This window comes from Acanthochromis polyacanthus, chromosome 7 (genome assembly GCF_021347895.1).
Source record: "Acanthochromis polyacanthus isolate Apoly-LR-REF ecotype Palm Island chromosome 7, KAUST_Apoly_ChrSc, whole genome shotgun sequence".
Taxonomy (NCBI): Eukaryota; Metazoa; Chordata; class Actinopteri; family Pomacentridae; genus Acanthochromis; species Acanthochromis polyacanthus.
Window position 1 is genome coordinate 14,343,967 of NC_067119.1, and position 114,456 is coordinate 14,458,422.

Sequence of the window (114,456 nt, forward strand, 5' to 3'; positions counted from 1 at the left end):
GCAGTCAGGCAACTATTAATAAAATGTCCAACACTACTTCAGTTCTGGGCATCAAAGCTATAACTACTCAACCAAAGGGAAGAGAACCAGGAAGCTTGTCTTCTCCAAAGGGAATATTTTTGGACAGGCTACTGAAAATGGCTGAAGAACATGGGCATTATTTAACTGAATATCAGTTATTTGTTCCAGCAGAGTTTAGCACCACTATTAAATTTAATCCCCCATGCTAATGGTTCTTTGGCCAGTGTTTGCTATGTGTAAATGTGATTTAAACCCATCCGGCCTACAGGTATTGGCAGAGCACTGCAGACATAAATGTATGGGAGTTTAGCTTTGTCCATGGATGTGCAAAATGTGCACGTTTGCTTTCTGTAGACATGTGATCCATTGTTTGGACAGGAGCTAACGTGTGGAAGTATAGCACAGTATGTCACTCATTAGTTGTCTAGTCAGCCATTAGTTAGCCTTAGAATGATACATAGTGATTGGTCAATTGGTGGAAATTAATAATTTCCTGAAAAACATCTGTTGTTACACATGTTTTGGTCTCTATGCATGTCTCGACAGTATGTATTATATGCATGTTTGATATGTATCTCTAGTATTACTTGCTGCCAAAAAACAAGTTTTTATCTGCTGCAACAATTCTCCTGCAGGCTGTGAAAGCAAATTTCTTTTTGGAGGACAAAGCAAATGTCTTCGGATCTGAATATCTTCTATATACATGTGATCTGGCAGTATCTTGAATTAATTTCTACCACACTACTTCATTCCAGCCATCTTCTGTTGTTTATTGTGTCCTCTTTATAGCAATCCCTGCACTGTATTGTATTTATAAATGATCTTACATTTCAAAATGATGAATTCATTCAGTAATTTAAGTATTTATTTTTTATGCCGATTTTGCCTCATAAAGGACCAGCAGTCTATTAATTTTTCTTCCGAATACCCTTTTGTTTTTGTTATATCCCTTTGCCTTCATCTTGTGTCCTCTTTCACTCTTCCAGAACATTGGTTTTATATTATAAATGATAGTTTGTTTTTTGTCATGCATTACAGGATATGTTTGCTATTTTCACTTCTCTGGATCTACTAGTGCATGAGATTGTTGTCATGTATCAGTTAAATCTGGCAGGCTCATGGCTGTTCCAATAAATTGTAGTGATATTTATTTTCTCTTCAGTCCGGTTGTGGCTTTGATGTCATAATCAATCTATAATCCCATAAATCTTGAATCAAAGTGTGTCTTCTTTAAATTTAATTTGAAAGTAATTGACTAATTAAGAACTTGGAGACATAAAACCATCAGCTCCTCACAAGAACAGACTTTTAATCTTTACTTTCTTGCGCTTCAGGCTCCTATCTAGATCATCATTCTTTTCAGATTTGCAAGTTTTTCTAGCTAAGATTGTTGTCAGCGATATTTTCTTCACTCATGCCACATTGTCACTTTTTTTTATTATTCTTGACTTCAGCTGTCACAGTGACTCTTTCCTCTTCTTGTCACCAGGTTGTTCATGACATTGACACCCTGACTTGTGACCTACAACTGGAGGAGGACGGGCTTACAGACAGCTCTAAGACGGACACACTCAACTCCAGCTCAAGCTCTACCACCACCACCACCACTGCTTCCAGCCTGGAGAAAATGAAGCTCTTCCCTGATGACTGCTTGTTCAAAACACCTGTGCCCCTCACCCCAGTCCCTTTCAACCCTTCAGCAGTCCTGACTGTACTCAAGAAACCACACCCACCCCTACCACCTCCAAGACTTACCCCACTGAGAGCCGAGGATCACAACATTAAGAATCTGCCTCATCCGACATTAGTATTATCAGGGAATATATCCAAGGCTAACGGGTCTCTGTTAAGGAATGGTGGGGTTTTCCCATTGAAACCAAGCAGGGATTTATTCTCCTCCACGCCGTGCTTCATTTCTAATGACAGCGGAATCCCTGAGTCAGGTCTTGTTCCTACATTGCCCAGGCCCATGCCACTTCTCCGCCATGAAAAGAACAAATGCCCCAAGGCCCCTGGCAGGGAGCCTCGTGAGAGGGAACGTGTCCGTTTCAGTGAAAAGGTCCAGTATCATGGCTACTGCCCAGACTGTGACCTCCAGTATGATGTAGACGACACAGAACTACACCTGCAGGCTGAGCTGAATGATTTGAGGCTCAGCCCAGTGCATTGCTGCTCTTCCTCCTCCCCACCTCCTCCCCACGTGCTTTCTCACGAGCTGATGTTGGAAAACGGCGGGCTTTCGGTCAGCCACAGTTTCCCGCCGACAACAAACAGTCCTCCGCCTTGTGTGCCTCCTCACACATCTTCCCTCAAACCCCAGAAAACAATCCTACGCAAATCAACCACTACCACGGTTTGACACCGAATCCCCTCGTTCTGTCTAACTTAAACATTCTTGAATCATTCATAGTGTTTTCTACTTTATGAGCGCTTTCTACTCCAGCTGAACTTTGGATTATCCAAACAGAGAGGGGAAAGATTTGGAATTAGGAAACAAAAGGATGGATGAAGAGAGTGGAATAGAGAGAAAGGCATCGCCATGGGCGCTGAAACATACACAGAGAAATCAGGAAGAAGCGGTGAGTGTTTATGCATGTCTGAGTGTGTTTGTCAGGGAGAGAATGGGAGGAAGAAAAAGAGCAATTGCATGTGTGCACTGATGCACATGTGTGAGTCTGTCTGTTTGCAAGTTTATTTGTGTGTGTGTGTTTGTGGGCATAGGTGAATATGTGCAGTGAGATGTTTGCAGGCGAAGACCACTAACTAAATATACAGTGACTTCACGAAGAATTGCTGAAGAATAGCTGACAAAGCTAAAATTTAATTGTATCTGTGTCTTCCTGGAAGCTCTTGGTACTAACAAGGCTCAAACTCAAGAAGTTGTTACAGAGAGGAACTCTGATTAATTCATGTCCTTCTGGTTGAAACAAGTAAACCTGCTTTCCTCAGACTTCCTCCAAACCCCTAAAGATTTCCCAATACACTAACACCTATATAAACAAGTTGCTATTCATAAAGGTAGTTTGAGGATGCACAAATACATCGGAACAATTACAGACAGTAGTGGTATCTATACCTGCTCAGATAAACAATTAGGGTTGACAGATAGATGAGTTCAGACTACCTCTTCCTTCATCACCTTCCAAGTTCCATTTTCTCGGTGTGACGGACTGTAGGAGTAAAAGAAGGGATGGAAAATGAGAAAAAGAGTGGTGGTGGGCTGGGGAGAGAGAGAGAGAAGTGTTAGATGACACAACTGCCATTTTGATTTGTGTTAACGAATGTCTTTACAGCACAGTCTAATTGAAAAGTCTCGTATTTCGTTTTCTAATAAATTATGTTTAGCAATACAACTCTCATTTGTGTGGACAACCACACTCCTCCACCCTCTGTGATATCTATACCACCAGCTGTGATATCTATGAGACTACAAGGACAGTAATCTAATCAGTTCTGCTCTTAAGTAGAGAGAATCAGGAAGGGAAAAAATGCTGAACTTTATTTCCTTAAGGGAATGTAAATCAGCAGTAATATCATACTGTCTCAGTCTATATGAGCAGTTGGTAGTCTCCATTTTATTAGCTGCTATTAAGAAGCAAATTTAATAAAGCCTGCGTTTGCTCTGTGTGTGTGTGTGTGTGTGTGTGTGAGCTATGTGTGCGGATATTTTAAATACATAAGAAATTGCTTTCAAATCAAATGTCAAAGGATCTGAAACTGTTTGAGTGTCTGTGTACACATCTTCATATTTGCATAGGTGTGTCTAAAACCACATTTCAGCTTGGCAGACTTGGAGAGACAGCATATCCTGGAGTTAGATGAGAATAGTAGCACCTTCCTCCCAGCAATGCCCTTAATTAGCTGGATTAGACTACGGGAGATAACAGCACTGCCTCAGACAGCCTTTGTACCAACATTAGCCTTGACAAAGCTCTGAACTGCTGCTGCACATATTTTTTATGATAAACACAGAGGGGTAGAGCAAGCTAACAAGCAGAGAAAGTAAGTAAGGAAAGAAGGAAAAAGAACAGAAAGGTAAAGATGTCGGAAAGGAGGGGCAGTTCTGTGTGGATGTTATATAAATAGCACGCTTAATATGTATATTATTGATATGTTTGCGTCAAGGGTTGTGGTGGTGGGATGCTTCATGGTTAAGGGCTGAAAGAATCAGGGTATGAAATAACACACACACTGATGACTTAATCCAATGCACGACCTCGCTGGCCCTACAATCTAAAATCAGCATCTGGATTAGGGATCAGCGGATATTCAGCCATGAGAAAAACGAGAAAGAGTGAGAATGTGGAGGGGTGAAGAGGGAGGGAAAGTGAGGGACAGAATGAAAGAGAGAAACAGGCAAAAGCGAGAATTTATGATGGAGAGAGATGGTGAAAGGCCGACACTGATGGATGCAGTGGAGAGTGGTTCTGTTTTGGCTGCGTTGTGTTGTGCTGCCATGTAGGAGCATATGTGGATGCATGTTTGTCCCCTTTATAATTGCTCCCAGTTCTGAACATTCACTGTATTTACCTTGTATTAATGGGTTCTAATGAGTCTAGCAGCAGCATACACACACACACAGAGAGAGAGAGAAAGAGACAGAGAGGGAGAGAGAGTTGAGCTGAACAAAACAGAATGGAGTGCAGCCAGCATCATCAATAGATGCAGCTCATAAGAGCTTATGCTACTGTAGCACTGCCTTACTCGCTAATGTACTATTCATCGAACCGAGGAAATCGACACAGTGGACTTGGCATTGTATGATAAAGGAAAACACTTTGAAAAAGCAAAGGCATTTTGTGCTTCTTTTCTTTCCCTCTGTGTACTCCTCTTTTTTGACCATCAGATTGAGGCTTTGCGCAGTGTTTGAAAATTGTAAAAAATAAATTAAATCCATAATCCCCCCCTTTTTAGGCACATCAGTATCCTCTTTTCAACTGGAGTATTTCTGACTTTTTATTGAAGTTTTTAATCAAAAGTAGTCTTCTTTTCTATTGAGTTAAAATTTGTGACTAAGATTAAATTTATTGGATTTAATTAACCTCTTACCACAATACTAAAGCTAAAAAAAACTTGCGGATGTGTACAGACTACAACTCAGAGATGAGACGCAGTTTGAAAAGCTTTGACAACAAATGTTGATGTTTGTGCAGTCTCTGAGTTATTACAGTGGATATCTATATTTCACTTTTCTAACGCACAAACGTGAATTTTACTACTTTAGTGGAGTGTTTGCTAGAGGTGGATATTGTTTGAAATGCTTTGATACTGGTACCTGAGTTTCAGCATCAAACAAGAGGTTTTTCCATGATTTACTTAAGGAAATACAATATATTTTGCTGCAAAACATTGCTTTAGTTTCTCAAAAGAAGCTAGAGTTCAGAAATAATGAATAGCCTATTGTCTAAGAACAAGCAGATATACATGAACCTTGCATAAACAATACGTTGTTTCAAATTAGGAAGATTACAAATCCTACAACAGGCTGCTGCTCCCTTTTAGTAGACTGTACTTCAGTGCACTGCACCTAAAAAGGAGGGTTTGGTACTGATTCAGAATAGATATTGTTACATTTCAACAGTAGTTCATACCTTTACTCATACATATGAAAGGTCAAAGTGAGGGAAAGATGCCGTTGTGAAGTGGTAGAAACAGTTTGGACATTTGTCTGACCAATTCTTACTGTTAAAAAAAATGTTTGGATTTGTTAGTCATAGTTAAAGGTGAAGTTTGCAATTCTAATCCAACACACATTTTTTAAATTCAACAAACATCTAATCACAGTCCACTTGTTGTCCGTTGTGTATGCACAGTTAAAAAAAAATGCTGTGTTAGTACACAGCCCTGGCACTGAAAGGAAGTGGCTTGGAAGGAGGATGGGGAGAAAAACGCAGTGACTCTTTCTGCAGAAATACTCCACCTATAAAACATCTGCGAGTTATTATCAGATTGTTCCTGTAACACTGAAACCACTGCTCCTCTGACCATAGGTGTAGGAGTTTTTATAAAGGCTATCTGCGCTCAATGCTTCAGGCTTGAGGATGAAGTTGTAATGGGGAGGGAGGAGGTGGATCTTCACCGCCTCCATTGTGAGTCAGGACTGACTCAACTGCACTGACCTACTCCCTACAGCTCACAGTTCTAGTTCATGGCCCACCTCTCTCCCTCTCTCTCCCTCTCTCCCTCCCTCCTTCCCTCCTTCCCTCCCTCCCTCCCTGCCCGTCTCCCTCTCACTATTTCTTCATTTTCTTTCTTCCTTTCCCCTTGGATGATGCTTCACTCCCACTCAGCAGCATCTGTATGCATAACAATCTCTTTGTGCACATGCATCTCTATATACATGTGGGTGAGTTAGCTATTATTAAAACATATCGCACTTTGTACAGCAAGCACCTTGGGCAGCATTTCCATTTGTATGTTTTAATCAAATACTTCACAGATTTTTTTTCTACTCAAAGCAGCAGCAACCTCCGTATCTTTCACTCCTTACCTTTGCGTTAAAAGTGACCTTCTAGCGATGAAACTATGTAATCATGGTGGTTATGAATCCAGTAATAAATTATTACGTGCAGTAGCTCCTCCATTTATAGCTCATGTGTTTTAGAGTTCAACCCCACGTCCTGCTCATGTCATTTCATTAGGTCCATGAGTAAACCTCTATGATGCATTCAAAATCTCTTAGATCTGAATGGCTGCATTTCTAAATGTAAACCTGTTACTATGATCTGTTTATTATAATACAATAATCATATGTGTGCTTATAGTACTTCCACTGACTGTATTGTCTTCATCTCGTTTTCTAACCTGGCAAGTGCACAACGTGCAATAGAACTCAATAAATGTGTCAGAGTGAGACACACATTTTGCCAGTGAATATTAATTAGCTGTTGTTTCTCTGCCTGATTGTTGGTGGTGATAGTCTGTCAAGAGACACAGTTGTCTGTTTGCTCATCCCCATTCTCCATGCACCATTTACTTTGACTTTTGTTTTCCTCAATCGATTACATTTTATTATGATCATCGGAAATGACAACGTTGTGAGGGAGGCATTAAACAAAATGAAAACCAAATAATTTTGGTGTTATGTGCCAGAGGCGTCGCATTTGTATTGGAGATACCGAATGCAAAGTTCATTAGAATACAAAATAGACATGACCTACATTGCCAAACATCAGAGCATTCAGAAGTAAATCTGGTGCACATTAACCATGAATACTGGCTCGTCTTGGTGCTTCTTTATCAGTGACTCAGACAAAGTCATGATGTGGGAAAGTGAGTGGGCATGTGTGCGTGTGTGTTGTCAAAATGTGTGCGCACACTCACATGCATATATTTTAATGTTAAAGAGATACATGCGCATGTGTTTAAATTTGTATGAGAGTACAAAAAGACACTCATGGGTACATGCAGCCATGTGTGGAAGAAATAGTCAGAGGGCATGAGATGGCTCAGTGCAACTAGGAAAGCTTTGGTGGTGAAGCAAGCTTAATCTGAGGATTTCATGCTCTCTTGGAGATTGTTAAAAGTTAGAGGCATCAGCTGCACCTTACTCTGGGAAGGTAAACAATATCTCAAGAACTGGATCAGATTTGTAAGAGCCACTGTGGCCCAGATGAGGTCCTCTGCTCACTGAACCTCTCCAGACGTGCCAAAGAAACAGTGAAAAAGTGAAAGCTGTTTAAAGAGTGACACAAGGTTTAACAATTGTATTTGGGAGGCTTTTTAATCTGCAGAGGAAAATGCAAGATGGTTCAGTCTTGTTAACTTTAATGAGTTGTGTATGTGTTGCTGGATGCTTGTGTCTGGGCAATGATACCTTGGTATATTTTCACTCTGCTCTATGAAAAGCAATTGTTGGTGCTCTACCAAGTGGCTCTCCTCAGTGCAGTCAGATATTCACACTAATGCATTTCCTCTGTTTCCTCTGCAGGGCCCATTGAGATACAAGTGGAAGAGATGCTCGCTTCATACGCCGTTCGACCCTGGCTGATCAGGGAGGGAGGAGCCGATTCTGGGGCCAAGCATCAACCTTCTCTACATGCAGTGTTAATGGCTCTCAAATGACAGGAGACAAATTCACACTTTGACTTTTGAGCACTAAACAACCTTCAGGCAGAGCTGTGCTGGGCAACGTTACTGTCAAATAGTGCAAACGGGAAGAGCGGGCTCTGTATGTGAGCGCACACAGATGAATTAGTAGTTATGGAAGTGATTTTTTTTTGTTCATATAAATGGTTAAGTTAAAGATTTGAATACTGCTGACTCTCTATCATCGAAACGACAGAGGTGAGTTTAGATGAAGAGGTACAAGACGAGAGTGAACTGATGTCAGCCAGTGTTTGATAGATGTCTACGCAGACTTTCACTCTGTGCATACTCAGATGGAAATCAATAGCTCCACTCAACCGATGGAATTTGCCTTTTTAGAATTGTAATTGTATCTGGAGAGCCCAACAGGTCCGCCTGTGAGCAAAAATGCTGCTCTGTTGGACTGTAGATAAGGAGAAAACAATATGTGCCATGTGCACAATCACAGTGTATTTTTGGAGAAACTAATGTTTTCAAATGAATGATGATGTGGCCACTGATTTGTGTCCAGACATTATATTCATTGTACATCAAAATCTGTTTGCTCAACTGGTGCCATGCAAGCTATGTCCTTTTTATTTCTCCACAACAACATACAGAGATTCAGTAAAGTGTGGCATAAAGTTACAGCTTTAAGGATTATTGAAGAAGTAATAATTTGCATCAAATTTTCTTTGTATACGAATATACATGTTTGATATCAATATATTTCAGGCATTTTTCTACAGAGACTTTAACATTTAAAGAGATGATATTTTTGATATTGTGTTGGATGACTGAGAGGTATTTTGACGAAAGCTGACATTCCCTCGAGGTACATGTCTTTCAGCAGGGCAGAGCAGGATGAGTTATTTATATATACAGGATAGTGTTTGTATGGATGAAAAAACTTCAGCATTACCACGACAGGAAAATATACAGCACGGGCTGCATTGTGAGAAAGAAAATGTTAGGTGGTGAAGAAAAGTGGCATAAACCAAATACCTAGTTGTGCTTTATCAGACAGGTGGCATGGGGCTAAATGAATGCATGACTGACTCTTCACTTTGTCCTGCCATCACTGTGTTTTTCTATGCATTTCTGTGGAGAGGCTGTCTGTTGGTGGATCCAACATGCAGGGTGCTCTGCTCTCCATAATATAGAGTTAAGAAGTAATTCTCTCTCATTTCCTCATATGATGTCCAACAGGTTAATCCTACAGTCACTGTAAACCTGATAAAGTTTCATGTTGCTTTGACCAATGAGCCACTGGTAATAAAATAATACTAAAAACAATTACTTATATAGCACTTGTCGAAACCAGAGAAGGACAAAATCAAAATATAATGAATAAAAAAATAAGAATATTACTATAAATAAGCAAACACATATTCATAGGCCATTCTAGCCTCTAAAGGGTTCCGAAATGTTTGCTGGTGAACAACACAACTTCACCTAGACTGAATTCACAACCAGACTTTGGATCAATAATAATAATAACAGTTTTAAAAATGAGTGGAATGTCTCAAAAAGCTGTCAGTGATGCTTTGTTGTGTGTCCACAAACTGTTGGGAAATAACTTGTGAGAAGTAAACACTTTGCACTTAACGTGTGTGTATCTGTGTGAGTACTTTAAACTGAACAATAACTTCAGTGTTGATTTTATGTCCGTACTCTCTATTCTAAACTGCACTGGTTGCAGATTAATCTTTCCTAATGCCAAGACTCGATGAACTGGGTGTCAAATAGAGGAAATTAAACGGACTGCAAGAGCACCGCACTTAATCAAAGTTACCAAAAAGCTGTTTGAAAAAGAAAAATGCATTCATTGGCATCAGCAGCTGCATCAGTTAATTGAAGATTAGTGGAACGAGATAGCAGGCCGGCGGTGCTAAAGGCCATCAACTGTCTCCAGAAGATATTCTAATGAATTCATGGTGGTTTGTCATGGTCATACACGCTATAACACTGGCTGCAGCCAGCAGCTCAGCTCAATAAAATGAAGGACAGGGCAGTTGTGGCCGCAGGGACAGAGAGGTCGTCTTGAGACTGGAGCATCATAAGTTCAAACCTATGAACCGGAAAAATATGCTAAGAAAATGTGCATAAGAAAAGTACATTCTTAACTCACTGCCTTGGTGCCCTCCAGTGAGGTACACAAACTCTGAGGAGGACAGAGGTTGTGCTGTGCAGCTGTTTGTAGCATATGTCAATGAGTAGCAAGTCAGTGCTAAAGACAAAATGCCTTTAAATCTAGGGTGCTTTTGTTGTACCATTTTGTCTAAGCAGAATAAACTGGACCGTAGGGGCTTATATTAGTAATATAATGAATGTTTTACTAATATAATTCCAATAGAATTGTTTAAATGTATGAATGGGTAATGACCCAGTAGACCACAGACTTAACTACTGGGACCTTTACTCGAGTGTCTCTGCTTTCAATTTATATAACAGCTACCGTTAGTTACTCTGAAGATCATCTTCATTGGGTCATCTTATAAAACATGATCGTTAGTGGAGATTAATGAAATCAACAGCAGCTACAACCTTTAAATATTGTTTGTATATCGATACAGTAACAAGAAAAGCACTCATAGAGTGCAAGACTCTGCTAAGGTTGTTCATTCCCCCATATAGCATTGTCAGAAATGCAGCATATTTTAGAAATACAGTATTTTTTATTAGTTATTGATGATCAGAAATCACAGCAACCCAGAATGTGGTCTTCTGTGGCCGTCTTGAGGGGCCGTCTTGCAACCCGAGGGTTGCCGGTTCAATCCTTATCATGAAGAGCTCTTGTTGAAGTGTCCCTGAGCAAAACACCATTTTCATATGTCCTGATCATAGACTGATGTGCTGCATATACCCCCCAAATATTGTGGCTGTAGATACAACGTTGTGGCAGTTGGCCTAATGACCACTTTTTCAATTTTACAGGGGGCGCTATGGAGCCATTTTGCCACATGTGCACAACTCCCATGAGATATCATTTTTTCGCCAGTCCTGATGTGCATGCAAAGTTTGACGCTTTGTGGGGTATGTTTAGGCCACCAAAGTAGAGTTTGAAAAGACGGAAAAAGAGTGAAGAATAAGAAAAAGAAACCCTAGGCTTTCAATGGGGTCCTTCGGCACCGTCGGTGCTCGGACCCTAATAATGATAATAAAAAAACACGGTGCAAAAATGACAGAGAACATTATATATAGATGTTTTTTTAAATGCCATGTAGAAGACTATACAAGAGGAAGAGGTATCAGTTATTGCACATAAAATGGTAGTTGCAGTCTTTTTGAGGACCTCTAATAGAGTTTTATTTAAATTCATCAAATCTGGACCTCATTTACCTTCGAGAGGCCAAAAGCCGGTTTCAGATTCATGAAAGCTGGTGCAATTCATCAGGTGTAGCTGCAGACAGCAGCCACCTCTACAAGGGCAAAGCCGGGGTGCGCATATTTTAAAATACCGCATATCTGTACAGCACACCTCACAGGGGCGGCATTGAGTTAAAAGGAAAACTCCGCCCGGTTAAAGTGGCTGTGTACACTCCAACACGCGCACTACTCCCGGTTGATCACGTGACAGGGGACGAAAGAAAGAAAGAAGGGAGGAAGAGAGAAAAATGAAATAAACAGCGAAAAGACTGACAGAAGAAGGAAACGCCTTAATGTACAGGTAATAAACAAACGACACTCTCAAATAAAAAGTAAAATAATGTCGAATCGGGTGAGTTTAGCTCTGACTGCTAGCTTGATCTGAGCCCACAATGTAGACGCATTTTTGTGTCTACCAAAGTGGCTGGATACATGAAGCTAAGTTGGCAGAGACAGGCGTGTTTTTGAGCCTCTGTTTTGTGGTCGTGAGTCTGAAACAGTTACTGCAGGCCCAGGATGAATTCCGGCAAAGTGCTGATGTGTCAAAAGCTTGTGACCAAACAGCTCGCTGGAAACTGAATCACTCGTGCAGACACGATTAGCTGGCAGAGGTGGAAAAAACTAGCTAATCTGTAACATGTTAGCCGCCACTTCCTCTGTCCTTCCCATGCATTTAAAATGAGACTGTAATATAACATTTGCCTTTTTTAGTCTTCATCTGAGGGGACAGAAAAAGTCACACGAAGAAGAAGAAGGAGGTGGAGACTTGGTCCAGATGTGATGGAGGACAGAGGTGGATGTCTGCTGGATATGAGATAAACACGTAAGTAGAAACATATTTTGAAATATGTGTTTTATTAACAGCTTTGTCCAGTCAGATTGTAGGTATAGATACAAAAAAGTTATACTACATAAAGTGACAGATGAAGTTACACCGGGATCCAGCCTTACTTTTTTCCTTAACTGTAAAATTGGGTTAGTAGTTGTTTACACAGAGGGAAGGTCTGAGTCCTACTTTACAGCTGAACATGTGATCACACGGCCTGTAACCCAACAATTCCTTCTTCTCGTATAAGTTAGACTTATAAATTGATCTTGAACTTTAATGGATCAAGTCTATGCAGTACTTAATGTGTTTAATACTATAGTTGTGCTTTCTCAGCACTAAGTTTGACATTGTATATAAACACCTGTATTGTGGGAGTTAGAATAAAAGTAGAAGAACAGTGTTTGCAGTGACAGGATGGGTCAGTGGGAAGGAGACCAGAGCATGCCGACTGAAGTCCATTTGGCAAGCATCTGCCCTCTAAAGAGCCCACAAGTACAACACTGAGTCAGTCTCTTACTTTTTAATACCCGATGCTGTATTCTGACCTCTTTCTAACAGTGCTCAGTCTGTTTGCTTACTGACCATTAAACTTTTCAGATCCTTAAGTGTAGAATAATGTGGCATTGAGAGACGCTGCAGGTTTTTTCTTTCAGCAAACGCAGATTAGCACAACTTTAAAGCTGAGGCAGCAACTAATAATCAAATCTGCCTGTGCAGCGACTTGCAGGAAGGAAAAGCTGCAGGCTCTTGTGGCATCCTCGAGTTTAGACTAATCCAACTTCGGACGTGACCTTTGTCTTTACAATATTCTTTAGGTAAATAAAGAATCTGCTGCGGAAAAGGAGGAGGGAGAGGATGAAGCTGAACGAACGTAGCGTGGCGCACTACGCCACCTGTGACTCACCGCCAGATAAGACGGGCTTCCTGTTCAAGAAGGGTGAGCGCAACACAGCTTATCACCGCCGCTGGTTCGTCCTGAAGGGAAACATGCTTTTCTACTTTGAGGAGCGCGACAGCAGAGAGCCCATCGGTGTGATTGTTCTTGAAGGATGCACTGTGGAGCTCTGCGAGTCAGCCGAGGAGTTCGCCTTTGCCATCAAGTTTGATTGTGCCAAAGCACGGGTGTACAAGATGGCCGCAGAGAACCAAGCAGCCATGGAGTCGTGGGTGAAAGCGTTGTCGAGGGCCAGCTTTGACTACATGAGGCTGGTGGTGAAGGAGCTGGAGAGGCAGCTGGAGGAGATCCAGGAGGCTGCAGGAGGCAGCTTTGTTGGGGCTGGAGTTGGAGGCCCGCAGGCCAGGCCTAAGTCCTCCAGGCGAAACCATGTAGCACGGTCCAGGTCTGGAGCATCATCCTCTTCATCCTCTTCATCCTCCATGTCATCATCATCATCTAGTGCTCCTCCCATGTCAGGCCCGTTATCTGGCCAGAGGAGCTTCCAGGACGAGGTGCAGCTCATCTCTGGGTGTTCCAAGGAGAATGGGGTTGCATGGAGTAAACCACCTGCTGCCTTGGCTAACGGCTTTGTGGAGGGGGCCTCGTCTTGCGTGGCCTGGGAAGGCTGTGCAGACTCTGGGGCTGATGGAGTTAGAGCTCCACCGGTGCCCCCCAGGAGAAGAGGAGCATCTCTGGAAAGCCCCGTCTCTCCAGGCACCGGCTGCTTCTCCAAACTCCATGACTGGTACGGCAGAGAGGTGGAGGAACTGAGGGTGCAGTGGCTGCAGAGCCAGTGAACTGACAGAGGTGGATAATCTTTTTATTCCACACTTATTCCATTCCTTCCTGATCATTCTACACTGTTAAACCCTTCTGAGCCCAACAGAAAGGCGAGAAAACAGGGTCTTAATTGCAAATTATGGTCGTATTGCCGTTAGAAAAACGACAGCTATAAATTTTAGATTGATTCCAAATCTTGTCTGGCACAGGGGAAACAATCTGTCTTAACCGTTAACACTATCCTTTCTACAATCCAGGAAATACAGCATGTGCTCTTTTCCACACGAGGACATTTTATTGCCAGGGACAATAAAAATGATGAGAATACAATGTTTAAAATGGTACTCATCTATTAAAAATAATCAGTTTGTCTAACATGCCAGTGACCTTGGCTTTGAGTGGTCTCAGTCGGTACAATTCAGAAAAAATATGCTACTATATTGTCAGTGTTCAAGTGTCCTCCTCCCTTCTAGCTCCTATATATCTAAATGTACTTGTGCAATTGCTTTGTGGCCATTTAAGTTCCAAGGACCTTGGAACTATAATATTTTCTTAAGTTGTACATGAAAATTACTTGGTCAAGCACCTGGACAATACAGTAAACAATAAGTAACTGCGACCATCCCTACAGTTAATTGTGTTTCTAATGGAAAGGAAAAGCCTGAGATGGTTTCTGTTTCTTGACGGCCACAAAAATAGACAAATCCATGTAGATCCCATTGTTATAACACAATAACCACAACATACAATGGTGAAGCTGACACACAGTGCTGCAGCTCAATGGTTAAAGTTCCTATTTGGTGCTATCTGTGTGTAGTGAGGAAACTGCTTAGTGCTTTTCTGAACCAAGGAAATTAAAGAACGAGCAAAGAAACTGTTTGCTAACATGGACATCAGAGCAATTAGCAGCTTTCAAGATACAAATCCATGACATTTCCTACAACTTCAAACCTCCTGAACTCTTCGATTGCTTTAATGCTGTGACTTGAAGCGAAGTGAGGATACCCTGGTAATAAGAACAAACTAGTCCAGATTCTCCTCCAGTTTCCCACTGGGGCATCGCTCACCCGGGAGTCCTTGTGGTTGCTAATGTCAGAGCATCCTCTCGACAGTCACCGGGGACCGTGGCGAGAGCTGGCTGTCTGGCTCAGAGCAACACACCCTTTATTTTTAGCCCTTGTTAGCCAGCGGCCAGATGATGCTGTGTCATAAGAGAGCTTGTCACTTAGTTCTCTGTCGACGTTTGTATTTAATAAAGGAAGAAAGTTTGTTCTTGAACTTGCAGAACTTGACGCGATCATTTCACTTTATACAATCAAATCATCCCTTGTTTGTTACAACTGATTAGCCTTAAGGTTACTAAATGAGTGTAAATGTTGTCGGCCCGCACTGTATGTGAACATCTAACCTCTTGGTTTATATATATTTACTATTCCATGTTGGAAATTAACACTAACAGTCCTCACAGTGGGCCTTTAAAAATTGTTGCTCATACTGAATTTCTATATCCAATCATAGAGCTGTTTACATTTTTGTTTTATATGTGCCTTATGTTATCTTTATAACTCGGTTAATGCACTAGCAAACATTTCCATGTGACTACATCGATGGGAGGGACTGACTCATCCTCTTTTCCAACTGTACAGCATTTTTTTTTCTTTCTTTTCTTTCTTGCCAAAGGCTCATCTTGGTGCAATCACTTTTTGACAATGGCTCAGTTACTTCAGTCTGCATCGGTGCACAGCGCTATCATTACTGTTACACTCTTGGCTTGTCCTGAAACGACACCGTGGGAATGAGTGCTACAGTGTGAGTTCTGTATTTTGTTTTTGAAAATGCCAATATTGAAACACTATCCTTTTGACACAGATTACCTAAAATTACAGCTGGTGCATTTCCAGCTCTAGATGTGTTACTGTAATTACAAACTAAATGAATATGTGAACATGTCAAATTAACCACGTAAATGAGAATAATACCAATCTGTTTTTCAAGAGTGCCAAGGGAAGAAGCACAATGAGATTTTTTCAATGAATTTCTATCATTCTAATAACATTTTTCAATGCTGTAGAGTAAGTATTACATTGAATAACCAGTAATATTTAATACATTGTCCTATTATGGTACTCTGAAAAAATGTTTTGCTGTAAACCGTTCAATAAACAATGTTCATGTCTTATTGTGTGATATTTCTGGTCTTTTTTGCGCTGCGGGGAGCTTTTAGTCAGTCTGATGGGTTGTTAGGGCATCATATTTTCGTTTTACATTGTGGTTTTTCTGAGAGTAGCTCTGAATTCATGCACTCTTTCCTGGTGCTCTGCAGCCTGTTTCTCACCAGGTGTCACTGTGCAACAATTTTACACTGTGGACGTTTGACTTCAGGGCTATCAGCGCCTCACACCTGGTGGGACAGGTAATAAAAATAACCACCTGGCAGCAAACAAAACAGGATTATAGGTCTCCAGCGAGTGAAAAAGAGGAATTAACCAACGGAATCTCACCTAAACTGTTTTAATTTCATTTGTTGTTCTTGGGGGTAGCATTAGAAATACAGAACATAAATGTGACATTTTAAGTTGTGTCTTCACCAGTATGGTGCAGATCTGTAAGGTTGTATTTGCAGCAAGCATGTTTACGCCACTCAAGTTTCTCTATGCCAATTTAAGGAGTAGCTATCAAAAGATGGCTATGTGATATGAAATACAGATGTTGTTTTATACATGTCTGTTTATGGACTGATAAACATCTGTATACTACAGGTACCAAAACTAACAGCAGTATTTGAAAAGAGTTCTTGCTCTAGTCTGGACAGTTTCTGCACGTTGCACACAGTGTACTTGTCCACAGGGCTGCTGGCTGCAGCACAAAACCTCAAACAACATGGGAAGTGCATCCTGACTGGGGATTTCAACATAAAAGTACACAATAAAAAGAGAGTGCACATAGTTTCATATGCAATACTTACAAATATGTAACTTTGATACACAGATGAGGCTTAGGGGTTAAATAAAAGACTGGAGAGGGAGTTCAAGTCACATTTTGATTATATTTTTGAAATTGTGGGATTGCTACATACCAGAATACTTCATCCATTAATGTCATTCAGGATCCAGTGCTCATTTTTTTTACCCTCAACCTCCCAAGTGGGTATCAGGTGTCGTGCCAAAAAGTGATTGTCTGCCAAAAACTGATTGCGCCCGTCTTGTTAAAGCTACATCACCCACTTTATATCCATCTACAGCTGCTTTCATCTGGATTTAGCACTGAGAACTTGCAAATGCACAGCGCTTTATGTCTATGGTCACAGCAAAGTTTATTTCTGAGACATTACTTGCATGCAAATCCATATTATCTAGCAATAATAATCGGTCAGCAGGGGAGTTTTTAGGGAGCGGGGTTCTTACTTCAGAGCAGCGTCTTACCCAATATTTCCTTAAAGTTTAAAATGTAGAACTCACAAATTAAACCAAGTCATTTTGATGACAACCCAACACTACAAAGCACAGTTATATTGTAGATTCAGATCAATTCGGTCACAACTGTGCAGAAACACTTTTAGACTGCATTTCATTACACACGGGAGTCTATATTTCTAGTCACTGTTTATTGTAGTAGTATTGTAATTAAATTATGATATTGCACAAGGAGTTTTACCTACATACATGTGGGAATCTCTGGCAGAGACTCACTTTCTGGCACTAAACCAGCATTAAGGCAAAAACTGATTGCAGTTTGCAAAAACAATTTTCCTCATGCCTCTATTTTAGCTGTGCTGTGTGTGATTAGAACATATAAGATAAATGCAAAAGAAGTAGTTTCTTCTGTAAATTGATAGTAAATTGTTCATTAAAAACATTGTTTTTTCAGTGTAGCAAAAAGAATTCAAGTCACAAGTATTCAGTTGCAAGAAACGTTTTAGTTTCACAAAGACAAACCTTTGCTATCACTAGACACTATTTACAGTCTTGGCTTGTTTTTACAGATGGAACGTGAAAATTAATATTTTCCCCCTCCCTCTGGTTTTACTAATTCTTACCTGTAATTCAACAAAACAGGGAAGATCTGTGCAATAACAGTAAATTATTCAACAGGTTACAGTTAAAAGCTGTTAAATAATATTTAATATTAAATATGTCAGATTTAAAGTTAGTTAAAATGCAAATTCACACCTTTTCTGTGATTTTATTATTTATTTCCTGTAATTTAATGTAATTAATGTTTTTTTCCAAAAATTATAGTTAAAATTTGATTAATACAAATATACTTTTTTACAGTGCAATTATGTATTTACAAGAAACATTTCCCAGAGACAAAACTTTGCTGTCACCACAGATATAAAGTTATGTGTATTTTGCACGTTATAACTGAACTTTGGTTTCTGGTGCTTACGAGCTTTTATTTTGAAGCGAAAGACGGAAGTGGGGCTTTATTTTCCGATACTTTGACGCAGTTCTTTTTTTTTTTGACAGCGGAAGCGAGGACTCGCCACTTTTTTTTCCGCGTCAAGTTTCGTGGCTGAAAGTTTTCTTTCCTCTTTTTCTGCGGAGGAGCAGTCCCATGCAGCCACAATGAGAGAGAAAGCGACGGGCTTTTCGGCGTTCAGCTTCTCGTCTCAGGTCCAGCTCCTGCTGCCGCCCGCCGACAGTGTTTAGACTTAATTTACTTCTCAGCACATTTCCGTTATGCGAAGTCCAACTTGTTGGTTAGTCGTCGTGCTGCGGTGGATGCCCGTCCGAGATAACGGAGAACGTGAGTATGTTGTTAAGAGCCTGTCAACTTCTGCTCTTTTCTGCTTTAAAACTGCTTTTCAACATCACTAAACTCTTTGTTTGACCACACGGGCACTAATACAGAAAGTTGAGAAACTAGAAGCAGTGGAAATGTGGACGAAGCTGCAGCCCGAAGTCACACTTTTTTCTTTAATAATAATCGTAGGAAAAAAGTGTGCTGTTGTGGAGTTTAAAGGGTCATGCCTCTCGGTGCTGGCGCAGATTTGTTTGTTTATTTATTTATGACCCTAAAACTACATTTCTAATTTAAAAACAGAGTCCTGCCCGATCACCAAGCAGTGCTTTCAGTCTATCAGCGAGCACAGTTGTCATCGTCTGTGTACACAACACGTGCTTTAGCAGTTAGGTGTATGTGCATTTTTTAACCACCATTTGGCGCAAATTTATCAGCGGTGGTCACCATGGTGATGACGCAGTACTAAACCTTATTTGTCTTAGTTTATGTTCATTTGCCCAACATGCAGCAACTGCAGCATGAATAAAAGTGTGCATGCAGCAAACAGACGTGATAATGATGAACACAAGGGATAGGGACATTGCTTATTAACTTTACTGCAGTTTACTTCACAAACTAGTTAGCAAGACCCTGCATGACTCCACATGTATTCTGCTGCATGTGCTGCAGACAGGGATGAGGGTAGCTTCAACAATGAAGTTGGAAGAACTGTACTAATGATTATTGTTCATTTTCCAAACATAGAGCTAGACCTTTAAGTAATAAACTTTCCTACACTTTGTCACCACTTGGCTCCACATCACCGTCTGCACAGCTGTGATATATTCTCTGCTACATGTGCTGCAGACATCAATGACAGTAGTTTAAACAGTGGGGTTGTGTAGTAATTATTGTTATTTTTCCAAACACGTACCCTGACCTTTGAATAGTAAACTTTCTCTCAGTTTATTTTACAAATTAGTAAGACACCACTTAGCTCCGCACCACCATCTGTTCATATGCTCTCTGCTACATGTGCTGCCAACAGGGATGGCAGTAGCACAAACAATGGAGACAGAGTTGCTCTTCTGGACAAGCTATGTGTAATATTTTGTCTTCATTTGCCAAACATGGAGCCAAACCTTTAAATAAGAAACTTTCCCACAGTTTTTGGGAGCAAGATGATGCATGGCTCCCAATGTACTCTGCTACATGTGCTGCTGAATGGGATAGCAGAAGTGCAAAAAATGGAGATGGAGCTGCTCTTCTTCTTCATATTTTATGTTTATTTCCCAAACATAGAGTCTGGTGTTGAATAAGTAACTGTGCAGCAACTGACAGCAAATACAGTAGATGTGATAAAGATGAGCAACATGACGATTGTCAGGGACGGTATTATGTTCGTAAAGGGAAAATTGAAGGGACGATTGTTTATTAAATTGTTGTTATTTTACAAATAAGTTACTCAGACATCACTTGACTCTGCGCCAGTTGTGATATGCGGTGTGCTGCATGTGCTGCAGACAGGAATGAGAGTAGTTTAAAAAGTTGAAATAAGTTACTTGGCAACATTTTTCTCAAAAAAATATGTCTGTTCGAAATGTGAACGCTGCTGCCGGTTGTGTTGCTCCACTGAACATCCCCGTGTTCAGGTTGGTGGTCATTCCTCTCGACTGCTGGATGAAGAGTGGGAACGTTAGCAGAGCAGCGACTTGGTTTCACTCCAGTGTTTTTGTATGTCAAAGCAGTAGTTTCGGTGTTGGTGTGTGTGTGCTTTGGAGGGGATTCACTTCTATTTGTGGCTCCTGGCTGTTGTTTGTCTGTCTTTGTTAGGATCAGTTTCAGCTTCAGAAGTGAGGACACTGAGAGGTTACGGCTTGGCTTCAGAGTGAAGCATTTGGTTGCAATGGTTAAGAGTCAAAGGAATGCTTCATGCAGCTTCTCACAGAGATAGAAGTACTAATATGTGTGTAAATACAGGTTGGTGCACTGCAGATTACCTCTACACAGTTTATTTCACAAACTAGTTAGCAAGACTTCAGTGGACTCTGCATGAAAATCTGCTTAACTGTGATACCTACTCTGCTACGAGTGCTGCAGACAGGGATTTAGTGTACTTGACATAATTTCTAAAATACCCCAAGCATCTTTTTCTGCATTGTGTTCTGTAAAAAAGTTTTCTAATCAGCGTATTATGAAAACATTTGTCAATCAATACACCATTTAGGCTCTGCTTCCAAATACATTTTATCAGCTAATTTTGAGATCTTTTGTGTACTCATTTATTTGACAGCTTAGTTGCTAGTTACCCCGCAGCAAAAAGAAGTGCTTTAATATAGGTTTAACAAATCCAACACGATATAAAGTTCAAATTTGCTCCAGCTCAGCGAGCTATTACACTGAAATGCTGCTTACACATTAATGCATCATCAATACGAATCCACTTAGGAGACATAAAATACTCTGAAATGCTGTAGAATATTATGTATAACGATTATTACTCACAGTCTCCTAAATACAATTAAATAACTGCTGTTGTGCAAACAGTAATCTCTGATGGTTGACAAATGTATCGTGTCAACCATCCACCATTACATTGTGTCATGTATTAGGCCTTCTTCAATAGTTTCCACGCATCTTATATGATGTAAGATGCGTGGAAACACACTCACAGGGTAATGTGTGCGTAGATACGTATTTTTACCATCTGCAGTAATCCCGGCACCCAGCTGAGGTTTGCATTCTTTGATGATTCAGTCATTCAGATACGACATTTGTCACGCCTTTAGTCACTTCAGCACAACAGGCAAACTGCTGTCTGTAATTTAAAAGGCTTGGTGGATTTCCAGATTCCTAATCAGCTCATGCAACCACAAAGGATTCTGATAATTTTTAGAAAAGTGTTAACTTCTCTACAGACTTCCTTGATTACTGAAACTGGGATATTTTGGTTCTGTCTTCACTTCTCTTTTGCTCCTTAGAGAAGCCCTTTTCTGCAAAGTAAAACCTATAAAATATGACTCCTGTTGACAGACCATCTGAATATTGTAACTCTGCTTGCATAGTAGTAACTCTGCTTTGCATTTTCGCCACAAAAAAATGTTGGACTCTCCCCAGAGAAGGGCATGACATTGTTCGGTGTGATTATAACATGATTTTCTCCAACATGACATGATTACTTGGCTCGAGATTTTATGCGCCACGAGACAATATTATCTTGGAAGCTGTCTGAGACTTTTCCTTGAAAGAGAAGAGTGCAGCTTCTTGGAATTCAGACATTTGAAGTAGCTTTTCTGTAGGTTTTTCAAAGCATAGTGCGTATTTTTGTGCAGACAGAAAAATAAAGGCAAAAGTAGTGAATCTTGCAGCCTTGGCTATCAGCCATAGATCAGACAATGTCATGGTCCCATGTCTTTAACTAAGATTTGATTGGACGCTAGCTCTTCCGCTTCCCCCAGGGGTTCTAAGAAATCCACTGATGAGACTACGAGAGAGGTCTGACCCACAGTGGCCCTGTGGGGAGGGGAGGGGAGGAGAGAGGAAGGAGGCGGATGCAAAGGAGAAAGAGCAGAGACATGGGAGATGACCTGGCATGCAGACAGGAGTCAGATTCTGCAACAGAAAATGACAGAGAAAGACAGGAGACTCGAATCAGGGCACAAAATAGAAGAAAAACTGAGCTCTTTCCTGGTGACAATGGAGACCTTAATAACACGTACATTACTGAACAGCTGGTGTGTGTTTATGTAACCTGACTTGCACAGAAACTCAACCACCGAAGCCTAAAATCTCAGCTTTAGCTGTGGATTCTCACCACAAACACTCACATGCAATACAGTTAAGTTCTTGCCTGTGTATGAATGTGTTTGTGCAAGTGTTTCGGGGGGATACACATGCGTGCTTATGAGTTTTTTTTCTCCAAAGCAGCAATAATTAGAGACTGTGTGTGTGTTTTTGCGCATGTTTACCCCAATGCGCCCCTGTTCTTGTCGGAAGAATGTTGATTATAGGCCCGATTTAGCTGCAGCAGTATGAGGATGTTGCCTGAAACATGTGTGCGCTTGTAGGCTCTGCATTTGCAGTACGTTAATGTGTGTGTGTGTGTGTGTGTGTGTGTGTGTGTGTGTGTGTGTGTGTGTGTGTGTGTGTGTGTGTGTGTGTGTGTGTGTGTGTGTGTGTGTGTGTGTGTGTGTGTGTGTGTGTGTGTGTGTGTGTGTGTGCGCACAGGGAGCATGTATGATGGGGTTATGAGTGTTGTTATTTTTCTGAAGTTGTCCAATCTGACGTCAGCAAACAGCCTGAATGTTTGCTTTTGTGTCATGACAAGTTCCTTGAGATGCCACAAATGCACAGTACAAAGCTAATGCGATTATATCTGCAACTATTTTGCTAATTGCTTGATTGCATTTTCCAAGTAGAAATGCCAAATGCTTACTAGTTTTAGGTCCTCCAATGTGAATTTGTATTTGTGAATGTGTATTTGTTGCTTTATTTTCTTACTGACAGTTAACCAAACAATTGAGATAAGTTGATAATATAAGTAAGATTTACATGAAGACACGTACCAAACAGCTTGTAGTCGGCGTGTTTAGCAGAAATGGGAGCCGTGTCTCAGCTGAAGTGAAAGTAGGGTCACATTCTCACGCAAAATACCCAATTTACATCATGTCACACGAGTTTCGTCCCAGAATTTGCTATCTCTGCAGAAAAACAGGATTCTTTGGTAATGTTTGTGCGCCAGAAAGAGGTATTTTGTAAGAGCGAACACTGAAACTCAGTTGGCTCCTCATGATTCCCAATGTGGAAAAGTTTATAATGCCTGAATTAGCTTTCCAGGAAGTCAGATGATTCACAGCCGATCAGTGACTGAAGGAGCCAATTATCTCTCGGCCAAATCCCCTAAACAACGCTCACATAGTCGCACACAGCCACAACACACACAAACACGCACACAGTATAGTATCACACATCTTAAATATTGCCATGCTTCTTCACAATTCACAATGGATCAGAAACGCATTACAAGTAGGGATGACTCATTCATAAAGTGCTTGTGGATTTCAGACAGAGTTGTCTGTCGCACTCTCCCCAGCTGGAACATTGGAGTTTTAAATGCTTGAATTGGCTGAATTGTATTGATTTGACTCGACCGAGTTGTGAATGATGGATTGTTGTTGTCAGCTTTTCAGAAACTAATCCTGTGTTTAGGGGTTCCAGTAAGAAGTTGAGGTCAGCTTTTGATGGCTTTGTAGCTGAGAAACAGACTTAAACTGCTAAGTTATTCAATGTGTGCGTGTTTAATGTTCATTAATATGCACACCAGTCTTTGTTTATTTTGCAGGGACTCAAAGTGTGCGTGCAGGGAAACATTTCTGTCTGTGTTCGGTTGCTCTGCATTTTAACAGTGTACACAGAACACTGAACAAACAGATTTGTGCAGGGCAGTTTACTGCATGGTGCCAGTGTGCAAAGTCTGAGCTTTTGAAACAACAGTGAGATCTATTTTTTTGTAATTGCACAGTAAAAATACTAAAAAAAGTTATTTCATAAATCAGATGCTTTTTAGAATTAATTCGCAGTTCTTTGCTTTCGGGAAAAGAATAACTAATGTTACTGAGAATAATTCTATGCTGTTATGATTACATCAATAAGCAAAGAAGGAACAGTTCTTATAATCAGTGAACCCCATAATTTAATATTACCGTCAAAGACATTGTACATTTTCTTTGTCTGACTTGTCCAAGCTGTGGATTTCCTATGTTTCTATGTTAAATAATTCTGTCAGTGTCTTTCTGTTTTGCTTTTGCAACCAAACATTAAAGCACATAACAAACTTTGTTATGTGCCTTTGTGCCTGTTAGCATCGGATGCATTGAAATGAAACCACTGAACATTCTGTTGAACCATTTCCCTATTTCTATTTATAAGGTTGAGTGTCGTTTTATATCATGTCATATTAATATTGTTTTATCACCCGGGACAACCGTCACTTGGTCTAGCCAGTGAAGTTGGACTTTGTCTTTAGGCCAAGACACTCCTTGGAGAGGCAGCTGAATAATTTGCTTCCTTATTTCGTTGTTTTGAAGTACTTGTAGAACACTTTATATCTGGTATTATTTAGTTTATGAAAGCATGAGTGTGCCTACTTGGTTTTTGCTCCTTCGTGATTTAGTGACGTTTGATTAAGACTGAAAATGATGAATTGGCTCAGCCTGACTTTTCCCCAGCCGTGATTGAGTGATTTATTACAGATCAGTTGTAGTTCGTCAGCTCTGAGGCCTCTAGTGTCTGTGATGCCTGACAGTCGGTGCTGACCTCATTCCCTGAGTCTCCCCTCTTCACACATCACATCCATGCAGCCAGGGCCAAAACTTAACCCCTGTTTTCATTTTCTGCCTGTCATTATGGGAGCCCTATATTTCCTGTGCAGGATAATGATAGACTGCACGCTGCACAAAGATGTTTTGTATTAGTCATTGGTAGGATGCCGGACAGCTGGAGGGATGCTTCTTAGTCAGAATTTTACAATGTTATTAGGACTTACTGGACACATAATTATCATATGTATTTTTTTCTCTTCAGGTAAACCCCAGGGTTGTTTTCCGTTACAGTACTGAAAGCCTTCTTATCGTCATAGATCCAGCCTTTAATTTTGCGACTTTCCCAACCTGCCTCCGTTCCCAGACCACAGGAAATAGCCAGAAAGTGGCTGGGCTTTATTTTTGTGTGTCTTAAGAATAGCAGCATTGTGTTATTGTTGTGGGAATGTAGGACTGAGGTAGAGAATACTCTAGCCTAAACAAAAACCCTGTGCACCCAATAGTATTTTACATAAATGTAGAACAAGAAACGGCAGCTCACAATTTCACCACTTGTACTGCTCGTTGTTGTCTTTTGTTAAAAGATAGTTTCAGTTTTAAGATGCAGAATATTAAAAGCAAAATTTAGATTTTTTTAAAGCAAAAAAGTGACTTTTTCTCTCTGTAGTGTTCCCTACTGCTTCGTTTTGTAAAAGCTCCAGTAAATGCCAAACACAGAGGATTAAAGGTTGTTCTCTCCCCTTAGCTTTTTTTTTGTAATGTCAGTACTTGCTTTTACATAATGTGTTACACAAAAGATTTCGAGCTATTTCTTCTTATCTAGCAACAATTGCAGGTATTTTAGCTTTCAGCACAGGGTTTACAAGCAAACTAAACACGTCCATATCTTTGTGATACCTGTGCATCTACAGATACACGTTTTTATTTATTTATTTTTTGTAATAGACTCCAGCTGTGTTTTGTAGCCTTGTAGCTGCAGGCTCTCCCTCTCTTGTTTTACCCTGAATCAGCTGATGCTTTCCTCAGGCTCTGGGAAGTTAAAACCGAAGTTATCTCGTGTTTCAGTGGCACTTCCTCCTTTACAATATGTTCTTCAATTATGTAAGCTGTGTGCGTCTCGCTTTCTGCTCTGTTTATTATCAAAGCTCTTTCACATCTCACTTCACACAAACAGGAACACCGAGCCTCAGCCAGTCCCAACCCTTCAACCGTAGACCTTTTTCATGTCAGCCTCTTCTTTTATACAGCTGATATATCAGGCAACAGATTGTGAGAAATCCCTGTCAGTTCCATGTAGCTAACGCCAGATTGTGCCACTCTTGCTTGATGCATAGCAGCTACTTGCACTCAAGTATAAAACATGAAGTGAAAGGGATGAAAAAGGTCACATGGTGTCAGTTCGTGTTAACTGGTGCGTTGGCTACTAGTGGAACAGGCTGTTTTTGCCTGTCATAACAATACTGAATAGTGACTGTATTGGTGGGAATTCCTGGCATTCTTTTCCTGAAAACAGAACTTGCATGACAGTGGCTTGTGGGTTTGTGCTCATATATGTCCACCTTGCATTTTGCTTTAGTTTTGTTTATGTTCAGGTAAAGATGAGACTTGACAGAATGCATGTTATTACAGCCACCACAGTCATGATGTTGCTTTCTAGTATTTCCCAATTTTAAAAATGTGCACACTTTACCTAAGTCTAATTACTCAAGCAGTCTGTTGTTTGACCAACAGAAAATTAATTGGAAGTTTGACCTATTTTTGGATCTGATATACAGTATTTTTCCAGTTATCTGCCTTGTTCATTTTTAACCATTTTCCTGTAATGTCATTTCAAGTGTTTCTACCAAATACACTACTTCGGCACCATTGCAGTTGCCTCTCTCTGTCACTACTCTGTGATCTTCGGTAATGTATAGAAGGCGTTTTTGCAAGGTTTTGAGCTTCAAATACAGGTAACAATTCAGTATTGGCAGTGAGAAAACCACATTGTTTGATCTTTTTTTTCTGACTTTACAGACCAAACTAGGGATGTGACAGTACCAGAAATGTGGGTAGTCGCTACCAATACCATTTAAATTCCATCATTCTCAACATCTAAAAAGAATACGAATCGAATGAATATTATTTAAGCAACACCTTATTTTCTAACACACGTGCTAACACACACTTCCACATGTACAGTGTTGTATGCTTAATGCTGAAGGACATTAGTCTGCTAACATTATGAGCTATCTGTATTAACTTCTGTGAATGTTTGATAACTGAAACATTTCAGTATATGAACTTTTTGATGACATGTTGTTAATATAAACTTAACAACTGAGAATTGCTCAACTTGATTTCTAGGTGCCGTCTGAATGCCTGTCTTTGAACTGCTTAGATAAGTTTGACAAGCTTGCCTCTTTACTTTTCTTACCTCTTATAAAGTGCTCTGTGACACTGTTAGCATACTGGCTATTGGCTGCATGTATCCCTGATAATTTGAGACAAATGGGAAATATCTTGATTCATGTCTTGCTGTGTTTTTTGTTCTCTCCCATTGGTGCAGCTGTACTTGCTGCCATCATTTCACATCCGTTAGTTCTTTTAGTCCAGTATCAGCAGTACTTTTGTTACTTCTGGTATCGATTTGGTACCAGCTACTTCTCAGGACATCCCTGGACCAAACCGTGCACCAAATGATCAGTTTTTAAAATAAAAACTAGTTTGTTGCAGTGCTACTCAGAGTCTGGTTAGTTTTTTTGCTGTTTTCCGGTAGTAAAGAAAAAAAAAAGCAAACTGGCTGCTAGCTTTTGCTACAAATACATCTGACTTTTGGAGAAAGCTAACAAACATACTGTGTCGTTCAACTATTCATTTAAATTAGTTTTGCTTTGCAGTATAGTGTTTGAAAAAGTGCTTATAAAGTAAATGCACCAGCAGCCTCCATCTGTCCTCGGTTCTTAGAAATTGTGAAAGTTAAACATAAGCTGTCCCAGATTAATCTAGCAAGAATTTAGCTATGTGAATACCCAATTGTGACACTTTTAACAGATTTTACAAGAGGAATTCATAAAATGTTGCCACCTTAGTGTTTTTATGGTGAACACATGCAAGCAGAGAAGTTTTCAGTGGAGGCACTTGTGTTTTTCGATCTTGTGCATTTTCTCCATTCTCACAGTAAAATTTTTTAACAGCTCTTGCACTTGATATTCTAGTCTTTCCACCGCTGATGTCAGGCTGCATGTCGGTGTGCTGTGTGTGCTGTGTGTGGATGTGTGTGCATGTGTGTGCGTGGTGTCTTTGCATGTGTGCACCGGTCGCTGCTTGCCAGGGCAGGGCAGGGCTTCCTGTTGCTGTGATTGCTGCCCAGGCAGAGCAGAGCAGAGCAGGGGTCTTGTGGTCTCTGTTCCTCTCTTGTTCTGCCACCTGGACCTTCTACCACAAATCTGGCATCATCTCCTCTCCTCTTGCCTTTCTCCTGCCTGTTATTCTCACTTCCTGTCTGCTCTCTCATTATCCCCTTGTTCTCTCCGTTCTTGTGACTCTTGTTTCTCTGTCTCCTCCTCTTCCTTTTCTTTTTCGATTCCTCACGGCCTTCTAATTCCTCTCTCCCCTTTTAAATAAAACTCCCGTACTCTCTCCCTGCTTTGTAAATTTATCCGTAGCTCTGTGATTCATTCGGTGATTCAGAGAATGAAAATTCAAAGGTGGTAACAAAATCTGTTTTTCATCCCAGACCCTGTGATGCACATGTTGCTGCGTTTTTTTCTAATGTATTTATTTTTTCCACTCCGGCTTTTACGGGAAAAGCTGGAGTGTTTGATGTCTCAGTGAGCCTTGATGCCATGCAGATTAATTGAGTCATAAGCAATAGATTGGATCCGGCTGATCTGGGTAATAAGGCCAGGGCTATATAAAGGTCAGACGGATGTGGCTTGCTGTAAATTGCATTTTACTTAATGAGTATGAGAGTTAGGAGCACATAGCATTTTTGTCAGTAATGAACAAGCAAACAGCACATGGAGGTGTACATGTACACACATTCTCAGACTAGTTGCTCACACATCTGCATCTTTGTATGTGTTAAGAGTTTAACTCATCATCAAACAATGAGATGTGTTGGCGTGTGTAAGTGTGACTGTAAAAACATGGAGATAGTGTCTGTGATGTCATACACAGTTTTCTACAAGGGACACTTGAGGTTGAATGTACTGTCTGCTCATATTATGCCAGATTTAGTCGCAGCCAGGCAGCAACTAATGATTATTTTTGGTGTTGATTAATCCAACAGATGCTTTGCTGGTTTGTCAATTGACTGCTTTGTCTTTAAAATGTCTTAAAATGTGTAAAACGTCCTGTGGTGGCATCTTCATATTGCTTTTGTGTCCAGCTAAAAGTTGAAAATAAGTTTATCTTCACTTCTGCTGTGAGAAGTAGTCAAGTTATGAGGGAAGACAGGAGCTCTGCTATTATTCCCTTTTAAATCCATCCAGTTCATAATCTCATTATGACTACTTCTTTGCACATGGGATAACTTCCCTCACACCTGCATTGGAAGTGATATAGGTTTATGATTTGCATATTTTTTCCTTTATTCATCCACAAAAATATGTGAAAAACGCTCATCAGATATTTCTAGACCCCAGGAGAACACTTTCAGATTGGTTAGTTTGTCCAACTAACTGTGCAAACTTGGAGATCGAGTTAAGTATAATGTAAGACAAGGAAGATCAGCAAAATCTGACATTTGAGAAGCAGCCACCCAATGTTTGTCATAATGATAATTAATTACTACTTTATAGTAGCTACTACTAGTATCACCAACTCTCTTTCCACACACTAATTGAAGCCTACATTAACCCTTTGAACCTCAAAACCTGCCAGCAGGTTTGAAATGCACATTATCTTTTTAAAAATTGCCAAAATTACTAAATTTGTCAGTCAGAAACTATAAAAAGGTAGGAAATTGGTCAGATTTTCCAACTTTGTGACATTTAGTTCAATCAAAATTATCCACATCTGAGGTGAGGACATTTAATCCAAATTATTTTACTCTACATGTCTCATTAAGATGATCACAAAATTTAACAGTGATAACCAGATTCTGTAAAAAGTAGAAAACTCTGTATTCCTTGATGCATATAAAAAGCCATAGGTGTTTCTGCTGTGATCAAAATCATGGGAAATTCAGATAATCTTTGGCTGAACTGCAGGCTGTGTTTACACAAAGCAGAGAGGAAACACATATCAAAACTACTCTGCGTAAAAACAGAGGCAAAAAAAGGCAAGATCTGCTTTGAGTTCAGAGGGTTAACTGTTAAATTAGCTGGTTGGGTATCAGATTTGTGGGCTGCACAGTGGGTCGGTGGTTAACACCGTGGCCTCATAGCTCCAAGATCCTTGGTTCATGTCCAGGCCTGGGATCTTTTTGCATCTTTCTTGCATGTTCTCCGACTTCCTCCCACAGTCCAAAGACATGCCAAGGTTAATTGGTAATTCTGAACTTCCCATAAGTGTGACTGTCTCTATGTGTAGCCCTGAGATAGACTAGTGACCTGTCCAGGGTGTCCCCTGCCTTCCATCTAACCCAACAGTGGTTAAGTTAGCTGGGATAGGCTCCAGCTCCCCCAAGATCCTAAAGGGGATTAAGCAGCGGATAGATTTCTATTATTATTTCTATCATATATGCAGCCAGCATCTAGTGGCCGTTAGAAGTACTACATCTTCAGCCACTCTGACATTAGCATGCAGCTGTAGTGGTTGCTGCCTGCTATGAATACATGACCTGGAAGCGGAGAGACCACTTCAGTGCCCATGTGTGTGTGTTCAGTGCATCAAATGAGCTGTTTCCAACTGGGGACAACAGGGAACACACAGTATTGTGTGAGAGCTGATACCAGACCCTTGAGATATAAATAGGACCTCCCTGCAGTCAGGCTCCCACCGACAGCACTGATAATTATCAACAAGCTGTATAACCCTCGGTCTTAGTAGAGTTTCATTTCTTGGTATTGCATAAAAATGAGTGTCGTCTCCCTTTTTTCCCAATTTTTAATGGCACAGTGTTTGTGTTGGCAGTGTATGTGTATTTCAAAAGCAACGCTGGTTTCAAGGAGATTACATTTTGGCCCTGCTCCCAGTAGGCCACAGCCAGGATATTGTTTACTGTAGGCATACTGCTGTCTCTTCCATTTTGGTGTTTGGGCATTTAGTGGGAACGAGCTGTACCGCAGCATCACACGTCTGGCATGTCTTGAGGTTGGTTCAAGGTTGTGTTGTGCTACAAATCAACTAAGTGAGCTGACACTAATCATGAGGTTAGTCGTGCTAACAAGATCAATTCATGAGTGTGTTTCACGCATCTTGTTTCCTTCCTGTTTGATCAAAATCAGTTTGAGGCTGTTCCCAGTGAAAAAAAGAGTTTAGTTGTACTTCTGGAGCAGCAAAGTCATGAGGGAAAGTAAGACTTCTATGACCCATTTAATGTCTTTTATCCAGACTTGGCTAAATGGCTGACTTTTTAACCTATCTCAATCTAGTATCGTAGTGTGACCTTCATTTTAAAGTAACAACTACATTGCTGAGTTGATCCCTAACATTAACAGCAGTAGTGCATCAGAGTAATTATTTTTATTAAATTTCCCACTAATGCAAAGTTCCAATCAGAGTAAACAGACTTTATGTTGCTCGAATAAATTGGTTTATTAGCAAATTGTTTTGACAATTTGATTAACTAATTATTTTTCCAGTTTGTAGATCTCATGTCAGAGGTACAGAACAAAAGAGAATATGCTATTTTTCTCTAAATGCCAATCAACAGCTGCTTTCCTATTTTTTTTCTCACGTGGGTTTGATGCGTTTGTCTGTCCAATAAAAGGCAAATGTGTGGTAGATGTCACTGCCTGTTTGCTCTTTTCAACAGCAGTCGCTGAGCTGCAGCATCATTAGTTTCCAGTCATGCACTCAGCAGCACTCGACTTTTTTCAACTAGAAGAACAAGAATTTAGGCAATGGCTGATGTCGACATTTGCCACTTGGCCGCAGTTGCTCCGTGCAGCAGTTTCACAGGCTGCTTGTGTTTGTCGACGGTGCAGGAAAAAAAAATTGTGCCAGATTTCTGTAGAGCACATGAGCGCGATGAAGAAAGCAATCAGTGTACCAGCACGAGTGTGTCACAGAGAAGAATGTAGGCATTGTAGAGGAAGAGGAGGCGGAGGAAGTGATGAGTAAGGTGAGGAAGAAAGAAAGGCAGGAATGCGGGAACTTGGACTCTGTTGTGCAGGAATGTCTTTCATTCGCAAGATAGTGTATTTGAACTGGCCTGTTTTTTTCTGTCATCTCCTGCTGAAGGCCGTCTAGCAAAACAATAATACAATAACAAAACACCAAGATGAGGTTAGAGGTCCTGGATAAGAACAGAGAAAGGAGGCACTAGACAGTATTGGCCTTTTTGTTTTCCCTCGCAACTTGAATGTGCCTCTCAGTTGAGGTAAAAGTAAAGGAAGCATGAATGCAAACACATCTGGAGATACTCATAGCAGAGGACAGAGAGGATGAAAGAAAGGGAAAACCCTGGGAACAGAGACGGCCAAGCCCCCAGAGGGACACAGCGAGAGGAAGTGTGTCTGCATGTGTGTGTGTGTGTGTGTGTGTGTGTGTGTGTGTGTGTGTGTGTGTGTGTGTGTGTGTGTGTGTGTGTGTGTGTGTGTGTGTGTGTGTGTGTGTGTGTGTGTGTGTTCGCGTGCGTGCATGTTCTGTAGTCAGCCAGTGCTGAGTCATCGCTGGGCTGGCCAGGCAGATAGAAACAGGCTTCTGTGGGGGCCAGCTGGAGGGGCACGAGGGGGCATGCACTGAGCATGCTCCGAAAACTACAGGAAGGGAATTAGTTGTTGTGACAGGACACATCCAGGAACTTTAGTGACGCAATATTTCATGAAGCCAAGTTCTCGCTGCCTGATTGACGCATGTGTCCCCTGGTATGTTCAGTGATACTTGTGAAAAAAAATGAAGCCTCACTGAGAGATATGATGTCAGGATTTTGCTAATTTTCATCTCCGAATGTCGAATGTCGCCGCTCTGGACACGGCGGAGAGATGTTAGCCGCAAGATAACGAGACATGTTGCTCCATGTTTGGCCCGACCACAACGACCCCCTCTACCCCCCACCTCTCGTTTCTTGTGGTTTTCTGTGATCTGTTGGACCACAGTCTGTGACGCCCCCCCCTCCACACCGCCCACACACACCCGTATGCACACATACCTTCATGCTTCCTGTATTTAGAATAGACCCTTCTCTGCTGCACGGGAGCAAGATGGTACGTACTCTAGGCACAAAATGATAAACCCTTAAAGGCACTACTGCAGTTTATGCCTTAGTATGGATGTATTCACCTGTTGTTCTGCAGCTCCGTATGGGCAGCATGCACAGAGCAGTAAAAGAATGAGATTTAGTTGTTATATAATGCATGCTGATGTCTTGTTTTTACTCGCCTTCTGGTTCTTTAGACAGCAATGTTTTCCTTCTTGTAAGTGTTTCAAGCTGGGATATTGTACCCTGATCCATTGCTTTTCTTTAAACTGAAAAAAATCACATCACTCTGTACTTTATAACTGGATGACGTTACAGCTGCATTTAAACACATTAAAAGTTCATTGTTTTGCTACATCACAGGGTTTTGGAAAGCAGATGTTCGACTGATGACACACTTAGAGGCTTTTCCTCTTTATGATCTTATTTGGAATGAGACATTTAACTTGTGAACATAAAGTAGTGTGATTCTGCATATAGACATGATGAATACTAGTATCTATTACTGACTAATAGCTAGTATTTGCATAGCTTGCAGACTTGCAGTTTTGAAATCATTATTCAGACTTTTCTCGAACCTTAACTTTATATAATTAGACTGCATCTGTGTATTTGGTGCATTGTATATTATGTGTCATTTGTCCTGCAGGCTTGACTAGGTCAGCATTTCAAAACTTTTGTCCTGTCTAAATGAGCAAGTATCTTTAACTTTTCATGCCTCCGTGGAGGCGAAAGTTTTTGGTTGTTTGTCCATTTGCCCCTTTTTGTGTGCGAGATCTCTGACGCGCCTTGAGGGATTTTTTTTTTCGAATCTGGCACAAATGTTTACTTGGATGCAAGAATAAACTGATTAGATTTTGGTTCTCACTTTTTTGGTAATTTTTCAACGTCGTAACTCAACAGGAGAAGGAGGGATTGTGACCATATTTTATAATTAGTTGGATACTGAATATGTCCTGCTTGTGTAGATTTTCTGTGCTGCCATGTTCATCATGTGTGTACAACACCCACAGTCTAGAATTAGTAGTTTATGTACAGCAGCATCCGTATTTGAAGCATTGTCTGCTGTCATCAGACTTTCCTGTATTGGCGGAGCATTTAAACACATACATATATTGTTGGGCTGCGCAGTGGCTCTGCGGTTAGCACAGTTCGCGTCCCAGCCTGGGCCTGGGATCTGTGTAGAGTTTGCATGGTTGACTTGTGCATGCATAGGTTTTCTGCCAGTACTCTACTTTCTCCCACAGTCCAAAAATATGCTGAAGTTAATGGATAATTCTAAATTGTCTGTAGGTATGAATGTGAGTGTGATTGTTTGTCTGTCAGTGTAGCCCTGTGATAGACTGGTGACCTGTCCAGGGTGTCTTCTGCCTTCACCCTAAGTCACAGCCTCCCCAGTGACCCTAATGAGAATTAAGCGGTGTATAAATAATGGATGGATGGACCTATATTGTTGCTTCTCTTAATGAACTCACACTTCAGAGTCTTCACAGCATATATTGTATGTAAATTGCAACCTTGACTGTTCAGCAGAAGCCTACAAATATGAGGCAGTAATTGTAGTGCAGGACAGACAGTGCTCCAGCCAGCATCTTTAGTTTTCTCAAAAGCGAGATAAAACCTGGGCAGAGCCGGGGCATGATATCCATGTAAACACACTTATTGCATCAGTCATTTGCTGTTTGTACAAACCCAGAAGCTGCACTCTTGTGTCGGCTAAGACCTCTTGTGGTTCTTTGAATGTGTCTTCTTACTTACACTAATCTTCTGTAACCATGGGTTGAGCATACTCAGGGTCAGCAAAGCATAAACACATCAGAGAATAGCACATGGGTGGTTTAAAAGCTAGTTCTGTTGAACTAGCTTTTAAACCACCGACGTGTCTCTGTCTAATTATAACGACAGCATGTTGGTTAACTGCGGTGAACAGGTCAGAGCATGTGCAGTGAAGTGAAACACATCAAAACCTTCATACTTATGTCCATATTATTGTAAGAAAACCTACAGATTTTTATAAAAGAAAGAAAGCCTTCAGACATAAAACTAATGAGCACACGCTGCATCACTGTGCATCAACAGAAGCAGGGAAGTAGAATGAAGCACAGACCTGAGAATAACAAGTAGCAGAGACATAGTGTAGTAAGCCAAGCTGCCCAAGGCTACCTAAACACTACAACCATGATTGAAGCAAAGGAAAATACCTAGAGAAATGGGGAGAGAATGTCCTGGTGGCCAAGGGACTAAAACACCTATAATAAAACCACGATGTCGACGTGATGATGCCAAGAGGTTCAGATATCTGCCTTTAGTCACAGCTTTACTTTGATGTCAAAGTGGGCAAAATACAAAAAAAAATGGTTCAAATCAGGCTAGGTGTTTAAATGGTCTTACTTTATAATGTGAAATTTCATGCCTCAAGCCATGACTGACATCTTGGGAGAAAAAAAGCAGAAGGAACATTGAAAAGGGTCACGTGTAAACACCCAAACACACAGATGGCCATGCTGGCAGCGTGGTTGATTGAGAAATATTCTAACCGTACTTCCTCAGTCAGGTCCTCATTCACAGTCTGTCTGATTGACTTTTTGCTTTTTTCATTCATTTCAAAACGCTTCACTCTTTGTCATCCATCTCAGTGTAGTTTGGAACTGATTTAGTCATCTTCATTGACTCCACTTGACTATCATCATTTTTCACTTCGTTTTATTCATCTCCACTGCAAGATAGGATTTCCTCAACAAATGCACTTGCAGGTTTTTTTGCTTGATTCAGTCAATAATTTTTCTGTAAACTAAATGTGAACTGATTGTCCTTTGTGAGAACTGCGGCTGTCCTGTCGGTATCTGTTGAGATATTCTAGGAATGGTTAATTGCTGGAGATTTTTTACAGGACCATGTAATCCAGTTTGTGCTGTTGAAGATTTAGCACAGATAAAATCAGACTTTTGACTATCCTCTCTCAGTGTTTGAACTGCATCCAGCTTTCAAGTAGTTAAAAAAAGATGAGATTGTTTTACAAGTTGCATCTTTAGTACTCTAGTTCTTGAACAATACCCCACATTTTCTTGATCTAATTACATTTCCATATCTCTCTCTTGTCCTTCCATGTTTTTCTCTTTCTTTTTCTAAACCGTCCCTTGACTCTTGTCTCCAAGCTGACCCCTTCCCCCTCTCCAATGATTCATTTCTCTTCTCCTCTTTCTGTTCTTTCTTTTTTGTCTCACAGCAGTGATTCTCAGCCAGTCTGGTTACTGCAATGAATGGTAACACTATCCATCCAGCCAACACCACAACAGCAGGAGGAGGCCCAGGTGTGGCAGCGCCCGCACGAGGCTGGAGGGAGTTCTGTGAGCTGCACGCCATCGCTGCAGCCCGGCAGCTGGCCGGACATTATCGGAGCTTTGCCAGAGAGCGGCCACAACATGACGTGCTCCCACCAGAGACCTTTTCCAAGCAATTCACCGATCTCTTCCAACAGCACTTCTGCTGCGAGGTCGACAAAGATGGCACTCCACTCAGCCAGAACACATTCTCTACCGCTTCCGGTAGTGCTTCCTCCACATCTCCAGCGGCCCCACCTCTTCCATCACAGACTGTGATCGGTCGATTGCGAATCACATCTTTATCTGGGGTACAGGACTATCGGGAGGCGGGGCGACCAAGTGGAGGAGCTGCTCCACTGACCGTGTCACAAAAAGTGGAGCCGGTGGTGGTGAGTCGGGAGCAGGAGCAGCCTTTGAGATGCTCTGCAGGAAACTCCTTCTCATCATCTCGCAGTTTTGGCAGCGGGTCCCTGCTGATTCGTAGCCGTAGCAACGAGGAGATCTCTGGCACAGATCGACGTCAGGTGTCTGAACGGTACTCCTCTGACTCCTCGACCTCCAATCTCGGACACGCGGACGTCACACATTTCTCCGTCAGCCAAATCCAGCAGACCGTAAGACGACTTTTAAAGAAACGGCCCCTTCCTAGCCCTCGCTCATCCCAGGACCTGTCTCCTGTCAACCCCAGTCCCACCACCAACAACAACAACCCCCCCAATAATGGGGACAGAGTGGGCGGAATTTCCTCCAATAACGAGGAGGTGTCATTCTCTTCCTCTTCCTCCCACTCATCCTCTTGTCTGAATTCCGAAGCCACGCCTTTAGCTGCTTCGCAACGGCCCATGACTGGAGTTGTCTCTCACTTCCTGGATCGTTTCCGTAGGTTACGCAGCAGGAGCATGAGGCAGAGGAGGTCAGAGGTGAGCGGCTGCTGTAAAGAGGGCCAACTGAGGTACTTGCTGGTGGATGACACTATCTCAGACTCTCAGCCCCGCTGGCAACGCTGCCGCCTGCTGGTCAGGAGGATCAGAGATGCTCAAAGTGGAGGAGGAGGAGGAGGAGGAGGAGGAGGAAGAGGAGGAGGAGGGGAGAGGTACCAGCTGGAGCTCTATGATCCTCCAAAGGTATAAACACAATCTCACATACACACTTTATATCCATTACATACAAGGTTTGCTGTCCAATACAATCCAACACTGGCTTTTCAGAGTCATTTTTGCTTTTGTTTAACCTTTATTTAACCAGGAAGTGACTTGAGGTTTTTTTCAAGTTAGATCTTATCTCCCGTAAGAAGGCACACTGTTGTAAAGTTATTAAAATATTGTAAAATCAAACATAACACAAGCAACACTTTTTTGTTTATAACAAAAATGTCACCTACACTTACCAATGCGAAGAAAATGCGATAACTTATAACAGAAAGCTTCCAAACATTGGTCACAAAGGGGAAGTTGGTGAGTTTTCACACCCAGTTCAGTGGACTCTGCAATGTATATGTTGCATGTATAATGTCACAAAATGGCACTTCTCACATGAACCATATGTTTGCAACATCATTAATGTAAACTTTGTGTACATACTTTTAATAGTTAAACAATAAGAGCTCAAGTGTGTGTTTGTGTAAACAGTACACGTGTCATAGGTTTCTTACAGTCTCTGTTGAATGCAAATGGAGTGAGTGGAGGGTGTGTCTTAGACAACAGGCCACAGTAACAGTGTTTAGACGGTTATGCAATTTACTTCGAAATATATGCCTTGACATGACAAATTAAAGGAGCAGTCAAATATTTCTAGAAATGATTTACTTGCTTTCTGAAAATGAGGTGAGAAGATTGATACCATGCAATCCCTGCAGACTGATCTTGTGCACTATATCACATCTACGCTGGAATTTGTTTGCCAGGGAATCAGGATGTAACCCCTCCTAGAACCACAGATTGCTTTTTTTACACTTCTGTACATGTATGGATCAAAAACTTAAGATGCAGCAGTTGCTCAAGGATGCTGAGAGGAGTGTTTTTTTTATGGGCTACCGGCTACGAATCTGACACTTAGCTCATCTGCAAGCACATCCTGAATCCTTGTAAGAAGTAAAACTGTTCTTTCAAGATGGGCCTGTAGATGAGTTTGGATTTGACTTTTCAAAAAAAAAAGCACAGTCCAGCAGTGTTAAGTGCAAAATAAGTCCCACTGTAGAGCTGCGTAGTCAGGTTCTAGTATACACAGTTGTGATTTTGGGCTGATTTACTCGTAGTCAAATCCAAAACTACAAATGTATGCACTGTGTTTTACATATTCATTTTAGCTGTATCAAGCAGATGAACACTTCACTCGCGTTTCATTTTCAATGTCTAAGAATTTTCGGTTACACTTGTTCTTGGTGCTTTCGTAGGACTGTGTTTCAGAGGATTGTGTGTGCAGTTCTTGCAAACTCTTTTTTTTACTTCTTCTCAGAACTCTGCGCAGCACTGAAACCTTTAACAGCTGGCAGGTTCCTCATCTTGTGTGTCATATCTGTACAAGATAAGTCTGTAGATCTTAGATGGAAAGCCACAGAAGCCTTTAAAGGGTTGGTTAATACAAGTTGCCAAGCAGTGTCACATATTCTAAATTAACACACACAAACACAAGCATGCACACACAAAGGCATAAAGTCATTTCCTGTTTCCAGCTGTTTTATTCGCAGGGGTTTTCCCCCCATCCTTTTTAAAAATCATCTCTTGTCTCTGCCTGTGTTTGTTTTGTTTTCATAAATGGTATTTTGCAGCATCCAAGAAGCTCTTCTTGGTACACAGTTTGCCACATGACAAAAAAAGACAAAAGCCGTGATGACATTTATCGTTGCCTCAGACAACTGCTTGTTTTATGGGCGGTTTTCATCACACCTTTGCCTCTGGTGGTTGATTTATTTTTCATGTGTAGCTACAGAGTGTGCTGTGATGATGAACAGGTTTTGTTGTTAATCAGGTTGCAAACACTAAAGAGTAATATTATTAGTCAAGTCACAGCTTGGTCTAATGAAAGCTAATCAGAGCATCATGTCTGCTCTTGCTTTGTGTGCAGAGTAGTAACAGCACTGCATTACATACAACTCCATCATTTGTTTAGCACTGATGATAATAATGAGGAAATGGAGTTACTGTTCAGAATTTTAAAGACAGATTCTGATTAGTATGTGCCTTGCTGATCACTCTTGCACATGTCTTTATAATACAGTAATTTCTATACATGAATGTATCACATCATTTTCCCACTGTGGCACATTGTGCACAGTTACATTAAAGAAACTGTAACAGTCATGTCTTTTTTTTACTCTTTAGTGAGAAGATATGCCTCCTACACTATTTCCTGTTTGTTTGGGGTTTGCTTCATCCAGTTGCAGCTTTTCTACTCTTCACTTCACAATTAATGCAACCACTTAACGATCAGAAAATGTATAGTTGTCACATGTAAAATATATCAGTGCGACTACCTTGCATTTTGAAGTTTGGGACAAAACATATCAGGTTGCCTTCCTTGACTTTGCTTGCTGACAGCTAATCACAGCGCAGCAGGATGTAGTTTTTTTTTTTTTCTCAAATGCATGCTTGGTTCCCCACATGAGACCTCATGGCATTAAACCCTGCAATATTTCCAGATGGGGCCAGCTGCAAGGCTGCATATGCTTGCACACCCAGTCCCTGAGATCCCCAAACCAGTAATCGGAGCAGCTCGGTTGACTGCTGTCCTAGTGGCCGCCATCTATAAGGTCACTGCAAGCAGAACTCAGTCTCATCAGGGTGTGTGCAAATGCGTTTTCAGGCACAAACCGAGAGCCGTGAAAAAGATGTAGCATGCATGTGTGTGTCTGAGGGTGTGTGTGTGTGTTTGTAGTGCTTTATATTTAGCAGCCCTCAACTCCTCAGCCAGCTGCAGTACTAACCATGTGCGTGAGGTAATTCAGTTGATGATAGAGCCAGAGTTGTGTGTGTGTGTGTGTGTGTGTGTGTGTGTGTGTGTGTGTGTGTGTGTGTGTGTGTGTGTGTGTGTGTGTGTGTGTGTGTGTGTGTGTGTGTGTGTGTGTGTGTGTGTGTGTGTTCTTGTACTTGCTACATTGTGAGAACCATTTTCTGCATTTAACTATCAAAGTGAGGACATTTTTACAAAGTGAGGACATTTTGGCCGGTCCTCACTTTGAAACAGCCATGTTTGAGGGTGAAGACTTGTTTTTAGAGAACAGGTATGAATTGAGGTTTGGTTAGGGTAAGGATTAGGGTTAGGCGATCAGTTGTGATGGTTAAGGTTAGGGTAAGGCTCTAGGAAATGCATTACGCCTATGGATGTCCTCACTAAGATAGAAGTACAAACGTGTGTGTGTGTGTGTGTGTGTGTGTGTGTGTGTGTGTGTGTGTGTGTGTGTGTGTGTGTGTGTGTGTATTTATTTATTGTGTGTGTGTGTGTGTGTGTGTGTGTGTGTGCGTGCGCATGTTTGTTCAGAATGAGAAGGCATTGGCAGGATTTGCCTGGCTGTTTGCAGTGCTGCTTTAGTTAGCCAGCTGCATTGATGCTATGAGTGCTCTCCCTCTTGTGTGTGTGTCTGTGTGTGTGTAATTTTGGCAGGGCAGTGAGCTAAGGCCCAGAAAATGGCCTTAAAAGGAAGGAGAGCGGTGCACTAGCATGCTCACATTTTAACATACACAAGAAAAAGCACATGTATCAACGCCCTGAATGACGCGATTTAAACACACCAACCTGCAATGTGCTAGTTTTGTTTGTGTTGTGCATTGTGTTGGTGCGTTTTCTTTTTTGTGCATGTCAGTTTTGGGTTTCACACATCTATGGGCTTTTTAAATGCCTCCATGCAGCACTTGTACTGAGTCTTGGCTGCACAGAAAATAATTATCTACGAGTAGTGTTTATGTGTGTATTTTTCTTTGTCTGTCTGTCTGTGTGTGTCTTTATGTGTGAGAAGCAGAAGTAATATCAGGGAACTCATTTAGCACAAAAGAGCAAGCTGCATGGAAACTGATAATGCGTTCGCGTGAGAAAGCAGCAGTAAAGACGCAGCTACTAGTTCCTTAATATTATCCCAAAAACGCAATAAACCAACAAGATAATCTCCTGTCAGATTTTGTGCAACACATTACATGATCATTGGCTATTTTTATTGCGGAGACTTTAAAATGGAAAAGACAACAGTAAACATGTTTTCCGCTGTGAAAGATGCAGTCCTCCTCGAGGCAAGCCCTAACAATTGTCTGTTCTGTCCTGTAATTTTACTTACAACTGAGTGCAGTTTCACTTCTGCATGATCTGAATTGTTCGTCCACATTTAGACCAAAAATAACATGGTATTTTTTAAAAAATGGAAGCAGATGCTTTAGTGTTTCTATAGGTATGTGTGCCTATAGGTGTTGGTGTAAAGACAAAATTAGGAAGGCCAGTTTCAGTGACTGATCTGTGAATTAAGGGTTTATCAGAAGCCAACACACTGAAAAGCCCTTTGTAATACAGGATTTTATTTTTCTCTGTAGAATTATCAGATCAGTCATCATGCTGTTTTCTGCCTCCATGTTCACAGTGTAACTGCAATAATACAAAAGATTTTAAATAATCTACATAAAATGAAATATTTAATTGACTAACACTGAGCATTACAATTCTCAGTTCATCCTGCATGGAAATTCAAGCCAGGTATTTGATTCAGTGGCATTGTTGCTCTAAAATCAACTTATGCCTGCTCAATTCAGATAAAAAGTGAAGGTAAAAGCATAGCAATGACCCATAAAACACCTCCCGACTTTTGCAGGAGAATGGAAGTGGAAATACATGAAAGGAAGACTATGGCCAGTCAGTTCGACTCTGATTGCTTCTATGTTTGTTTTTGAAAAAAATGACATTTTGTATTCTAGATGCGAGTGCCTGCATTTATTCTGTCAACAAATTACTAGAATAACCAGATTTGTTTAATAAAGCTTAGTTATTTGTTATGAAAAAAAAGTGCAGAAAGACAACTACAAAGATGTCATTGAAGTTGTGGGTCAAACTAAAAACAGACAAAACAACAGATAAAACATTTAATACATCTGAAGTTATATTTTAGCTGTGCAGTCATCAATGCAATGCAAACATAACCAACAGTAGTTACCTATCTGAATTTGACAGTAATGGATGAAAAATTAATCTTCAATTCTCCCTTATTATAGTGTTTTTTTGCTGTGAAAAAAATGATAAGACACTGTCCATACATTCTACCTTCAGTGGCAGCTAGATGAGCAGGTTTTCGGTCTGTATGTTGTTTTGCAGATAGAATGACAAAATAACAAATCTGAGGCGATGCAATTTCTTGTGTTATTGCAGAAGTGAATCCTGTCATGTCAGCTGAAAAGAGCAGAAGTCTCCACAGTTTCCACCGTGTTGTCTGAGTTCCTATCCTTATATTCTCTATCTCTGTCTCGGCCTCTAACTCTGGCCTTAAGCACCTCCAAAAGGACAAACTAACACCGTGACCCAGATTATTCCTCTCCTGGTGTTAATTTAGATTATTTAGCCGACGCAATAGGTGTGAATTCAATTATAGTATACGGCTTATTTTATTATATTTCAGTGTGCCCTTTGCTTCATGTCTTGAAATTATGTTATTTACCTTCGTCAGCCTTGAATTTAGCTCAACCAAAGAGGCTGTTTCTTCAGCAGCGAGCCCAAATTTTCCTTTCATCTGACGTTCAGTAGTCAAGGTTACAGACAAGGTTAGTGTCTTGCCAGGAAAATCGTGGTATTCTGTCTTTCAGTGCGAGTTCCCACAGACTTCTACAGTCTGATGGCGGATATGTTTCCTCAGACCTCCTGTAAACTTCATCTTAATCATACCCCTCTCATCTCATCTCATCTCGTCTCAGCTGTGTGTGTGTGTGTGTGTGTGTGTGTGTGTGTGTGTGCGTGTGTGTGCGTGCGTGCGTGCGTGCGTGCGTGCGTGCGTGCGTGCGTGCGTGCGTGCGTGCGTGCGTGTGTTCCAGCTCTTCTAGCCTTAATCTTTCCCACATGGTTTCATTTCATGCCTGTGTGTGCATGTGCCTACACTGTGTATCATGTTGCTCTTGGAGTTTGTCCTTCTCTGTCTGAATGTGTCTGTGCTCTCGCTGTAGATTCTCACACATTTTTATTTTTTTAATGTACACTGGCATATATGGTAAAAGCTTTGTCTTTGCCTCTCCATCCTGTCAGGGTCATGTGATACCTTATCTCAAGCCTTCAGAGAAAAGAAAATAGAAGAAATGCCAGTAACAGACCTTCTTAGAAAATCTTATGTGGAGTTATGGGTCATTAAACCAACACATCTGGAGTTTATGCATGTCAAAATGCATTTCTGTATGTGATACATATTTATGCATTTATCTTTATCTTTCATTCATGTTTTTTCCCCTCTTGCACTGACAGTGAAAGAGGAGTATGCAACATCAGTGGAAAATAGTTTTCCATACAGCAGACACTGGTGTCCATCTGTTCTGCGTTACTTATTGTACTTCAGCCTCTCATATGGCAACATGCAGCGTTAATTTGGCTCTCGTTGCATACCACAACTAAAGCCCCGAACACATGGGCCTCAGTCAGCTGAACCAGAAGCAGAATGAAACCAGCTATGAGATATACAGGAAGCACAACAGCAGGAGACATGTAGAAAGACAGACCGACAGTTAGGTTGACAAGCTAGTAAAGACGAGGACAGACAGAGAGATGAAGGTGTCTGCAGGTCTTTTCTTTAACTCTGTGTCTGTAGAGTTCTTACAAAAGAGGAGAGTTCATAAAAGCAAACTTCCCTGGTTCAAATAGTCCCTGGTTGCACATACAGGCTAAGTTTATTCAAATCAAATCAATTAGGATACATATTTTGTTACATTTATCCATGCAGATTTTGACTCTGTGAAATGAAAATGTTATTTTTTTAACACCTCAAAGCACTGAAAACTGACATTTCAAAAGCTTAACATCAGTGTGTCTTTCCAGAAACGATGTCCCAGTTCTTGAGGGAAATATGCACTCTGCAGAGTTTTCATTGGAACTGTTGCTGTCGTAAAAAACCTTTGTATTACTTCCAGTAACTATATTGGGTAATTACATGCTTATTATATTATCATTATTATGTTATTTGAAACTTCAGTTTTGTATTGCAGCCCTGAGGCTTATGGCAACAAAACAATCGTAAAACATTCACCAGCATTTAAAGGACATAACTGTGATTTGTTGAAGCTCTTTCACGACAACATTTAAAATAACCTTGGCTAAAACAGTAAGTCAATTAATTAGTCAAGAGAAAATTAATTAGCTATTAATTAACTATTTTAGTACTTCATTAATTATTTATTGCCATTTTCCTTTTATTGTATGATAGTTAATGGAATTTCTTTGGATCTTGGAGTTTTTGTCGAACAAACTTTTAAAGACATGATGCTGGAAATATCACCCTCAAGAAATTCTAGCAATGTCTTTTGCTTCCAGCTTGCTGCTTTGTTTTGGTCTCGACATCCTGGAAGTAGCAACCAAGTGTGTAATTCTGTAGAACTTCAGTTAGCCATTTTGTCTCTGCTGACGCTAGTATTCAGAGCACAGGTTGTCTCTGAGAAAGTTTCATTTTACATCACCACAGTCTTGGTATCTCACCCACAAGTCAAATCTTTTCCTCTTTCCAGGGATTGAGTTTCATGAAACCTTAAAATTATGCCTTGAAGTGACTGACTGAGTCATGTAAAGTGCGTGGGTGCACATGCATTCGTGAGTATTCACTGAATGTGTGTTTGCCACATGTGTGTGCACGGTGCAGATGTCACATACCATATCCATTTGTTTCAACCAGACAGATACAGAATGACACAAATGTGCTAGTGTTTATCTTTTTTGGTTCATTAAACCAGATTACTCAAACTTTTGTGCATTTGCTACCTAAAATGTTCTGCTTTTTAGCTTCTTTCTGCTGATCTGTCTGAACTTGTGTCCCCCCCACCCTTCTACTTTCATATCATTAGATCTTAATCTTGTACAATCCATGGGAATCTGAACAACATTTTGTAAAAAAAAACAAACAAAAAAATCTCTGGATAGCGAAGCGTCTGGAAAATTCTTAAGCAGCCATTGAATTTAAAAGTCACTCTGCAAACAGCATCTGTGATTGACTGACATAGTAATTGTAGTTCTGAAATGTTTTAACAGCCACAGTGACTTTGCTTAAATTTGACCTGACCTCAAGGAAGCAGAGGTCTGCAATGTTACATTAGGTTCTTGATTTCGTAACAGTCATGCTTCTCAGTGCCATGGAAGTCATTTGAGGATTAGTTATGTATAAATTAGGGTACCAACTCACTTTTTATTATGGATTTATTGGTTATTGTTTCATTTAAGTGAAAAAAGTGAAAAATACTTAATACAAAAAAATACAGAATTCCCCAGAATCCAAGGTAGCATCTTCATTTTGTCCAGCTAATGGTCTAAAATTTAAAGATTGTCATAAAAGAGATGATTGAAAAAATGGTGATTATTGTGAAAGTATAGGTTGATTTTGTTTGTTTTAGCTGCCCCGTTTTCTGTTTTTTTTTTTGGTTTGTTTGTTTTTTTGCAGCTTTCCTATTTGGTCTCAGTCTGTAGCCCTAAAGTGCTACTTGTGCTTTTTGTATCAGCTAGGTTCGTGCTAGCAGGCAGTGTTTTTTCACCATGATTGGGTATCTACAGCTGATGAGCCACATGATGAAGCTATGGGAAAGAGTAGTTGAAGCTAGACTAAGGGCAGAGGTGAACATCTGTGAGCAGCAGTATGGTTTCATGCCAAGAAAGAGTACAACAGATGCAATATTTGCTTTGAGGATGTTGATAGAGAAGTACAGAGAAGGTCAGAAGGAGCTGCATTGTGTCTTTGTAGATCTGGAGAAAGCTTATGACAGGGTGTCCAGACAGGAACTGTGGTTTTGTATGAGGAAGTCTGGAGTGGTAGAGAAGTATGTTAGAGTGGTGCAGGACATGTATGAGGACTGTAAGACAGTGGTGAGGTGTGCTGTAGGAGTAACAGAGGAGTTCAAGGTGGAGGTGGGACTACATCAGGGATCAGCTCTGAGCCCCTTCTTGTTTGCTATGGTGATGGACAAGATGACAGACGAGGTTAGACAAGAGTCTCCATGGACTATGATGTTTGCAGATGACATTGTGATCTGTAGTGAGAGCAGAGAACAGGTGGAGGAGAAGCTAGAGGCGTGGAGGTTTGCCCTGGAAAGGAGAGGAATGAAGGTTAGCAGCAGTAAGATGGAGTATCTGTGTGTGAATGAGAGGGACCCAAGTGGAAGAGTGAGGTTACAGGGAGAAGAGATCAAGAAGGTGGAGGATTTTAAGTACTTAGGGTCAACAGTACAGAGCAATGGAGAGTGTGGAAAAGAGGTGAAGAAGCGTGTACAGGCAGACTGGAACGGCTGGAGAAAAGTGTCAGGTGTGATGTGTGATAGAAGAGTTTCAGCTAAAATAAAAGGAAAGGTTTACAAAACTGTGGTGAGACCAGCCATGTTGTTTGGTCTGGAGACAGTGTCCCTGAGGAAAAGACAGGAGGCAGAGCTGGAGGTAGCAGAACAGAAGATGGTGAGGTTCTCTTTGGGAGTGACCAGAATGGATAAGATCAGGAATGAGTACATCAGAGGGACAGCACATGTTAGAGGCTTTGGAGATAAAGTCAGAGAGGCCAGACTGAGATGGTTCGGAGATGTCCAGAGGAGAGAGAGTGAATATATTGGTAGAAGGATGCTGAGTTTCCCACTGCCAGGCAGGAGGCCTAGAGGAAGACCAAAGAGGAAGTTTATGGATGTGGTTAAAGAGGACATGAAGGTAGTTGGTGTGAGAGAAGAGGATGCAGAAGACAGGGGTAGATGGAGGCAATTGATTCGCTGTGGCGACCGCTGAAGGGAAAAGCCGAAAGGAAAAGAGGAAGATTGGGTATCTACAGAGCCAGCAGGATTACACTGCAACAAAGTTTATATTCTTCATGAAGCTTCAGTTTTTGTTTAAGCTGTTTTAGAGAGGAGTTGTTGATACAGTTATACTAGTTTTTTTTAAGATCATTGATATCAATAAGGGTAAACTAAATATTGGTAACACGGTTAGTATATCACAGTACAGTTTAGCAGGTTACAGCCTCCAAGTTTCCCACAAAGTTCAACATCTCTAAAACTGTTTCATTTTTGAAGTTATGTTTTGGACTTATAAAATAGGACAGTGGATAGAAAGACAGGAAAAGTGGGGAGAAGAGTTGGAATGACATGCACCAAATGGCCATGGGTTGGACTTGAACCCATGACTGCTGTGTCGGGGACTGTAGTCCCTGTTTATGGCTTGCCCGCTCAACTAGTTGAGCTACCGGTGCGCCCTCTAAAACATTTTCTACAAAAACTAAACTTTACAACCTTCATTAAGTTGTCATTTACTGCAGAATTAATTGATCACATTACTTCTAGCTCGTTGTACCTGATAACTGGAAACTGTTCACAAAAACAGACGGTATCACTGCTCATGCAAACCCCTGCTATATCTATGCTAATTACAGCTACATGGGTCAGTTGTGACATGACATCATTTTGAAGTCTTATTTTGCACTTTCCAAAATCTGTTTCTTGTGGTGCATTCATATCTCAGAGGGTTAGACGTAGAGCCAGTACTGCCAAGGTGAGGTGTTGTGTTCACCAGTGTTGAAAACTCAGTCATGGGAAAGTACAGTGGATGCAAAGGGAGCACTTTTAACGAAGTGTAAAGGCTATTAAAGCATAAAATAATATGACAAGATCATAATTCAATGAGCAAAACCTGGATTAAAACAGTGTAAAAGATGTGTAGTGTTGGTGATCAGAAAGCTAGATCATGCCACAGCTCCCTGCTTTTTCAAAGAAGTTGGTTTTCTGGTGTTCATGTAAGTTTCTCCAACCACAATAAAATAAAGACTGTCTCAGCAAAATGTGTCATTAGCCTACTTACTTTGTAGTACACTTACTGTCAGGGAAAAGTAAGAGCTCCTCATAGATGGTAAACCTTTTTGATGGTGGTGGATTTTACATTGGCCAGCGTCCATAGTGTTTCAGCCCATATTCTGTCGATTTCTATATAATTTAGCATTTTGTTTCTTAATTAAAACTCCCCACATACCACACTTGCGTGAAAGTAGGCTCGAGGGATTAAGACCAAGTAGAAAACCAGTGTTTAGTCAAAGTCGGCAGTAATGACTCTTGTCAGGAAGACGGTGAGTCATAGAGAGATCCTACCAAGTTTAAAACCACAAATTTCTAAGGAAAGCACTTGGTGTAAATATAACTAAAGGCTTCAAAGAAGTAGACTCTGTCAGATGTTGTAGGCAAAATACAGTAGATCACAAGATGATTTTCTGTTGATCTTCTCTCAACTAATATGGGCATGGAAAGACAAAACGAAAACGCTTCTGATGCTTTTGTTATTTTACCTCTCTGAAGTCTTCCAGTAGAATATTAGATATAATTTGCTATGACTTATCTACGGAGCTATGATTGAAAAGCTTTTGCTCTGAGTAGAAGTAGCAAGTTTCTAGGATAGATCCATCACAGTCAAAATGTCTACATGAACCAGCTTGCCCATGCAGGAAATAAGTTGTATTATGGAAGAAACACAGTTGCCTTTCAAATGTAGTGTTCATTTTAACAAAACTGTGAGAAAATCAGCAAAGAAAAAGCCAGAATGAATGGGTCTTTCCATCCACTACTGGAGGTATTTTGTTGCGATGTAACAGCTGCTTGTACTAATAATTCTGCAACTGGGTGTTAAATCTCTGTAGAAGAGGACAGCGGAACAAGACGATGTACTTAAAAGAGAACCAAGCAACAAAACAGGGAACATAATGTGAAACACATTGCAGAAATATTGCATTATTGTTTCATGTATTAATTTGAAGAATGTTCTTTTCATTGGTGTCCACAGATCTGATGTTTCCATCTGCTGCTATTTTTTTGTCTCCTTAGTGCAGCAGAAGCATCAATGGACTTTAAAGTCCCAAATTTAGCCATATTTTGAGATTTTTCTTTGGAGTCTTGTGTTGATCAAGTTGTTTATGCACAAATGCCCTAAGAGACAGGAGAATTGAGACACACCTTCACTGAGGAAACTAGGGTGATATCTATGATTCCAAGACTGAAACATGATAGGAACTATGACAAAGATTGCTTCCTGTTTTTTAGGCAGTTTTCAAGAAAGAACAGGAAAACATGTTGGTTCCAGTTTCTCAGAAGTCAAGAAGCTGAACATCTTTTATTTTGGGCCGTTGGTCAAGTATAGCAGGCTTTCAAACTTGATCAGCTCAAATCTCTGATAATGTTAACAGGCATTTCCAGACATTTTTGGTCTTTGGTGGAAATCACTGAGTTAGAGGGAGTTCAGACTGAGTTCATCTCTGTGTTCAAACAAAGCTGTGTGGGACTTAGTTTGAAGTAGCTTCAGGTACCAATGTGATGATGAAATACAGTCTGGAAAGCCATGTTTTCAGGGATGGCAATTTTCTGCGGATCCGCGGATTTCCGCCGATTTGATTTCAAATTTGAACACTTTATTGTCGCTGATGTTAACGTCGTTAACATAGACTCCCGTGAGACTTTCACCGAAGCTATCGTTTGTTGTTGACTGGGGGGGACGTTAGCATTCACTGAAGCTATCGTTCAATTGTAAACGGCCCAGCGATTTGATAGTATATATATATATATATAGTATAGTATAGTACTTTTATATAGTGTATGTAGTGTATTTTGAAGTGAAGATAGTGAAAAAGGGTTGAAGAACATGTAAGTTAATTTGCTGACTTAAAAAAGTCTAGTATTATTATATTTTTGCTCATTTTTCAGGCCCTCCCCCCCGGTCAACAACTTTCAGCTGAAATCAGAATTTGCTGTTGCCATCACTGTGTTTTGGTGTTGGATCTGTGAATCGAGAGGTTTTTACAACTGCACTGCTATTATTTTATCTGTTGTCATGATCAGTGGAAGGTAAATGGTAGAAATACGGCCTTTACTTCACAAAGTCATCTACAAATAACGTGTGTTTGCATGAATGTGACTGATCAATGCAGTACCTTGGCAGATGATTCTTCAAGACTGTCTGAATGCGGGCGTGTACTGTAGAATTCGATGAGTGAAAGTTGTTGGGCTGTCTTTATTAAAATATGCATGTGTCCTTTGAGCTGTAAGTCAGTCACCTTTTTGTTGGGACTTACCAAAGTTTTGCCCTGTTACCAGTTTTTAGAAGCCAAATCTCAACGACAAGTTCAGAAGTGGAGGTTAGATGGTTTGATGAACTCAAGATTGCTTCTGTGTTTTGCTGTTGATGATGTTTTTACTGGCTTCATGGAACTGTGATGAACTGAGGCGGACTGTGGAACATTGTGGGGACAGGAGCCAGCCCCGGCGAGTCTGAGCCCATGTACTCCGTCAAAATCATGTCCTTTTGAGTTCAGAGTACGTTTATTATTAATAAATATCAGATGGAGAAGGAAATCTACAAGCAGATGTAAGTTAATATTTCAGAAATTTGCTTGCTTTGCTTGGTGTTGTGGCATGGAGAAGGAGCCCACAGTGGCTGGTATTTCAAGCAGACAAAGCCAGTGTAGGTGGCTCTGGCATGAATGGGATAATGTTGGCAAGTTAAAGCTTTAGGAGACCACAAGGCAGTTTAAAAACATGCTGGAAGGAAAGCAAATCCCACCTGGCCTGAGAAATGCCTTGATATCTTGAAAGAAGAGCCGGAGGTTGTGACTAGGAAGAAGAAATCAAAGCTTTCTTGCGTAGCCTGCTGCCTCTGCGACTGGACAGGAACGATGATCAGTGAATGTCTGGATAAAGATGTTAAACTGGAAACATTTGTGCATATCGTTATGTACACATTTCCCAAATTTGCGATGTCAGAAGGGTCTAAGTGCACGCTATACACCAAAAGAGAATTGACGGAAAAGCAAGAGAAGTTGAGCTAAGATGTGGTGAGCAACAAAGCTTTTCACATCATTTGTCACTTTTGTTTTGTTTGAATGTCGTCGAAAGGAGGCAGACAGAAAACATATTTTCTCAGGCAGAGTGGAAAACTTCTCTCACAGTGTTGAAAATGCATGTGTGCTTCCTCGTGTGTGTTTCAGTGTGACAAAAATCTAGAGAAACATCTAAAGGAAGTGGAGTGGTTAGAGTCATGTGGTCAAGATGTTTGTCAGATCTCTTGCTCTGCCTCTTTCTAGTTCTGTGTTTTGTTCTGCAGGAGGGCTTGTCATGGTGCGTTTGCCTGCATTAATGAAAATTAGACATGTGCAGGTCGTCACATGGGTTCCCTTAGTGGTGGCTAATATTTAATTGTTCATGCATCTCGCATGTGTGCATTTTCCCGCTGTCATAACCTCTTTGTTGTGTGTGTGTGCAACCTACAACCACAGTGCCAGTGCACATGACCTTGCTGAGTAGCATGTGGAAAGCCCCCAAGCTGTGCAACACCCTCACCCAACAGTTTTTTTATTGGCCTCTGTTCTTCTTGTTCACACAGACCTACAAACACACACCTACACACGCACCTGCAAAGATTATTGTGTTACTAAGCACAATTATGTCATGGTTTGAGTAAGCACAATTGCAGTATGATTAGGTGTGTGCTTCATTAAAAGTCATGCAAACACCAGTAGCTCTCAGTGCAACTTTATTAACGATCAGGTTTTTATTACAAGGCACTCTGATTGATTGGGCCCAAAATATACTCCCATGCAGGTACACGCAAGATTAATTTCATATGTCTATGTGTTGAGGCTTGTTGCTTTCAAATAAAAAAGACCAAAACATCCCTGGAAGATTTTCTGTACAAGGCTTTAGAAGGTTAAATTGGTGAACGCTGCAGAACCAAGTGTTCATTTCTGTATGCAGTTGTGAACAAAGGTTTACTCGCCCTTTAAAGACCATGGCAGTTTGGAGTGCTCAGTGAATCCTTTAAATTTAATATTTGGACGGTTGAAAAGAAACAATCGTGCATTTTGGTTCTTGCATTGATTTATTGCAGGTCTTCTGGAAATATGGCAAAATCTGCTGGGTCAAAAATATACATACAGCAATTCTGATATTCAGATAAACCTCCTTTGGCCATTTCACCTCAATTAGACACTTTTGGAAGCCGTCTACAAGCGTCTGATTGTCTTTAATGTCTCCTGTTGATTGAATTAGGGTAGTTCAACTCATTTTGATGGATTTCTGACAGACAGTTTAAGCCAGGACTTTGGGGAGGCCGGTCTAAAAAAAACTGTAGCCATATTTAAACATGGGTATGTGGTGCTTTACTTCTCCTTGTCATTCCACACTTTCCTATTCACTTCCTCTTGACTCTTTTTCATAGTCACATCTCTAATTCCACTGAACTCACTCCCCCGACACTTTCTGGGCAACTCTTTGGCCTGGTTTCCATTACAAGGCCAAAAACAGCAAGCATTTCTTCATTATCTTTGCTTCTAGTGCTTCTCACTGAGGACTAAATCGTCCCTTTTGCTCCGGAGTTGTAAACATTTAGAGTTTGCTCTGGCTCCAGCAAGTCCTTAGTGATTGGTGTGTCCAATTTCAGGGCAAAATTTTGACGAGTTAGTTTAGGAGTTGCACGTGAGTAATTTACAACAAAAGCAAAGAGCAGGAAGGGAGTAAAGACTGGATTTCAAAGAAAGAAAAATGTTTTACATGCTGGGGAAGAATATATTTACTATTTTTTTCCACATGTGCACAGTTACTGGACACACAACACACCCTTAACTGACCATCACACACACACACACACACACACACACACCCATAACTGACACATGCCGAGTCTCACACATGTGGATTAGTAGCACACAAGCGAGATCCTACACGCATATACATGCATGCACACAATTTTACAGCCACTGCTGAGGGAATGTTGTGCAAACTTTCTCAAACTTGTGTCCATATTTCTTGCTAGCAATTCATAATACACACACCAAGCACTTCCCAAGTGAACATTGTAATCATGATGCAACAACAAGCACAACTTACAGAGGACAGAAAGGTTTATGGCAGCTTTTTCCTCATTTTTCTATAGGCGAGAAGCAGATTTTTTTTTTTTTTTAAAAAGTCTTCACTCACAAAAACTTCTCATGCTTATGTAAAAAATGTTTTTGCCCGATATTTGTCATTGATGGAAAAAAAAAGAATTGGTTTAAGTACTTGGAAACTCAGCTGCACGAACACCACTTGTGTGCATGTGGAGAGATTCACGCTCTGCTCACCACTACACACAATCACATGATCTATTTTCTGATTCTCGGTAAACTAATCTGCTTCTTCGGGTTCTTTTTGATGATATTTCAGCATTAGAACAAGGTGTTCCACTCATGACGACATTGGGTTTTACTTAAGTTATCTTTGGTAAATTGCATAATTAAAGATTAGGACATTAAATAAATAGTCACTCTGCAACAGTGGTCAGGGCCAAACAAATAATCATTTATCATAATGACCTGGTAACATCTTGTCATTCATGTCAGTCGATATTTCTCCACAGAGGGTTTGGAAATTATACTTTTATTTTTAAGTGTTTTGGGGAATGTTTCTGTCTTTTTGTTTGATAGCATTAAAGTCAGGGCAGGAAATGAGAGGGGAGAGAGGAAGCCCCCAGTGGGACTCAAATTGGGGAAATTGTGACCGTATGGTCAACATCCCAGACGATCAGGCTACCAAGACACCCTGGAAATGATATCTCATGCAGAGACTCTGCTGTTAGATTTAGGATCACTATGCTGCCTTCACTTGTGTTGGAGGGGAATACAGGGTTTGTAGTGCTTTAAGACTGAGATTGAATTGTCAAAGAAAGATATTTTTCCAAAACCAACATGTCAGTAGACTTTGTCCTCAGTGGCAAAACAGTCGCTATTCAAACAATTCACATTTTCAGTAGAAAAACGATCCAAAAAAACTGTTCTCAGTCAGATCTGTGGATTATCTTGAGTAACCGATACACATTTTGTTTCAGCTGAGTTTGTCAAATGCTGTTTTTTAATTCATGCCAAATGCACAACAAATGAAACACAATCCTCCTCTCGTGTATTTTAAGCCTCAGATATATCTCACTGGTGAATATCTCCAAAAATTCTGGGAAGAAATACCTCCAACGGCCTGTACAAGAAGAGATGTCGTGAGAGTTAAATGGGGAAATGGTTCTTGGTGGCCTGCGTAAGCTGATTCTTTTAGCAGCATGAGAATAAACACATAATCTGATGCACAGTTATACATGCATAATGTGCAATTTCTGAGTATTTTGCAATTGTACTGATTCTAAGAAATGATGAGTTGCTTATGTACAAACTTGAAAATTTGCTATGTAACTGTGCAATACGTGCCATTCTCTTATCTCATTCTCCTGCTTTTCCTTCTACACTTCCCTAGCTTATTAAGTTGTTGGTAAATATTAGTATGTGTTTTCATGACTTCAAAGCCCTTTAGATTATCTGCTGGAAAAATATTTGTCAGAGTTAGATTGTGCTTAATAAGGTGGCAGAAAATCTACAACATTGCACTTTTTTATTAGCTGTCTTTATGATTTTCTGTCACATTTTGATTGTTATCACGAGAGAAAAAAAACCTGCGAGACACCTGAGAAAGTAGTTGCCACTTTCCCTTCTTCTTTTTTCTGCTCTGTCAGGCTTGCTAATTGGTCTTTTCTCGAGTGCAAAACCACAGCTAATTCATTTACGAGGAACTGCGCTCAGTTCTGTGAATCTCGCGTATGCTCTCTTAACTTCACATTTTGCTTGTGTATCAGTATTTCTGAGAAGTATGCAAGGAGGGCAGCACAGTGAAGTGACACATTTATTCATTACAGAGGGCCACAGCTTGTGACAGGTTTCCAAGAACACAGTCATCTCTATCAGTGTTGGTAACCCCACAACGAGAGCTCGGCGGTGTATGTGTGTGTGCGCGCATTTCCCACATCCTCCATGATGCCACAGATAGAGCTGATTGTGAATGTGATCAGCTCTAGTGATCTCTTTGCTGCATGTACTCCACCTATGAACACACATCATAAACATCTCTGAGTCTGATTCTGAAACTAGTGTGTACAGAGGTGGCTGTAAGAGTTTTGTTGTTTTTTTTCCTCAGAGGAGGCATGTTTTTTAAATATTTTCTTGGTTTGATCTGAGAAAAAAACAACAACAAAAAAACAGGAACCTTTGAAATGCACAAGTGAAACTTAAAATTAGGACTGCACGATTTAAAGCCTGAATGATCATCTCAATTATTTAGAAGTCATTATAATTTATCGCAATTATTCATTGATTTTAGTGATGCAAGGATATTTTAGTGCAGATTCTCATTTGAACAGAGCACTGCTTTCACTTCCATGTTGTGCTCTATCCAGTTAATGTACAAATCTTTGCATTTTCACATGAATTCAGTGCAACTTGTAGAAGTGTAAAAAAAAAAAAAAAACTAAAATTTTACTTGCAATGATATGCTTGCTGAATATCTTTTTTTTTTTTTGATGGCTGCTACAATTTACAGATGTTCCCTAAATGCCTCGCTGACAGGCTACAGTAGATGCTAGCTGGACAGATGTGCATAGAGAAGCCTCTAGTCTCCACACACAGCTACTGCAGCAACTCAAGGCAGGTGTGTGACTAGAAATTACCTTTAGAAGACTAAAATAAAGCATTGTAATGTAAGATATCTACATGGGCTGTTTGCTGGAAGCCAAAACTGTGATTATCATTCAATTAAATGTGCAGCCCTTCTGAAAGAATTTTATTTTACATGATGTGACTGTTACATTTTTAACCAAGCCATTTTAAATAGCTGACCCCAAAATTGCATTTTGAAAGATGCTTCCGTTTTCATGCATTGGTAATGTGCTCTTTTGTGATTACAGCTGCTTTCCGTGCATGTAAACCCCAGCGGGGCCTTAAACCTTTCCTTTTTTTTTACAATGTTATCATTTTTTGGATCTGCTTTCTGAATCAAGTTGTGCTTTGAATACCAAAGGAGACCCTGCACAAACGAGCAAAGCAGGAGCGAACTGGGATCGGAGTCTATTTCTGTCCCAGCAGCTCTGGAGGAAGACCTCAGGAGTGTTTATCTGCGTGACACAAGCAACAGGTGGTGAAGTCTGGCAGCACAGTGGAGAGTGAAAGCAATGCCAGCTGCTGCAGATCACCATGAGCTGCAGCTGTAGATGTTGTATAAACATATTAAAATAGGAACACATTTTTTCTTTACAAACATACCAGGAATTTGTGTACAGTAGCAACGATCGAAGCAGAGCTACGATCTGAAACCAGATTGTAAAAACATCCCTGTAACATGGACTGCTTAAAAATATCCCCCACAATACTGGCATATAAAGCAGTTTTGTGTAGTTATTGTCAACAGATGTCACGACAAGACTGAAACCAACAATGTTAGATCATGTCTAAATACTTTTCCTCATTTCCAGTCATCCTGTGTTACTTATCTTGTTTTTGATTTAAATGTGTGTTTAAATTAAATGTATATTAAATGATTTCAAAGTTTAGGCAAGCTTAAATAGTTGCCTAAAATAGCAGCAGGGGATTTTTAGAAGAGCCGGACCGATACTGGATTTTTGTGGTTTATAGGGATACAGATTTTAGATATAGATAAATATTATGGCAATAGACCGGAAAAATGATAGGGGCCTTGTTTATCAAGTTTCCAGCAATGTATTTCACAAACTTTTTGGCAGTTTTCTGTAAAGACAGCATGTTACTGCACCACCATCTGTGATACCTGCTCTGCTACATGTGCTGCAGTGAGCAGAATATTTTAAAGAATGGGATTGGAGCCAGTCTGATGGATAAACCATGTGATGACACCGTTTCTTACTTAACCCAAGTATCTTTTTGTGCTGTTATTTTCAGTACAAAAACAAAGGGGCTTTGTGCGATATCTCTGGGAGGCCGTTATCAGCCAGTAATATCGGTCATGTTTTTGGAAAAATCATTCAGACTAACTGCAGACGACCGCTTTCACCCCGTGTAACTGGGAATTTCCAGTGCAATTTTTCAATTTGTGCATGGAAAAGTCTTGAGTGGAAACGCCGGAAATGTAAAAAGAAGTGGCTGAGATGGAAAAGTTGGGTGTGTCAACAGAAGAAAAATGTGACGTAGTACAAATGTAAACACAGCTGGCAAAAAAAAAACCATCACTTTATATGGAGCATGTGTGCTATCCAGAAAAAAGAACATGCAATTTTAATCCATTTGACTCTTAACTGTTCCATCTAGAGGCATGCTGTGTTTCTGCAGTGGCTTCAGGGAACATTAAGTGCACCAAGTGTAGTGGATGGGATTTGTGTTTTCTTTTAGTGACTTTCTGGAAGTTTGGTTGAAGTTTGAGCTACATTTGGCTAGAATATTGAATAGCGTGGTTTACAGGTGTGTTTTTAATATTTGTCGGACACCAGTGGAGCTCTGTGACACGGAGATATCAGCTAATGAGGCTTTGGCTTTTGGTACTTTGCATGTGATGCGTTGAAAATAAGACTTATCCCTTACGAATATGCAGCAACAAAACTAAAGAAACACATCTATGATCCCTACCTGAAACCAGGGGAAGTACAGACAGATGTGTTGGTTACTGTGATTGAGGTCATGACCTCCCCTGACAGAGGAGGCCCTGATGGTTGTTGCTGTAGCTCTAAAATGTGTGTGTGTCTGCAAGAAAACTGTACATACATGCTTTTGTAAAATCTCTCCAGAGACCAGTTTGGTAACCATGCAGAGTCTAAGGCCAGTCTAGCTCACAAACACACACACACGCACGCACACACACGCACACGCACACATGCGTGCACCCCGGACAGCGTTGGCTACAGTGACCCTCGGAGGGATACAGGAATGTTGAGTGTCAGTCCGTTGCCGTGGCGACGGCCTTGAGAAAGGGACCCTGGGAAGATCGTTTTGGACTCCAAACATCCTGTGTGTCACCCGTGTGTGGGTGTGTGCGCTCAAACTGTAGATGTGTTTGTGACTGTGTGGGTGAGAGGCTGCATGGTTGCATCTGTTGCTTGTTGTTTGTGCGCTACTTTCATCGACTGTTTACGTCCGCTGCCGAGTGTGTAAACCTGTGTGACGCAGATATTACAGATGGCATTAATTCCTAAAATGTTTCTGGTTTTCTTTGGATTTTATTCATTAACGTATTTGGCCTAAATATTGATAATTCATCTAACTTAAGTGGACAAGAATGGAAGAAAAATAATATATAGTACACTGTGATGAATGTCATTCATTTGGAACTTTTTCAAAATATTTTCAACAATAATTTATTTATTTTTTTATTGATTGTATTTGATTAGTTATTTGACTAGAGTATAAAATGTCAAAACATGGAGAAAAAACAGTCTGTCACAGTCCAATATCTAAATTTAATTTTCAATTATTAAACACAGAAATGCTGTAAAATCTCAAAATACAGATGCAATTGAGTCATTCATAATCAAACTCATAAAGCTATATTTAATTGTCAGAGATCTCAGAGTTTGTAACGATGATCTGTTAAAGTTGGTGTCAGAGTGTAAGAAAAAAATATAAATTTGCAAATTATAATAATTTCTCTAAAATGCAGCTTTTCTGCAGCTGTCCCAGACAAAGGTTAATTAAAAACACAGACAAATTACCTTTTGTTAAAAAGAAACTGCATATACATCATAATAAATATGCCGAAAATAGTCGAGTGCATTAAACAACATGGTATTTAACTACAATATGCAATTAATTCAGGAGAAAATGCACAATATTAGGAATTACAGAGTGATTAAGATGGAAAAGGTGACAGCTTCTCATATAATTCACAGCAAATATCATTCAAAATGCCATTCTGCCAGGATGTCGCCTGTGTTGCCGCTGTTGCATATCTGTGTTTCATACTCACGATATTTGTGTGCGTGAATGTGTTTGATGTTGAAACATAGTAGTGAAAGTTGACTCAATCTGAAAAGAACCAGGAGTGAAAACTGAAAAGCCGCTGCAGGGTCATAATATTACTGGGACAGATCAGCATCAGCTTCATATTTCACAGAGCTGATTTTGCTGATGTCCGTTTATGTTTTTGAGGCAAGAAAGGAAAACACTTACCAGGTAGTTTATTGTAGGTTGTTTAATTTGAACCGTAAGTAACAATTATTATCATTAACACTTAAAATGTTGTCTTTAATTTGGCATTTAGATTTATACAAAGATGGGAATCTCTTTAAATACTCATATTCACTTTATAGTGATTAAAAAAGAAAACAAATGCGTAAGCTACTTAACTCATTGAATATTTGAAATTTTACCCTCTGATAAATTAAACCCCTTATTCTGTCCCACTCACCATCATGTGGATATCAAATACAAACTCATGCTGTGCAGCTGAATATTGCTAAAACCCAAAGAAGTTAGATTTTTTTAAAAGTTTCAAAAAACTTTATTTTGGAAAAATGAGGCAGATGTCTTAGATATGTCATTTAAAAGAAGTAGAAAATATTAGTGTATAAGTTTCATATGCACAAAAGGAAAAGATATCACTGATTCTGTTGAAAACTGTGGCACAAGATGACTTTTATCCTCAAAGCTAACTAAAAGGAAAACAGTAAGACCTGTGTTGATTAGAGTTTGATCGGTCCAAAATTCATTCTGCAGCACAACAGTCAAAACAGGTTGTCATCACCAGCAAAGTGTAGTTACGTTTTTAGACAAAATGAGGAGAAATTCCATGTAAACAGGCCAACAGAGTCATGAAACCAAAAGGACAAGTAAAACACAGATGTGCTGCTCTTTCCAGTCAGCTGTCAGATCTCTGTAATAAGTGTGTGCTCTGCTCCTGCTTGTTGTTTTTTGTTCTTTGCTTTTTGACTAATAAAACTCTGTCTATTTTGTGGCAAATCCATTTTAAAATCAGTTTCCACTCACACTCAGCTCAGACGCATCATTGATTTACAGAGTTCAACATGTGGACATGATGTCCTTGTGTTTTTTCCCTAAAGGAGACATTAAATGTTAAAATGTTAAATAAATTATTATTGATACAGTGAAGCTGCCGTAACCTTGTGTTGAGACATGCTGTCACTTCTTCCACAGTTGCAGGGTGAAGAATGGGACATAGATTTGAGGTCTGCTGGTAAACAAGACGGCTATGAGCTGCTGAGACAAAGAAAGCAGTAATTTAAGACATAAATGAAAAGCTTCCCCGAGGGTTTTACTGTATATTTACAGACTCATTATGCTCGCTCTCTCTGGTTGCGTACGTCTGGATCTGTTTGTGTCTTGCTAGTTTGAAAGGACTTAGCCTTTGTTTGTGGCAGCTTCTACAGTAAAGGGTCAGGTCGTATAGTTTCCACACAAACAGGTGTCATTCACACACCTGCACGGATGCTTTTAAAAAGGAGGAGGGAGGCATTTGTAAAATTCCTAATAACGTTACGACTTACAGTCTGGTTCTGCCAATGATAAACTAGCCATTTTAATGCTTACAAAGTTTATTCAGTGTAATAGTGAATGCCAAATAAACAGCTTTGAGTATTTTAGTATGAAGTAATACAGATAAATAGGGATTTCCAACTCTGTATTAGGGCCAGCATGTTATTTTTCATGCCCCTTCCCTTTGTTGTCCTTTTTTTGTGTCCTTGTAGTTTAACGTCTTTTATGTCATCACTTTTTGACTCTTTATTGTCGTTTTGCATCTGTTTTGTGTTCATTTTTATGCCACTTTGTGGTTGTTTAGTGTCTCTTTTTGGCCATTTTGCATGTCTTTTTGATCATCTGATTGTGCATCATTTTGTCTCTCTTCAGTTCTTTTTCACAATTTTCGTGCCATTTTGCATACAGTTGTGTGTCTTTTAGTGGTAATTTTGCATCTCTGTGATTGTTTGCGGCCGTGTTGGGTTATTTATGGACGTTCATTTGTTGAAGCTATGTGCCTTTTTGTGGTCGTTCTGCTTCTCTTCAATGTTGTTTCTTTGCTTCTCCAACATCAAATGTCAACAATAGCTTCATACCGAGGCCTGATCAGCCTTTATCTTGTAGCCTCATTCTGTAATCCATTTATTTTGCTTGCTAGACAACTACCTGCCACCATCTGAGTCTGGTCGGGGGTCACCAGTAGAAGCAGTAAGAAATATGGGAAGTGTGCCTCTGGTTTTGCTTGAAAGCTGCTAGACATGAACACTTGCACAGTTCATGAATGCTCACACAGTTTTCCCACTTTGCTTGATGGTTTTGTTTAAGGAAATAATCTTAAAAGAGTTCAGTGCAAATTCGAAAATCAGAGAAGGGTGGAAAGAAACCCAGCAAAGTTGAATACTTGTGTGCTTGTGCTTGTGTGTGTGTGTGTGTGTGTCTTGCAGTAATAGGAAATGTGCCGTGAGCTTGAACTTGCTCCCCTGATGAAGCTGATTCACAGAAATCAGGCCTGTTATGTTGTTGCTCAACCAGTCAGACATCTGGTGTATGTTTTTTTTCTTCTTTTTTTTCTCTTCACAGTACACACATGGTTCCTCAAAGATGCTCCTAGTGAGAAGCTCATTCACATTCTCACAATGAATTCCTCTCAATGAGTCACTCTCAGCTCGAATACTCACCAGCAAACACAGAGCGAGAGTAGCAGATCTCATTAGCTGTAGCATATCCGGCGGAGTTATGACGGTGAAGCTTTAACTCACATTTCACACATCAGGCTGCGACCGCGATTAATCTGCCTGTTGCTCTCTGTAGTTATGTAGTCTAGTAAATGTTAGAAAGTACTAAATGTGTTGTTTTGTCCCAGCTGATGTGGGTTGAACAGCAGGCTAAAACCCAAATATAAAAGGCAAGAAGAGTTTTATTTTCTCTTTTACGTACTGAATGTCAAGGCCACAGATTCCTATTTGTGCCTAATGCCTTCTTCAGTTATACAACATCTTATATATATAAAAATAGAAAAGTGAACAAACAAAACGTAGAAATGTGGCACATAGAGCCCGAGGAATATGTGCAGCAGTACACTAGTACACTAGAAATGATTTAACAGCAGCATCACATGTCAAAAAGTGAAGGAACAGAGGAAAAATCATTTCTCTTTAAGTATATTCATCTTTCTCACTCTTGTCTCAGTCTTTCTACAGAAGAGAGTTTTTAGAAAAAGTTTTAACCTGAACCTGAAGCAGCACAAACAAATTCTCCTGAACATCCTGGCCTAAAATTCAGCTGTGACAGCACTTTGGTGTGAGTTCACTTTTCGTCAGTTCCTCATTCACTGACTCAGATCTCACCGAATGAGTCATATCCCTCTTCTCCGTGCGTCGTCGCGTTTTTTATTGATAATATTAGACACTGTGGTCGAAACGCAGAGCAATAAGAGTTACGAGGCAGGGGTGAGGGGGGGTGAATCTACTCTTTTGATGTGCGTGCTCCTGTCTGTTTTTATGTGTGAATGTGTGTGTACAGGATTAACATAGACATTCCTCAGGCTCACACACTGTCACATGGACTCAAACTCATCCGGTGCACAAAGGCCTGGAATCCGTCCTCCCTTGCTCTCCGTCCCTCCCTCTCTCCCACCCAACGCCGTGGCGTTCACCGTCTCGTCTGTTTCCTTTTGCTGCTGCTTCTGCTCTCTCACGCTGTTCACCTCCTCCGCTGTTTTTTTTCTTCTCCTTCTTTGTTCTGCTTTCTTGCATGTGTTTGTCCCACAGGGTTTGATCTTGTTAGCCTCCGCTGTGCGCTCTGTTTGTTTGGGAAGTTGGTGCGAGTCACGTTAATTGCTGGTAGCTTAAATATATTCATTTTAGGGGACTCCATCCCGAGCTGGGTGATGATAATATGATAATAATAACTGTGATTATATAAAGCTGTTGTGTTTATAGTCAAAATTAATCTGTCACAGAGAAAGATTTTAACTTTATGTAATTGAATTTTAGCACAGCTGCAAACTGGTGGATTAATTGATGAGCATAGCCTGGAAAACTTAACATCTACATTAATAATCAATGAATAAGTCATTTTTCAAGTCGGAATACTAAAAATTTGATGGTTCCAACTTCCCATATGTAAGAATTTACTGCATCTTCCTTTATAATAACATTTTTTTTATCTTTTGGACTGTTCATCAAACTAAACAAGACATAGTAAGCAGTCACTTTGGATTCTAGTGCAATTGTGATTTGCTTTTCTGTTGTTTTATGGACTAAAAAAGATTTGTATAATCGAGAAATGGACCATTGTATTTGTTTATAATGAAAGTAATCAAAGTTGTAGCCCAACCAAACAGTAAGTATTGTCATCTTTCAATATTTCACTGATATCAAGTTGCTTCATTCTCTCTGACTTCTGATAAATATGCTATTGAACTAATATTAAAAGTCTGCTCTCTGAACTAACTACTCTGTTATAATGAGAATTTTATTTTTGAAGTGATTGAAAATAGTGAAAAGTATGAGTTTGTTGTGAGTTTTAAATGTTGCCCTACCATCTGTCCAAATCCTTTAAATTTACATTAAAAGTAAAATGAATACCCAGATTTAAGAAGTGGTGACCTGATGATGTTTGCAGCCAATTATCAAAACTTTATTTTAACCAGATAATCCATACAATCACCGTTAGCTTTACGTCATCAGAGCACAAACATCTTTTGTTTCCTGCGTTTTAATTTGTCATAGAACTGTTTTGCATCCTTTCTCTCTTCTAGTCTCATCTCTGTGCCACAAGCACCTTCAAGGATAAAAATTAATAATACCAGCAACAATAATCAGCACTCATCAGACGATAACAAGAGCCTTTCCTGTCCTCATAACACATCTCTATTCTGCGTCATGATTTAAGGTTTTTAAGTTGTCAAACACAACAAAGCACGTGCAGCTAAGACATACGACACTAGTTCTAAAACTGTTAACAACGCTTGTCGGCTCCCTTTGTCTCCACATGTTTCTATCAGCTGTTGGCCACGCTTCATTTTAGAGCCGACCTGTGACCCAGCGTGCCACAGGCCTGTGCACATGGCTGGCCAAGTCATCCATCCGTGTGTGTGAATCTGTGTGTGTTTATGCCGGTGGCTCTGTTAGCGCTCGTTTGTATCGAAGCTCTTCATCGCTGTATTAGTAACGTATGATTACTTTGTGTGCATGTGTCTGTCGCCGTGCCCCATTGGATGCTCACACACACCAACATGCTTCTGTCCAGCTGCATTTCAGGTTTACATGTGTGGGGCGGGACTTTAAAAAGTGTTTTGACACCCGTAGAAAGTTCAGTGTCTTTTCTTATGCATAACTCTGGTGGTTTAGTTGGTGGTCAACACACTGAGTTTGTGCTGTGTGCTTCGGGTCAAACAGCCACCAGGAAGCCCTTCGCATCTCATCTAGCTTTCTTTAAATACACTTTGGTCTGCTGTGAGTTTCCATCATGCTTTTCTTCATTTCAGTTCACTGCGTTTTCTGCTACTAAGGGAGGCATTAGCATCAGCAGCATATTCACACGGGCATGTAGAGGCTGTGCATATGTGCTCACACTGGATGTTCACATGCGTACACTCGAACACATCACACAAACTGCCTCTGGTTTCCAGGCTGTCTGTCTACCATCTGGTTCCCATTAATTAAGTGTGAAGACAGCAAACAGTATCTGTGTTGCACACATGTACGTGTTCATGAATAAACTGCATCCTCTGGAATCTGTAGCTTAATTCATCAGCTTCATAATAGTACTTGCTACAGCCGAGTGGTGTCAGCAACGAACAGCAAGTACAAACAGTTTTTTTTAACTTAGTAAATATCTGAATAAAAATGGAAGAAAGCAGGAATGCAGACATCTTTCTTATTCAAGGACATTAATCTAGAAATGTACAAACCTCACTGCATTGATGTACGCTGAGCAACAAATCTGTAAAGACTGTGAGAGTTGGCTGCTGGAGCACTCACTGCTGAGTAAAAGGACAACTTTGTGTTTCAGCCAAGAATATTCAGACCAAAATTCACCTCAAATTAGAAGCAGGGTTAAAAGGCTGATTTACCTAAATCGTCCCAAAAATGAGTTTTTTCCTACAGTACTTTCCAGAGTGGTATCCATCCATGCAGATTGTTTGGGTTTCATTTGCCAAGGTTGTGAGATATCTGTCACTGAGGCATCTTGTGGAGTCAAAGTGAATGAGTTTTCTTTCCTGTACTGCTCAGATAATCAAAAAACACCTCTTCCCAGAAACACCATCTCAATTTCTCTGGAAAGCTGTTTATTTCTTGACATTTTACCAAGTTGTGTTTCTGTACAGATTACCAGCAAGTAGCCCGTTTCATTCAGGGAATTCAGCACATGCTTGAGCCACTTATTGTTTTATTATTTACACAATCCAAGTTTTTAAAAACATTTCCCTGTTAACAAGAGTTTAATCATTATGCTGAAGGTTTGCCCTCATGTTTGACTCAGTGCAGGATGGTCATAACACTCTCCTGTGTCTTCATTAAAGGTTCTGCTGTGTTGTTTCTGTGCATTTACCTTTATTCATGAGTACTCCAGGTTCTGCTTCCTTCCATCTGTTTCTGTATCTTTATGTATGACAAATCATGAGGTCAGCACCTCATCTGCTACCATCATCAGTGACGATGTCTTTATTGTGTTTCCAGGCCTCCAGTCCCAAGCTGACGACTCACTGCTCAGATATCCAAGAAGTCCGTCGTTGCAACCGACTGGAGATGCCCGACAACCTAAACACATTTGTTTTAAAGGTATGTATAGATTTTCAGACAGATGGAAATAAAATGACTTCATCTGGAACTCTCAAAACATTCAAAATCGTAGTTCACAGGCTCTGACCTCTGAGCTCTTCCACCTTCAATCCAACATAAAATTGAAATGGAAAGTGTTTATTTTTATTGATGCAAAACTCGCTACATAGCCCCGATTGAGACCTTGTTGGTTGAAACTTGAAGGATGTTTGACGAGAATTTTGTCACTTTTAATCTTTAAAAAAAAGTGTTGAAATATCCATAGATTTCTCTGCTGTCCATCCATATGCGCCATCAACCGTTTTACTAAAAACACTGCTTTTTCACTATTACCTTTTATAACATAAAATGCGTGTATTGCAGCATTTTAGTTGAATTGTTTGCTGAGTACAACTGAGGAGTGGATTATCCTGCAGAAGTGTTTTTTTAATGGAGAATTTATTGTTTTATTAATATTTTCGCTGTGAAAATCATTGCTTTCCAGCGTAACCAAACATCAACCCTTGTTCACAGTAATAAAGGGAACTGCAAAATTTTCACAACAACATCAGCAGTATTTGATAACAGTTTCACACATATGTTGTGGAGAGCGTGTCAGCTTTTGCTTTTTTTTCTTTGAGGAAATGTCCTCTTAAAGCAGACGACCTACTAGACTTTTTAGCAGTAACCCCTTAATACTGTAGGTTACAAATTGTTTTTATGTTGGATTCATTAATGCCATGTTGTGTATCTACATTATGTCTGTGTTCATAATAGTTTATATCCTGTACTGTGTGTTGTCCATCCCGTTGCACTATGAATATCATAACGATGGAGGTAAACTCGGAAGATGTAAGATGACGAATTACGTAAACCCCCCCCCTTTTTTTTGTACTTCAAATAAGCTAAAATCGGTAAACCACTGCCAGCACAGCACCTCAGTTTACTGTCAGTCCACTTGTTTTTGTAGTACACTTTACCGGCTAATGTAATGTGAATGGTGTGGTTGAAAACATCTTGTTGTCTGCAGGTTAATCGAGGTAGTCTGATATTTGAGACGGACAACGACCAGCAGGTCAGCTCCTGGACCACAGAGCTAAAAGAATGTATCAGCAACAGGTGAGGAACACGTCAGCACAAAGACACATGTCTATACGAGCTCAGTATCAAAACGCAGTCGAACACAAGTGATTTCAAATTTGAGGGATCTCCAAACTGTTGTTTTTTGGTAGGAAAAAGTAAAGTGAAGTTACTGAAGTTTTTTGTGTGAGTGTCTTAAGTGAAAACCACAACATCACATCAGTAACTGAAAGCTACCGCAAGTAAAATTCACTGGAACATTCTTCTGAAGTACAGTTTCGAGGTATTTCAGTGTCAGTTTCATGCCACGTAAACCCTCTACACCTGTAAATTTCAAAGGGAAGTATTTTACTTGTTATTCATTTGACAGCTGTAGTTATTAGAATTTACACAAAAAGCACAATATAAGCTACTAGAGCTTCTAGTAGCTAGATGAGAGATCATGTTTCTGATGTCTGTGAAACATGATCTTGGTTTCATTAAAATAACTATTTTAGGCTCAAAGAGGTAAAATTTTCCAATGTTTCATACAAAATTCAAGATTGTGGGGAAATATACCAAGAAATTATGCAAGTTTGTGATGCTGAATTGTGTTCTCTCTTCTTTCCTCTCAACAATCATTTCACAGCACCACAGATTAAACTAACTGCTTCATTAGAAACTTTTTAAATGCAAAATTTTAACTTTTAGAAGTGTTTTTAACAGCAGCCTGTGTTGGTATTTGTCCCTCATTATGCAGCATTTTCCTTCGAAGCGAAAATATTTAACACTTGACTGTTTTTAGTGTTTGTGGGTGTGCTGGATGTTTACCCGTGCTCTGGTATGTTTGCAAATCCAAGTGAGAATATTTTTCGGTGTATGACGTGTGGATAAATGAGTGTGTGCGCCGGTGCTTGTTTGTCTACTCCGGAGCTTTACCTTTTTTGCATTTACTCTTGTGTAAGTTTGTGCATGCATTCGTTTCGGGCTCTGCAGAAGGGAGCAAGTTCGAGTTTTGTTATATTTGGAATATTCCTGGAAATAATCAGTCATCGGGCTCATCAGTCAATCTAATATTTACACAAAACTTTCGAGAGGCAATGGGTCTTGTGTGAACAGTGTTTTGTTCGGGCTTGAAAAGAGCTGCAGTAAATGTAGTCTTGAAACTGAACCGAGTTCAAGTGTGAGAGACGTGTGGGAGTCGTGGAGGCCTGGTGGTTTCTGTGATCACATCATCTCTGGGTCGATCTGAGCAGAAGACTTTGTTCCATGTGCTCTCTTTCGCTCCTTTCATTTCCTATCACCTCTTCAAAAACCAAAACAAACAAAAAATAAACCACTTAAAAATATTAGAGAACTGTAAAAGAACATAATTATAATTACCTGAATGATCAAACTACACACGTGGACAAAATTGTTGGTACCCCTCAGTTAAAGAAGGAAAAACCCACAATTCTCACTGAAATCACTTGAAACTCACAAAAGTAACAATAAATAAAAATTTATTGAAAATTAAATAATCAAAAACAGCCATTACTTTTGAATTGTTGATTAACATAATTATTTAAAAAAACAAACTAATGAAACAGGCCTGGACAAAAATGATGGTACCTCTATAAAAGATTGAAAACTATTTGACCAGAGTGACATGATTAACTCAGGTGTGTCATTTAATTGACATCACAGGTGTTTCCAAACTCATAATCAGTCAGTCTGCCTATTTAAAGGGAGACAAGTAGTCACCCTGCTGTTTGGTGAAAAGGTGTGTACCACACTGAACATGGACAACAGAAAGCGAAGGAGAGAATTGTCCCAGGACATCCGAAAAAAAATTATAGACAAACATCTTAAAGGTAAAGGCTATAAGACCATCTCTAAACAGCTTGAAGTTCCTGTGACAACAGTGGCTCATATTATTCAGAAGTTCAAGACCCACGGGACAGTAGCCAACCTCCCTGGACGTGGCCGCAAGAGGAAAATTGATGACAAATTGAAGAGACGGATCGTTGGAATTGTATCCAAAGAGCCCAGAGCAACCTCCAAAGAAATTAAAGGTGAACTCCAAGGCCAAGGTACATCAGTGTCAGATCGCACCATTCGTCGTTGTTTGAGCCAAAGTGGACTTCATGGGAGACGACCAAGGAGGACACCACTGCTGAAAAAAACTCATAAAAAAGCCAGACTGGAATTTGCAAAAATGCATGTTGACAAGCCACAAAGCTTCTGGGAGAATGTCCTTTGGACAGATGAGACCAAACTGGAGCTTTTTGGTAAGGCACATCAACTCTATGTTCATAGACTCAAAAACCAAGCATACGAAGAAAAGAACACTGTCCCTACGGTGAAACATGGAGGAGGCTCAGTAATGTTTTGGGGCTGCTTTGCTGCATCTGGCACAGGGTGTCTTGAAAGTGTGCAAGGTACGATGAAATCTGAAGACTATCAAGGCATTCTGGAGAGAAATGTGCTGCCTAGTGTCAGAAAGCTTGGTCTCAGTCGCAGGTCATGGGTCTTCCAACAGGACAACGATCCAAAACACACAGCCAAAAACACCCAAGAATGGCTGAGAGAAAAGCGTTGGACTATTCTAAAGTGGCCTTCTATGAGCCCAGATCTGAATCCCATTGAACATATGTGGAAGGAGCTGAAACATGCCATTTGGAGAAGACACCCATCAAACCTGAGACAACTGGAGCTGTTTGCTCATGAGGAGTGGGCCAAAATACCTGTTGACAGCTGCAGAACGCTCATTGACAAATACAGAAATCGTTTAATTGCAGTGATTGCCTCAAAAGGTTGTGCAACAAAATATTAAGTTATGGGTACCATCATTTTTGTCCAGCCCTATTTCATTAGTTTGTTTTTTTAAATAATTATGTTAATCAACAATTCAAAAGTGATGGCTGATTTTGATTATTTAATTTTCAATAAATTTTTATTTATTGTTACTTTTGTGAGTTTCAAGTGATTTCAGTGAGAATTGTGGGTTTTTCCTTCTTTAACTGAGGGGTACCAACAATTTTGTCCACGTGTGTATGTTTTGTAGATCAGGTTACTAAATCCACCAGGAACAGACTAGATGGCTATGCAGCATTATGATGATAATTGTCACCTAAATTAGTTTTTTACAATGATTCTCCACTGAGGTGTTTGGCATCTGCCCAAGACCTTGTAAATTAAATCTTAAAGGATACATGTCACTCAGGGAAATAAAGAAATTGATTAACCCCATAGAAACTCATCTCTGTGCATCAAAGTTATAATTTTTGGAAATGATACCCTCCTGCCTTAAAACGGCTTAAATATGAATCTATACTTGTGTTTTCTCTAGAATATGCAGATCTATGCAGGTCACTTTTCTTTCCTTTTTACCTCTCCCCGCTCGCTGTAGCTCAAGCACACCAGCTCAACTAAAACTCTGCTTGAATACTGGAGCAATTTAGCTGCACGTTCAAACTGAATAATAATGATACAGAAAGTCCCACCCTGTAAGTTGACATAATTGGCTCCTTAGGTTTGTTTTATATGAAATACAGGCAGTTTCTGACTGTTTCAAGGTGGAAAAGGGCGCTTATTTTGCAAACAATATGACGTCTAGTTTATGGAAAACACCATATACACGTAACAAGGTAAAAAACTTGGTTTAAAAAATTAGCTCTTTAAATAACAGGAAAACAAGCAGAGCAGAGGTCATGAAGGAAATTTAGAAATGCAGCAAAACCAGAACAAATATTAGTTGTTTCTTCAAGGCGATGCAGCGTGCACTTCAACCCGTGGATTCTAACTGAGGCGGCTGCTTTACAGAGCTGATCGAGGCCACTTGTGATTCCACCAGATGCACCACAGCACATTTCAGAAGCGGCTCTTTGCTCTGAAAATATGCGCCTGGTCTATTTTTGACAGACGCCACGTCAAGCTGCATAGAGCGGATCTAGCTGGGGGGGAATCTGTGACACAGGACAGACGTACAGCATCCGGTCAATCTTAAAAATTTCGTAAAATATGTGCTCTGCACTGCTGTGAAAATAGCGGTGATGGCTGCTCAGCTTCAGCTCAACCAGAAGGAGATATTGTCTTCTTTGCTGTTTTAGGGCTGCATCCAATACTGGCTCAAGCTTTACAGGAGGAGAAGAAATGCAATGCTTTCTCCTCCTCCCAACAGGCACTAAATATCAAATATAGGAATGAAGTAGTTATGAAGGTGAGTAGATGTTTAAAACAAGGATAACTGAAAATCTTTCATCTGTCTTGTTCGTAACTCGACTTAACTGGGTTCAGTTTGTTTTAAGGTTTGAGCACAGCAAAGTAGGAAAAAAAAACCACACAAAACAGACAAAAGAAGAAATCATTTGACTACTTACCCACAATAGAAACACAAAAACAACGGAAACAGGACCAAATTAGCACATCAACAACACTAGGTAGACAAAACACTACAAAACACTCTTGGTGAGGTTTGAAGCCATGCAGAGGATGGACAAAATGTCAAAGACTGTGTGAATAGAAACACTCAGTACAAGTAGTACTCATCAGAGTACTCACTACTGTAACACAAGTTAGAACTGAACTTCTTTTTCTTTTGTTACAGGGTAATCAATCCAATCTGTGTGTATGCAAGTATGTATTTCTCTGCAAAAGGAAGAAGTCTGAAGCTCAGAGAATCTCAGGATCCTTCTTACTTCTGCAGATGTCTGGAATTACAAACACACACACTCTAAAAAAAACAAACACAAGTTTGTGGTTAATTTAGACAAAGGATGGCATTAATTTCATCTAAATTCAATACAACTGTTTCCGTATCGGAAAAATTTGCATCACTACATGCCGGGTGTTTATCTAATCTTAATTCTGATCGTACATGCCTTATGGTGCTGCAAATTACGTGCATGTCTGATCATTTAAGGCTGAGTTCAGACCAACTGTTGTGTGGAAAAGTGCAACTCCCTCATTTTACTGAATGGACTTGCAGGATGCTTTGGCAAGAAGTTTACATATCTCCTAAAGGAAAATGTGGCGAACTGCTCTTTCACCCTGTCAAATCAAAGTAATACCCACAAAGGTTAAGCATTTACAGATCACACCACTGGATGAAAGACTTCTGTGCTGGATACACTTGTGTTTTCTCGCTCTCAACTCCTACCAAAGCTTCCTCTCTTCTGGAGTTGCATTTCAGTAAATGATGGCCGAAGAGAGACGAAGTAAAGTACCTCATGTAGGGTTGCCTGGCAAAAAAATATGAATCAGACTCAACTTTAGCTGCAGTGCTATTTCCACCAAGGTGCGGCTTTAGATTAATTAAATGAACATGCGCATTTTTGTTGCATTACTTTGCAATGCGAATATTTCTGCAGTTAAACCCGCTGTCGCTGTAAAAATAAATTGAATTCCATTGAGCTGTTTCACTCTCAGGGTCCTGATATGTTGCGTGTCGACTCACTGTCACTTACCCAGAACTGAGCTATTGTTAGCGTTATTAGAAACACCTGAGCTTTTCCTACCAGGACAAGTCAAACTGCCTGCTGTGAAAAAGGTCTGTTGTGCAAATGCAAGCGCCATGATTTGTGTGATTCATCATGTTGAGACTACAAAGGCCCACAAAAAAAACAAAAGGCACAGAATTCCAGGAGGCAGTAAGACTGGTATAAATACTTTCCCTTTAGATGTGGTCGGATATTGTAGGTGTAGTTTGTTTCAAGCATACTGACGGCTTGACACTAATCCGTGAAGCTTTGCTGACTGGCTGAAATGTCTGCTTAGCGAGACTTAAACTCAAAATGATTGTCACAAAGATAGAAGAACAAGAACTCGCTCTCACAGTGAGGAGAAAGGAGACTTGTCTTCCTGTTATTCGGAGCACTGCAAACTCAAGTCAGCATTTAAGCAGGATTTGCTCCGGCTTCCCTGTTTAACCTTCCCGTTCTCAGCTGTGCAACTGCAAACACACACTGTGTGTGTGTCTGTGTGTGTTTGTGTGAGAGTGAAACCGAAGAACAGTAAGTCTTAGTTCAGATCTGAACTGGTGAACTGGACTCACTTCCTGTCTGTGCTCCGTGTCTTTGTGTTCCTCCAGCCTGCTGTTTCCTCCATGTTCACTAGACTCTCCAACAACACACACACATACACACTTGTGCGTCTATTGTTGCGAGGACCCTAACTGGCATAATGTATTTTCTAGCCCAGTGGAGGCAAATGAACCAAATCTGACCCCACTAACCCTCTGAACGCCAAGCAGTTTCTTGGTGCTTGTTGCTCCTGTCATATTTTTCTTAGTCGGGGCTCAATTTTTACTGCAAGATAAAGTTCTGCACTTCTACACAATCATAGCCAGAATGAGGGAAAAATCCAAAATGCATTTTGTGCAGTATAACAAAGTAATAATGGCAGAAATCATAAAAAAGAAAAAAAGAAAGTTGCTTTTTTTCACTTTTTAAAAAAACAAAAACAAACTGAAAACAGCCTGTAATTATCACATCCACCAGTTTCCAGCCTAAAAGTCTCGCAACTGATCATCACAGCTGAATTACTAATGACTTCACAGCCACACCAAGAAGCACAGATGTTTTTGTTATGTACATAATCTGACTGAGGCAAACGCTTTAGTGTTAACAATTGCTTTTTTAAATGAGATGTGAGATTTTTAGGAAATATCTTGATTTTCATCTTGTATTTAGTTAAACTTATCCTCCAATAAATCAAAAGTGACACATGATTAGTTCATGGACCACTGCAAAGTTGAAAATCTGACCGCTCTTCCTGTTATCACAGTTTCTTGCTCTAACAATCAGTGTATCTTTGGCAGTGTTTATTTTTAATTAACATACCTTTCAAACATGCTAGAGGGCTTTGTCCTTTACTGTTGTGTAATGGAGCAGGTATGCAGCAGAAGTGACAAGGAAGCTAGAGCTTTTCCTTGATATAGTTACCACAGTTACTAAGGTATTTTAGGAGTAGATTTGGGATGGCATGTGTCGCATAATAAGTTTGATGTGTGTCAGAAAGTTGAAAATCTGGTAATTCTTTCTCTTTTGACAGTTTCTGACTCAGATAAATGGTGTAATTTAGCCTTTTTTCAAAGATAGCATTCCTTTTGGATGAGTTTCAGGGGTTCAGACGGTTAAATAGGCTCCAGTAGCCCTTACTTCTGCATTCAGAATGTGCCTCTCTATTCAAATGTAATCCTGAAACAAATTTAAAATGAAATAAAACAGAAACAGAGTCGATGTGTGCCTGTAAATCTGTGTCTGCACGTTATTATGCAATGCTGGAAACACTGGCCCACAGCTGAACATCATTGTTGACCCCTAGATAGCCATACAGTTACACATACACACATCTTTCTCCTGCTGATGACAAAAGTTAGCATCAATAAATCAATAACACATCAATAAAGCGGCAGCTTTTGGTCACAATCTGAAAAGAAGATGCTGATGTTCAAGTTCAAACCAAGCTGAAGCCTTTTTTTCACAAATGGTAGAACCTAATTGTAAAAAATAAAAACTACAAAGGGAGTTAATCATGAACTGCATCTGTTGTCTACCTAACGGGGGTCCAGAGTGAGAATAGCGTACATGTGTTGTGGGTGATAAAGTGTGTAATCTAAATCTGCTCTTGTCCTCCAGGTCAGGCAGCGTGGATCTGGAGCCCCTCCCCTCTCCGGCTGACAGCTCTGCTCCGACCAATCGCAGAGGGAGCTCAGAGCCAGGAAGTCAGAGTGAGTAGTGACATGAGGTGATGATGCTCCTGAATAAAAATCAGACACAACCTCTGACTGTCAGGATGAAGTTGTGTCTCAGTTTCAAAACCCATCAGGTTTACAGTCCCAGTGGTAAATGTCGACATGCAGTTGTCAGATTGATGGGAAGATTTATCTGCTTAAAAACAAAAAAGCAAAATACTGTTGTCCATCATAATCAGCGAGTAGGAAGCCACAGCATGACACAGGTGGTTAAATAAGCTGCAGTTATTTGAAAGAGAAACAACAAAAAATAGTAAAATTATTCCTGAAACTGATGGATGATTATATTATATACATCCAGATTATAATAAACAGGAATTGTCTTTTAAAAGTGAGATTAGTCAATAATTTCAGATTATTTTGGACAATTTGGGGCAGCAGTGCAATCAGTAAATACAATAATTAACATCTTTTAAGGTGATGATGCAGCAAACTGCGTTCGTTTCACATTAACATTTATTTGGAGTCTTGTTTGGGTCTCCTTTTAGCTCTGTTACCTTATCAGACAGGTATGTAGGGTGCAGTGAGTTTTTATAGCTCATTTGTGGCCTTCTCCAGCTGACAGCACCTCTGATGAGAGCAGCGAGGCAGAAACAAATAGTAAAGCTGAGGAGAGACAGCCGAACATTGAGCTGAAAGAAACAAGCGTCCTGTAGATCTGAGAGGACCTGCAGAGCTGTGCGACGATTCACTGAGTTTGTCAATATGAGCGGCAGTGTTCACATCAAACGCAGTTATTTCACCCATTGTTACCTTCTGAGCTCCTAAACCAACCGATGGGTTGGAAAGTCATGACATAAAACGCCAAAGTTATATCATCTACCAGAGGCAGAAACTGTACAAATCAGGAAGAATTATCACATTTTAACTTTCCATGAACTAATCATGTGTGACTTTCAGTTTTCTTGGGAAAACAAACCAAATCCAAGCTTCAAATTGTGATGTTTGATCTAAATCAATTTATTCCACATTGTTGAAAATTACCAGTTTCCTCTTATTAGATGCTGTGGAAAAACTAAAAAAAATCTGCACTCCTCAGCACAACTGACAAGCCATTAACTGTAACCAACAGTCACGTGATAAAATTTCAGGGACTTTTTGGCTAAACAGTGCAGTAAATAGCAGGCTGTGTTCACACAATTATGAAAACAAATGGAAAATGTAAGTTATAAAATATGTCACAAATGTGCAGCTGCCATTTCCCAGTATTGGTAACACCTGTGGGAACTTCCACAGTAGATGTAATTTAGTCAAATAAAAATATCGGAGTCATTTATAGCATTACAACTTTGTTATTCTACTGAAAAAAACACATTTTTGAGTTCTCTCTACTTGTAGCCATAGTTGTGCTGTTTTCTTAGAGCTGCACGACTTCAAATATTAGTGAAAAATATGAACACAGTGAGTAAAATGTGACAGGAGACACTTTAAATCTGGGATTCATTATTGATTAGCACATCCAGCTGTATTTTTTTGAAGACTTTATTCCTCTGTTCACCCCTCCAGCTCCTGTCACCTTCACCCCGCCAGAGCAGGTCCAGAAGACGGACCACTTCCTGTTCTCCTATCCCTGGTTCCACGGGCCCATCTCTCGGGTCAAGGCCGCCCATCTGGTCCAGAGCTCTGGACCGGATGGACATGGAGTGTTTCTGGTCCGACAGAGCGAGACCCGCAGAGGGGACTACGTCCTCACGTTCAACTACCAGGGAAAAGCAAAGGTACGGACTCACGGTTTCAGCTGTTTGCGTAACTTTGCAGCTCAGTCCACATGCGGAAGTGGTTCACCGAAAAGTTTGGTAACACGAATACATGCTTTTTCCAAACCCACATTGTTCTTCTTTCTGCACATCAAACCGGTGCGATCCTCATTTCCTGACACTTAAATGAGGAAGCATTAGTTAAACACAACGCTGACGACAACGACCATAAACATAAAGCGCTGACCACTGGGGTTAAGAAATGGAGCCAGCACAGTTCAGCTCTTGCTCTCAGGTTCAATAAGTGTGGAAATCTCACTCTTTTCTCCACGTTTTCTTTCCTCGCTCTTCTTGTCCATCTCCTGCAGCACCTGCGCCTCTCTCTAACAGAATGGGGTCAGTGCAGGGTGCAGCACCTGCGCTTCCCCTCTGTTATGGACATGCTCAGTCATTTCCGCCTCTTCCCCATCCCGCTGGAGTGTGGAGCCGCCGGCGCCGTCACGTTATCCAGCTTCGTAGTGGCGGGTTCCAGCCCTCCATCACAGGGTGAGATTTGGCCCTCATTTGTGTCCCTTTATCAAACAAAAAACTAATTATTTTTCTAGTTTTCACAATAATTTTTAAAGGTTGTGGTAATGTGTCAAGCCCAACGTCCAGTTTTCTGACTTCTCTTTACTGCCTGTTTGAAAAATTTTGCATCATTTTGGAAAAAAAAAAATGAGACTCTGCTTTGTTTTAGGGGTCACAAGGCAAAAATGATTCATCAGTATCACCTAATTTGAAAGTATTACAAATAGTGAAAACATATGTTTTAATTCTTGACGGCACAGAAAACTTTGAATGCATAACTATGGCAAATGTGACAGGTCAAATGTGGACTGGATGGATGTTTATATCTGACTGTTTTGCTTTTATTTTCCGATCAAGTGATGTTGCTCTGTTCTTAGCAGTTGTCAGTCAGTCTTAATATTTCAAAAAAGTATCAATAATCTAAACTTCAAAAATAGGATTCAGTATTAACTTTATTCCTCTGAACTCTACACAGTTTGTGGGTGTTCTTTTTTCTTGCTTCTGTCACATTTTTCACTGTAATATGAAGTCCCTCACCTTTATGGAAACAGCACAACCATGGCTAGAATGAAAAATGTATTTTCTGTAGTATAACGAAGATATAATGCCTGCAATCATTTTTAAAAAAAAGAAATAAAGATGGATTTCTTTGATTGTTCATTTTACAAAAAAAATGAAAAACCCAAAATGAGCTTCCACAGGATTTCTAAGTACCCAAAGAGGTTAGCAATACAGCAAAAAAAGAAAAGGTGGCTCTATAGATATTTTCCAGCCTAAAGTTTGAATGTGTTTCCATGTTTGTCTCCTGTGTGCTCTGTGTAAACACGGCCTGCAGTTCAGCTGACAAGTCCCACATTTTCTAGCTTTTCTGGTTAATCCAAATGGTGTATTTGCAACAATGTTTTAAAAGAGGCCTTTGAGCTTGATTTTCAGCTTGATGTTCAGCAGGTTATTGACATCAGTGCACTCCTCTTCTGTTGCGTAATGAAAAGCAGCAGAAATGTTGAGGACTTTGGAGTTTTTGCTTGCTGTAGACACAAGAATTCTCATTTCCTCTCCTCTTTCCTTCCGTCAGGTCAGCTCTCAGGCGCCCTCCTCGTCCCTTTCTCCCTCCATCGGTGGAGCTCGGAGCCCAGCTTGGCCCACTGCAGTCTGGCTCGCAGCTCCAGTCAGCCCCCTTCCTCCTGCTCCACCAGCAGCAGCAGCACCTCCACCTCCAGCCCCGCCTCCGCATCCCAACCGGGAAACCACCCGTTCACTCGCTCCAACCCCGCCCCCAACCCCGCCCCGTCGGCACCGCCTCCTCTGCGCCGGAGCGAATCGGTGGGGAGGAGGCCCCTGCTCCGCCACGCCAGCCCTCACACTCCCTTCATCCCTCAGCGGGACTCAGACTATGAGCTGGAGCCTGACCGGAGTCGCAAGCGGGCGATAGACAACCAGTACATGTTGCTCTGACCCGCCATCGCCTCTGACAGTCACCTGTGAAGCCAACACGCTCACAGACACACAGCTCCATGTGGGTGTGTGACACTCTCAGATCTAACTAACCCGATTACAGCAGACTCGTGAACTGGAGCGAACGCTTCTTTGTCTGATGGATGCATAGCTCTGCGTATGTCGAAGCATGCACACACACACACTCCTCATATCTGTGCTGGGTGTGTGTTTATCAGAGTCAGACCCTCGCAGCCTCCACCCAGAGTGTCCACAGTGAATGTATTTGTAGGAGTTTTATAACAGTGTTGACTAAGGTGATTATTCTTGTTTTATGGATGTTGAGGTTCCGTGTGTGAGAGAGAGGAAGAGTCACATGAGGAGCAAGTCCTCGAGCCTGAGCAAAAAACAATTTTTTCAATATTTCTATTCTGGTAAATTCATACCGGAGCACTTAATTTCATTTCTTTGGCACTTAACCTGAACTGATGGGAGAGCACTGCTTGCAAAAAAAAAAATATTAAAGGAAGTACTCCTTTAAAATATTCACACAAAGATGCCAGTGTGGAGCAAAACCCAACTTTTTACACAAACAGAATTTAAAAACACTCTATTTTCGAGTGTTGTTACGCTCCATTAGCTATTCCTCCTCTTGTGCATTATTATTATATATTTAAGTGCACATCGCTTTCAGTGCACTTTGGAAACAGTGTGTATTTTTTCTATACACGGATTCTTTTGTAGAAAAGTATTTAAAAAAAGTTTCTTTTAAAAAAAAGAGGGGAAAACTTGGTTAAAATCAGTCGGGAAGCTTTTCCCAGAAATGGATCGAGCAACCGCTTTTCAAACCTTCGCCGAAGCGATCGCAGAGAACCACAGAAATGATTCAAGATCAGCTTTTCAGCAGCACTTGTTTTTTAGCCAAAGCTCAGTGTGTGTTGTGTGTCTGCATGTGTCCATTGTGGTGGATGTGAGACGAGTAGAAGTTCAGTCACTCTGTGTTAAATGCTGATCTCAGTCTTGGAGTTGTGTGTGAAGTTGTGTCATCAGGTGTCTCTGTAGTGTGAAATTTCAAGAATCAAAGGTGTTTTGTGCACAAAGTGAATTGAAATGGCCTTAAAGAAATCATTTCTGTTACAAAATCAAGGAAACTGGAGTGATATAATCACAATAATATCTATATTTTTTTTCACCCTGCAGCCCCAAACAATGGTTAAGAGAATGGATGGATATTAGGATCGTACTTCTGATGTTTTCTGTGCCACTAAAGTAATACCAGAAAAGTGTTCTTCTGCTGTGTTCTCTGTTCTTTTATGTAGACATGTGACAGAAGAAACACAGGACACAGCACATAAGTTAATTTATTTCCAACTATTACAAGTGATCGATGGTGTACAGATGAAACTACAGTAATTCCACTCCATTTTGTCGATTTTGTGGCATAAAAATGATTGTGTAAAAATGAGACGTGGCGCTCCCCGGTCTTCATTTTGTGCTCATAAATCAGAAAAACGCATCCAACAGAAGACGGAAGCTTGAACAGCTTCACTCCAAAGAGCATGAGAGGGGGAAGTGCTGCACGTACAGACCAAAAACAAAAACCAGGCGGGCATTTGACTCAGCCTAAATGATTTGTCCTTTCAGTTGTGAGGGTCAAAGCGCTGGAAACTTAAAGCCAGCCCCAAATCACGTCTGCCGTGGTTTGAAAATGTGGATGAAACCCTCTAAGGGCTCAGGAAAGTAGACGATGACACGATGCAGCTCCTAAAAAAAACAGTGACAAGTGCCTCTGTTCGTATTTTCAGCAGGAGCTGCATCGTGTTTCCAGCTCTACTTTTTCTTCACGCATAGCATTAATTATTTTTCTTTCTGTGTAACTTCACCACAGCAGCTACACCATATGTAGGAGAACTTCTGTGTTTTTTTTTTTAATGAGATCAAATTTTGCAAAAGCTTTGAAAGTGTCCAAATGTGGCACAAGATGTGATTCCATCCTCCAGCTTCATGTTTCTGTGCCCTTTAACTGGATTTTAGCCATCATTTCCAGGGCCTTGTGAGTTTGTCGTCACGCCTAAACCACTGGTTCAAAGTGCAACAGGTGTCAGCTCAGGTGTGACTTTTCTTGTTGACTTAAGAAACTTTTATTGGAGGTTTTACGCCCAAAAAATCCTCTACCAAAGCAAGTGATTTTGGTCACCAGTTTGCTTCTGGCGTTTCATCTCATTAATCACCACATCTGAGATTCCTTAAAGAGCTGATTCATAACCCAGACTTTATGCCGTTTCTGCGCACTTCTGACTCCTTGCAGAAAATGATCATAACATTTGGTAACATAAAAGCAGCCATTTGGACATCACACGCCAAAGATGAATGAAACGTCAGATTTTCTGTGTTTGAAACTTTCCTTCGATGAGCAGCTTTTGGGAAATAGTGTGCTAGGATTCGTCTGTTTGTCTTCTAACTCGCTTTAACACTAACTTTAGCAGATGATTTTAGCTTTGCCTTCAGTGAACCTGTGCTTCATGTATGGTTCACACCTGATTCTGTCTCCTAAACATGTAATACCCTGCTTTATTTTTTTAAGAGAAAAGCTTCAGTTCAACTTGATGCCCTCCTGAACGTGACCAGAGTTAACTCCTCTCGTTAAGCAATAAGTCAGCTTTATCTTTTTTTTTTTACAATGGTTGTGTCGTTCTCTTTATTGTATCATTGTGATCAAGACTGACATCTCTGAAGGGGAACAAAAACAAGGATGTTTTTGGCAAAAGTACGGTTGGTCTTCCTGCCTTTTATGCGCCAGAATCTAAACAAATCCCTCATCACCTCTCTTGTTTCATTTCTGCTAAACGAACGCAACGGTATCAGTAATTGTTTCGAGTATCACTCCTTTTTTTTTGGCAGAATGACTGTGCCTTTGCCAGAAAGCTGCTGTTGCTTTTCCCCTTTTTCTTTACGAAAGCTCAGGGCGTTGAGTGTGTAGTGCAATATGAGAGATGCCCCGTGCTTCACACAGTTTTTTTTACCGTACGTAGGGAGCAATCGGAGGCTTCCGTGGATGAATTCAGTGAGCGTTTGCACCTGCTCATAGACTGAAGGAAAAAAGTGTTTGAGTTCCCAGAAAACCTGCTACTTTCACCACCAGAGCTGCCACGTTTTTCTGTCGCTTTCTGGCTTCTACCTGCAAGAATCGAGTTAATGCTAAAGAAGATCCCCGTGTACCTCAGGCGTCTTTGATCCTCAACATCTAGCTCCAGAAACACCTTTCGTCTCTTCCGCCCCTCTCCAGTATGTTTATTTTAAAATGTCCAGTTGATGAATGTAATGTGTTCTCAATACTGTTCATCCTGTTTGTTAACTTAGCACTGTAAACATTCCAGTTCAACCCAACATCCCCTCTACAGCCAATGAAAATTTCAACAGCTTCTACCATCTGTCATTGTGTTTGCATCCCTTTCAGTTATAAGCATCTAAATTATATTAAATATATATCAACTGTATATTTGACTTTTTTAAAATAAACCTAACCAAAAAAAAAACATTACCAGCCTCCTATTGTCCTCTGTGGTTTCCTTTCTTTGTCACACAATAGATTACAGACAAATGGTGTTATGTTTTTTTTTGTTTGTTTTTTACAGGGTTTTTAGGGCATCTGATACTAGGAAACTGGTTTGTTTATAAGTCTGCAAGAATGTATTAAAAGTCAAAATAAGATACTCAAATTATTAATAAACAGTAACATTACTCCATATTCTTAAATCATTTAATAGTGCACAGCTCAGCAAACATTATAGTGTTCTGCATAGAAATCACAAAAAGCTGCTCTCAATAATCTTTCACAGTGAGCAGATGTTCTTGTGTTGCAGGTCTTTGGTCCAGATGTGGCCATCGAACAGGCCGGGGGTTCTGGCACTGTGTACTTCCTAGAGGACCTTCTCTATTTGCATTCTTCATATGGGATGGAAATAAAGTAATGTTGTTTTTGCAGTCTATCAAAGGCCTTTAGGTGTAAAGCAGGAAGCCCTCCACAGTGAGGATGTGAGTCTCCTCCTCCTTGTGGTCGGACTTCGGGACGATCTCTGTGTCCAGGAGGTTATTAACGCCATGAGAGTTCTCAAACTTCACCGGGTTCTCCAGCCATTGATAGATAGATTAAACCTTTATTAATCCCACAGCGGGGAAATTTACCTTGTACAGCAGCAATTAGGACATTGAATAAAAGAGAGATTGCAGCACACAGCACATATGTATATAAATAAGAATATTTTCTTCAGAAGAAGAAAATAAAAGAAGCAGTATTTACAGCAAGACTTTTTTAACATTGCACAGCGACATTATTTAAATTTCCTATTGCACAGTTTGTAAATGGGTGAACAGAGACTACTGGGTGCAGGTTTGATTGTAAAGTCTGACTGCAGCAGGAAGGAAGGACCTGTGGTATCTCAATTTTAGACACTGCGGGTGAAGCAGTCTGTCACTGAAGGAGCTGCCCAGTGATCTTACTGTTTCCTGCAGGGGGTGGGAGGCATCCTCCAAGATAGACGACGACTTTGTCATCATCCTCCTGTCTCCCACCACCTCCACAGGATCAAGGGGGCAGCCCAGGACAGAACTGGCTTTCTTTACCAGTTTGTTTAGTCTCCTCCTGTCTGCAGCCGTGCTGCTGCTGCTCCAGCAGACCACTCCATACATGATGGCTGATGTCACCACAGAATTATAAAAGGTCTTCAGAAGTGCTCCCTGGACCCCGAAGGACCTCAGTTTTCTGAGCAGGTGGAGTCTGCTCTGACTTTTCTTGTAAAGTGCGCTGGTGTTAGTAGTCCAGTCCAGTTTCTTGTTTGAGTGAACACCCAGGTACCTGTAGGAGTCCACAATCTCAGTGTTCGTTCCCTGGATGTTCACTGGTGTAGGAGAAGTGTGTCCGTTCCTGCTAAAGTCCACCACCAGCCATGTGTAGATCGTACTCATCGTGGCATCCATGTCCAGAGCAGTGATGACATCGTACTGCTTAAAACCATCTTCACCAACTTCATCTGATCTTGGGGGCTTGAAGAAGTCATCCTGATGGACCACGCAGCAGTTGGGCAGGTTCTTGATCAGGCGGTTGGTGAGGGTGGTTTTCCCTCCATCGGTTATGCCGCCGATGCCGGTGATGTACTTCATGTTCTCGGATTGGTTAAAGCTCGGAAAAACGGTCAAAAACATCAACAAAAACCGGGTTGGGAGTGATCGGATGTGGAAGAAATCTGAAAAAGAGAAGGTTGCAGCAGGAAACATCAACTATTCCATGGCACTTGAGTTTAGTGAGTAAGGTAAGAGCAGAAAGGGAGCTGCCACTCGGACACGCTTCTTCCACCCAGAGAGGACCTCTTTCTGCTGTCGCTACTACACATACTGCCCTAGTTGAGGTTTTAGGTGGAATATTCCTTTAACCAGCCCCTCAGATCTCTCAGGGGGTAAGAAGACAGACTACCAAGTGGAAGGTGGTAGGTTCAAGACCTGCCACTGGCCCTTTTTTTTCTTTGTCTAAGTTTTTCAAAAAATTTAAGAAGGTGAAGAAGGGTCTGGTCTTGAACCAGTGACCTGCAGCTCCACAGGTACATCCTTAACTCACTGAGCTACAGATTAGTTATAAAAAAAAAAAAAAAAAAAAAAAAAAAAAAAAAAAAAAACATGATTTCGTCGTCCCTTTGACATCGTAGTTTCTGTTCCTAATAAAGTGACCACATGGGTGGGGCCAAGGCGGAGTCTGGGTGGAGTCAGGGCGGAGAGTAGGCAGAGAAGTACCATAAACCTTTAGTGTCACACTTTATTATCATTTATTAGGACTTTCATGGAATCCACCAGCAGATTTAGTTTTTAAGAAACTTTATTCTTGTCGTCATGGGACTACAGTATTTAAAACTGTTCCTTGTATTTGACCTCAGGTTTATTAGTTTTAGTGGAGAAAGTTATTTTGTCGATTAGTCTCTTAAAAACCAAATAATAAATTGGATTAGTCAACAGGTTTAAATTTCTTACTATGTCATATTTTAAATGACAAAAAAATATAAAGCATCTTCAGACAGTTTGACCTGTAAGTGGCATTATATAAACTAAATTTTATTTAAATTGTATGTATCTTGTAATGTTGGAGTAATTTAGCCATATATGTTGGGAAAACACATTTTCTTTGTCCAATAATCTGTTGATTTTCTCCAATAATTCATTTCTTGTTTTGGTTTATAAAATCTCAAACCCAAATATATTCAGTTTTCTGTCAAAAAAAACAAAAAGATTTACATTCATGATGCAGGAATCAGGCCGTTTCTCACTTTTTATCTTAGTTTAGTCAGAAAGATAGTTGATAATGTGTGAATTGTTGCAGCTTGTGTGCCATAAAAGGTTTTAATCTTTGGGGCCGAGTGTCAAAAATTTTTTTAGAAATCATCATCAACAAAACACTCAAAGATTTGAACACCATTAAAGGGAAATCCAACTTTTGCATGACAATGTCTAATAAAAGGACATTTATTTCCAACGTAAATGTGTGATATTCATCCTCTGGAGCTTCTCTTCACATGATCTTCCACCTGGACTGGTTTGGTTGGGAGCATGTGCAACAAACACCTGACAAACTGCACTTTAACATCAATGAATGGCACTGAAGTTTATCTCTAGACTGAGTCTGGATGTGCTGCTCTGTCAATAACTCCTAAGTTTAGGGAAAGTTCAAACAAACGAGGACAGTTCAGATAAGAATGAGCTTATTTTGAACAAACATCTCAGACACTCTGAGCTTCAGCACCTATAGCAAGATATTTTAACAGCAACTCAAGAGATCCAGAAGTTGGAGAGAATTAGCTTTAGCTGAGCCTAAGAACATGTGGGACACTAACCTAGCAAACATTTCAGACTTTTCTCTGTGAATTCTGAGAAATAATTTCCTGTTTAATGACAGAGCTACACATCTGAACTCATTCTCATTTAAACAGACTCTAATTCAGTGTCATCCATCCATATTAAAGTGCAGTTACCCAAAATGTTTGTTGATGAGCTCCAACAAAACCTGTCCAGGTAGAAGGTCACTTCGACAAACAGGAAGTGGAAGATTCCAAGCAGATTTATAGAAGGGGGAACAGGACTGTACTAAGTGTGGTCAAGCATAGAGGGGTGTTTTGTGGGTTTTTAAGGCTGATCATGATTATTAAAGTTAAACTTAGAAGAACACAAACTCTAACAGAAAACTTTGCTGATACGTTTTTGTTTTGTTTACAGATGTTAAGTTAAAGGAGTTTTATTCGTTACATATAACCAATCACTCCAGAAGACAGACCAACCACAGCCCCACCCCCGCAAGATCCGCCACTGCTTGGAAACAATAGCTTCATAACTTGAAATATGTTACGGCCATTTTGAGTGTTTCTTTTCTTCGTAACTTACTCTGAAAGTAATACAGGGTGTCCCAAAAACTCACTTCCACGGCATGGCATGGCTCAACCTGAAAACAGAACAAAAATAAAACACTGAATATAAAATCTTGATCTGTTTCTATACTTTCTGTGAAAATTTGAGGTTATTCCAACAAGTATTGCCAAAATTATTGGCCTGCGAAAGTTTTGGGACACCCTGTATAAAAACACTGATGCTCAAAATAAACTGCTGTTTAACCTCATCTGAAGTTTACTTACCAGATATGCTTAGATCTGACTGTGTCTTCCCACTTCACAGGCTCCTTCTTTACAAAACAATCAAAATTATTCATTTCACCTGTCAGCACATTCAATGTATTCTCATTTATTTTCTTCTAAAAGAGATCTTGAGACTCTAAGTCAAGTGCATATACTTACTTTCAGGTATAAATACCTTTAAAATAGTGTATTTTCAGCAGCCGGGTTTGCATGAAAAACTACAAACTTCATGTTAAATGTAATGAGAAACCCACACCACAATTAAACCACAGGAAGCCATTCAGTTTTTAAAACTTTTTTATTGTTTTTAAATTTTTTTGCTCATTTTTTAAATTATTTATATTATCTACAAAGTAAAAGTTTTAACTTAAAAGTTACATAAGGGTCAGGTGAGAAGTGGGATCTGATCACCTCAGCCATTAGAATTTCATAAATAACGTTTCTCCTGTCCTCTTGGCTGCCACGAGTTTATTTCACAGGAAGTTTCTTGTCACGTTTTTAGTTTGGTTAGAAACTTGTCGTGTAGTCTGGAAACAAACGCAGCACATAGCAGCAGCAATAAACAGTAAGATTAATACTGTCTAAAAGTTGGAAGATTTCTTTTTCATAACAAGGTGCAGACAAAATACAAGTTCCAGTTCAATTTTTCTTCTTCTTTACTATCAATCTCTCTTTCATGTCTTACTTGGCAAGCTGACTTAAGTTGCAATTTGGGACCCCTGAAAGTGTGTGTGGGCGCTTTGCTTTTGTGTGTGTGTGTGTGTGTGTGTGTGTGTGTGTGTGTGTGTGTGTGTGTGTGTGTGTGTGTGTGTGTGTGTGTGAGAACAGGGCCTGAATAGGAGCAGTCTTGTCCATTAAAACTCTCTAGCTCGTTAAAACATGTCACTGCATCAACCTGTTAACATTCTCTTATTGCCTAGTCAGGGAGGGAGGGAGGGAGGGAGGGGAGAGAAAAGCTGATGTGAAGCATGTCTGGTGAGGATGAGGAAAGAGAGGAGAGGGAGGGCTCTCGTTCTCTTCATCGCCTGGTTATGGAGGCTCTGGTTGAGAAAGCGCGGCGCAGAGCGGGTCCCTCGGCTCGCCGGCGCCCTCTATCTACAGCTGCTGCTGATGATGAGGCTGCACTGCAGGGACGAGACGAAACGAGGGAAAGTTCAAGGAGTCACAATCACAACATCAAGGCTTCAGAAAAAGAAAAAAAAACACCCACTGTCTTAAACACAACAGGAGGAGCAAACCAGTTCGAACTGTTTACATTAACCCTCGTGTGGTCCTGCAGGTCAAAACCGACCCGTTTTAAAGTTTGAAAATGTGGAGAAAAAAAATATATTTTCACAGTAAAACGTTTGATGTCCCCGTTTTCAACGTTTTTGGGAAATCTTTCAATATTTTTTGGTGGAAAAAAGAAATGTTAAAGATGTTTCTTAATTTTCTTAAAGAAAATATTAGAAGTTTTACTGATATATATGTAATCACTTTAGATATTTTTACTCATTTTTTGAAAATATTGACAAGAAATTTCTTAACAAATTTGGGGATTTTTTTTAGCACTTTTAGGGGAAACTTTTAAAGAATTATTGGAATTTTTTTTTTTTTTTCCCCCCAGACAAGGAAACTCTATTTTTGGTGTCTGTAAATGAGGACAACAGGAGGGTTAAGATTAATCCTCTGAACCCCAAACACGCCCAGTGATTTTGCTTCTGTCACATTTTTCCTCACTATGGGCTCATTTTTTCCTGCAACATGAAGATCTGCACCTCCATGGAAACGGCACAACCATGACTACAAGTTGATTGGACTTCAATAATGTGCAGTATAACAAAGCTGTAAATTAGAAAATAGGAAAAACAACTGTTGACTTTCTTTTGATTGAATATACAAATACAGTTTCCAAGTGTCCACAAATGCCCTCTCTACATACTGTAGATATTTTACTACTTACATTTTTAACTGGTGCTCTGCAGATCACCTAAAAACACAGTATTTTTGTCCCATGACTGTTGGTCACAGCTAGAACTAATGGTTTCCCAGTTGCATCACAGTGCAGAATGTTTTTTTGCAGAATCTGGAGCAAACTACTCTTGGCAAACTTTTTAATGAGACACGTAAAACAAAGTAATTTTGATGAAATCTGATTTTTTTTTTTTGCATAGATTGAGTTAGGTTTCTCAACCAAACAGCATGTGACAGACGAGTAATTCAAGATTCCTTGGAAAGTTGTAAATCCAACAAGTCTCTCTTGGTTTTTACTGTTTTTGGTTCTTAGAAATTTTGTACTTTTGTTGATTTTGTAAAAACAAAACATGCTTTTCAAACTCACCAGCTGCTTTTGGGGTTTAGAAAGGTTACACAGAAATCTAAATAATCTAGTTTAAACATTAACTTTAGGCACATGACCACTGCTTGTAGATAAATGCAAAACCATCCTTTGAAATGTTGGGGCTCTTTTTATTTGTAAAATGCGAGGAGCTCAACTGTCCACTTGCGAGTCTGCCATCATTATGCATATTGCACATTTTCCTTGACAGCTGAAGAATGTCAGTGCCAGATGCTTCAACTAAATAGAGCATGGACGTCCACTTTAATAATCTTCTGCATAAACAGGACAGAAGCTGAAAGTCACTGAATCACCTGCTCCTGCTGTTTCTGGACACACACCGTGCTGCTACTACAACACAGCTGCTGCTGAAGCCATCGATGGCAAGAGACGGACTGTAAAAAGTGTTTTTAGTGATGCGCCACAGCCTCAACTCATCATCATAAGAATAATGAGGAGCACAGGAAGAAGAAGAGGAAGAAGACAAAGAAGAAGAAGAGAAAGGAAGAGGAGAAGAAGAAGACAAAGAAGAAGCAGAGGAGGAAGAAGATGGAAATGAAGAAGAGGAAGGAGGAGGAGAAGAAGTGGAATAAGGGAAAGAAGACAAAGATGAAGAAGAGAAAGAAAAAAGGAAGAAGAGGAAGAAAAAGAAGACGACGAGGAAGAAGTAAAAGAGGAGGAAGAAGAAGATGGAGACGAAGAAGAAGATGAAGAAGGGGAGAAGAGGGAGGAGGAAGAAGGAGGAGAAGGAGAAGAGGAATAAAGAGAAGAAAACAAAGATGAAGAAGAGGAGGGAGAAGAGGAAGAAAATGAAAAAGAAGAAGAGCAGGAAGAAGATGAAATGAAGAAAAGGAAGGAGGAGCAAGAAGAATAAGGAGTAGAAGTGTAATAAGGGGAAGACAAAGACGAAGAAAAGAAAGAAAACAGGAAGAAGAGGAGGAAGAAGAAGACAAAGAAGAAGAGGAATAAGAAGGAGAAGAGGAGGAATAAGAAGAAGAAAAAGGAGAAGAAGAATAGGAAGAAGAGGGAAGGAGGAGGAAGAAGAAGAAGAGGAATAAGGGGAAAAGAAGACAAAGATGAAGAAGAGGAAGAAAACAGGCAGAAGAGGAGGAAAAAGAAGAAGACGAAGAAAAAGAGGAGGAAGAAGAAGTGATGGAAGAAGGAGGAGAAGGAATATGAATAAGGAGAAGAAGAGGAGGAATAAGGAGAAGACAAAGATGAAGAGGAGGAAGAAGAGAGGAAGAAAATGAAAAAGAAGAAGATGGAGATGAAGAAGAAGAAAAAGACAAAGAAGAATAAGAAGAAGAGGTGGAAGAAGAAGAAGAAAAGGAAGAAGAAATAAATGTTTGCAGCCTTTTTCCAGTCTGTTCCTCTGGTAGATTATCCTCTTTCTCTATTTTAGCTCGTTTTCTCAATGTGAGCAACATTGTATAGAGAAAAAAAAAATCTGAATTTTGTCAAAACAATTCAATCCGCCCCATACAGGGTTAATAGAATGAACACAAGTCAGAAAACAAACACAGCAACATGTAGATTTTCCTCTCTATGCTGGAGAACTAAAGTACCTTGTGGATGTGCCAGGTAGGAGAAATGTGTGGTGGAGGAAACAGGGATGGGGTTGAGGGCAGTCTGGGGCATGGGTGGCTGAGGACCGCCTGGAGGACCCTGGGTGGCCATCAGCATCATGGTGGGGTGGGTGGGAGCCGGGTGGTGAGACGGCACTATACCAGACTGCATATGGGCCTAGGAGGGAGATAAATGGTGAGCGAGAGTGTGACGGCGAGAACAAACAGTGTGACAGAGAGTGAGAGTCAGACAGAAGGACGAGAGACGAGTTAGTTAAAAAGACGAAACAGATGGACGTCAGCGGCGCAGCATTCACAGCTCCTGCTTGTCTGCTGCTGACAGGAGCAGCATGGGGGCTGCAGCAGACACAGTTTAGCAGTGGTGGGGAATACATTATTGGCGTAACAGTAAAAAAATAAATTGCTGTTGTTGTGAATATGGATTTTCAGCTGATAACTGCTGGAGAACATGCTGCACTTAAAATGCAGTTCTGAAATGTTTTTTTGTTGCCTCTCTGACACTCCTCTGCTCTTTGTGCCGCTGTCTGTTTACATGAAGGTGCAGCTGACAAACACACAGAGATACTCTGACTTTAGAGGCCACATTTTAGCTTACAGTTCACTCAGGTTGCTGACGGCAAAGCCTGTTATTCACGTGTGCAACAAAATCCGCCACTAGAGGAGATACTACAAGCAGTTTATCAAACACCTGCTGAACAAGCAGAACATAAAAAACTGCTCCCTCCATTGTCACCTCCAAGTCCCGTTTTCACTCACAAGACCTGAGGGCTGGAACACAAAGTCAGTTCAACACAGCAGGACTTCCTTTATGAAAACTCGCTTCACAAAACCTAAAACCACAGTCAGGTATAATGGCTATGATGTCATTTATTTATAGTGTAATAATACTCTATTCATTTTTATCCTTCATGCTTGTATATATTCTGTTATATTTGCTGTATATTGCTGCTGTAACATGGGAAGTTTCCCCTGACATGTGGAGTAATAAAGGATTATCTTATCTTATCAGCGGTGGGTATCAGCTATATTTATTAACCAGGTTTTCTTCAACAGGCTTTGTATGCAGTCCCATAAAAGGGGGGTTTGAATCATTATGTGCCTTTTGGATAAAATGGACCAACCGAATGACACCTACTTCAGTCAAGAAGAACAGGCTGGTATAAATGAAAGAGTAAGCGCTGCTACTGCAAATAATAGAAGAGAGAAATGCTGGCAGAAAATCACTTATCATGTAAGTTAATTTATATACGTTACTACTCAGTGCACTCTCAATGCAACTGCTTATTCATAACAACAGCTGCACATTGGAATTGATCAAATTTATTAATGTAAACATGATATTTAAAAGCTCATTTAGGTTTGAGCAACATGTGGAAACCACAAAGTAAGATTACTAGCTAAGTTATTGATTGAATATTCTCCTTGATAAATACCAGTAGACTAATTCATTTATAAATCTGTATTCTATTAGCTGCAGAACCAGCAGAGTAAAAGAGACGTGGCAGCAAATCAAGACGAAGTACATACTTATGCAGCGCCAACTGAATGCGTGTAGCCTCCCATGGCAATGTGAAGCAAACAGTAACATCTACTGGAATTGCAGGACTTCATACAGTGGGACTACTAACATCTAGCTCAATGATTTTTGCAGATATAATGTGCTCCCTCTACTGAGAATCTGTATCGTCAGCTAAAGATTTGGTGAAAGGTGTCGAATCTTACATAGATTTGAATCCTAACCTGAACAGAGCCTCATCTAGAGTCACCTTTGTGTTCTATAAAACTCTCGCTTTAGCCTCAGCATACAGCAATAAGCCATTAATTCACTTCATAGTAACAAAACACTAACTAGATATGACAGTTCAGCTTAACTAGCTGCACAGCCAGAAACTACTTGTCTTCTTGCAGATTTTGAGGATGTGACCAAGCAGTGCCCCCCCTCTCTACCAGCAGTGAATGTGGAGGATGATGATGCAAAACTATTCACAGGTTTAATGTTAAAGCTGTTTCTAAACTGTGCAGTAAGGTAGTTTAAGATAATCAATATTTAGCCTGAGAGCAAGTCAAGTCAATGTTTTTGAAGTCTGGCATTAGCTTATAATAAAGTATTACAAAACAATGTTAAAATAAATGTATATATTCTTTACTCTAGAGGCGGTCAAGGGTCTCTAAATATTTGTTGTTGTGTTAGAAAAATACACTCATCAGTGTAAAAAATATCTTTGTTTTCTTTCTACGGGGGTTTTCCAGGCTTGAGGAAATGACTCATTATGAGCTGATTTAATCAGAATCCATTCATTTTTCTGTTATTTCTGGCCTTCTGATAAACAAAAACATCTATTGTGCTTGATTAAATGAAACCCCAATTAATGAAACAAGTTTAAACATTTTTATTGCTGTTAATCTCGATTGCACTGGTGATTTTTCCTCTATGCAGAAAAAAAACTGCATTTACATTTTTGCACCTTTAAGATTAATATCATAGGTTAGAATGTCTGCAGTGGCTACAACAAACCAATATTATCTGCTCTGAAAATTGTGTCAAGAAAGCATGAAGTACAGCATCCCCCTAACACTAGATTAATATTGTCTGTACAAACTAACTGACTGTAGAACTTGGCTCAAAGTCTGTCATCCCATCAAGCTCTCGAATAAAGTAAGGTTGTTCATTTATAACCACAGAGAGAAAGATGTATAGTCCCTGTAAGAAAATCCCTCTGAGGGATTTTGGCTTTCAAACAACAGGTAGTACGTTACCTAAATATACGGCCTGCTTTCTGCCAACAGGAGTACGTTTGTTAAAAGATCAACATTTAGCGAAATGCACTTCAATGCTTTCTTCTTGAGAGTGAGATAAGATCAGTATTAGTCTCCTGTGTATTACATCTGGAGCCGCAGGCACTGGAGGCAATCATCCAAGTTCAATAAAACACTGGAAGCAACGGGGGAAATCACTAGTGTGACTGTCTAAAGCTCCCATACCTGCATCTATAAAGCTGGTTAACTGAAGGAGCACACACAGAGCATAAACTGTGATTTGAGAAGTGCTGGAGCTACTTCTTTAGTCCTCCCAGCATGTTTTTTGTGGAGTAAAGAGCCTCTGTAGAGTGAAAAAAAGCACCAAACTTGGCAACATCACTGCAAGATCCAGGAAATCTGCACATAGCAACTGCTTTTTTCACAAACGTGTCAAGTGAATTTGATGTAACTTTGGAAAAGGTGCAAAAATTTGCAAAAGGGTCAGGCTTGTTTCCATTAACTGCTTGGGAGCAAATAAATTAGCCTCAGGCGTGCTGTCAGATAGTAGTGAAACAGGCAGCATTACTCACAGCTGTAATAAACAGAGCAGAAGAAGCCAGAAACAAAACCAGCTGTTTTCCAACTACCAAAAACACAGAGGAAGAAGATAAAACAAACAAACAGGAGAAAAATGGAAAGAAGTCAAAGAATTTTGTTTCAGTTGTCAACTGTGTGATTGTTCTCATGTTTCACATTGTCTGAAAACAACAAAAGAAGTCGAAAGAAAAGTCATGTGAATAAAATGTTTTCTATAGGAGAAGATGTTTGGAAAAAAATTAAAATCTTTTCAGAAAAAGTAAAAAAATCTCCTAAAGTGAAAACTTTTTTTGTGAACTTGAGGACTTTTAAAATACTTATTTTTGTCATTTTAATTAACTTTTTTAAAGCAACACTTCAAAATGTAGATAAAAGCACATAATAGAAATCAAAATCAAAGCAAAATATCAGTGAACTATCCTATAAAGACAGAAATGGGCCAAACTTTAAAGTATAGTCAAAAAAAAGGACTGCAGCAATTTGATTATGATAAATAGAATTACTATGATTGGATTATGTTTTAGTCACTGAATGAAATTTGTTCTTCGTCTTCATCCCGTAATGTACTGGTTTCCTCTGAAGCTAGAACTACTTACGTCTACAAGCAGAGAACATTGAGATCCACATGCTAATTTGAACTTGGTCAGGCTGCCAAAAGATCCACAGCAAGTACAACATTATTACCACCCAAATCTGATCCATTCATAAAGTTACACATCTCCTGGCAGTGATTCAAGACTTTCTCACTCCCACATTTAAACACAGCTAAGGAAACACAACCAAGGTGAAGGTTGGCTGGAGCTACTGTGGCTGTTTGTCCAACGAGATGACGCCAGGTCGTGACCTACCTGCTGCACGTGTGCCATGTGGTTGGGGTTGTAGCCGTGCTGCACCTGCTGTGGGTGGATATAAACCGTCTGCTGGGCAGAGGGGAATGATGCCTGGGGAGACTGAGGGTTGGGCCCCGGGGTCATGGAGGGGGCGTAGGAGCCAAGGCAGAATACATCTGCTGCTGTGGAGGCTGGTTGGCCAGGTGGAGGGCCTGAGCTGCTGCTGCTGCTGCAACACACAAAAACACATAAGCATGACCAAAGTGCCCCTTTTGAATACAAGAAAAGCACAGAGAGCGCTCCGCCAAGGCTGTTCATTCCCCCATATGGCATTGTCAGAAATGCAGGATATTTTTTGTAGAAATGCAGCATTTTATTACTATTCTTACTGATGATCAGAAATCATGGCAACATAGAATGTGGCCATTTAATATACATGTACCCACAAAGAAAATGACCTGAGCACAGGCATGTGTACGTTAGGTACGGACACTGAATTACTCTTATAAAGGTCTGTTGATCAGTTCATTGCTAGTGTTAAAATAACCATTTCGCCATGCTTTTATTTTGAAGGTGCATTTTTTTTAATGTTCAGGGCTTTCAATTTTGGCACCATTCCCGCGGCACAGGAAGTGTTTATCTAAGAAGCGCTTTCTGGACATGATGAAGACGGTGCCGAAAAGTCCAAAAATTCACAGAAGGATGGATGGAAAACTCAGAAACACTTTTCACAATTTAATCAATCGTTTGTTGGATCATTTCTCACGAATAAATCCAGATAAGTCAGTAGTAGCAATCATGTAATCATCAGCAGGCAACTGATGCAGCGTTCAGTTGTTGTCATGGTTACAGTGATGCCATGCTGGCCGCTATCTCGCAATGGAAAATCCTTATCAAATCCGTGGATTCGGACTATAAGCCGCATCACTGCCAAAATCTAATGAGGTGGTCCTTGTGTCATTTCTGACATTCCCTAAAAGTTTCATCCAAATCCGTTAGTCCGTTTTTGAGGAATGTTGCACACGGACAGACAGATTCACAGACAAACGTACGCCGATCGTCACAAAACTCCGCCACGTTGATTGGCGGAGTAAATATTAAAATCAAAAAGAAGAACACGGCAACCGAAACAAGACTTGGGCAAGCTGTTGGCCTCGGGGTGCTCACCTGCTGCTGCCTGTTGGTGCTGTTGGTGCTGGACTGGGCTGGCAGCTGGGTGGCTAGGAGGACCTCCATGTTGAGGGGGACCACCCTGCTGTGCTTGGCCCGTAGGCGTAGCAGAGGGCTGGGGGTGCTGTGGGTGAGGGTGCAGGGTGGCGCTGTGGTGGGGGTACTGCTGAGGCATTGGCCCTGGAGACACTGCATCACAGGAATCGGAGTCAGTAACTATGAAACGTATCAAAACATCCACATTCATTACCTGCACAATGCAGCCTGTCGCGTGACGTACCATACATGGTGTGTGTCTGCTCTGGGTACTGTGTAGTTGAGGAGGAGACGAGGCTGGGTTGGCCGTGTGCAGGAGGCGCCATCATCCTGGCACTGCCCTGCATCACCGGACTGAACACATGCTGTGCCTGGAGGACAGACAAGGACAGACAGACAACATCAGCGTTAGAGTCCATCTATGATTTATCTCTGCCTGGAGCTACAGTATCAAACCTCAATTTTATTGGTAATGACTGTAATGTAGAACAAAACCTCACATATTAGGAGTCAGCTTGGAATGTCTGATCTGATCAGGTTTCCCAATTAAACATAAATTTCTACCAATTTGAGTCAATATTTTATTCGTTCTTTTGTACACGATTTTCTTCAAACATTACGCAATTCTTAAGAGGTTTGACTTTTTTGTTAAAAATTTGAATAGTCCCTTGAGTCGGCTCTGCTCAAAAAGTGTTTGAGCTTTATTGTTTTTTGTTAACAAGGATTTATCAAATGATTTCATATTGTCCGACAGTGAAATTTGTACATTGTACTGACAATTCAGTTTTCCTCTCTTTCTCTCTCATTATCTCAACCTATTCTTTTGACTAAAATGTGGAGTCGGCTCCGTTCATGCCAATAAAATAGCATGAAATTCCCATCACGTATTAAAACGAGGCCATAACATCAACCTTTTGTCAAACTTCTAGCCGTCTCTCAGCTGTCTGATCAAAGTCTGCTTGCAAACAGCTAACAACACTTCAGGTGTAAGAGGAAGGAGTGTGCAGTCAGCTCTCCAAATCAGAAGTGATGAAACGCTGGCATCGGGCTGGCATCCCGTCAAGCTGCTGAACCGCAGGCATCTGTCAGACAAATCGCTGACTGGTGAACAGCTGGGAGAGAAAAACACTGCCAGTACTAATTGATGGGACCACAGTAACTGTAATGGTTACATATGGTTCTTAAGAGAGGAGCCTCCCAGGCTGAGCCTTGCTAAATAAGCTGTTAAATGTTGCATTGTCCTGATCCTGGCCGTGAAGGTAAATCTTACCTGTGATTGGTAGTGTGGCATCTGCTGGACAAGCGGCTGACTGGTGAACTGCTGTGGGCTGCAGGTGAAGTACTGCGCTGAGTAGGCGGGGCTCGGTGCTACGATGGGTGGTCCTGCTGCCGTTGCTGGGTGCATCATGGTGGGCGTGCCCGGCGGGTGGTGCTGGTCTGACCTCTGCTGGGGCATGTTGGGTACTAGAGATTCATGTTTAGAGATTACATGGGGAAGAAGAGGGTTTATCATCCAGTGAATTTGAACTAAACGGAGTTGCTGTGGAGTGACAGAAGCCCTGCTGGTTCATTAAGAGGCAAGTGAAATTTACTGAACCGATTATATTATGAGCCACCTTTTCCCAGCATCTGTCCCTGATAAGTAATTCTCTAAAGATGAAAAACACTTGTGCAGATTAGGCCCTGTGGGAAGATAATTTCTGAAGCATTTCTCTGGTAAAAGTGAAGTGAAGAATGCTCCTTTTCTGCCAACATCAGCTTCTAATATTTCCTTTCACTTGTGTGGTATAACAAACTATACAGTGTGACGATTATTGGGTGTCACTCATGTGAAATATGTATTTTATTATCCCTTTACAGCATGTGTTGCTATTGTGCCTATTTAAATTTGTAAACACAGCAAATCAATTCCCATCTGGAATAATACACTTCATTAATTCATCAACCAATCAGTTAGATTTCCTGTGAGGCCCGAGGCAGCGATGTGAATAATTTCAGACTCCTCATCAAAACACTCGGTAATTTCTGACTGCTCTACAGATGATCCAGCTCCCTGGTGTGCTTCTGTAAGGAAACTTGTCAGAAGTCTCTCTCCATTTCTTTTCACTGATCAGGAATTCATTTTCACTGTGGCAACAAGGCATGTTAATTAAGCCATTAGAAACTCTCCCAGATTTAAAAAACTGGTCATCATGAAAAGACGTACAAAACAGACTAAGATTTCTAGCCAAGCATCAGTAAGTACAAATAAAAAAGTCATAATGCGTCTCTGTCTCAGAGTAATGGGAGGAGTAGGATTTGCACCACTCAGAGAGAAATATTGGCTGTAAATATATAAAGCTAGAAATGCATTAAAGTCTTTGAATATAAAATGTACTCTGGTGGCTGTAGGGGTCATTTTCAAAACAGACATATTTTTAAGTTTAGACACATGAGGGAAATGAGAGAAAGTTATTCTCACCTTTACCTGGTCTGTAGGGTTTAGACTGGCTGACCGTCATATGAGGCATCTGAACCTGGTACATAGCTGGAGACTGGGGGAGGGGAATGAGGATGGCAGACGAAGATAACATGTTTATACTCAGTCTTCTCAGGAAACTTAAGCATCTTCCCTATAAGAACGAAAAGCCCTGGACTGAAAATAAGTCAATTAAAACGTATTTGTGCTGCACAGCCGCTAATTAGCTTTTAACTGTTTAGCTTCAGCAGCTATCCTCTCACTGAACACAAACAAAAAACATATTAGCAACATTTGTGAGGATTATCTCTTACCTGGGGTCACATGCATTTTCTACACCTGTCTATCATTGGGTAAAAAAGGTGTTTTACAGCTACAATTATAAACCAAACCTTGCTTGTCACTTACGTTCCTTCAGTCCTTAACATTATACACCATGCATTTCTACTACAAACAGTACTGCAGTAAAAAGAAAGAGGCTTAAACTCCAATTAGCTTGCAGCCATTTGTTTGGTGAACAGATGAAGCCAATAGAAAAAAAAAATGAAGTTAAAAGTCCATCTGTGATGACAATTTAAAACGAATTGCAATAAGAAGTTGGCAAACCAACATCTGATGGCATTAATTCAACAAGCAAGCAAAACATCTCAGTACTGATTGGGCTTTAAAAAAAATAAAAGGATTTTTAAAAAAAATAGAGAAATCTTAGAAAAATTCACAAACCTTCCATATTATGCTTTTCTAATGGAGCGAGAGAGAGAGGAGGAGGGGGAGAAAAGGGAAAAAGAACCACTCTTTAGTTGTTATCGTTTGCACGTGTCTGATGTTGGATCACCAAGTTTTTCTTAAAGCAACACAGGAAATATGCAGATTTACGACTACAAATGTAACAGCTTTCATCAAAAATATGCTCAGAACTTTTAATAAGTCCTTTGAGAGTCAAGTAAAATACCATTTTGACATCATTATGCACAAATTATACACACACACACACACACACACACACACACACACACACACACACACACACACACACACACACACACACACACACACACACACTCTCTTTTCTGTAACATTTCTATTCATTTTCAACGAACGCATCAAAAATAATTCAAGCAACAGTTTTTGGAAGATAAACGAAAGCGAAGTGGCGACAAAAGACGTGTCGGTTTGGTTTATTAAAGAAGGAAATAATATTTTTAAATAATGTGCGGTGTGTCCTTAAAAATACACTTTGGAAATATAAAAGCATCTGTGGTGAATCAAAGGCAGAAAAAGGAAGGAAAATTAATGAAGGAAGGCAGACATACGCAGACATGTTCGGAGACCTCGTGGTGACTTGTCAGGGATTTGTTTTAATGAACCCTGCATATCATGGCAATGCAATGCGATGCTCAGGGTGATCTGTACTGAAGAGAAATAAATACACCTGTCTCCATGCTGCACATTTCAGCATGCAGGAGTGTCTCTCACCTGCACTCCGGGGCTGACTGGTGTGAGCGGATACATCTGGGGGAAGCAAACTGTCTGGCCATAGACAGTCGGAGGCTGCTGGACCACAATGGAGGGGCTGGGCTGGCCCTGAGGCCGGGGAGGCGTTGGGGTGTTGGCTGGTTTGGGCTGATGATGATGATGATGAAGAAGGAGAAGGAGAATGCAAAAAGACAGACACAGTCAGAGATATAAAAAGGAGTTGAATAGCAATGCCAGTGTGTGGTATGTAAATTGTGCAGTGTGGCAGCAGTGGAGAATACTGACCTGTGTATTAAACCTGGGTTTGAACTCATTGGCATTTGGATTCAGAGTTGATTTTCTTACTTGACTGTAGGGGAAGAACGGTGAAGAAGTTAGCATTTAAAGGATTAGTCTGAGATTATGATTACAGTTTTTGTATTTTTTTGCCCTTTTTTCCTTTATTATATAGGACAGTGGAGAGTGAGAGACAGGAAACATGGGTAGAAGAGTGAGGGAATGACATGCAGTAAATGGCCATGGGTCGGTCTTGAACCTATGACCTCTGCGTCGGGGACTGTTGACCCTGTTAATGGGTCGCCTGCTTAGCCAGCTGAGCTATCTGGGTGCCTGTTTTTGTATTCTTTTATAGCAAAAATGTCGATATTTTCTGAAACAGGTAGTTTTTTGTAGCAAACATTACTAAGGTAGGATTAAACTGTTTTTGTTGTATTTTCAGCGGGAGATGAATATACATTTAATGGTGTGGAGTATATGCTCTCTTCTTTTTGGACTACAATGGATGTCTACTGCACAGAAGAATAAAACATATCAGGCACAAAAAATATTTGTTTGGATCAGGTCTGTGTTGTTTTGGTCTTTGCCCTAGGATTTGCTGATAAGAAATATGCAGTCACCACATGTATTAAAGTTCTATCAGGTATTCATTCGACTCACTCTTGTACTGCCTCCTTTTTCTCCTCCTTTTCTTCATGCTTGGGTCCACTGAATGAAGATGTGGCAGTCGTTTGAACTCCCTGTGACGTCACATCCAGGCCCGCCCTCTTCTGGTCCGGGGCTGAAGGAGATGGAGACAGTGCAGCAGGGCTGCCAGGCTTACTCGTGTTACTGGTGGTAGTGGATGGAGCAGGGGCACCACCGGATGTGCCAGTGGCAATTACTACAACACCATCTTCAGTGCCCTCTCGCCCCACTGTGGAGGCCTTGTCCAGGGGAAGGTCTTTAGGCTTGTCTGCTGGATCTCTGACAGGCTTGGTCATCATCTGGTCAAAGGCAGGGTCTGGATTTGAACTAGACTGCAACTGGAAGAGGAATGATAGAAAGAGGAGTTGATGCTTTGCTAAGTAAGTCAGATTATTATTTCTATACTGTATGAATGAAAGAGATACTTACTCTAAAATCTACACTAAATTTCTTTAAATTATCTATTTGTTTTCTGTGGTCTGGTGCCATAGAAGGGGGTCCTGTAAGTGGAGAGAAATTAGTTTAGATTCCAAAATGTTCTATTTTTATGACAGCACAACAGTCTAAGTTAGATTACAACAGTTACATTTCCAAAAACAGGTGAGAAACGGGTGTCTCAACAAATGGTATTTTCTACACAATATTACTGATAGAGCTTTGTAGCAATCTGAAGTTCGACACAGCAATTTCTCATGTTGTCTAGTGTACACTGTACCTTTACAGACTGGTCTGGTGATACTAGGTGAGCTGTCCAAAGGCTTGATGTTCTCCTTGTTTGCTGAGGGGGATGTTTGTCTTGTCTCCTGGACACGACACTCTTTTGCTAAACAGAAAAAAAAAAAAAACGTTTGCTTAGTCCCAGCATAAAAGCAGAGCCTTTCCTGCACACCCATCTCATGAAATAGATATGTGTCTAAAGTAACTTTAAACTTACCATCTCCTGATGGAGAAGCAACCATGTTGGGGGCGGGGCTAGCAGCAGTAGGAGAGGAAGCTGATGTTGGTGTAGTAACAGTTTCCACAGGAGCTGTTCCTGTCTGTGGTGAAGGGAGCGATGAGGAGCCAGGGGAAGCTCCACCAATACTATTCTGTCGGGGGGAGCGAGGTCTGTGAGCTGAGGAGGGGATGAAGACATTAGATTTTGGTGATCACATACTGAAACCTTATCCATTCATCTTGGTTCACTAGCCTAAAAAAGAGGAGAGGTATTTCAAGGTTTAAGTTTCATCACAATGCAAGAACCTTAGAAAGATAAACATGTCATCCAATGGTGCTGAGCCATAATCTCTAATCTCCTTTGCACACAGAAAGAGTGAAGGAATAAAAATGATTGTACCTCCACTAACCACTGAAGACCACGTCCCTCCAGAGGAGCTACTCCTAGTTGGTGGAGTCGCTGGAACCTCACCAGGGGCATTGTGGGAAATTAAGTCCACTCCTGGGGGCACGCCACTAGTTCGGCAGGGTGGCACTCTGTGAGCACGAGGTGTCCGCTGGGATTTAGGAGACATCCTTGGTGGACCTGTAGATGAAGAATGTACAATACAAACGGATAGAACTCCGTAAGCACAAAGTGGCAGTGAAGTAACAACACTTTGTTGCTACAATGATGCTGTAAAGGTTTCTTATTTGTGTATCAAAAAAGCTTTCAAAAACCCAAACGTTTGAACTGAACTACTCTAAGGATTAAATGACACGTCAAAGAGTTATGTTATTTGGTGACATGCGTGTTAGTGGAGAAACTGCAGGAGATCCTGTCAGTGATCAAACAACACCCCACACTTATCAAACCACAACCAAGTAAGGTGAGAGGTAAGAAAAGGGAAAACAGAGGTGATAAGGTAAGGTGGATACCACTATTTAAAGAACCAGCTTTTTTAGCAAAATTTGTGTAATGACGGCCCAGTGCAAAATTAATCTTTGGCTGAACAACATTCAAGCATTTTTCCATTTAACAGAAAAATATTCGTAAAGTATAAACTGATCCACTAGTATTTAACAATAGCACTTAATCATTACAGCTCAGTACTTCAGTGGATTCAACTTTAAACAAGGTCCAATAGGTCAGGGCTCACCTCCAGTTTTAAGTCAATTATTCAATTGATCGATTGATGATGTTATTAAACTTTGTACTGTTGTTACTGCTGTCCTACTGTGCGACACATCACACTAGTGGCCGACAGTAATGATGGGTGTTTTGTTTTGCCATACTTTTAAGCAGAAAAAGTCTATAGCAAAAGACCTAAAACCTTGATTTGAAGTCAGATGTTTAGTTTGGTCTGATGCAACTGAGAAGCCAAGTGTAAAAGGACATATATTCATATAATGCAGCCAATACGGCTGTAAATAAAATCAAATTAAAGCTTTGGGTTTTCACTTTCATTGATATGTTTCAAATCCATTGCACTGCAATACAGTCAATGTATCAGAAAATGTTAAGAACCAACTAATCACATTGGTTTTAATGATGTGTCTTCTTTTAAAAGAGGCCATTCAAACTAATATGAGCATCTTTCTAAGACTTCATTCACATATTTGCATAGCCTTCTACTTCTTTTTACTAAAATACTATGCTGTCTGGAAATATTATCTTTCTTTGAATGCTCTGTCAGGCAACACGTTGAAAGACTTTGTAATTTTCGGTGCCTTACTAGTAGAAAGCACAGCACACACTGTGGTGCACCCACATGCCAAGGTGAAACTGTCAGATGCACTGACAAAGGATCAGGCTTTGTGATATACTAAAGCCTCACAATTTCCATTTGCATGGAAATTGCAAATCTGACCCAAAAAATCAGTCTGAAGAAGCAATTTCACCTATTTGTGTTGTTTCACACTAGACCTGGGCAAATGTCTTTTTGAAAATAGTTCCCTCGTTAAATGTTTAAGACATTTTTGACAGCTTTCAATATGACTGAGAATATAATTTCAATACTGAGTTCAATCCCTCCACCTTCAGCTCATGCCTTTGCCCAGGTCTACTCCACAGTGATGTGGGTACCTTCTGAAGACATGCGTTTGGGCAGATTGGAGGCTGGCGACGTGGGCCCATGGTGGGAATAGGAGGATGAAGAGGAGGGATAAGAGGGGTGGGATGAATGAGAGGGAGGTCTGGAAGGTCGAGAGGGGGGTCTGGAGGGTGGCCTGGTGGGCGTGGTCGCCCGAGGAGGCAGGGAGGAGGGGCCAGACTGGTAACGAGAGGGGGGACGGGAGGAAGGAGACGGACAGGGTGAGGGCCAATGGGATGAACCTAAAAGAGGCAAGGACAAATGATCAAGGATGACAACCAGTTAAAGCTGGGGAAAAAACAAAGGTATAGCAGGAACAGAAAGATGAGGGAGATTAATAAACATGAGGAAGAATGGCAAGACAGGAATAAAATGACCTGATTCACTGAAGTGAAATTAATGCAGAAAATAAAATTAACAGGAACAGCAGATATACACAACCCAAACACACTAGCTTTACATTCATTCAAGATGGGCCACTGCGCTTCTGCAGAAGTATTGTTTATTGAGTGCAGCAAGTAACAGCACAGGTTTGTGAGTGACGTGTTAAACGTACCTCCATTAACCACCCTCTGGTCGGCCCCAGAGCTGGGACTGTAGTCGTGAGGTCCTGGTCGAGGAGTTGAGGGTCCAGCTGAGTTCTGACCGAGACGAGGTGAATTCTGACGCCCTGGCCCCCATGACATCGCCTCCCTGTTCCTCTGACCTGGAGGAATGTACTTATTCTCTCTACCCACACACACACAAACAATACAGGCAGATGGTTCAGCTAAATACACAATGCAAGTTGAGGAAATAATTGTACACTCTATTACATTCGACTAAGTACTTCTCCTCAGCCAAAATGAGCATGTTTTCTTTAATTACCAATGAAGTATTTATTCTGGGAACAGCTGCTGTCTACTTAGTGAATTTGCTGGAACTATTTTGTCTCCCTTTAAGGCTTAAATGTTTCTCAAGGCTCTGCCTGAGTTTTTCTACTCCACAAACACCGTATGCAAGCATCGCGAACATATAAATATTGTAGGTGTGTCATTTGACATGCTAGTATAGAGAAATATATAGTAAATGCCACAGTGATACATCCATCTCTTTTCACTGCTTATAAAAATAAAACATGAATGATATATGATACAAAATCTTTAGCTGACTAACATTAGTAATAAATCTGCTGATTCCTTTAATTGGCCAGACCAGTTCCATAATTTAACATATGTACAATTACTGATAACATTTAAGTATAAACCACAATAAAATCACACTAAGTTAATGTTGCATTGTGGTGCTGCTGTGTTTTAAAAGAGCCGACACTGTAGACGATATCTAGAGTCAATTACCAATGAGAATAAATTCAATCTGAACATATGGATTGAAAACACAGTCCATAATTACATAACTGTATGGCGCACACTGACACACGCTCACAAACACAAGAAGTAAGTACTAGCCTGAAGTTTTTAAGGTTGTTGAAGGTTGTATCCTGGTCTTACCTGCTAAGTGTGTGAGTCTCCCTTTCCCCTCGCACCACAGCAGTGTATTTCTCCTCCTCAGTGCGCTCGTCGTTCTCCAGGGCTACACGGGCCTTGTATGTGGCACTGGCCTCAATCTCCTCTGCCAGCTGAGCAGCACGCGCTTCCCTCTTCAGGAACTCTTCTGAGTTGTCTCGCTCTAAGGGGACCCTGGGAAAGAAAGCTCAGGTCAGACAAGAGGGGACTAAAGAGGGTCTGAGGTCACACTAAAACATGACTGAAAGGATACACCGTAGGTTATAGACCGGAGATATCGGAAAATATACACCCAGTATCTCCTGTATGAAAAGCATGACATGTAGATTACAGAATTAAGGCAAAAAAAAGTAAGGAGAAAGAAACATGTGGAGAACATGGAGAAGCTTACGTGTATGTGGACAGGCTGCTGTCATATGTAGATAAGACTCCATACTTCTCTTCATTGTACTTGAACATGTCGTTGGGATCCCAACCGTTTGACTGATATGAAGAGAGAAAGAGCAGCAGACAGAAAAAAAATGTGAAAACAGGCCTACAGACAAATTATTAACGCTCTTTATCAGATAGCACAACCTGTTTATCATCATATAAAGACCTATGAAGATTCCATGCCATGTATCAAAAGAGTAGAATATATGTCTTTGTGTTCTCACCACATCTGTATCCAGAGACTCCAGACTGTCAGAATTGTGGGTCTCTCCTCCATCCCAGGGCTCCAGATCCTTCTCTTTATGCTCACCATTGATCCTACCACTCACTGCTGCATCTGTGAAGTTGTCTGCGACATACATGAAGAACACACATTTATGTATAGCCCACACCGACACACAAACGCAGAGACAAGCTCATGACGGTATGCGGTCACATGGCTGAACTCTCACTGTTTATGCAGGGAAGCGCTCATGCCTCACGAGCCTCTACCACAAACTCTCACATCAAAGGTCTATATGGAGGTTTTGGTGGTTCAACACACACACCCACACATCCAGACATGGGTCCAACCGGATTGGGAAAAAAATCCTTTCAAAAAAAATTTTGAGCTATTGCTTGAGCTGGCCTTGGGAGGGATAAAGCATTCTGAAGGCATGAGCAAAACCATGAAAACTACCTTGTAAAGAAAAGGGGGAGTGTAGCCCTCAATCTTTATCATAGTTTGTAGCATAGCGCACTCATTAAGTCAAGTAGTGGGGTGCTACAGTATTTTCAGCAGTCTAACTTTTGTCAGAAATTAGATTCAGGTATTACAGCATCTACAATGTCTGCCTCAATTTTCCGTACTTGATTTATTAAGCATCACCATGGCAACATCTTGAAAGGCAGCATTCGCATGTATAAATAAAACTCTACCTGAGGCTGATGACATTCCCATCTTTCATTCACTCGGTTCAAGTAAACATACAGAATACCTCGGGTCAACAAAGTGAATTACAGGCAGGCATGCTCAAAGACAACCCCCAATTATGTTTGAAAGGAAATCTAATCTCATGTTAGCCCAAGTCTGCTCTCACATTCTCAGAGCTGGCACCAATGGACTGTGTGCATAAAGCATACCAGCCACCTGGAGTTGCATAACTCGGCCATCCCTACTCATCTCACAATACAAAGGGCATTTAAGCATTTCTGGCACAGAGCAAGTTCAGAAACACTGGGCTGGTGCAAATACAGGCACTTGGGCTGACAGGACTGGTTCATATTTCTAGAGGTTGTTGGCATGCTATGTGCACACTGTTCATTGAAGGAATTGTACATAAAAGAAGGGAAATTTACAGATCAAATGTGGGCATAGTGAGGGGTAAGCAAACATGCATTTAGACTGCAGTCAATAATACAACCTCAAAGCACTTCAGGGCCAAACAAAATGAAACATTTGTACATAACTTCATTTTAAATACAACACTCAGAAAGCAAATAAAGTGCTGGTGCTTAATATGAGTTTGTAATCTGTTGCTTTCAATGGAATCGCACACAGCAGAACCCTACATTAGTAAAACTAATGCTTTGAGGGACAAGTTAATCAAAAATAATCATATCCTTCTTACGTTAAGAGTGGGCCATGCAGCAAGTACACCATTACGGGTCTGTGATACAAAGGCCCCAATTGTGTTTGGGGCTTAACAAAGTGATAAAATTTGGCTAAATTGCATTTAATATTTTATAATTTCACTTTAAACAGCACTTCACAACTAGCATTAAAAACAACTAAAAGAATAGAAGAATTTTTGTTCTGTTGGCTTAAAACAAATAAACTAACGCTACAATATTTAATGTAGTAACTTTAGCAATGTATCTCTCACACATCTTCAGATTCCTCATCAGTAAAACCAAACACTTAATGTTCACTTTGAGAAACTTCAGGTAAGATCTTACACTAAACAGTGTACAATGGTCACGTGGCAAATTCTTCCACCGAAAGCAACATCCAGTCTAAAGATAACAAAAGCATCTGGTGAATAAATGGAGCAAGCCTGACCTGCATCATATATCAGATTCTTATTTTTAGATATGAAAGCAGATTCTATCATCAAATTGGAATTAAAATGCAGCAGCAACTGGCAACAGATCATGCCCAAACCATTACAAATGTTATTCATTTTGTGATTTAAATAAAAGACCAATCAAAGTGTGGATTTCTGAGTGCATACAGAGATGTGCAGGAGGAGAAAACAGCCATATATTACCTGTGTCAGAGGAGACTAGACCATTGAAAAGGAGAGACACACAGATGACACAGAGTCAGAAGATGGACCGACATAGAAAATGACTGACTGGTGTTCACACCAACAGTTGATTCCTACCTTACATATTTAGATTATGGCTCCACTTCATATAAACTTTAAAGGAATAAACTGTCTCCTTTTTAACAGCTTGAGTGCAGTTTTCAGCATTTTTTGTTGAGCTGTGTCTAGCAGACTTTTCAAATCCCTTATTAAGTGAAAACTATTTGCAGTAGTCTGTAGTTTTTCAAAAACTGTCAAGCTCACTGTCTTGTCGGCTAAAATGAGCAAGCAGATGAGCAGTGGTGCTTTAAACATCATGCCTTTCTAAAAACAATGTGAAATTTATATTCACTTCACAAAATGTTCACTTTTTCACCTGTTCATTTACAGACAATAAAACTCTCCCACACAGTCCATTATCGTTCAGAAGGAGAATTATATGGGTCAAGATGAATTACATGAAGCAGAGTCATTCAGCCTTTATTGAGTGTCCTTGCTGCGCTGGGGCAACCTTCGGACCAATCAATAGATCAAATTAGTCTTCAATGACCGGCCACTCAGAGCAGACACACAAGATTTAACTCATGGCAAAGCCTCTGTGACATCAAAGGAGTGAATAGAGACTGAAGGAGATCAATACACTGCTTGTGTGCACCGATGGGCATTCACTCTGGTATGCATCTGTGTTTGTGTGTACAATGAATACAGAGCGACAAACTCACCCGGTTACATTGTGCATCATTCAAGAGTTTTCAGTATCTATAAGAACTGGGTGTATAAAGGCTACTATTTATGTACCTAGATGATATTTGAAGACACAAACGCCATGCAGTACCTTTCCTAGCGAAATTCAGGTCTACATCTTTGAAGGTCACCACTACAACATCGGAGGCCTTGAAAATGATGCTCTCCACGATATCTTCTTTCCTGGGGCCGACGCTTGGTTCTGGGTTCTTTCGGTGGGCTGCATCCAACACCAGGTCACACTAAGGGAGACAGTATAATCCAGAATTGGATTAAAGGGGAATCTGAAATACTGTAAAAAAAAAAAAAATTAAACTTGCAACACTGTTTTATCCCATGAAGCTTAATTAAGTAACTGGCAACAACTGATATAACAATCTTTTCAGGAAATGTATTAAACAAAAAAACAGATATTCTCTTTCCAGCTTCAAAATGGGAATTTTTGGTTAGCTTTTTACCAATGAAACATCTTTTCATTTTAGGATTTCAGACAATACAAGCATCACAAAGATGTTACCTTGGCCTCTACAAAACCTATGACTAGCTTTTATACGATAACAAATCAGTAATTAATAAGTTGCAGATTAGTGGAGAATAAAAATAACCCTGTTAAGCACAACTGGAGAAAAGAGGACCTAATCTATCAAATCTCTTAGTGTGTTTGATGGAACAAAAATGTGGACCGCAATCTCGGTCTAGAATCAACATGTTTGCGTAGAAAAAACAAAAAGGTAATCCCTTCTCGGCTTTTTTGGGCTAACATTAGTTCAGTTAGCCCTGCTCAGCAACCTCTGAGATGCACTGGGAGCTTACAAGACCTCATATTCACCTGAAACTATACATTTTACTACAAGCAGTACAATACAATGGAAGAGAATTGAAATCTCAAGCCCTGCAACCAAACACTACAGTGTGTACTAAGAGACTGTGTACAGAGGGGCAACATGTGAATATTTCAGCTTGTTTGACTGTTCGACTTACACACCCTGTGGTAATAAAAGCCAAATGTGAAGCTTTGTTTTGATCTCAAAACAAAGTAGTGTTTGCCTGTGCAAGCACACCAAATTCAGTTTCTTTCTTTTGATACCATGCCAGCCTTATTCACATTTCAGTCACAGGACCTTGTAAAAGAGTTAGGCAATATAAGATACATAAATATCTTCGTGTTAACACAGAATAACATATGTTACTGGCATTCCATCAAGAGCTGTAGTTAAAGCGAAGTTCTACTATATGAACTAAACAGGAACCCACTCAATTGCTCAGGCTAAGCTGTGCATTTGTGCAAAATATTTTTTTCCCCACAGAAGAAAGATTGAGGAATACTTTAACCTAAAAGGGAAGAGGAAGGGCAACATACCTCTCCACCATAAAAGGAAAGACGGAAAGTGCAATCTTTGTCTAAGCCACCTCAGGGGTGAAGCTGCTATTGAGTGCTGGCAGGGCGCTATCACAGTTAAGCTTAATCATCAGTACAGCTACTGAGAAAGTAACAGATCCCGCTCCATATTATAAAAAACATCACACCATGTATGATCCTTACCTCTGGACCGTATGTTTTAAATACTCCTTCATAGACGGCTCCATTTTTAACTTTCAGCTCACACTTGGTCCCCTATAAATAAACAGGCCTATCATTATTCACTGTATGCAACAATAATTCAATAAAGTGCCAATGCCAATTTACACATTCAAAAATCAAGTTCAGAAACCCATCTGCTATGAAGTAGACAGATGATTGATTAATCTCCGCTTTGTTTATGCAGCCAGCTGTCTCTACAAACAGGCTTTGTTTATTGCAGTGTAGACATTGTGAAGAAACAGCATGTGGTGAAAGCCAGACTGCAGTAAATATGGCTGTTACTAATTCATTTACAGTAAGCATGATTCATATGGGTTTTTCCATCTAAGGAATTTTACAACACTGCTCATTTCTCTGATCATCACATGTCTTACACAGCAGACAAAATTCAGAGGAACCTAAACATCCTAAGAACATAACAAAGCAGACATCCAATAAACATACCACCACTGAAGTCAAGACATGGACCATCCTCATATTTGCATATACACCATTGAAAATGACCTAAAGAAAAGATACAATTAACTTCTGAAATTTCACAATTGCAAGGCAAGACGAAGCAATATAAGGCCTAATAGCCATGTAAAACCTACTGGACACTGGTTCCATTCATAATACATACAAATCAGAAAGATATGTGAACACTGGATTTAGGTTTCTCTATTGTCAAATTGCATGCCTTAAAAACATGACACTGAATTCAAATAAGTCTGAACAGATGGAGCAAAAAGAAGCATTTATCAATTGTGTGAATTTTCAAATGCATCTTTCTTCTGATGCACAATATCTGATGATGCAGGCCTATGTGGGACAAAAATCACTCTACACTAATTTCAGAGAGGGAAGAGGTTACTTACTGCTGCAGGACCTTTACCACTGTGTCTTCCCCTGAAAGAAAAAAATTATGCTGTTGTCAAACTTGCCGTCATTATTAATGCTTCCAAGTAATTCCTATCATACTGAAACCAAGATCTGTGTGACTGAATGATCTACGGAGATGATGGTGCAACTCTCTAAAATGACACAGAACTGCTGCACATGTGAAAAGGGAAGCTGATCACAAACACAAACAATTCAGCCTAATCTAAACCCAAATTTCTTGAAAATGGATATTTGTGACATATTTTAATGCAGTGCAGATTGCAAAATTCCTCACAAATTCCACAATATTCTGCTGGTGAGAAAGAGGTTCAAGGGGAAGCCAGCCAAACACTCAGCAGCCAACATTTTTTTCCAAGCATGTCCTAAAATGCACCTTGTTCAGCAACTGGCACATGGCCAGGCCTTCCAGCTTGATTTAATATAAACAACCATCACCCATCCCTACATTGTAGTATATCAGTAATAAGCCAACTAAAACACACTTAATTCTGAATCAAATCTGACTCATTTAGAACTGAAATATGGTGCAGGTTTTGCGTGGATGAGTCCAACTGGTCCAGTGCTGAATTACAGTGTCTTTGCTCGGCCTTAATAGATAAAACCTACGCAATGAATGGGGCGTACTGTCCTAGTGACCGGTGGATAGAAGCCTGGCGAAATTAACACCACCAAAAAGCACAATATGCATGCAGCTCCTGCACTGACAATGTATGTTAGCTTCATATTAGGACAACATGTACAGAAAAGTCATGCTTCAAGGACACTATTTCTCACGAGCAGCAACGTCAAGGTTGAAAGCCCGTCGGTCTACAATTCCCCCTTCTCCTCACCCCCGTTTCCACACCCGCCCCTTTCTTTCGTGCGCCCACACGCTTTATATCAATTTCTTGGCAACCCCGTTGCAGCAATGTTGCGGTACCGTACCAAGCTACATGGTAGTGAAATGAAAACAAACGCAGTTGTTTTATCGCTCTGGCCGTAAAGTGGCCAGGCTGTGTCCCGTTAGCCAACCGCTACAATGCTGAATGAGGCAAGTGCACTGAATTACAAGCATGGACTGTCAAACGGCTAATTACCGCTAGCTACATTGATTCCAAGCTGATGGTAAACTGATATCAGCAACTTGGCAAGCGTCGTCACTGCTGCACACATGTGGGAAATGGTATTTCTCCACCCAAACAAATCGACATGCGTAATCAGACACCAGATGGTATGTTTTACTTAACGTGCAAGAGGAGGTAACGTTACGTCGAAGTTGCAACATTACTGGGAGCAAGCCGACAGGCCTCGCTAGCTGAACTGCATAACGTTACACTTGGTGACCAACACGTCGCAAGGCCCGCAGAACGTTCACAAACACGCACTAGTTTTGGACCACTTAACCAGAATGTCATCTCTCCAAACTGCTACTGTTGGAGCTGACTGGGTCTAAGTACCTTAAAGCGACCACGTCATCCCTCGCTGCTGTGTTTTTATTTCGCTAAGTTAACGTTTTAAATTCACAGACCTGCCCAGATTCTGTCTTCCCCCGCCGCTTCCTCCGGCACCGGAGGCGGCGGCACCAGCGGTGTTGCCACCGCCGGGCTTGCTGCGATTTCCACCGGCCTTCATTGACATGGTGATCCCATAAAAGACAGTGTCTTAAAGCGACCAGTTTCACACCGCAATTTCTTGACGATGAGACGGCGTGTGGTTGTGTGACAGCTCGCTAACGTTAGCAAACCGAAGATCTGGCAAGCTAGCAAGCTAAAGTCAACGTGCCTCTTGAGGAGGATGCTATGCTAAGCAGCTAGCTAGCTGGCTAACAGTTGCTAGCTAAATTAGCAATCTGTACAATTCCTATTAAAACAGAAAAAAATAATATTTAAAAAAGACAACACGCTCCAATAACTCTTCCAAAGTAAACATGAGTGTTACTCCTCTTGTCAATTTGTTGCGTAAGCCTAACAAAAAAATTCGATAATCTCAAAATAGGGTTTACAGCTATCTCGGCTTCTTTCCGTTGCTAACAGCGAAAAGACCAAAACAGTCTGAAAGGGGACAAAAAAACAGCGGAGGGATATATGAAAGGCGTAACGGCTCATAACATCTAACTCAGTATTCATAAACTGGGTTCACAGACAACCCTCTATCTGCTAAACAGACAGATGTGGTCTTTTTTAATCTAGACAGCCGGTACAAACACATAAACAATCATTGCTTTTAAAGATACTACAGGCACCATGGAACTATTTTCAGGAAGTCCATGAATCTTCAACGGCAGTTTAGTAGCATCCACGTGAGCCGGCGAACGCACTACACACCGGCGCAGACACACTATTTACACGCCGCTAACGTGTGCATACTGATGGCAACTCACCATTAGAACATGTCTAATCACAATTAGCAGCACCAAGACGACACTTGATTTATTCACAACTTGAAAAGAAGTGGTGTGTCTTCATAAGAGCTGCACAGAGATACATCGAGATGGTTGCACAATTAAACTGCCCAAAGCATGAGCAAAACTTTGTCTGCAACCTAGAAGGATATGTATTGTCCATTAATCTGTTGATTGTTTTCTCAATTAATCGATTGGTTGTTTGATCTATGGAATTTCAGAAAATTATGAAAATGTCAATCAGTGTTTGACAAAGACCAAAGACCAACATATTAGGTTTACTGTCATAGCAGAAAAAAGAAACACAAAACATCCTAATTTAATAAGCTGGAATCAGAGAACTTAGATTTTTATTACTAAAAAATACTCATATCCATTAATTATCAAATTTGTTGATGACTAATGTAATAGTTGACCTCTAATCAATTTATGTATTCATCACTGCAGCTCTACACTGATGTTTTCCTCTGTACCTGGTTAAAGCTGTGCAGCTGGGGAGAGGGTGTGGGGGTAGTAAATGCTATTTAAACAGATTTACTATGTCATATTTGCTCTCAGTATATAACAAGTTAAGCTTCTGATAGGACTGATAAAAACATTTTGTCATTCCTTCTTTTTTTAAACCTTATTTTCTCCCATTTTTTGTTTTCATGCCTATATGTTTATTTTTGATGTAGCCACTAGGTGTTTTTTCAAACTTAAAATGTGCAGCCAAGAAGCTAGCAAAATGATATAATAGATACATTATATGTAACTTACAACTCAAATTTCCTATTCGCACCAAGCCCATAATAAAGTTGAGGTTATTTTGATGAACACCAGCGTGACTACAAATATTAAGATCGTTTCTACTCAGAATTTGTTATGACATGTCATACTTATCACCAAATTAACCACACACTTTATGAGAGGAGCATGTCAATATTTCAGAGATTTTCTCATT

The 114,456-nt window shown here is 40.4% G+C and overlaps 4 protein-coding genes across 5 annotated transcripts in view; 3 read left to right on the forward strand and 1 right to left on the reverse strand.

Annotated features, from left to right (window-relative positions):
- Window positions 1-9,696, forward strand: part of prr16 (proline rich 16) — a 12,599-nt gene extending 2,903 nt beyond the window's left edge. Inside the window, exons 2-3 of the mRNA XM_022192291.2 lie at window positions 1,511-2,600; window positions 7,952-9,696. Coding sequence (XP_022047983.1) covers window positions 1,511-2,380 — 870 coding nt within the window. The 3' untranslated portion in view covers window positions 2,381-2,600; window positions 7,952-9,696. The remainder of the gene's footprint in view (window positions 1-1,510; window positions 2,601-7,951) is intronic.
- Window positions 9,697-11,412: 1,716 nt separating this feature from the next.
- On the forward strand, window positions 11,413-16,182 carry pheta1 (PH domain containing endocytic trafficking adaptor 1). Its single transcript, XM_022192290.2, has 3 exons — window positions 11,413-11,758; window positions 12,169-12,280; window positions 13,102-16,182. Exon 3 carries the CDS (start codon window positions 13,142-13,144, stop codon window positions 14,018-14,020), a length of 879 nt encoding a protein of 292 aa, XP_022047982.1. The 5' UTR covers window positions 11,413-11,758; window positions 12,169-12,280; window positions 13,102-13,141; the 3' UTR covers window positions 14,021-16,182.
- A 2,294-nt stretch (window positions 16,183-18,476) lies between these two features.
- Window positions 18,477-82,392, forward strand: sh2b3 (SH2B adaptor protein 3). Of its 2 annotated transcripts, none has more exons than XM_051951212.1 (8): window positions 18,477-18,752; window positions 36,565-37,785; window positions 66,278-66,379; window positions 67,389-67,477; window positions 75,037-75,128; window positions 76,659-76,870; window positions 77,218-77,395; window positions 78,495-82,392. In XM_051951212.1, the coding sequence occupies exons 2-8, from the start codon at window positions 36,595-36,597 to the stop codon at window positions 78,872-78,874; spliced, it is 2,244 nt and encodes a 747-aa protein (XP_051807172.1). In that variant the 5' UTR covers window positions 18,477-18,752; window positions 36,565-36,594; the 3' UTR covers window positions 78,875-82,392. The 2 variants fall into 2 exon arrangements, with proteins under 2 accessions (XP_051807172.1, XP_051807173.1); XM_051951213.1 differs by having other exon boundaries at window positions 36,568-37,785.
- A 4,407-nt stretch (window positions 82,393-86,799) lies between these two features.
- On the reverse strand, window positions 86,800-113,173 carry atxn2 (ataxin 2). The gene is given in 27 exon segments (XM_022209110.2): window positions 86,800-87,644; window positions 90,403-90,580; window positions 94,608-94,735; window positions 94,738-94,818; window positions 95,757-95,948; window positions 96,040-96,166; window positions 97,066-97,259; window positions 98,257-98,329; window positions 98,977-98,994; window positions 99,730-99,876; window positions 100,015-100,078; window positions 100,666-101,030; window positions 101,122-101,192; window positions 101,408-101,515; window positions 101,627-101,806; window positions 102,029-102,214; window positions 103,694-103,942; window positions 104,257-104,429; window positions 105,191-105,379; window positions 105,597-105,688; window positions 105,862-105,986; window positions 107,887-107,901; window positions 108,761-108,911; window positions 110,213-110,284; window positions 110,696-110,755; window positions 111,109-111,139; window positions 112,641-113,173. Coding segments are annotated over 27 exon segments (3,408 nt in total). The 5' UTR covers window positions 112,751-113,173; the 3' UTR covers window positions 86,800-87,615.
- Between the last annotated feature and the right edge of the window lie 1,283 nt (window positions 113,174-114,456).

Bases quoted from the DNA above. Each gene is read 5' to 3' on its own strand.
- pheta1 (XM_022192290.2), top strand. From the start codon at position 13,142: ATGAAGCTGAACGAACGTAGCGTGGCGCACTACGCCACCTGTGACTCA.
- sh2b3 (XM_051951212.1), top strand. From the start codon at position 36,595: ATGAATGGTAACACTATCCATCCAGCCAACACCACAACAGCAGGAGGA. The intron at 66,380-67,388 runs GTATGTATAGAT...TGTTGTCTGCAG, and splicing joins TAAACACATTTGTTTTAAAG to GTTAATCGAGGTAGTCTGAT. The intron at 77,396-78,494 runs GTGAGATTTGGC...TCCTTCCGTCAG, and splicing joins TTCCAGCCCTCCATCACAGG to GTCAGCTCTCAGGCGCCCTC.